The sequence below is a fragment of the Bombina bombina genome, chromosome 1, assembly GCF_027579735.1.
Source record: "Bombina bombina isolate aBomBom1 chromosome 1, aBomBom1.pri, whole genome shotgun sequence".
NCBI classification, from domain to species: domain Eukaryota; kingdom Metazoa; phylum Chordata; class Amphibia; order Anura; family Bombinatoridae; genus Bombina; species Bombina bombina.
This window is the reverse complement of record NC_069499.1, coordinates 725,862,685-726,006,863: the sequence shown is the minus strand read 5'-3', so window position 1 is coordinate 726,006,863 and position 144,179 is coordinate 725,862,685.

Genomic DNA, 144,179 nt, shown 5'->3' with positions numbered 1-144,179 from the left:
CTCGAGAATCAAGTTTGTACCCCGCTCTCCTTAAATTATATCCTATTTGCTTCAAATAAAGAACTAGGAAAGAGATTAATGGAACACCCTTTGTATAGAGATATAATAATAGTCTGGAGAAGGTTAACTAAATCGATTGGAATGAGGCAGAACATCTCAAAATGGTTGCCGATAACTGGCAATACACACTTTCCTTTAGGCAATATGGTGGACACTTTTGAAAAATGGTCACCAGGGAGACCACTTATAGTGAAAGACTTCTATGACTCTGAGTCAAATAAAGTCTTCACATTTGATAGATTTCAAGAGATTTTTCCGGAAGTTCAGAAAAAACATATATTCTATTTTATTCAAGTAAAAGGCTATATCCTTAAACTAGTGAATTTGGATCCCCAGTTGTGGGAACAACATCCGCTGGTTGATCTGGTAAAGGTTAGGAAGGGATTATTATCCTTTATCTATAAATTTTTGGTATCCCTGGAAGAAACATCGGTTCTAGCAGATTTGACTTCCCAGTGGTTAACACTGGTTGACTCTCCTGATCTTGAAACAATACTCTTAAAGAGTGTAAAAACTGCACAGAGGCTGTTTTCTTCGTCTTATTATAGGGAAATTCAATTTAGGGTGATGCACAGAGATTATTTAATTCCTCGGAGAGTGGCCAAGTGGAACAAAACTGTGTTAAATATCTGCTCTAAATGCCACTTTCATGACCCTGACTTGATTCATCTAGTCTGGGGATGCCCTAAGGTAAATCAATTTTGGATGAAGGTAGAATATTTTCTCTCTAATATAGTAAAAAAAAAGATCCAGCTAACACGAGACTCTATCCTTTTTTTAAGATCCCACACCGCTTGGGATAAAGATGTTGATTTTATACTAATAGCATTAACAATTATTAGAACACTTCTCTTTAAATATTGGATTTCTTGTAAGACACCCACTATCCCAGAAGTGAGGAAAGCACTATTAGACTCATCAATCAAAGCAGCATATGAATCAAAATTGGAGAGGCCCTCAGGAGAGAAATTCTGTAGAAGGTGGAGAGTCTTCGTGGGCTTTCAGGGAAACGACTTCGTACAATATATAGAACAAATCATTAACATTAAATTAGATTAGGGGGGGTGGGGGGATACAGGGGGGCGAGAGGAGAGAGGGAATATTCTTCATTACTACTACCCTTTTTTTTTTTTTTTTTTTTCCTTTGAGTTGTCCGGGAAAGGGTCATGGCTACCTGGCTTTTGTCCCTTTCTATATATTGTTTCTTTTATGCTGTAATCTCCATGCATGGAGAATTGTGTGTTATGTGTGTGTTGTTTGTATTTGTCTTTTTTCTTTTTTGTATAATAAAAATTTATAAATAAAAAAAAAAAAAAAGAAAGTGAAAGGTAGGTAGGCTCACATGATAATTTCTAAGCCCTTCTAGGCCGCCACTTATCTCAGTGCATTTTGACAGTTTTTCACAACTAGACAGCGCTAAATGTGTGCCCTATAGATAACATTGTGCTCACTCCCATGTATTTATTTATGATTGATAACTGAGTGGCTAAAATACGAGTTTGTCAAAAGAACTGAGGTAAAGGGGCAGTCTTTACCTCAGAGGCTTAGATACAAGGTAATCACAGAGGTAAACAATATATTAATATAACTGTGTTAGTTATGCAGAACAGGGGAATGGGTAATAAAGGGATTATCTATCTTTTTAAACAATAGCAATTCTGGAGTAGACTGGTAGGGATTCTCTCTAGCAAAAATGTAGAATATATAGGTGAAATGTTCTATTAATTTCCAACATGATCTTGCCTTTTATATTGAGGCTCCTCAACAACTTCACAAGCAACTTTGCATTTAGCCCATAAAACAATAGTGTCAGAAATCATGCTATATAGAATGTCACAAATATCATTTATTTTTACACTCCACCAGTTCTTCCATTTTTTTTTCCTGTCATTTTTTTTATTAGTTCAGAGAAGCATATATCTGTGAGTCCTGACAACACAAAGCAAAAAGTTGCTGACAGATTAGAATTATTATTATCACAGTCACTTAGATGTCAAATCCCCTTATTTGAATGGTTGGACCTCACTAATAATAAGTTTCTTTGTTGGGTTATAAATGCCTCTTAAAAAAATCCCAGAACCCCCAAAATCTAACCAATCATGTGAGGTATTTTTCAATATTATGCCAATCACCTAGCACATAGATGGGCACAGGACCCCTAATTTGAAAGAGGTTTGTTACTTTCAACTAAGGAGTCTCAAATTCCTCTATTTGTATGCCCCCCAGCCCCGATGTTGGTTTATGTGCCTATGGCTATGTCAGCTGATCTCACATGCCATGGTTACCAACTGATAGCCACCATGACATGTGACCCCTAGGAGCCACTCCTATTTCAAAAGAGGTATCACTTCCCAAATTATAGTGTATGTTTTGGGGTACTAGGGTCTGTTTTGAAAGCCCAGAGTACCATTAAGGTTAACTATTAAAAAGGTGATTGTTAATCACCTTCTACTTAAAGTACAGTAGACTCCTTATTTGATTGCGAGTAACCTACTCTTTTATGTAAGGTTATAGAGAATGTATTGCATGTTGCCATTAGGGGATAGGAGCTCATTTGGAGTCATTGCTTTATAAGTAAAAAGATTAGGCAGGAGATTGTCATTTTTATGGCAATCACCTACTAATGACAGCGGTATGAGACGCCTCATTAAATAGAGGCAGATCCTTTTTTTGCAACCTTGGAGGAAATAAGTCCCCTCTTTCAAATATAGATATTCCTATATTTAAAATGAGGTGAGTCATGTTTCTCTAGGTAGATATAAGATTTCCTAATAGCCAAAAACTCACTAGTGTTATGGGTTATCATTGACTTACAAGGTATATTAGGGGGAACAGATTTACCTCTTTCTAATAAGGGTTATTGTAAGGAAAGAAGCAAATACGTTTTATAATATGGTGATAGGGTAATTACAATAAACCTAAAGCCTGCTTCAGTGGTACATAGATTTTATTTCATTGTTTTCAGACTGCACAACTAATACTGTGTATGATTCTTTGTGTAGATACAAAGTACTGAACTGATATTCATATTTCTCAAGCAAAGCCTGAATCTCCAATAGAATCAATATTTTCTACAGCCTGTTGAATTACAGATAAAATGTTTGCTACTGTGAAATATTATTTTTGAATGTACTGCTCCTTTGTTTAATCATTTAATGGCATAGTCTGTAAAACTGTGGGAGGATTCTGCTGTCAGTACTTAAATAAGCAAATTACTTGTGTAATTATTAATATGTGTATGTTTCTGAGTGAAATAAACAGCCAAACAACAGACAGTAGCCAGCTTAATAAATGCAAACACCACTGGGATGCAGAGATGCATGACACTCAGCAGGTTTTTTTTATGAGTGTGTGCTCTTATGCGGGTGCAATTGCTTTGCCACAGATTTCAGAAAATACTTCCCCCGGTGCACCTGTCACCAACCTGAAAATTGGCACCAAATGCATGCAAAATGTGCAGTCATGTGGCACCGCTCTGAAAATTGAATAAAAAGGCTACCAAACTGGCCATATATACTGGCACTGCCAAGACAATATTGCCTAAGAACATATTCTCATTTTATATCCCTGCTGCCGTGCTTGAAGCTATTTGTAATTACGACCTTATTATGTTCTATTCATACATCTAGAAATAGACTAGTTAGTGGATGCAGTGAACTCTGAAGATCATTGCAGCTGTTCGAGGAAAAATAGGTTGCAAAAGTATCAATGTCACTGTTGTAATCGCTTGTCTTACAGAAAAAAAACAGATCAATAACCTTAAGTGACTGTTTGCACACCCAGTAAGAAGTCTATTATTTCATACAAAATTCACTGGATTGTATAATAAAGATTTTGTTGCTGTATTGTCTAAAAACTAAAAATAAATATTTCATAAAAATTAAATAAAAATACAATGATTAATTAAATAGAGCATAAATAAATCATCCCATCAGGCAATATATTGCCTAATAATATTAATAATATTTTTTTTTGCATTTGTCATTATTAAACATAAGAGACAAATCACTTATTTCATCATACGTTATCTAAATTAACTTAATCTCTAAGAAATAACATGCAACAACTTGTTGAGGGAGAAAAGACCGGTCACGGTCACGTTTATTCAATAAACGATTTAACTGCTGAGCTAATATTATACAATATTAGGCACTCTTTAATTCAATATATATATATATATATATATATATATATATATATATATATATATACACACACAGTATATATATACATAACTAGAACTTGTAACAAGTTTGTTACTATACGGTGGCGGCATTTAACCCTAAAACTAACCCCTACTGACAGACAGACAAGGCTCCTTTCGAGATTGGCAGCGAGACACCCGGCTGTTCCTGCTCCATGGCATGAGAGAGAGCTGTGATGACAGAGATCTTCAGCCTGCATATCGGAAGGGAAAGAACCCTTAGGCCAGCACCTAGTGGGCGTAACCCCTCCCTTTTTTCAGACCGTCACTCTTCTCTCCCGATGCCCGCTCCTAGATTCTTGCCCGACCGCCAGCTAGCGAATATCTCCCCCAGCCCAATAAGGCGACCTTCCTCTGACTAGTTGTACAACCCCCCTGCAAAAGGAGGAAGCTATATTAAGATCCGGGCTTACAGAGCTGGCTCAACTAAACCTACCCCGGCCGGGACAACCTACTATCTCACCATGCCGCATCGTTGCTGCCACCTTCTTCAACCCATGAGACGGGTGGACGGGGAAGATTTCTCCTTGAAGTCTGGAACAGGAAGAGGCCGGGATCACTGCTGCAGGGACCTATAGAGATAAGCACAAACACCCGCCTCCCCACTTGCAACAATGTAGCAAACACAACATTAGAGCACTCCAGACTTAAGTTAGTTGTCCCCTAATGTTGTTACCAGCCCACTAGAGGGCCCTCCACTATCATTTCATCTCTTGGGGTTGAATGTATGGCACAGCTCCAACTTGCAAGCAAAATCTATATAAACCTAAATATATTGATATGATATGTAAGGTTAAAATAAATATCCCACAAACTAAAATAATAAACAGATTAATCCATAAGTGAATAAATAAATTAACTTACATACAGGTAGATTACGAGTTTTGCGTTGAGGCTTTTAACGCTAAAAAATGGCAATTCCAGCGTAATGGCCAGTAATGCATATTACAAATTGTGTCGGTATTGCTATACCGCACGCATGTTAGTCTGTAACGCAACGTCCATTCCACACTCAAAATAAATGACGTTTTGCATGGAATTTTCATAGCGCCGATATAACAGGTTGTGCGTTGAGGCTAAAATGCTTGCGTTACAGCCTATACCTACACGATCCATACCGCCATCTGAGAGCAGTAGTTATGTTTTGCCCAACAAAAATGTTTCACAAAACTAATAACTAAACAAAGTACACTAACACCTATTAACTACCTATTAACCCCTAAACCACCGCCCTCCTGCATCTCAAACACTATATTAAACTTATTAACCCCTAATCTGCCGTTCACCCACATCGCAACTATTAAATAAACCTAATAACCCCTAATTCCCCGCCCCCTGACATCGCCACACTATAATAAATCTATTAACCCCTAATCCACCGCTCTCCAACATCGCCTCAACTATAATAAATTTATTAACCCCTAAACCTCCGGCATCCCACATCGTCTCCATTATAATAAAGTTATTAGCCCTAAACCTCCGGCCTCCCACATCACTGCCACTAAATAAACCTATTTACCCCTAAACCGCCAGCCTCCCACATCACCAGCACTAATTAAACCTATTAACCCCTAAACCGCCGGCCCCCCACATCGCAAAACACTAAATTAAACTATTAACCCCTAAACCTAACACCCCCTAACTTTAAATTACAATATAACTATCTTAAAATAAATAAAAACTTACCTGTGAAATAAAAATAAACCTTACATTAAACTATAAATTAACTTAACATTACTATTATAATAAAATAAAAAATACTACCGATGAAAAAAAATCTAAATGACAAATTTAAAAAAAAACTTAACACTACAAAAAAAATAAAAAAATCTAAAATTACAAAAAATAATAAACACTAAATTACGAAAAATAAAAAGCACTAAGCTTACAAAAAATAATAAAAAATTTATCAAAAATAAAACAATTACACCTAATCTAATAGCCCTATCAAAATAAAAAAGCCCCCCCAAAATAAAAACACCCCTAGCCTACAATAAACTACCAATAGCCCTTAAAAGGGTCTTTTGTAGGGCATTGCCCTAAGTTAAACAGCTCTTTAACCTGTAACAAAATCAAAAGTCCCCCAACAGTAAAACCCACCACCCAACCAAACCCCCCAAAATAAAAAAAAACTTACTCTAAAAAAAAAAAAAGCTACTCATTGCCCCTAAAGGGGCATTTTTATGGGCATTGCCATTTGTATGGGCATTGTCCTTCAGCTCTTTTAAAAAAGTCCAAAGCCCTAATCTAAAAAAAAAAACACCCCAAAAAATGAAAAAACTAAACTAACACTAACCCCAGAATATCTACTTATGGTTTATGAAGTCTGGACATCCATCTCCATCAAGGCGGCGAGAAGTCTTCATTATTTGTAATTTTAGATTTTTATTTTTTTTCGGAGTGTTAGTTTTTTTTAAAAAAAATTTAATTTAGATTTTTTAATTGGTAGCTTTTTAATTTTGTTAGGATAGTTATGTTAGGTTAATTTATAGTTTAAACTTTTTTTATTTCACAGGTAAGTTTTTATTTATTTTAAGATAGTTATATTGTAATTTTAATTTAAAGTTAGGGGGGGTGTTAGGTTTAGGGGTTAATAGTTTAATTTAGTGTTTTGCGATGTGCGGGGTGGCAGTTTAGGGGCTAATAGGTTTATTTAGTAGCGGCGATATGGGAGGCCCAAGGTTTAGGGGTTAATAGGTTTATTTAGTTGCAGCAATTTAGGAGGCCGAAAGTTTAGTGGTTAATAGGTTTATTTAGTGGCGACAATGTGGAAGGCCGGAGGTTTAGGGGTTAATAGATTTATTTAGTTGCGGCGATGTGGGAGGCCAGAGGTTTAGGGGTTACTAGGTTTATTTAGTGGTGGCAATGTGGGAGGCCAGAGGTTTAGGGGTTAATAGGTTTATTTAGTGGCAGTGATGTGGGAGGCCGGGCGTTTAGGGGGTTAACAGCTTTATTATAGTGTTCCCAATGTCAGGGAGCGGCGGATTTGGGGTTAAATAGCTTTATTATAGTGTCGGCGATGTCAGGGAGTGGTGGAATAGGGGTTAATAACTTTATTATAGTGTCTGCAATGTCGGGGAGTGGCGGATTAGAGGTTAATAATAGCTTTATTATAGTGTCAACGATGTTGGGGAGTGGCAGAATAGGGGTTAATACCTTTATGATAGTGGGGGCAATATCGGGGAGCGGCGGCTTAGGGGTTAATACATTTTTTTAGATGGCGTGATGGCGGCAGATTAGTGGTTAATAACTTAATTTAGGTGTCGCCGATGTCGGGCGGCAGATTAGGGGTGTTTAGACTTGGGGTTTATGTTAGGGTGTTAGGTTTAAATGTAACTTTTTTTCCCCATAGACATCAATGGGGTTGCGTTACAGAGATTTTTCATTCTGCACTTCAGGTGTTAGGTTTTTTCTAACACCTTCTCCCCATTGATGTCTATGAGGGAAAGAGTGCCAGAGCACGTCAAAGCAGCCCTTGGATTTTGTGCGGTATGGAGCTTAACGCCACCATATCGCACACACAAGGAGGCTTTTCAGTAACTCGTAATGGCAGCGCTATGGAGAGTGAAATAACACAACTTTTTTGGCGTTAGTTTAGCGCAAAACTCGTAATCTACCCGATATTAAACAATTTATTATCCATATTTAATTAGTTAGAATAAGTGAATTCTTAAATTTATTAGGTGTTTGTTAAGTCACTGGTGGGAGTTGCATTAAATATTGACAACAGCAGCAATAGTTGAGCACAATCCAAACATATAACTTTGCTAGTCACTCATAAGTCAAAAGCTGTAGCTTTGGATGTCGCTTGTACGTGAGCTGCCGTACGGACCTCTGCTTCTCCTTTGCCTTTTAGCCCTGTTTATTGGCAACTTAGTTCAGTTGCACAAGTTTTTTATATTAAATCGAAGTTTTTGATAAAGCGCATTTTACAATATCTCTAACCTTGCTACACTATCGTCTTACAGTAAAACAAATATTCTGCAATTTAAACCTCTTCACTTAGTGGTTTCAGTTACTGTGCGTAAACTGTAAAACAACGCTTTAGAATATAAGTTGCACCCACTTTCTTTTTAGGGAAATTACAACTTGTTTTATTAATGAGGGAGCAATGATTATTAAAAAAGACAAAATAATTGGTTGCAATAATTAACTCTGTAACCACTGCAATACTAATATATTGCTGTGCCTTTCCAAAAACAAGTTGTTTATTCACTTCAAATTTCATGTTTGACATCTCATTAATCAAATGCCAGACAGTAGCAGATCTGTCTCTGTACCACTCAGCAAGTCTCTGATTCTTGACAATCTTTGCTAGCAATCGTGTGTTTATTTTCAGTACAATAAAAATGACACCCAACCAGATTATAGGTAAAACTTAATTTATATTTATATTCCAGAAAAAAAAATTATACTTGAAAGAAACCTCAATGGAATACATTTATTAAAGGGACATTGTACTGTACAACTGTCTCCCCTTCAATGGGCCAGATTACAAGTGGTGTGCCAACTGTTGTGAACAAGCGATATTGGGTTTATCATCGGAGTTTGCTCGCGTCAGAAGTATCTTGCAAATTACAAGTTGAAAGTAAACAGGTTCGCTTGAGCACAATTGAATTTAATGCGTCGGGTTAGTGTGACCACAGAGCTATAGTTAACTGTTAATCTTGAATAAAAAGTGTCACAAAATACATTAAAAATACATTAAAAAGGACAGTTACTCTCATAATAACACTGTTGAAAATTATTTAATAAACATTGCAATAAGAAATTATAAGGGCACAAAGATATGAGGTTTCAAAGGGCTTTAACATAGAGTTACATAAATATACATGTCTAAATATGTATAAGTATGCATATATACTGTACGGAATATATATATATATATATTTATATACAGGTGGCCCTCGATTTACAACGGTTCAATTTACACCGTTTCAGAATAACAACCTTTTTTCCAGTCATGTGAATGCTATTGAAAAGCATTGAGAAGCAGTGCATTTATTAAAATAGCCAGTAGGTGAAGATGTAAGCTTGTATTGCAGCAAAGCCAATCAAGCTGAAATTAATCAGTTTAACCAGACCTGAGCTATCAAGCAGATTTCAAAGGAACAAGATTGATAAATCAGTCCAGATTGGAATGCATAGAAAGAACTGTTTGCATAAAAATGCAAGTGAAGTCTATGTTGTGTGATTATTTTATTAGGTTTATAATGCTGTTTAGCAAATGTTTTTGTTCATTTCACTTAATTTAATTATATATTCTGTGTTGTGTGATTATTTTCTTAGGTTTATAATGCTGTTTAGCATTTAAAGTCTTCATTTCAAAGCTTTAAAAATAATGTATTAGGTGTTACTTATGCCAATTTTGAGAGGGGCCTGGAACCTAACTCCCTCACTTCCCATTGACTTACATTATAAATTGGGTTTCAATTTACAGCGGTTTCGATTTACAACCATTCCTTCTGGAACCTAACCCCGGCGTAAACTGAGGGCTACCTGTATACTGTATGTGTGTGTGTGTGTGTGTACATATGTATTTATGTGTTTTACTGTATATTTACTGTACATATTTCACATTCCAATGTTCTTCACTTACAGGAAAATTTTCTGACAGTCAGTGCTAAGTACACTCCTATGTCCTGTCACCCAAGATATAAGAAAGAAGGTCAAGGTCGGCGGAGCTGGGGGGCTGGGAAAAGAAACACAAAAGGTCTCATGAAGCTCTAGAAAGGTTGTTCATAGATGACGGTAGCAGTTGGATATCTGGGAAAGGCCCCGGGACGAAAAACTACCATATTGCCAAGAGTTGTTCAAGTACAAGATTCAGGAAGTTCCAGATCCAGGACTACCATACACAAGGCTGCACGGAAAGAACAAGCACAGACAGCGGCAGACCATAGACCTATACCTTCACCACACGACTACACATTACCTCATATGATTGGGGTAATTTTTGGTAAGTGGACATCCTTACTTTTTTTCAATCCTGGACATATTGCATAGAATTTCAGCACATATACCAGTTATAAACTTTTCATAAGGACTTATTGTCAATAACTAAATTCTTCATTACATTGGATTTACATGTGTTATATTGTTTGAAATTGTTATAAGTTGCGCAGAAGTATCAGGATTCTTTGTTCTCTTTTTTTACTATGAATTACAGTGTCAGGGGTACACTGATAAATTCCACTTCTTGCTGCACTCCAACACATTTGGGTACATCAACATCTACTGTTCCTGTGACCATTAGCATTTTCACGGACATTTGTAACTTATCACATCTACTGCACAGAAGTACACATATTCATAACCCATTTGTGTTGGGCGTTTTGTATTAGTGTCCCTCCTAGAGCGCTGGTGATTTTTCTTGTTTCTCATATATATATATGTTAAAGTGATATATTTTACCAAAACAATGTCATAAATATATATAGAAATATGTATTTATGAATAAATAGAACATATTCTGCTATGCGAAGAACATTGGAATGTGAAATATTAATATTTCATGTTGGTTACTGCACTTGTGAGTAGGGTATGCATTTTTTTCCACTTTCTGAGCTCCATTGAAGTATATAGGAGAATACGTTAATGTGATTGTGATATTGTATCTTTGGCTTTTTGCCTGGCTTAGGTTAGCATGCAAGCAAAAACTTTTTACTTTCAACTTGTTATATGCATGGTATCCAACGCATGCAAAAAAAAATTAAGTCGAGTGCAGCGCTAGTAATCAAGCCCAATGTGTTCCCTGTAATCTATTTTACATGCTGCAGTGTATTATACTATTTATAAATAGCAACTTCACTTTTATTTTGTCTTTTGAAATACAGAAGTTGTTTTTCCTGTTGAAGCAACCAACTATACAGAAAGTTCCAATATTGTAATATTGGATATAGAAATGGTATTTGAACAAGAGACAAAAGCAGAAATCAACCTCTTGGTGGAGAGCCAAGCCCTTGTGAAAGGGTGTTCTTATAGCTGGTTTGAATACAAAACAATTCTTATAAGCTGCTTTTCCCCTTTAAAACTCAGTTGCAAATGCAAGATCTGCCGGCATTATAATGTTTAAAGTTCAGAAATATTAGTGTAGTTTGCCTTGGGGCATTCTGTGTATGTCTGGATTAGAAGGTGAAAATACTGTAGTACAATTAACTAGATAAAACTTGAAATGGGATTTGCATTTATTTGTATTCATCCTTTTTTCATAAAGGTGTGAGTATACATCAACCAACATAAGCAAAGTCTGCTTAAATACCAAACTTGCATAGCCAAAGTTGATTGGTGACAATAAACAACTTTAAGCTGCCTTGTCATATCCAGCTAAATTTATTGCTGAGGTTGGGGATTTCAAGTTCCATTCATTGCACCTACTAACTTTATATAAGTTAGGAGTAAAAACCCTAATTATAGTGAGTTTCAAGTAAAATATTTATTAGATAGTTATTTATTAGATTAGGCAAACATGAGTGAAATGTGTCAGTTCATAAATGGAAACGTGTACCTTGTGAGCACACCTGTGTTTTGATATCAACTGATTGCTATTACAAGTCCAAGTAATCTTACTTTCTGGTGTGTCTCATTTATTTCTGGAAGTATTTTCTCTGGACTAGATTTAGAGTTGGGCGGTAGCCGTCAAAACCAGCGTTAGAGGCTCCTAACGCTGGTTTTTACCACCCTCTGGTATTTGGAGCCAGTCATTAAAGGGTCTAACGCTCACTTTCCAGCCGCGACTTTTCCATACCGCAGATCCCCTTACGTCAATTGCGTATCCTATCTTTTCAATGGGATCTTTCTAACACTGGTATTTAAAAGTCGTGGCTGAAGTGAGCGTTAGAAATCTAACAACAAAACTCCACCCGCAGAAAAAAGTCAGTAGTTAAGAGCTTTCTGGGCTAACGCCGGTTCATAAAGCTCTTAACTACTGTGCTCTAAAGTACACTAACACCCATAAACTACCTATGTACCACTAAACCAAGGTCCCCCCACATCGCCGCCACTCTATTAAATTTTTTTAACCCCTAATCTGCCGACCGCACTCCGCTGCCACCTACGTTATCCGTATGAACCCCTAACCTGCTGCCCCTAACACCGCCGACCCCTATATTATATTTATTAACCCCTAATCTGCCCCCCTCACCGTCGCCTCCACCTGCCTACACTTATTAACCCCTAATCTGCCGAGCGGACCGCACCGCTCACTCCCGCCTCAATAACCCTATAATAAATAGTATTAACCCCCAAATCTGCCCTCCCTAACATCGCCGACACCTAACTTCAAGTATTAACCCCAAATCTGCCGATCGGAGCTCACCGCTACTCTAATAAATTTTTTAACCCCTAAAGCTAATTCTAACCCTAACACCCCCCTAAGTTAAATATAATTTAAATCTAACGAAATAAATTAACTCTTATTAAATAAATTATTCCTATTTAAAGCTAAATACTTACCTGTAAAATAAACCCTAATATAGCTACAATATAAATTATAATTATATTGTAGCTATTTTAGGATTAATATTTATTTTACAGGCAACTTTGTATTTATTTTAACCAGGTACAATAGCTATTAAATAGTTAAGAACTAATTAATAGTTACCTTGTTAAAATAATTACAAAATTACCTGTAAAATAAATCCTAACCTAAGTTACAATTAAACCTAACACTACACTATCAATAAATTAATTAAATAAAATACCTACAAATAACTACAATTAAATAAACTAACTAAAGTACAAAAAATAAAAAAGAACTAAGTTACAAAAAATAAAAAAATATTTGCAAACATTAGAAAAATATTACAACAATTTTAAACTAATTACACCTACTCTAAGCCCCCTAATAAAATAAAAAAGACCCCCAAAATAAAAAAAATGCCCTACCCTATTCTAAATTAAAAAAGTTCAAAGCTCTTTTACCTTACCAGCCCTGAAAAGGGCCCTTTGCGGGGCATGCCCAAAAGAATTCAGCTCTTTTGCCTGTAAAAAAAACACATACAATACCCCCCCCCAACATTACAACCCACCACCCACATACCCCTAATCTAACCCAAACCCCCCTTAAATAAACCTAACACTAAGCCCCTGAAGATCTCCCTACCTTGTCTTCACCTCACCGGGTTCACCGATCGCTCCAGAAGAGGGTCCGAAGTCTTGATCCAAGCGGCGGCTGAAGAACTCCATCATCGGGCTGAAGTCGGAAGTCCATCATCGGGATGAAGTCTTCTATCAAGCCGCATCTTCAATCTTCTTTCTTCCGGAGCAGAGCCATCTTCTTCCAAGCCTACGCGGAACATCCTCTTCAACCAACGCCTACTCGCCGAATGACGGTTCCTTTAAATGACATCATCCAAGATGGCGTCCCTCGAATTCCGATTGGCTGATAGGATTCTATCAGCCAATCGGAATTAAGGTAGGAATATTCTGATTGGCTGATTGAATCAGCCAATCAGATTCAAGTTCAATCCGATTGGCTGATTGGATCAGCCAATCAGATTGAGCTTGCATTCTATTGGCTGTTCCGATCAGCCAATAGAATGCAAGCTCAATATGATTGGCTGATTGGATCAGCCAATCGGATTGAACTTGAATCTGATTGGCTGATTCCATCAGCCAATCAGAATATTCCTACCTTAATTCCGATTGGCTGATAGAATCCTATCAGCCAATCGGAATTCGAGGGACGCCATCTTGGATGACGTCATTTAAAGGAACCGTCATTCGGCAAGTAGGCGTCGTTAGAAGAGGATGGATCCGCGTCAGCTGGGAAGAAGATGGCTCCGCTCCGCTCCGGAAGAAAGAATATTGAAGATGCTGCTTGATAGAAGACTTCATCCCGATGATGGACTTCCGACTTCAGCCCGATGATGGATTTCTTCAGCCGCTGCTTGGATCCAGACTTCAGCCCGAGGATGGACGTCACTCTTCAGCCCCCCGCTTGGGCTTGGATCAAGACTTCGGACCCTCTTCTGGACAGATCAGGAACCGGTGAGGTGAAGACAAGGTAGGGAGATCTTTAGGGGCTTAGTGTTAGTTTTATTTAAGGGGGGTTTGGGTTAGATTAGGGGTATGTGGGTGGTGGGTTGTAATGTGTGGGGGAGAGGTATTGTATGTGTTTTTTTTCCAGGCAAAAGAGCTGAATTCTTTGGGACATGCCCCGCAAAGGGCCCTTTTCAGGGCTGGTAAGGTAAAAGAGCTTTGAATTTTTTTATTTTAGAATAGGGTAGGGCATTTTTTTATTTTGGGGGGGCTTTGTTATTTTATTAGGGGGCTTAGAATAGGTGTAATTAGTTTAAAATTGTTGTAATATTTTTCTAATGTTTGTAAATATTTTTTTATTTTTTGTAACTTAGTTCTTTTTTATTTTTTGTACTTTAGTTAGTTTATTTAATTGTATTTATTTGTAGGTATTTTATTTAATTAATTTATTGATAGTGTAGTGTTAGGTTTAATTGTAGATAATTGTAGGTATTTTATTTAATTAATGTATTGATAGTGGAGTGTTAGGTTTAATTGTAGATAATTGTAGGTATTGTATTTAATTGTAACTTAGGTTAGGATTTATTTTACAGGTAATTTTGTTATTATTTTAACTATTTTAGCTATTAAATAGTTATTAACTATTTAATAGCTATTGTACCTGGTTAAAATAAATACAAAGTTGCCTGTAAAATAAATATTAATCCTAAAATAGCTATAATATAATTATAATTTATATTGTAGCTATATTAGGGTTTATTTTACAGGTAAGTATTTAGCTTTAAATAGGAATAATTTATTTAATAAGAGTTAATTTATTTCGTTAGATAAAAATTATATTTAACTTAGGGGGGTGTTAGTGTTAGGGTTAGACTTAGCTTTAGGGGTTAATCCATTTATTACAGTAGCGGCGAGATTCGGTCGGCAGATTAGGGGTTAATAATTGAAGTTAGGTGTCGGCGATGTTAGGGAGGGCAGATTGGGGGTTAATACTATTTATTATAGGGTTATTGAGGCGGGAGTAAGGCGGATTAGGGGTTAATAACTTTATTATAGTAGTGGTGCGATCCGCTCGGCAGATTAGGGGTTAATAAGTGTAGGCAGGTGGAGGCGACGTTGTGGGGGGCAGATTAGGGGTTAATAAATATAATATAGGGGTTGGCGGTGTTAGGGGCAGCAGATTAGGGGTACACAGGGATAATGTAGGTAGCGGCGGTTTACGGAGCGGAAGATTAGGGGTTAAAAAAAATATGCAGGTGTCATCGATAGCGGGGGCGGCAGATCAGGGGTTAATAAGTGTAAGGTTAGGGGTGTTTAGACTCGGGGTACATGTTAGAGTGTTAGGTGCAGACTTAGGAAGTGTTTCCCCATAGAAAACAATGGGGCTGCGTTACGAGCTGAACACTGCTTTTTTGCAGGTGTTAGGTTTTTTTTCAGCTCAAATGGCACCATTATTTTCTATGGGGGAATCGTGCACGAGCACGTTTTTTAAGCTGGCCGCGTCCGTAAGCACCGCTGGAATTTAGAGTTGCAGTGGCGTTAAATTATGCTCTACGCTCCCTTTTTGGAGCCTAACGCACTGAAAACCCAGCCATTCTGTGAACTCTAAATACCAGCGGTATTTAAAAGGTGCGGGGGAAAAAAAGCATGCGTAGCTAACGCACCCCTTTGGCCACCAAACTCTAAATCTAGCCGTCTGTTTCTTAGACTCTTCTGTAAAAAAAAAAAAAAAGTAAGAACATAGTTCATGAATAAATAAGATGGATACATTTTAAATCCCTCCTGTTTTAGCCTATCAGATTGCATTTCTTTGTGATGTCACTTTACAAATCAGTTAAACTTGCCTAATTTATAAGTGTAATAAAGTTGGTCTAATTTTTTTTAAAAAAGTAGCTTTTTTGAGAATAGCTGGACTTTAAAACATAATTGATCCAGTTGAGTTATATCAACTCTCAAGGGATAATGAACATACCTACTTGAATTTTTTGTATATAACTTAACAAAGTATATAAATTGAATTAATTCCTATTTAAATGTGTTTTCTTGCATATATAGAGGTACATTTATTAAGCTGAGTTCGCAACTTTTCTGGCTATGAGTAGCAGGTTTGCATGAGCAAGCTTTTTGCCACATTTTTAAGAAACAAAATCCTACTTCTTTTTTTCTTTCCACCATCTCAGAATGGGCAAGATCAATCACCCCGACACTTGTTTAGAGTGATTGACTTGCCATGCACTAGCTCAATTTGTTACGCCGGAGCAGGGGCGACATTGCACAAGAAACTTCTTGTGCAATGTTTAATTTCGCTGTGCAATGAAGCATCTCAAGTGGTGCTAAGACAATGGACCACAAATATAATCTTTCAATTAATTTTAAAGGGACATTCCAGCCAAAATTGGAATCCACATGGATACATTTCATTTTTGAGTAGATGCATTTTTGTAATATAGATGTATTAGTAAAAAATGCTTTTAATGGAAGCTATAACTGTTTCAAAAGTGTATTTAGGAATGCACCGTGCACTAGCATTTTAAACACAGCACTTGCTTAGAGAGCTGTGCTTGTACCTTATGATAATGACTCAATTTGTTAATTGCTGACATAATATAAGCCCCACTGGTGCTCTGAGCAGCTGCTGTATTTAAAATGCTGGTGCATTGAGAATATCTAGCTTTACTTCACATGCATATACAGGGAAAAATAGTAACACTAAAACAGTAATAACTTTTACTAGAAGCATTTTTGCCTATACATGTATATTGTAAATATGTTTCTATTCAAAGATGTGCATTTCATCTTTTGACTAGAATGTCCCAATAAACGTAAAACATATATACAAACATGCACTCCTTTCTTTCTATCACAAAAACTTGTTTTAATTAGTAAGCTTTTATTTCCTAAATATTAAGTCTAAATATAACTTAAATCCTGGGGCGTGATTTCATATACTACGCTGGCTTCGGCGCAAGTCTTGAAACCCGCGCCTTCCATAATTTCACCTCGCACATCGGGGTATTACATATACTGCACCGTTAGAGGCTAGACTGGCGTAAGTGGGACAAACTGCGATATTCTGAAATGTGCGCAAATACACATTTTAGTCGTCGCAAGTAACTTACGCCAGTATTGTGTCCACGGAAAGTGTCAATTAAGAGTAGTTTTATGTAAATTAGGTTAACACTTGTGAAAATGAAACCGGAATTCAAATAAAAATGCGTCATGTAATTACGCTGTTCAAATTCATATTAAAACCCATGCGCAGCCTCCATTTTCTTTAGTGTGTTTGGATTGTTCGTTGAGCTACAACACACTACACTGGATTGGAAGATTAGTCAGAGTAGAGAGAGAGGCACAAACAGAGGAGTTAGTTAGGTCGCATTGTTGTTGAGTAAGCTTGTACACTTACACATATTCTTACATATTGCACACATTGCATACATACATATACAAATACACCACACTTTTTTTCTAACACCTCAAACATAATTTATTTGATTTTTACAGTGTGATAGGCTGAGTGTTTGGTTGTGATTGTGTGTGATTGAACTGGGAGTGTGAGTGTGTGTAGTGTGATTTAGTGTATGACATGGAGAGGTAGGGAGGAGGGGAGGAGGGGAGAGGAGTGGCAGGGAGAGGAGTATTGGATAGGACAGGAGGAGCAGTGGGTCCCCTGTCAGGGAGCAAGTGGAGTGGGGAGAGCCAGCAGGGATGATGGGAGTGGAGATGTCTGAGAGCTCCAGAGAGCAGGCACATCTAAGAGCGGGACAGATGGTGCACATGGGGACAGAAGGGGGGAGGAGGGAGAGGATAGGGAGGAACCCACACCAGGGACATCACAGGGAAGAAGCCAAGTGGCCATGGAGGATGAGATGTCCCAACTTCTCATTTGTGGAAAATGTCGCCCTTGTCCAGGCCATCATGGACAATTGCAGTGCCCTCTTCGGGCATGAGAAGGGAAAAAGGTATTCTCAAAAAGAGAAAAAACGGCATGGTTTGCGGTAGATGATGCCGTCATCAGTGTGGCTCCGCAGAGGAGGGCTGTTGAGGGCCTGAAAAAGCGCTGGAATGACTGCAAAAGGCGGGTCAATTAAAAGATGGGGCAGGAAGCTATGCACCAGAAGGAAACAGGCGGTGGTCCATCCATGGATATAGAGTATAGCACCTGGCAGGAGATGATATGCAGGTCCATGAGTATCACAGTAGTCCGTGGACCTCCAGGGGCTCGTGACTCAGGGGCTGCAACCACAGCACATCATGCTGGTGAGTAACATCCCACACACCAGAATTATATGTATTTGAGATATAACATCCTTTAATATCATACATTCATGTACACGATGAGGAGTGTGTTATTTGGCGTACTAACAAAAACATCAACAATTATATTTGACATTACTGATACTTAACACAATGCAATTCATGATATGAGGTGGAATAGTGCAATACTAACATGTCTCAGAGTAACACAGGCCACAAGCCACATGTAATTGTATACCCACATGGACATATATCTGACTGTACTAATCCCTCTTATCCTTTGACTCCTCCACAGAACCTCCTGTCACGAGGATACAAACAACCATGCCACCACCACCAACATCAGTCTTCAGGCAATAGCAAGAACAGTATGCTCCCAGGCATGAGCATAGTTTGATGGCTTCAGTTGAGCACCCGGGAGTGATGCCACCGCCATTGCCATATCACCCCTGGCAAGCTTCCTGACCAGAAGAATACCCTTCTTTTGGCTTTGAGGGGGAGCCAAGACAGCCACAAAGGGTCCATGTATTTACCCCCCCACAACACAATCCCATGTCAGTCATGGATTTTACCCACAGACTATGTCACAAGAAGTGCCAATTGGAGAGGCTGAGTAGTCACACACTGGTCATCAGTGGGACTATCAATCATCCGTGAGAGCTCCACCATCTTCATCCATGGGACAACCTCCCCCATTCTAATCCATTGGACGAGCTCCACCATCCTCATCCATTGGACAAGCTCCACCATCTGCAGATGGAAATATATCATAAACTACAGCTGCACCTCAAGCACCATCAGATGCAGCTGAACCTGCCCCACAAGCACCATCAGATGCAGCTGAACCTGCCCCACAAGCACCATCAGATGCAGCTGAACCTGCCCCCCAAGCACCAGCAGATGCAGCTGAACTTGCCCCACAAGCAACATCAGATGCAGCTGAACCTGCCCCACAAGCACCAGCAGATGAAGGTGAACATGCCCCACAAGTACCAGCAGATGTAGGTGAATATGCCCAACAAGCACCAGCAGATGCAGGTGAACATGCCTAACAAGCACCAGCAGATGCAGGTGACCCTGCCCAACAAGCAACTAGAAGCCCTGTTCCTCAAGAGCCTGTGGATGCATTGTATTCTCCCCTGGGTGAAGAATACATTGCACTTCAGAGGAGGCTCATAACAAGCACTAAGAGCATACAAAGAGGCCAAGAGAGGTTCTTCAGGAGGCAAGAGAGGATATAACAATGTAGCATAAAGCTGCAGAGGGACATTGCAGCATCGTTAAGTGCAAGTGTTCAGAACCAGTCACAGATGATGCAAATGATATGCAGATGCAGATGGACAAGAACAAAAATCAACTCTTGGGTGTGTTGGTTAAGCACTTTACACACCAGCAGGACACTGCCTCCAGCCTATCATCTGTGGCCAGCACACCAGCAGAAACACCAGAATCTGCTAAAACAAGAAGAACAAGGCAATCCACTACAGGCACCTCAGCTCCCTCATCCAAGAAGCCAAAAATATATATATTATAGTTCACCATAAACCTTTTCCTCTGTTATTTACCATGTAATTGTCATACACATCCATGTAAGGTTTGTTTTATTACACTAATATTGTTAAAACAAATTATATGACCTGTGTGGAAATGGCAATAAAAACAGGTAATATTATAATGTTTATGTCATATTCTTGTACTATAACTCACATCCACAATAGTTGTTTATGAAGGGTACATATAGTTATATTCACTTCTAAGATGTAAATCAATGTACCTCACATCCAATATAAATAGATTTTCTGAATTCTGCGTGCGTAAGTCCTTACGCTTTATATTGGATACCAAATTGCGCGGCTGTTCTATGTTAATCTCTTGGTGAAAAAAATACGGCCGACGGGTGAAATATACGAGTGTAACTTGTATGCTACGCTGTATATGTAATACCAAAAATGCGTAAAAAAAACGACATCGCCCGCAAAAGCCACGCAATTTGGTATCCAATATATAGCGTAAGGACTTACGCACGCAGAATTTAGGAAACCTACTCCATTCTCATCTTGCCACACATTGCAGGCACAGCAACCCTTGCACTAACTAAAAAAAGGAACGTAACTCAATGGAAGCCTTAACAAACACATACATTTAAGCAGCATCTCAAATAGTTAAAGGGACAGTATACTATGAGATTTGTTTTTTTAAGCTTTATTTGTGTATTTGAAAAAGCTGATTTTGAAGCCACAGCCTAATCAAATGCATTGAGCTTGTAGGTATAATCAGATCTCATTACTTTATCACATTGTGTACATATACTTGCTTATTTACTTTATATTTGTTCTTAAAACAATCACCAATACTTGAAAAAATGGGAAATCATAATTGTATTACCTTTATCTCTTTAGAACCAAATGTAATTTATTCTACTGTTAACACAGCTTGGCATTGATGTTAAAATATATAATGGGACAGTCAAGTCCAAAGAAAAACCTTATTGTTTCAAATAGGGCATGTCATATAAAACAACTTTCAAATTTAATTCTAACACCAATTTTGCTTTGTTCTCTTGGTATTTTTAGTTGAAAGCTAAACCTAGGAGGGCTCATATGATAATTTTTAAGACCTTGAAGGTCGCCTCTTTGCAATTGTGTCAAACCAATCACAAACAACACAACCTTTCACCTGCAGCCTTAAAACACCTGATAATGCACACCTATCAGTAACGTCAGTATTATATATACCCATGTGTCAATTTATATTGGATGTGAGATACATTGATTAACATCTTAGAAACACCTTACATGGATGTGTATGGCAATTACATGGTAAATAACAGAGGACAAGGTTTATGGTGAACTATAATAATATTTATTTATTTTTTAGGCTTCTTGGATGAGCGAGCTGAGGTGCCTGTAGTGGATTTCCTTGTTTTCCTGGTTTTAGAAGATTCTGGTGTTTCTGCTGATGTGCTGGCCACAGATGATAGGCTGGAGGCAGTGTCCTGCTGGTGTGTAAAGTGCTCAACCAACACACCCAAGAGTTGATTTTGTTCTCTCCATCTATTGTCCATCTGCATCTGCATATCAGATAGAATTTGCATCATGTGTGACTGGTTCTGATCACTTGCACTTAACGATGCTGCCATGTCCCTCTGCAGCTCTATGCTACATTGTTGTATCCTCTCTTGCCTCCTGAAGAACCTCTCTTGGCCTCTTTGTATGCTCTTAGTGCTTGTTATGAGCCTCCTCTGAAGTGCAATGTATTCCTCACCCAGGGGAGAATACAATGCATCCCCAGGCTCTTGAGGAACAGGGCTTCTAGTTTCTTGTTGGGCAGGGTCACCTGCATCTGCTGGTGCTTTTTGGGCATGTTCACCTGCATCTGCTGGTGCTTGTTGGGCATGTTCACCTGCATCTGCTGGTGCTTGTGGGGCAGGTTCAGCTGCATCTGATGGTGCTTGTGGGGCAGGTTCAGCTGCATCTGATGGTGCTTGTGGAGCAGGTTCAGCTGCATCTGCTGGTGCTTGGGGGGCAGGTTAAGCTGCATCTGATGGTGCTTTTGGGCAGGTTCAACCTCTTCTGATGGTGCTTGAGGTGCAGATGTAGTTTCTGATATATTTCCGTCTGCAGATGGTGGAGCTCGTCCAATGGATGAGGATGGTGGAGCTCATCCAAAGGATGAGGATGGTGGAGCTCGTCCAATGGATGAGGATGGGGGAGGTTCCCACTCAAAGCCAAAGGAAGGATATTCCTCTGGCCAGGAATCTTGCCAAGGGTCACATGGCAATGGCAGTGGCATCACTCCTGGGTCCTCAACTGAAGCCATCCAACCATGCTCATGCCTGGGAGCATACTGTTCTTGCAGTTGCCTGAAGACTGGTGGTGATGGTGGTGACATGGATGTTTGTATCCTCGTGACAGGAGGTTCTGTGGAGGAGTCAAAGGATGAGAAGGATTAGTACAGTCAGATATATGTCCATGTGGGCATACAATTACATTTGGTTTGTGACTTGTGTTACTCTGAGACATGTTAGTATTGCACTATTCCACCTCATATCATGAATTGCATTGTGTTAAGTATCAGTAATGTCAAGTGTAATTGTGGATGTTTTTGTTAGTACGCCAAATACCATGCTCCTCATCGTGTACGTAAATGTATGATATTAAAGGATGTTATATCTCAAATACATATAATACTGGTGTGTGGGATGTTACTCACTAGCATGTTGTGCTGTGGTTGCAGCCCCTGTGTCACAAGCCCCTGGAAGTCCACGGACTGCTGTGATACTCATGGACCTGCGTATCATCTCCTGCCAGGTGTTACACTCTATATCCAGGGGTGGATCACTGCCTGTTCCCTTCTGGTGCATAGCTTCCTGCCCCATCTTTTCTTTGACCCACCTCTTGCAGTTATTCCAGTGCTTTTTTCAGGCCCTCAAAAGTCCTCCTCTAAAGGGCCACACTGTTGACGGCATCCTCCAACCATGCTGTTTTTCTCTTTTTGGAAATGCCTTTGCCCTTCTCATGCCTGAAGAGGGCACTGTAATTTTCCTTGATGGCCTGGACAAGGGCAATATTTTCCGCAAATGAGAAGCTGGAAAATCTAAGCCTCTCATTCTCCATGGCTACTTGGCTCCCTCTCCCCACTTCACTTACTCCCTGACGAGGGGCCCACTGCTCCTCCTGTCCTCTCCAATACTTCTCTCTCTGCCACTCCTCTCCCCTCCTCCCCTTCTCCCTACCTCTCCCTGCCATTCTCACACTAAATCACACTACACACACTCACACTCCCAGTTCAATCACACACAATCACAACCAAACACTCAGCCTATCACACTGTAAAAATCAAATAAAATTTGTGTGAGGTGTTAGAAAAAAAGTGTGGTGTATTTGTATATGTATGTGTGCAATATGCAAGAATATGTGTAAGTGTACAAGCTTACTCAACAACAATGCGAACTAACTAACTCCTCTGTTTGTGCCTCTCTCTCTACTTTGACTAATCCTCCACTCCAGTGTAGTGTGTTGTAGCTCAATGAACAATCCACACACACTGAAGAAAATGGCGGCTGCGCATGGGTTTATCTATGAATTTGAATAGCGTAATTACGTGTCGCATTTTTATTTGAATTCCGGTTTAATTTTTATGAGTGTTAACCTAATTTGCATAAAACTACTCTTTATTGACACTTTCCATGGACACAATACTGGCGTAAGTTACTTGCGACAACTAAAATGTGTATTTGCACACATTTCAGAAGATCGCCAGTTTGTCCTACTTACGTCAGTCTAGCATCTAACGGCGCAGTATATGTAATACCCCGATGTGCAAGGTGAAATTACGGGCGGCGTGGGTTTCAATGCTTGCGCCGAAGCAAGCGCCGTATATGTAATCGCGCCCCCTGTATTTCCATAGTATTTTGTTTTGTTTTGTTAAGCAAAGTAGCAAGTGATAATCTTTTACTTTTGATCTGAAAAAGCACTACATTTTAAAGCAGTATTTTGGTTTATTTGAACCAGTATTTTGGTTTATTCTTTGTGTGAGGCTGAGAGCAAGACAAACCACCCTGCCTTATGAATCCTGCTCCACTAGCTCTAAATACTGTAAATGAAAGATAGATTTATATATTCAAAGTAAAGATTTGCTTGAGAATAATGTGCAAGTACTTCTGTTTTGTCTGAGTTTAGATTCAAACAAATTATCACTCATCCATTCCAAGAGATCAGCAAGACATTTATTCACTGTTTCTACTGGAACGTTTGAGTTTGGCTTGAAGGAGATCTATATTTGTGTGTAATCTGCATGACAGTGGTAGCGGAGGCCATGCTGACTTACAATATCTCCTATTGGAAGAATATGCAGTGCAAATAATGGGAGATAAGATCAATTTTGCATGCATAAACGTGACACTTGTAATCTAGCCCTCTGTGTTTAATGCCTGTTTTAAAGGGACAGTTCACCCCAAAAATTTCTCCCCTTTAAATTATTCCCAATGATCCTTTTAACCTGCTAGAGTGTATTAAATTGGTTACAAGTAGCTCCTTTACTCCTATTTCAGCATTTGAAATAGCTGATTTAGCCTGTGGTATCGCCACCTACACTGAACAATTTAATACTGGAGTATAGGCTATTGAATAGCCTAAGTATACACAGGCAGCAGAAGAGATTACACTCTCAGTGGGATGCAGGGTAGTTAAGTAATAAAATTATCATTTTCCATTGTTCTATCTATGTATTGAATTTGGTATTCCAGCCAAATAAAAGATAAGGAAGCAAGTCTGTTTACACTATCTTAGAACATAATAAGATCTAATATCACCTTTAAGTTCAACCCATTGTAATAGGCTGTGGTTTCAAAGCACAAAAGCAGCTACTTCATATACACAAATAAGCATGAAAATGGAATTTCTCAAATATGGTATAACAAGTCATTTAAAATACATTAATGAAAAAACAATTTTACAGTGTACTGTCCCTTTAAGGATGGAAGATATGGAAAATCAAAAATCAGTCTAGGCTTGTTTTATGGACACCCTCAAAGAGCCTTAAATTAAAAGGGACATGAAACCCACACATGTGCATGTGTCCTTAGCTACCTGACAACAGTGTTTGCAAGAATGTTTATAACCATGTTATACATAGTTAAAAACCCTTCTGTCATAGAGTGACTATGGCAGTAGTTTTTGTATCTATGTATAACATTGCTATATACATTGTTGCAAACACTGCTGCAAGATAGCTAAAGACACATGGATTACTCTGTAACAAAGGATACCAAGAGAACTAAGGCAACAATGACAACAGCAGTAAATTGGAAAGTTGTGTAAAATGTCATGCTCCATCCAATCCATTTGTTTAATTTTAACTCTACTGTCCCTTTAAGATGTACTAATAATTCTATAATACAGCAGTTAATAATAATAATGTAATCTCTCAAAAACTTTGTATTCTGTGTTTAAAGCTATAAAACTTAGTTTACTTGAATACAATTCTAATTGTGTGATCGAGCTTTGTATACAATTACTGTGCTTTGACATTCTAGAATACAAGCATTAATGGATTCATAAAAAGTAATAATGAAAGGGATAGGAAAGTCAAAATTAAACTTGATTTGAATAGAGATTGTTATTTTAACCCCTTTACGCCCAGCACAAGTGTCTAAAGGGACAGTCTAGTCCAAAATAAACTTTCATGATTCAGATAGGGCATGTAATTTTAAACAATTTTCCAATTTACTTTTATCACCAATCTTTCTTTGTTCTCTTGGTATTCTTAGTTGAAAGCTTAACCTAGGAGGTTCATATGCTAATTTCTTAGACCTTGAAGGCCTCCTCTTAAGAATGCGTTTTAACTGTTTTTTCACCACTAGAGGGTGTTAGTTCATGTATTTCATATAGATAACACTGTGCTCATGCACGTGAAGTTACCTGGGAGCCATCACTGATTGGCTAAACTTCAAGTCTGTCAAAAGAACTGAAATAAAGGGGCAGTTTGCAGAGGCTTAGATACAAGATAATCACAGAGGTAAAAAATATATAAATATAACTGTGTTGGTTATGCAAATCTGGGGAATGGTTAAAAAAAAGTATTATCTTTCTTTTTAAACAATAACAATTCTGGTGTAGACTGTCCCTTTAACATCAGAACAAAGTTCAGATGTAAACACTTCCCACAAAAATCAAATCACACGATTGTTGATGCGATCACATGTTTTCAAGGCCAGGATCAGATAATGGGGGACTGCCTACATTGCTAGGCACACCCCCAGTCTGATCTTGAGCTCGTCAAAAGGGGGAGGCTATAGGACCCTTATAAGATAGAATATTCCATGCTGTCATTAAAGTCCAGTGCTTTTAAAATGGCATGGAACACCCTTATAGCATGGAAGGGTTAACTCACTTTTAAATTAATTTCTATTTTCAAATCAACTTTGTTCTCTTGATGTTCTTTGTTGAAAAAAGTATATGTAACATATCCTACACAACTAGCTGGTGATTGATGGCTACACACTTTGGGCTCCATGTACTAAGCAGTCAATTCATCCGTCATTGTAGACGCGGATAAACTCGCCGTTACTCGCCGCGGGCGAAATGGTGTCCGCTGTCGCTATGTACTAATATTCCCCCAATAAATAGACAAGTCTAGCCCGCCGCGAGCAGTTGCGGATTGTTGATAAATTTGACGCCTCGCTCGCCGCGACTAAGCTGATGTACTTAACTTTCAGTTGAATTGTCTGGCCAATTATTAACACGTGACATGCAAGGTGTCACGAACATCATAGTAGTCGCGGGAATAGAATTTTGCTCCTATAAAAGTTCAACTTATCTAAACAACTTTATTATTGTTCAAAATTTTTTGAAGAGTGATAACAGAGCGTTATTTTTGTAATATTTATTTACAATTTTGATATGGCTTCATCTGGATCTGATAATATATTAATATTAATATAAAAATAATTATAAAGATTGACAACTATACAATACAAATTTAAATAGATTACTCTTTAATTACAGTCGACAAATTGGGCGCAATTTATGTACATGGAAATGAGAGACAAATTAGACGCCAGTTATGCTGTAAGTACAATGCTGATATTACTGCCTTTTATATATGTCTAGACTGGCGTCTAGATTGACTTTCCTATTGTTTTGTACCTTGCCCGCCACCTAAAAGGTGGCGAGGCAAAAATAACGAGGTGGGAGTGGAAATTGTAGCGAGCGGACAAATAGATTTTTTAGTACATTCGTTTTTGGCGAGTTGGTGGTCAAATGTGTCTAATTACAGTGAAAAATGGAGCGGTAGCGAGGTTTGGCGGATAAGTACGCTCGCAATTTGAAAGATGCGAGTTTTAACATAATTGACGGCTTTGTACATATCAGTTTGCGAATTTTGACGCGAGATTTGTTGCGGGTAGCTCGCTGACTGCTTAGTACATGGAGCCCTTTGTCTCTTTTCATTGGCTTACCAGATGTTATCAGCTAGCTCAGAGTAGTTTATTGCTGCTCTGGAGCTGACTTTAACTATGTGTTAAATCCCTTTGCAAAGGTGCAATAATAAAAAGTTCTAACATATAAGAGCATTTTCTTTTTGCACTTTTAAATCCTTATATATGTATGTATGTGTATATGTGTATATATATATATATATATATATATATACACACTATATAATATTTTTTAGTGGGAAATCAATTTGAAGGCACACATAATAAAACAAATGAAGCAGGATTAAGTAATCTTTAGCCATACAAAATGTGTTTGTAGTTGAAGATTCTAATTATTGGTTGAGAGCCTTGGGGCAAGATAGATTGCTTCTAATGACAGTTGTCTATTGTCTAATACACTAGTGATTGCTAATTAATGGGATCTTGCTAATTTTGTTTTAGAAATGTACCTCGGTATTGCCATTACTGTAAATGTGTCCTGTTATGTCTACTAGTAGGTCACTCAAACACTACAATCACAAATGGTGTTATAAATGTGTGTAATGTGTGTCTCTAAAAATAAACCACTTAAAATAAATATTTACTTTTCTTATATGATTGACTAAACATCACTTTGTTTTAAAATGTATATACTCTATATTGTATATCACTGCTAGATTTTCTTGGCTATATGCTGTTTTATTTCAAATTCAAGTTATTGTGTTTTGTTAAAGCTTTAACAATTTGTTCGCTGAAACATGATTATTTAACGTTTCAGTGTTTGCTTTAATTGTAGCAATTTCTGCTTTCAGATCTGAAATTCTTTAATCAGCAACTCTAATTATGAACAATACCAACTTTAATGAACGCTGACAAAATGTCATTCAATTCATTAATGAATATTTCATCTTCACCTTCTCGTACGCTGTTACCTAGATATTATCTAATCCTCAAAATCATTTTTCTTTCTTTCTAGTGCATAGAAATGTATTTGCAGCAGTGCTTACCTTATGTAAAAGACTATAAATATGCAGTGGTTAATCTTCCAATTCAATTATACTTTTCAAATTGTTGGTCTGTAACTCAACATTCAATATAACTTTCATTGTTCAGCTAGTTGTAAATTTTAGTAAGAATATATGCTTGGGTGCATGAGCGTCCATAGAACTATTCCTAGGGAAAAAAATATATACACTGAACAAAATACTGTCACTGGCAACATGTGTAGCACAATAGAGTTGCTCATTGTTCACATGAGCTGCACATCATTTTAAAACTAGTAGGTCATAGGAGTCAAAAAAAGTGGTTGTTTGAGCCTAAATTTAAAGAGCAAAAGAGCAAAATGCCAGAGTGGGGGCAATTGTCCCTCAACAACAAATCTATCAACAAATAACATTTCAAAGGAAGAGAGGACTCATTATTCCTATATCAATTACCTTATAGAAACAAAATATTTACCCTTATATCTTCAATAATTAAAAAAACAAATAAATCATTTTAAGGGATGCATTTACATAATATTCTTAGGCTAATCTTTGCTTTAAATACATCATTATATCTAGTATTTATATACTGTTTAAAATGAATTCAAGAAGCCTGGAGGAATGTATATTACTGAACTTCTTCACTGTAGTCAACCAGGATAATTCCTCTAGGACATTTGATACTCAATGTAGCATTCTCCAATGTAGAGAATATCTCAGCATAACTGTAGATTGCCCCCTGCACCTATTTGCAGAGGGGGGAAAAGCAGGAAAAAGGATAAATGAATGTCTAATGCAATATTTATTTTCTATGTATAAACAATGCAGAGGCCCAAAAAAAAAACATATTGTGCTTTTCTTTATTTCCTATAAATCACTGTTTTGTTCATTACTAGATGAAAGGACTTATTCACTATTCTGTGTATTATCACCTCTCTGGTGTTATTTTTAGGATGTAATAACACAGATAGGCGCTATGTGTGGGATATTACTAATAGGCTCTCTGTGTGGGACATCACTGGTAGCTGCTCTGTGTGGGATATCACTGATGGGTGCTCTGTGTGGGATATCACTGATGGGTGCTCTGTGTGGGATATCACTGATGGGTGCTCTGTGTGGGATATCACTGATGGGTGCTCTGTGTGGGATATCACTGGTAGCTGCTCTGTGTGGGATATCACTGGTAGCTGCTCTGCGTGGGATATCACTGATGGGTGCTCTGTGTGGGATATCACTGATGGGTGCTCTGTGTGGGATATCACTGATGGGTGCTCTGTGTGGGATATCCCTGATGGGTGCTCTGTGTGGGATATCACTGATGGGTGCTCTGTGTGGGATATCACTGATGGGTTCTCGGTGTGGGATATCACTGATGGGTGCTCTGTGTGGGATATCACTGATGGGTGCTCTGTGTGGGATATCACTGGTAGCTGCTCTGTGTGGGATATCACTGATGGGTGCTCTGTGTGGGATATCACTGATGGGTGCTCTGTGTGGGATATCACTGATGGGTGCTCTGTGTGGGATATCCCTGATGGGTGCTCTGTGTGGGATATCACGGATGGGTGCTCTGTGTGGGATATCACTGATGGGTGCTCTGTGTGGGATATCACCGATAGGCGCTCTGTGTGGGATATCACCGATAGGCGCTCTGAGTGGGATATCACTGATATTCTCTCTGCATTGCAGGGATATCACTGATAGGCGCTCTGTGTGGGATATCACCGATAGGCGCTCTGTGTGGGATATCACCGATAGACGCTCTGAGTGGGATATCACTGATATGCTCTCTGCATTGCAGGGATATCACTGATAGGCGCTCTGTGTGGGATATCACCGATAGGTGCTCTGAGTGGGATATCACTGATGGGTGCTCTGTGTGGGATATCACTGATAGGCGCTCTGTGTAGGATATCACTGATAGGCGCTCTGTGTAGGATATAACTGATAGGCGCTCTGTGTGGGATATCACTGGTAGCTGCTCTGTGTAGGATATCACTGATAGGCACTCTGTGTGGTACATCACCTATAGGTGCTCTGTGTGGGGTATCACTGATAGGCACTCTGTGTGGCACATCACTTAAAGGCGCTCTGTGTGGTACATCACCTATAGGTGCTCTGTGTGGGGTATCAGCTTGTGAAATGCTGCCCCCTGCAGATTCACGGCCAATCAGACGCTAGCAGGGGGTGTCAATCAACCCGATCATATAAGATAAGCCTCAGAGGCAGCGTCTTAAGACTGCTGCTTCTTAACTGCTGTTTCCGGCGAGCCTGAAGGCTCCTGTGGAAACAGGGGCATCAGGGGCCATTCAGCCCTTGATAAATCGGCCCCACTGATAGACGCTTTCTGTGGGATATCACTAATAGGCACTCTGGGTGGTACATCACCTATAGGCGCTCTGTGTGGTACATCACCTATAGGCACTCTGTGTGGTACATCACCTATAGGCGCACTGTGTGGTACATCACCTATAGGCGCTCTGTGTGGTACATCACCTATAGGCACTCTGTGTGGTACATCACCTATAGGCGCACTGTGTGGTACATCACCTATAGGCACTCTGTGTGGTACATCACCTATAGGCTGATGTGTAGGATATAACTGATAGGCGCTCTGTGTGGGATATCACTGATAGGCACTTTGTGTGGGATATCACTGATAGTAACTCTGTGTGGGATATCACTGATAGTAACTCTGTGTGGGATATCACTGATAGGCGCTCTGTGTGTAATATAACTTATAGGCTCTCTGTGGGGGATATCACCGATAGGTGTTCTGTGTGGGATATCACTGATAGCTGCTCTCTGTTAGATATTACTGATAGGTGCTCTGTGTGAGATATCACTGATAGGCGCTCTGTGTGGGATATCACAGATAGGTGCTGTGTTTGGGATATCACTGATAGGTGCTCTGTGTGGGATATCACTGATAGGCGCTCTGTGTGTGATATCAATAGTAGCTGCTCTATGTTGGATATAACTGATAGGTGCTCTGTGTGGGATATCACTGATAGGAGGTCTGTGTGGGATATCACTGATAGGCGCTCTGTGTGGGATATCACTGATAGGCGCTCTGTGTGGGATATCACCGATAGCTGCTCTGTGTGGGATATAACTGATAGGTGCTCTGTGTGGGATATAACTGATAGACGCTCTGTGTGGGATATCACTGATGCTGCCCCCTGCAGATTCACGGCCAATCAGACGCTAGCAGGGGGTGTCAATCAACCCGATCATATAAGATAAGCCTCAGAGGCAGCGTCTTAAGACTGCTGCTTCTTAACTGCTGTTTCCGGCGAGCCTGAAGGCTCCTGTGGAAACAGGGGCATCAGGGGCCATTCAGCCCTTGATAAATCGGCCCCACTGATAGACGCTTTCTGTGGGATATCACTAATAGGCACTCTGGGTGGTACATCACCTATAGGCGCTCTGTGTGGTACATCACCTATAGGCACTCTGTGTGGTACATCACCTATAGGCGCACTGTGTGGTACATCACCTATAGGCGCTCTGTGTGGTACATCACCTATAGGCACTCTGTGTGGTACATCACCTATAGGCGCACTGTGTGGTACATCACCTATAGGCACTCTGTGTGGTACATCACCTATAGGCGCTCTGTGTGGTACATCACCTATAGGTGCTCTTTGTGGTACATCACCTATAGGCGCTCTGTGTGGAGTATCACTGATAGGCGCTGTGTGTGGGATATCACTGATAGGCGCTCTGTGTGGGATATCACTGATAGGCGCTCTGTGTGGGATATAACTGATAGGCGCTCTGTGTAGGATATCACTGATAGGCGCTCTGTGTAGGATATCACTGATAGGCACTCTGTGTGGTACATCACCTATAGGTGCTCTGTGTGGGGTATCACTGATAGGCACTCTGTGTGGCACATCACTTAAAGGCGCTCTGTGTGGTACATCACCTATAGGTGCTCTGTGTGGGGTATCACTGATAGGCACTCTGTGTGGTACATCATCTATAGGTGCTCTGTGTGGGGTATCACTGATAGGCACTCTGTGTGGCACATCACTTAAAGGTGCTCTGTGTGGTACATCACCTATAGGTGCTCTGTGTGGGGTATCACTGATAGGCGCTCTGTGTGGGATATCACTGATAGGAGCTCTGTGTTGTATATCACTGATAGGCGCTCTGTGTAGGATATAACTGATAGGCGCTCTGTGTGGGATATCACTGATAGGCACTTTGTGTGGGATATCACTGATAGTAACTCTGTGTGGGATATCACTGATAGTAACTCTGTGTGGGATATCACTGATAGGCGCTCTGTGTGTAATATAACTTATAGGCTCTCTGTGGGGGATATCACCGATAGGTGTTCTGTGTGGGATATCACTGATAGCTGCTCTCTGTTAGATATTACTGATAGGTGCTCTGTGTGAGATATCACTGATAGGCGCTCTGTGTGGGATATCACAGATAGGTGCTGTGTTTGGGATATCACTGATAGGTGCTCTGTGTGGGATATCACTGATAGGCGCTCTGTGTGTGATATCAATAGTAGCTGCTCTATGTTGGATATAACTGATAGGTGCTCTGTGTGGGATATCACTGATAGGAGGTCTGTGTGGGATATCACTGATAGGCGCTCTGTGTGGGATATCACTGATAGGCGCTCTGTGTGGGATATCACCGATAGCTGCTCTGTGTGGGATATAACTGATAGGTGCTCTGTGTGGGATATAACTGATAGACGCTCTGTGTGGGATATCACTGATAGGAGGTCTGTGTGGGATATCACTGATAGGCGCTCTGTGTGGGATATCACTGATAGAAGCTCTGTGTGGGTTATCACTGATAGGCGCTCTGTGTGGGATATCACTGATAGGTGCTCTGTGTGGGATATCACTGATAGGTGCTCTGTGTGGGATATCACTGATAGGCGCTCTGTGTGGGATATCACTGATAGGAGGTCTGTGTGGGATATCACTGATAGGTGCTCTGTGTGGGATATCACTGATAGGTGCTCTGTGTGGGATATCACTGATAGGCGCTCTGTGTGGGATATCACTGATAGCTGCTCTGTGTGGGATATCACTGATAGGCACTCTGTTGTATATAACTGATAGGTGCTCTGTGTGGGATATAACTGATAGGCGCTCTGTGTGGGATATCACTGATAGGCGCTCTGTGTAGGATATCACTGATAGGAGGTCTGTGTGGGATATCACTGATAGGCACTCTGTGTGGGATATAACTGATAGAAGCTCTGTGTGGGATATAACTGATAGGTGCTCTGTGTGGGATATAACTGATAGGCGCTCTGTGTAGGATATCACTGATAGGCACTCTGTGTGGGATATCACTGATAGGTGCTCTCTGTGGGATATCACTGATAGGTGCTCTCTGTGGGATATCACTGATAGGCTCTTTCTGTGGGATATCACTGATAGGTGCTCTCTGTGGGATATCACTGATAGGTGCTCTCTTTGGGATATCACTGATAGGCTCTTTCTGTGGGATATCACTGATAGGTGCTCTCTGTGGGATATCACTGATAGGTGCTCTCTGTGGGATATCACTGATAGGCGCTTTCTGTTTGATATCACTGATAGGGCTCTGTTAGGATATAACTGATAGGCGCTTTGTGTGGGAATTAACTGATAGGTGTTCTGTGTGGGATATCACTGATAGGCGCTTTGTGTGTAATATAACTGATAGGCTCTCTGTGTGGGATATCACTGATAGGCGCTCTGTGTGTAATATAACTGATAGGCTCTCTGTGTGGGATATTACTGATTGGTGTTCTGTGTGGGATATCACTGGTAGGCACTCTCTGTGGGATATCACCGATAGGGGCTGTGCATGGGATATCACTGATAGGTGCTCTGTGTGGGATTTCACTGATAGGCGCTCTGGGTGGGATATCACTGATAGGAGATCTGTGTGGGGTATCACTGATAGGTGCTTTGTGTGGGATATCACTGATAGGCACTCCGTGTGGGATATCACTGATAGGCACTCTGTGTGGGATATCACTGATAGGAGCTCTGTGTGGGATATCACCGATAGGCGCTCTGTGTGGGATATCAATTATAGCTGCTCTGTGTGGGATATAACGGATAGGTGCTCTGTGTGGGATATCACTGATAGGCGCTCTGTTTTGTATATCACTGATAGGTGCTCTGTGTGGGATATCACTGATAGGCACTCTCTGTTGTATATCACTGATAGGCGCTCTGTGTGGGATATTACTGATAGGAGCTCTGTGTGGGATATCACTGATAGGTGCTCTGTGTGGGATATCACTGATAGGCGCTCTGTGTGGGATATCACTGATAGGCGCTCTGTGTGGGATATCACTGATAGGTGCTCTGTGTGGGATATCACTGATAGGAACTCTCTGTTGTATATCACTGATAGGCGCTCTGTGTGGGATATTACTGATAGGAGCTCTGTGTGGGATATCACTGATCGGCGCTCTGTGTGGAATTTTTATATAAAAAAATAAAAGCAGTGGTTTAGTTGACAATACAGTGACAATGCACGTACCGTTATTTGCAGAATTAAGCTGATTATTCATTTGTTTATTATTGACAAAATGTGGTTATAAAGTTGCTGTTTGTTATTAGCAGGTAAAAGGTTAATCTTTACTAATTTTTGAGGAAAATATATGACTTTTTTGTGGGTTATTCCTTTTATACCTTTATAATATATGACTAGGTTGGGAGCCTATTTGATATCTATGTCGTCAAGCACCTTTTGTTTTGACAACCTGGAAACGTTATTCAACACAATACAGAATTACTTATTTTCTTGGTGTGCACTGCAGATAGCAGCATAGATTTTATTTTATAGCATTCTTCTAACTCACCCATATGTACATAACTCAGTCATGCTGTTGAAAGTTAACTCCTTGCCTACTAAATCATTTTATATCCCTGGGCTACAGTTCATAGTAGTTTAGCTTGCTTTTGCATTTATACACTGTGTGCAGAATTATTAGGCAAATGAGTATTTTGACCACATCATCCTCTTTATGCATGTTGTCTTACTCCAAGCTGTATAGGCTCGAAAGCCTGCTACCAATTAAGCATATTAGGTGATGTGAATCTCTGTAATGAGAAGGGGTGTGGTCTAATGACATCAACAGCCTATATCAGGTGTGCATAATTATTAGGCAACTTCCTTTCCTTTGGCAAAATGGGTCAAAAGAAGGACTTGACAGGCTCAGAAAAGTCAAAAATAGTGAGATATCTTGCAGAGGGATGCAGCACTCTTAAAATTGCAAAGCTTCTGAAGCGTGATCATAGAACAATCAATCGTTTCATTCAAAATAGTCAACAGGGTCGCAAGAAGCGTGTGGAAAAACCAAGGCGCAAAATAACTGCCCATGAACTGAGAAAAGTCAAGCGTGCAGCTGCCAAGATGCCACTTGCCACCAGTTTGGCCATATTTCAGAGCTGCAACATCACTGGAGTGCCCAAAAGCACAAGGTATGCAATACTCAGAGACATGGCCAAGGTAAGAAAGGCTGAAAGACGACCACCACTGAACAAGACACACAAGCTGAAACGTCAAGACTGGGCCAAGAAATATCTCAAGACTGATTTTTCTAAGGTTTTATGGACTGATGAAATGAGAGTGAGTCTTGATGGGCCAGATGGATGGGCCCGTGGCTGGATTGGTAAAGGGCAGAGAGCTCCAGTCCGACTCAGACGCCAGCAAGGTGGAGGTGGAGTACTGGTTTGGGCTGGTATCATCAAAGATGAGCTTGTGGGGTCTTTTCGGGTTGAGGATGGAGTCAAGCTCAACTCCCACTCCTACTGCCAGTTTCTGGAAGACACCTTCTTCAAGCAGTGGTACAGGAAGAAGTCTGCATCCTTCAAGAAAAACATGATTTTCATGCAGGACAATGCTCCATCACACGCGTCCAAGTACTCCACAGCGTGGCTGGCAAGAAAGGGTATAAAAGAAGAAAATCTAATGACATGGCCTCCTTGTTCACCTGATCTGAACCCCATTGAGAACCTGTGGTCCATCATCAAATGTGAGATTTACAAGGAGGGAAAACAGTACACCTCTCTGAACAGTGTCTGGGAGGCTGTGGTTGCTGCTGCACGCAATGTTGATGGTGAACAGATCAAAACACTGACAGAATCCATGGATGGCAGGCTTTTGAGTGTCCTTGCAAAGAAAGGTGGCAATAATGGTCACTGATTTGTTTTTGTTTTGTTTTTGAATGTCAGAAATGTATATTTGTGAATGTTGAGATGTTATATTGGTTTCACTGGTAAAAATAAATAATTGAAATGGGTATATATTTGTTTTTTGTTAAGTTGCCTAATAATTATGCACAGTAATAGTCACCTGCACACACAGATATCCCCCTAAAATAGCTATAACTAAAAACAAACTAAAAACTACTTCCAAAACTATTCAGCTTTGATATTAATGAGTTTTTTGGGTTCATTGAGAACATGGTTGTTGTTCAATAATAAAATTAATCCTCAAAAATACAACTTGCCTAATAATTCTGCACTCCCTGTATATAATTTTCAGTGATTTCAGTATTTTTTTGCGCAAGGTACCCACTATATAACTTTTTTTTTAAATTAAACAAATCACTTTTATAAAATAGCTTTAGTTTCCATAAATTCTAAAATATTAGAAACCATTATAAAAATATTAAAATATAAAAAACTTCATTATATTCTGAAATCCAAACCTTTTTTATGGTCCCAAACTATATGGGCAGCTGGTTTTATACCTGTACAACAATTAGCTGGCAGCTACTCTATATGGAAATTAAATCCCTTATTTAAAGGGTGGAACGTTACCATTCACGTTGCCCTTCACTTTCAAATAAAAGGTCTCATGTAGTATGGGGGTAACAGATGGTTACATCCCATCATTCTGATAAGAATTAAGGTGAACTAGCTCTTACGAACAACAACCAGGTACTTTTTTTACGGAAGTTTTAAATAAGTCAGAGACTGTGGCATATACAGTAAATGCTAAAAAAACTATATCAGCACTACCAAACCCAGCTTATCTTGAGACTTTGCAAACTAACGGCTAGATTTGGAGTTTTGTCGGTAACGAGCCGAAAAACTAACGCCCGCGTTTTACTGGCCGCACCATAAAAATAACTCTGGTATCGAGAGTCCACATAAAGGCTGCGTTAGGCTCCAAAAAAGGAGCGTATAGCATTTTTAACGCAGCTTCAATTCTCGATACCAGAGTTGCTTACGGACGCGGCCAGCCTCAAAAACGTGCTCGTGCACGATTCCCCCATAGGAAACAATGGGGCTGTTTGAGCTGAAAAAAAACCTAACACCTGCAAAAAAGCCGCGTTCAGCTCCTAACGCAGCCCCATTGTTTGCTATGCGGTAACCCTTCCTACGTCTGCACTTAACACTCTAACATGTACCCCGAGTCTAAACACCCCTAACCTTACACTTATTAACCCCTAATCTGCCGCCCCCGCTATCGCTGACCCCTGCATATTATTATTAACCCCTAATCTGCCGCTCCGTAAACCGCCGCTACTTACATTATCCCTATGTACCCCTAATCTGCTGCCCTAACATCACCGACCCCTATATTATATTTATTAACCCCTAATCTGCCCCCCACAACGTCGCCTCCACCTGCCTACACTTATTAACCCCTAATCTGCCGAGCGGACCTGAGCGCTACTATAATAAAGTTATTAACCCCTAATCCGCCTCACTAACCCTATCATAAATAGTATTAACCCCAAATCTGCCCTCCCTAACATCGCCGACACCTAACTTCAATTATTAACCCCTAATCTGCCGACCGGAGCTCACCGCTATTCTAATAAATGGATTAACCCCTAAAGCTAAGTCTAACCCTAATACTAACACCCCCCTAAGTTAAATATAATTTAAATCTAACGAAATAAATTAACTCTTATTAAATAAATTATTCCTATTTAAAGATAAATACTTACCTGTAAAATAAATCCTAATATAGCTACAATATAAATTATATTTATATTATAGCTATTTTAGGATTTATATTTATTTTACAGGTAACTTTGTATTTATTTTAACCAGGTACAATAGCTATTAAATAGTTAAGAACTATTTAATAGCTAAAATAGTTAAAATAATTACAAATTTACCTGTAAAATAAATCCTAACCTAAGTTACAAATAAACCTAACACTAGACTATCAATAAATTAATTAAATAAACTACCTACAATTAACCTAACACTACACTATCAATAAATTAATTAAATACAATTGCTACAAATAAATACAATTAAATAAACTAGCTAAAGTACAAAAAAAAAATAACTAAGTTACAAAAAATAAAAAAATATTTACAAACATAAGAAAAATATTACAACAATTTTAAACTAATTACACCTATTCTAAGCCCCCTAATAAAATAACAAAGACCCCCCAAAATAAAAAAATGCCCTACCCTATTCTAAATTACTACAGTTCAAAGCTCTTTTACCTTACCAGCCCTGAACAGGGCCCTTTGCGGGGCATGCCCCAAAGAATTCAGCTCTTTTGCCTGTTAAAAAAAACATACAATACCCCCCCCAACATTACAACCCACCACCCACATACCCCTAATCTAACCCAAACCCCCCTTAAATAAAGCTAACACTAAGCCCCTGAAGATCTTCCTACCTTATCTTCACCCTGCCAGGTTCACCGATCCGTCCTGAAGAGCTCCTCCGATGTCCTGATCCAAGCCCAAGCGGGGGGCTGAAGAGGTCCATGATCCGGCTGAAGTCTTCATCCAAGCGGGAGCTGAAGAGGTCCATGATCCGGATGAAGTCTTCAGCCAAGCGGGAGCTGAAGAGGTCCATGATCCGGATGAAGTCTTCTATCAACGGCATCTTCAATCTTCTTTCTTCCGGATCCATCTTGCAGACCTCCGACGCGGAACATCCTCTTCTCCCGACGCCTACTAGCCGAATGACGGTTCCTTTAAGGGACGTCATCCAAGATGGCGTCCCTCGAATTCCGATTGGCTGATAGGATTCTATCAGCCAATCGGAATTAAGGTAGGAATATTCTGATTGGCTGATGGAATCAGCCAATCAGAATCAAGTTCAATCCGATTGGCTGATCCAATCAGCCAATCAGATTGAGCTTGCATTCTATTGGCTGTTCCGATCAGCCAATAGAATGCAAGCTCAATCTGATTGGCTGATTGGATCAGCCAATCGGATTGAACTTGATTCTGATTGGCTGATTCCATCAGCCAATCAGAATATTCCTACCTTAATTCCGATTGGCTGATAGAATCCTATCAGCCAATCAGAATTCGAGGGACGCCATCTTGGATGACGTCCCTTAAAGGAACCGTCATTCTGCAGTTGGACGTCGCCGGAAGAAGATGGGTCCGCGGTGGAGGTCTTCAGGATGGAGCCCGTCGTCATCGGATGAAGATAGAAGATGCCGCTTGGATCAAGATGGTTGCCGGTCCAGATCGCCTCTTCTTCCCGGATAGGATGAAGACTTTGGAGCCTCTTCTGGACCTCTTCAGGCACCGGATGATGGATCGCCAACCCCCGCTTGGGTTGGATGAAGATTTTGGAGCCAGGACGGATCGGTGATACCTGGTGAGGTGAAGACAAGGTAGGATGATCTTCAGGGGCTTAGTGTTAGGTTTATTTAAGGGGGGTTTGGGTTAGATTAGGGGTATGTGGGTGGTGGGTTGTAATGTTGGGGGGGGGGTATTGTATGTTTTTTTTTTACAGGCAAAAGAGCTGAACTTCTTGGGGCATGCCCCGCAAAGGGCCCTGTTCAGGGCTGGTAAGGTAAAAGAGCTTTTAACTTTAGTAATTTAGAATAGGGTAGGGCATTTTTTATTTTGGGGGGCTTTGTTGTTTTATTAGGGGGCTTAGAGTAGGTGTAATTAGTTTAAAATTGTTGTAATATTTTTCTTATGTTTGTAGATATCTTTTTTATTTTTTGTAACTTAGTTCTTTTTTATTTTTTGTACTTTAGCAAGTTTATTTAATTGTATTTATTTGTAGGAATTGTATTTAATTAATTTATTGATAGTGTAGTGTTAGGTTAATTGTAGGTAATTGTAGGTAGTTTATTTAATTAATTTATTGATAGTATAGTGTTAGGTTTAATTGTAACTTAGGTTAGGATTTCTTTTACAGGTAAATTTGTAATTATTTTAACTATTTTAGCTATTACATAGTTCTTAACTATTTAATAACTATTGTACCTGGTTAAAATAAATACAAAGTTACCTGTAAAATAAATATAAATCCTAAAATAGCTATAATATAAATATAATTTATATTGTAGCTATATTAGGATTTATTTTACAGGTAAGTATTTATCTTTAAATAGGAATAATTTATTTAATAAGAGTTAATTTATTTCGTTAGATTTAAATTATATTTAACTTAGGGGGGTGTTAGTATTAGGGTTAGACTTAGCTTTAGGGGTTAATCCATTTATTAGAATAGCGGTGAGCTCTGGTCGGCAGATTAGGGGTTAATAATTGAAGTTAAGTGTCGGCGATGTTAGGGAGGGCAGATTAGGGGTTAATACTATTTATTATAGGGTTAGTGAGGCGGATTAGGGGTTAATAACTTTATTATAGTAGCGCTCAGGTCCGCTCGGCAGATTAGGGGTTAATAAGTGTAGGCAGGTGGAGGCGACGTTGTGGGGGGCAGATTAGGGGTTAATAAATATAATATAGGGGTCGGCGGTGTTAGGGGCAGCAGATTAGGGGTACATAGGGATAATGTAGCTGGCGGCGGCGTGCGGACGGCAGATTAGGGGTTAATAAGTGTAGGTAGCTGGCGGCGACGTTGTGGGGGGCAGATTAGGGGTTAATAAATATAATACAGGGGTCGGTGGTGTTAGGGGCAGCAGATTAGGGGTACATAAGGATAACGTAGGTGGCGGTCGGCAGATTAGGGGTTAAAAAAATTTAATCGAGTGGCGGCGATGTGGGGGGGGCCTCGGTTTAGGGGTACATAGGTAGTTTATGGGTGTTAGTGTACTTTAGAGTACAGTAGTTAAGAGCCTTATAAACCGGCGTTAGCCCAGAAAGCTCTTAACTACTGACTTTTTTCCTGCGGCTGGAGTTTTGTCGTTAGATGTCTAACGATCACTTCAGAAACGACTCTAAATACCGGAGTTAGGAAGATCCCATTGAAAAGATAGGATACGCAATTGACGTAAGGGGATCTGCGGTATGGAAAAGTCGCGGCTGAAAAGTGAGCTTTAGACCCTATTTTGAGTGACTCTAAATACCGGCGGTAGCCTAAAACCAGCGTTAGGAGCCTCTAACGCTGGTTTTCACGGCTACCGCCAAACTCCAAATCTAGGTCTAAATGTGTCTATAAGATACAAAAAAACCATGAACAAGGATTGACATAAATAACGTAAAAGAAACCGATTCGTATTGTGTTACCTTAAATCTGTACAATTATTGCAAATGTATGGTATAAAAACATGATATACTATACCGAGCTTATTACTAATATTGTATAAAACGATATATACCTACAATCTTTAACATTAACTAACAATCTCTTTTTATTTGTTTATCTGAAAGAGAAATATTTCAAGAAATTCTATTATATACACTTTTAAGACTGTACAGGACATTTTAAATATATGATCTTGAATTTCCACAAGACTGTTTAGATAGATTGGTACCAATATAGTTAGACATATACTAGCAATTGATATTACCTGTTTTTATATGAATACAAATATTGTTGTTTTAACCAGCATGCATCAGTGATGTTATTTTTAGCATAATCTTAATGTTTTTTTTAATTGGTTACTACAAACAGTTTACAAAACGTTGCTATTACATTGCCATACTGTTAGATCTTAACCCAGTGTTTGTTACACAGGCGCACTCATATTTGACCCCTTGTTTTGTATAACAGATGGTTTACCCTTCCACCTTTTTTTTCCATATGCCTAGGCTTCTATCTGGTGATCATCTTTGTTGCCATGACATTACCTACACGTTCCTCTTTTGAAAGAGAGTCCTCTCTTTCTTCAAAAAAGGGATCACATGCCCTATTTAACAGCCCAAATGACACAAAAAATTATCTAGTAGACAGGTAATTGTAGTTTGTTTAACAATTACCTGAATAATAGAAGAGCATAAAAACTTCCTATATAAGAGGGAGTGTGTATGCATTGCATGCTGTCTTCAGAAAATATGGCCTTTGGAGCCACTGCACCCCATTCAGTAAATACATTTGGTAGAGTGACACCAGTCAATAAAAAGATGGAGTTTTATGGGGGAGAAATAGATTTCTTTTTTATAAGTGACCCTCTCACCCTCAAAAAATTATTGCCATGGTGTCTAAATGGGCAGCTAATTAACATTACTATGGTGATCACATGGAAGTAGGGGGGAGAGTAACCTCTTATTCAAAAAAGGGGAATCTCTGTCAAATGAGGAATCGTATCCCCTCCTAATTAAATTATAGGGTAAGATGGGGGCTTTGTAAAAGCCCCTTTCTCCTCTATTAAAAACTACCTGGTGATCAGTGGCACAGGTGAGAATGAGAATCACCCCCTTTAAAATGATAATTCACTTGTATTATGATTGCATGTTGGTGAATCATTTTCTTTAAGACAGAAGACTTTAGGATAAAACATATCTATGTGTTATTAAACTGTTTACTTTCCTGCAATATAAGCAAAAGTATTATGATTTGCTTTAAAGGCATTATATACATCATGGATCTTTACTAAGTTTACTAGTGAATAGACGGAGAAAATGCAAAAAATGCTCTATGATCTAACGTCTCATTGGGCACTTACTTTACATATCATGGAAAAGCAGGGCAACATTGCCATATCATTTTATAACATATATTTCTACAAACATTCAGCTTGAGATAAGCTTACTATCTAAAATGTACACAAAATCTAATACTTATTTACCAGTTCAACAACTTAGCTAGCTTTACAATTCATGATGCCTTATCCGATAAATGTTCTACATATTTTACATCAGTAAATGTTTTCTTATTGACTAAAATTATGAAAGCAAAAAATAAAAGTAAATATAAAATACCAGGGACTTTTTTTTAAAGCAGACTTTACAATAGAAGTTCTTTCAATTTCCTCTCAAAGTTTGCCCTAAACAGTAAGCAAAGGTTGAGATATTGTTGACATTAGGTAGGTATATTATTCATGTGATATTAACAATCTTCTTGAACACAATAAAGCTCTGCGTCCTGTAGTGTATCTGGAACATTGCAAATATGCTTGGGTATTATGTCTCTAATTCTGAAAATTTTATATTGTGAAATAAAAAAGCAGTGGGGAGTTAGCCAAGAGGTAAAGGTTGTCATAGGAGGACATTTATTTCAGAGTCCCTTTGTTCTTTTTTGACTGCTCTGTATGAATGGAAGAAGAGCATTTGAATTGCAGGGTTTAAAATTATTTAGTTTATTTACTGTGACTAGGAATGTGCTTTGTTAATTAGAAGAGTTTGGATTCGCATGAGCTTTGTAGCACTCTGGACAACATACTGTGAGGATGAACTATACACAACCTTTGAAATACCTCTGTGAAGACAGGAAATTGAAATGCTGTAATATATTGGAGGCAAACAGTCCAGTTATAAAAATGTATGTCATTTATACCTCGTAACACATTTTTTTATATTTCTATGTTACATATTTTTTATCAAGATGAAAAACAATCAACATCACATTGTATAAATCCCATTTGTGGATCATTTCTGCATAAAAAAGCATTGTTTCATTATGTTTTGTAAGCAGGCTATATATACCATATCAACTCAATTTGCATTTAATTTGATATTTGTTTTTTCATATAGATGTTAAAATTAATGAATTTATCAAAAAGGACACTATCTTTCCATCAGTAAAGGACCATTAAATACAATAGAACTGCAAAATCAACAAATGCATAATAAAAAGACAATGCAATAACACTTGCAGTTGATTTTATTCTGACAAATTTCAAAATGAATTTTCATTTCTCTGCATCATGTGACAGCCATCAGCTAATCACAAACTAATATACATATGGTGTGAACTTCTGCACATGCTCAATAGGAGCTGATGTGCACATAAATGTGTTGAAGAATATACAGAGGGTTGTGTGCTGTTTATTATTTCCTTTCATGTATATTTTGTTTAATATTTGAATCTAAGAACTCTAAAAAAAAAAAAATATTTAAAAAAAGGCACATTTTCATAATGGATGCAATGTTTCTTTCTTTTAGTTAACACTCTAGTCCTAAGGGCGGGGAATTTTTAGGTACACCTTTATTTGTTCCCTGCCATTTAATTGTTCCTCTGTTGTTGTTTTTTTTCATCCAGCCATCTCTATATTGTACTTCTTCAGCTTTTTCTGTTTCTCCTTTCCCTGCACCACTGAATGTTTGCTTCTCTGAGCACTTGCTCTTATATATAGTGGTACCCTTGCATTACTATTGTCTGATTTGATTCTTCAAATTCAAATTTAATTCAGCCAATAAAATGAAAGCAGCTTTCATCCTATTGGCTGATTTGAATTTGTTCAGCCAAGAGGCGGCCTTCAAGAGCTTAGAAATTAGCCTACCTAGGGTTAGCTTTCAACAAAGAATACCAAGAAAGCAAAGCAAATTTGATAAGAAAATTGGAGTTGTTTAAAATTACATGCCCTATTTGAATCATGAAAGTTTAATTTTGACTAGACTGTCCCTTTAAGTCAACTATTATTGTAATGAGTTTTTATTTTTGTGTGCTATTTTCTGTATTGTTTGACAATCTTGGTATAGTACCCTAGTTATTTACCTGACAATTGTATTTTGTTTAGTTGCTAGAAGGATTTGGATGCTGGTTTTAGGACTCAAAAATCTTTGTTTATACAGTGACATAGCAAATCAGGTTGAAGTAGACACAGGGTCTCATTTACAAAGCAGTCACAAGCCAGTTCGTTGGACATCTCATGTCAAAATCCATGTACAAATTGTGTGTTAAATGGCAGTCATTCCTATTAAAATCATAGGACATTTGTATTATTGAATATGCAAGCGAACAGCATTTGAGTTAGATCCTTCACAGTATTTTGTACAGCAAATTAACCCCCTTGCATCATCCAACATGCTGTTTTTCAATGGTGTAATTAATCATTTATTTAATCAAAATGTCCACATGCATATTCACACATATGCTATATTCTAGCATTTAAGTAATGTACACAATAGAAATCAATAGGGGGCACTGGCAGACCTGTAATATCAAGAGAAAGGGATTATAATGAAGAAGATGTTGGCCAAGCTTACAGTTACCATACACAGCTTTCTTTGTGATTGTGAATGTGATGACCATAACAGCTTTATTACTGTATTATGGAGACCTTGTTGATCATGTTAGCCATCCACATTTTTCATGTAGGGGAAGGCTTGAAAATGAAGTAGAGCCAGTAGTCACCTATCAAAACAAGGCAAGTGCCGAGGATGTTTCTCCTCAGCTGTGGACTCAAAAACAGCAATATAGTGGAAAGGTTTAGTTCCAAACAGGAATTGATATTGATGCTCTATATTCCTTTAATACTGGGTCCAGTCAATATCCAGTTTCACAGTTGGAATGAGCTAACCAGACAGGGGTGCTTACCTATTTTGTGGTGGCTTTGATCAGAAGGGGATTGTTGCTACCTCTTGTTTGAAATTGTATTTTTAATGAAGCTAATAAAAAAATATTGTTTTAATTTTGCACACCTGTAATGCGTATTACATTGTGCACTAAGTATAATTTTTAGCGGAGTAATCCAACGCTGTATATGCAATAAGGGTCAGGACAGCCTCGCTTTGGAGTTACACACAATATTGTGATGGTGGATCTGGTTACACCCTGGAGCTGTGGCATGTGATGCCTGTATAAACTGTTGTTTTTGCCTGTACTTTTGGCATATGTTTAATTTGCTTTCATGTATTTGTACATTGATTAATGTTGCACTATGCTTAGGACATTGCAATAAATATACAAATTAAAATCTAAAAGATTCTACTGCTGAAATTAGGGTTGCACCGATACCGATACTAGTATCTGTATTGGTACCGATACCAAGTAATTGCATGAGTACTTGTACTCGTGCAAATGCACCGATACTTAAACCGATACCTCCACTTTCTACCCATATGCTATCTTGTGCCGTTTTTTCAAACTGCATGTTCCCGTTTCATTTTAAGCTGAAGTGGAGACTAAACTAAAAATTGTTTACTACTGTTCTGCCAATACAAATTGCTGTTATTTGTATTATTGTAGGAGAGATCACTGTACCTCATTCAGACAAACCTCCGAAGTACTGGTCAGTTAATAAACTGAGATTGCCCCATGCAGTAGTGTGGAAAGTGAAAGACTGTTCAACTTAGAGTCAAACCTCCTTACTGATAGCAAAAACAGACTTATAGCTGAACATGAAGAGAGGCTTCTGTTCTGTTCCTTAAAAAACTTGCCACTAACTTTTGAAAAATTATTCTAATTGCTAAATTGCCTTTTTACTGCTAGTTCTCATCTTGCACAATGATGTTCAAAACATACTGTACTCTGAGGAACATCCATAGGTTAGCTTATATAATTGCAGGAAGAGTACTCATGGCAAAAATTAAGTTAATTCCAATGAACACTCATCCTGCAATTATAGGACTAGATTTAGATTACATTTGATTGGTAAGCTTTATCAATGCTTTGTTCACATTTCCAACTCCATAGACTTTAATGGAGTAGGACATGTAATGAAAGCATTTGTAAAGCTTACCAGTCAAATGTAATTTAGCCCATAGTGTTGTTCCCCATGATTAAACAGTGCACTGTTCCACTTTTTACTGTATTGCACTTTTGGTTGGTTGTGATTTTATATTTGTTATTTGTTGTTATTATTAATATATTTTATTGTAATATTTTTATTTATAAACATGTTCTGTGAACCCCCGAGGCAGAACATACAGTGATGTGAGATGTCCTCGCAGAAAATGCAGCATGTCTGCAGAAAGAACAGGACACATGCAGGAAATTTGTAGTGCTGCTCCACATTAGACAGTTCTTTTCAAACAATTTCAAATTGAATTTTATTTAAAAATGACCCTCAGAAAAATTTTCACTAAAAAAATCTCATCGCAGAAACTAAAAAAAAGTTCTGCCTCTGGGCTGCGACCTTTATGACAAATAAAACTGTTTTATTATTTCATAATGTCTTTTAAGTTACAGTCCTTCATAATTATAAAGAAGGAATCTTAAATAATTAGTCTGTATTGTGCTTGGTTAACTGTCACATGACATTAAAAACAAAAAGTATCGGTAATTGGTATCGGTGAGTATTTGAAAACAAGTATCGGTACTTGTACTCGGTCTTAAAAAATGGCATCGGTGCAACCCTAGCAGAAATCCCCTTTGAAAGGCACAGTTAGTTTAAATATTTACAGGTTTTGTAAGGGTGTATATTGTCTAATTAATTATAAAAATAAGTGTTATGTAGAGAACTTGCTCTAAAATATAAAACTGGTATTGAAAGACAAATTTAATAAACTTACCTTATATTTCATCTAATAGTTACAGATTAAAAATTCTGCAATTCCACAAATAATTACTGAGCTTTTTGTTTTTTATTCACATACCCCATACAGAGAAAAGTAACAGTTATCACCTTGAATTAATCTGGTATGCTTGAGTTCAATTCCGTTTTGATCTGCTCTGCAGGTAAAATTGTTCTTGTGTCCCAAAAGGGCCTGTATTTCAAAAGATGAATTGTTACTTGACAACACTATTGATTGGATACAATTTCAAAATATGAATAAATGAGCAAATCTTCATATTTTTCCCCCAGAAATAGCACATTTTGTTTTAATGTTTGTTATTAAATGGAATTCTTAGACCTAGCTATTTACCCTCCTGTTCTAGAACATATTTTGTGATATATACATTATATCTGTATTCTGCAATATATTATATGTTTATATTTTGAATATTACTAATATCACCTGCCACTTGGTTTATATATATATATATATATATATATATATATATATATATATATTAGATACAAGCGAAATGTCGAAAGAAGTTCAGCGCTGCAAACACATGGAATACAATGTTACTATGTCAAATACACTAAATGTCTTTCCAATATGATAGACAATTGTTCTGTCTATCCCACTGGTTCTATATGAACCGATTTAAGACAAAGTCCGGTGGATATAATAGTTCGACAATAGTGGTGCAATGATTAGAAATGATAATACTAGATGGAACTCAAAATTCAACAATTGCAACAATGATGCTGGGGGATAAATGGTATACCCTTACCAGAGGGTACCTCAATCTTATGAGGTAATGTCAGCGCGTCAGTTTGGATCCTCTCCAGTCTGTCTTTGGACTTTCCTCCTGTGTATGAGAAGATCCAGGTCTTTATATTCGTCGCCGACTTGTGTATGGTGCTTTCAATCTGAGAACCTCCTTGTTCTTTATATCACTGGCTTGGTATCTCCTCGTAGTATGGTCGTTCCGTCTGGACCTTGGCTCTCACCGTATTATAGGGATACAGGAAAAAAAAAAAAAAAAAAAAAAAAAAAAAAAAGGAAAAGCACATAGCGTGATACTGTATAATAAAATTTATTACATACAAGAATGAGATAAGAAATGCACTCACATTCAGCAACCTCAATCCTTATGAGGTAAGAAAGAAGTTGTACATATATTTTTATACACCTTACACAGGTGTTGCTATGCCCAGTATCGTTATAGTTCACTTGATGGTGGTTTATATTGCACTCAGTGTGGGCTGTTAGAGTACATAACAGTAGTGATAAAATAGGATACTGGTGGTTGATGGGGTCTGTCGCCAGGTATCGTGACAGTTCACTTGGTGTTGATTTGCACTTGATTCAGTGTGAACTGTTCAAGTTGAAAACAATAATGATAAATTGGGATATTAGAGCTTGATATGACCCGTTGCTGATAGAGTTACAGCAGCTATGGTCTCCGATATGCAATAAGGAGACTGTATAGAGACAGAGAGCCTTTCCCTCTGATTTATAACATTGGTCAATGCTGTGTTAACCAGTCAAACCGGCAAAGTGAAACCGGAAAAAATGGAATGTATCAGAGCCTATTATATGAAGTGGGTAAATGCTGCTGATTTGTCAGAACCTATCCGGTAATTAAGTAGGCAGGTCAGTGCGTGCAACTTCGGTAGCCAAATCAGTGGCTAGGTATGTATTGCATTAGATGTATGTGTATGTGAGTGAGAATAAAATGCCAAATAAAAAAGCAAAGAATCAAAACTCCATCTACTGGTATGTAAGTAGTGGAGAAAAAGCACTCTAGGACGTGCCTCAGGTGCCGGTCAAATGGACGAGCTGTGTGAGTATCGTCAAGGACCGCTGTGAGTCACTGTGCAGATGTCAGCCGCTTCGGAAACAAAGAACAAAGCCACTCTCAAAAAATGTAATCCTTACGCGTTTCGAAGCGTGCAAGATGCTTCTTCATCAGAGGGAGTTTGTGGCTTGTTTGCAGAAGTGGCTGAAATTTAAAGTGCTATGGGTGGGCGTCTTTGATCCGTCTGACGTTGTACGTCATAGCGATTGCGGCTGCGGCGTGACAGAGACTCACGTGTTGTCTTGGAAACCTATTTTGTGTATATGAATTCCGTAAGTGTGCGCACTTCATTGATAAAATAAACTTGTATTTTTCAACTGGGTAGCGAAAGGGAAAATAAATAGAATAAATAGAATAAGTTTTTATACAGACTTAAACATGAATCGGGCAGCCGGCCACTAGAATTTAATTTCTATTTTAATTTTAGCAAACCCCCATAGTAACTACTAAAACCCATGATTATGGTTTTTGATATATATACTCACATCTGTCTGAAAGAAAATGAATAAATCTCTATTAGCAATTTACACCACAAGCGCTTTTTAGCGTATCACATTTCATTTATGTCTTTACTTATAAAACGTAGGACATAATCTTTTCAAGGGGATATTACACACCAACAATAAAATTTATTTTCCCTTTCGCTACCCAGTTGAAAAATACAAGTTTATTTTATCAATGAAGTGCGCACACTTACGGAATTCATATACACAAAATAGGTTTCCAAGACAACACGTGAGTCTCTGTCACGCCGCAGCCGCAATCGCTATGACGTACAACGTCAGACGGATCAAAGACGCCCACCCATAGCACTTTAAATTTCAGCCACTTCTGCAAACAAGCCACAAACTCCCTCTGATGAAGAAGCATCTTGCACGCTTCGAAACGCGTAAGGATTACATTTTTTGAGAGTGGCTTTGTTCTTTGTTTCCGAAGCGGCTGACATCTGCACAGTGACTCACAGCGGTCCTTGACGATACTCACACAGCTCGTCCATTTGACCGGCACCTGAGGCACGTCCTAGAGTGCTTTTTCTCCACTACTTACATACCAGTAGATGGAGTTTTGATTCTTTGCTTTTTTATTTGGCATTTTATTCTCACTCACATACACATACATCTAATGCAATACATACCTAGCCACTGATTTGGCTACCGAAGTTGCACGCACTGACCTGCCTACTTAATTACCGGATAGGTTCTGACAAATCAGCAGCATTTACCCACTTCATATAATAGGCTCTGATACATTCCATTTTTTCCGGTTTCACTTTGCCGGTTTGACTGGTTAACACAGCATTGACCAATGTTATAAATCAGAGGGAAAGGCTCTCTGTCTCTATACAGTCTCCTTATTGCATATCGGAGACCATAGCTGCTGTAACTCTATCAGCAACGGGTCATATCAAGCTCTAATATCCCAATTTATCATTATTGTTTTCAACTTGAACAGTTCACACTGAATCAAGTGCAAATCAACACCAAGTGAACTGTCACGATACCTGGCGACAGACCCCATCAACCACCAGTATCCTATTTTATCACTACTGTTATGTACTCTAACAGCCCACACTGAGTGCAATATAAACCACCATCAAGTGAACTATAACAATACTGGGCATAGCAACACCTGTGTAAGGTGTATAAAAATATATGTACAACTTCTTTCTTACCTCATAAGGATTGAGGTTGCTGAATGTGAGTGCATTTCTTATCTCATTCTTGTATGTAATACATTTTATTATACAGTATCACGCTATGTGCTTTTCCTTTTTTTTTTTTTTTTTTTTTTTTTTTCCTGTATCCCTATAATACGGTGAGAGCCAAGGTCCAGACGGAACGACCATACTACGAGGAGATACCAAGCCAGTGATATAAAGAACAAGGAGGTTCTCAGATTGAAAGCACCATACACAAGTCGGCACGAATATAAAGACCTGGATCTTCTCATACACAGGAGGAAAGTCCAAAGACAGACTGGAGAGGATCCAAACTGACGCGCTGACATTACCTCATAAGATTGAGGTACCCTCTGGTAAGGGTATACCATTTATCCCCCAGCATCATTGTTGCAATTGTTGAATTTTGAGTTCCATCTAGTATTATCATTTCTAATCATTGCACCACTATTGTCGAACTATTATATCCACCGGACTTTGTCTTAAATCGGTTCATATAGAACCAGTGGGATAGACAGAACAATTGTCTATCATATTGGAAAGACATTTAGTGTATTTGACATAGTAACATTGTATTCCATGTGTTTGCAGCGCTGAACTTCTTTCGACATTTCGCTTGTATCTAATTTTTTTTCCAGTGTTAGGGGTACACTGTATCGTACTTGTTCAAGCAGCTCAAATACCTACACCAATCAAACTCACAGAGTACATATACATCTCACCTGTATATACCGCACTGCTAGGTGTAGAAATCTATTCACACATTTTCAGTAATATTCCAACTACCTTTTGGTGGAACAACTGAGCGCTGATCCCTTCTTTATATTTCTCATATATATATATATATATATATATATATATATATATATATATATAGTGGAAGAAGGGCACTCACAGGTCTTTTCCAAAAATATTACTTTTTATTTATGTATTTCACAAAATAGCGAAGTCAAACGACGTTTCAGTTGTTCTAGACAACCTTTTTCAAGACAATCTTACTGTTTAGAACATAATGGTTGAAAACGCCATGATTCAGGATACAAGTGATTTATCATTTTATATTACCATCTCAAAGTGTCTAATGTCCCTTTAAAGGGACAATAAAGTAAAAATGAAAACTCCATGCTTCAGAAAAAGCATGCAATTTTAAATAGCTTTACAATATACTTCTGTTATAAAATGTTATTTTTCTCGGTATCCTTTGTTGAACAGGAAAATTCAGGAGCAACAATATACTACTGGGAGCTAGCTGAACACATCTGGTAAGCAAATGACAAGGAGCATACTGTATATATGCAGCCACAAAACCACTACCTAGTTCTCAGCAGTGCATTGCTGTTTGTAAACATACCTAGGTATGTTCTTCAATAAAGGATACCAAAGGAAAAAAGCAATTTGATAAAAGAAGTAAATTGGTAAGTAGTTTGAAATTGTATGCTCTGTCTGAATCATGAAAGTTTAATTTTGACTTGTCCCTTTAGGAGAATTCCTTTTAGTGAATGATATTTTCGAACAGAAATTTCCTCTAATTTAGTAAGGCCATTTTATTAAAATATAGCACACTTGTTATTTCAGCACAGTTTAACCATTATGATGCTATTGTTAAGTGATGGCTGTGCTTTACAGTACACAGTATATACATATGTATATATACTTTGAAGCCCTCTCCACTCAAATACCGGAAAACATGAAAAATAATTTGTATTCAATATTAATATTTAATATTGTGTTTTACTGTGTATGTAATGTAATTACGTTACATTCCAATGTTCTTCATATAGGGGAAAATGTTCTATGTATTTTGAAATAGATATAACTATATATATATATATATATATATATATATATACCTAAATATACTCATATATATATATATATATAGATTTATTTATATGTGTGTGTGTATAGATAGATAGATAGATAGATAGATAGATAGATAGATATAGATATATGTAGTGCCAGAAAAGGATATGCACATGCCGCCCCCTCCAGATTCTTCCAGATGCAATGCAGGCCCCTCCAGATTCGCGGCCTGCCGCTAGCAGGGGGTGTCAATCAACCCGAACAAATAGGCTCGGGCAGATTGCAGACTGCAGCTTCAGAGGCAGCAGATCAGTAATGGAGCAGCAGTCTTAAGACCGCTGCTTCATAACTGCTGTTTCCAGATAGCCTGAAAGCTTGCACGGAAACATGGACATCAGGGGCTATTCGGCCCTTGATAAATCAGCCCCTATGAATAGGAAGGTGTCAAACTTGGTATCCAAAGTCAGACTATCTCGTGTTCCACTCAAATCATGCCCAATAGCTTGTATCAATGGCAGGTCGTGCACACTTTTAAAGCTATCGCTGAAGAGGTGATCATTTTTAAAGAAAGCATTTTTAAGTCTAATTGTATTGTCAACATGTTTCCAATCAAACCTGAAATACACTGCAATGCCTTTTAAATCCAACCTTTATGTCACCTTCATTTTACTTGGTGCATACCTAATCATAGTGTATGCAGCAGTCAACTAGATATTGTTCATAAGAAGTAATTGGCTCGCCGTATTGTTGCATATCACAATGAAATTTGAATGTAAAATGTTTTCTAATTGAGGTTTTATTTAAAACTGAATACTAGAACTTGCTTTACAAATTATTCTCCTGTGTTATGAAAATTGCGAGGTTTGGCTGGAGAGTGTGCTTATGTTAACACTCTCCAGTCCACACAAACGTGCACACAAATGTAAAAATAATCAGACATTATAATTCATTTATTCCTTATATTGTTTTAAATCTCTTGCAAAGAATAAATAGTATAAAAAATTGCTTTAGCTGTAATAAGGCTGCAGGGGAAAAATGATGCTGATGAGATATTATAATGTAGGAAAAGTCTTTCCCTCCTCCCTAACAAAATCTTAAAGTGAATGTAAATTTTGATGCTAAACTGCCCGGTTTTTTAAAACTTTGGATTAAAAACAGGGGCACTTTAATTCATCAATATTTTCATTTCACTCCTGTTGTGAAAATAAACTTACTTTTTAATCTTCACAGCAGCTCCAGCTTCCTCCACCTGTTTCAAAGCCTCTTCCTGGGTCTAAAATGAGGTATCTGGCTTCCTCCAATCACAGCAGTGAATCAGACACTGAATCCCCCGGGGGGGAATCTGTGATTGGAGGATGACCTATCAATCATTTCTGACATCAGAAATGGCTTGTGAGACCGGAGGAAGCAGCAGCTGCTGTGAAGATTAAAAGGTAAGTTTTTTGTCACAACAGGAGTGAAATGTAAATTTTGATGAATTAAAGTGCCCCTGTTTTTAATCAAAGTTTTAAAAACCGGGCACTTAAACATCAAAATTTACATTCACTTTAATAAGGGCTAGATTACAGATGGAGCATGTTTGCGCAAGATCGTGGTATTTTTTGCGCTCAAGTGGTGCAATGTTTTAATTACAGCAAATTTGTTTGTTTCAGTCAGATGCAATTGTTTCATGTAACAACAGTAGATGGTATAGCCAATAAGGAGCCCCACCATCTGTCCCATTGACAAAGAGCTTCCACATCTCTGCTTTAGTAAATCCACTGAAGTCAATGAAGTTTCACACATGAGCTATAACACAGCTACAACCGTCACGGACGTCAGTGAAACTAGCAAAACAGAGATGCTGGAGCGTGTTCTGCTATTTGGCAATGCGTCGGGTGCTAAGGCTTCTGATTGGCTGCCCTGCCTGCTGAAACACGTAGGAAAATATTGTCTCTGTCTATGGGTGGCTATAGAGAAAGTAAAATAGCATCTTCAATGGTGAACCTGGCACAAACAGAATATAGGTCCTGCAATGTAAAGCATACACTGCAGAAGGACAAAATATGATATTGTCTCTTCAAGATGAACAATGTATTTTTTTGAGGGGGTGGTATAATAGGCATTATGCCTTGTTATATTTGTTCTTCCTTCTCATGGATTAGTAGGGGGATGTAATACTCTTCCTAATAAAAGATATAAAGTATAGTTTATAGATATATGTAACTCTGAGGGAAATCAAACCTGCATAAAAGTGAGACTTACAATGGGAAATTTTGGAATCTGCTAAAATTTTAAATATTGCTGAGAAAATTGTTTTTTTTTTTCTTTTGTTTTTAGCAATGTAAAGACCCTTTGAAATGTTTTGTAAAAGAACAGGTTTTAATCATTGCAAACAATTTTTGCGCTAAGAATACAGATCTTAAAAGTAAATTAACCTTAAGATCAAACATCCTCATAAAGGGCGAGATTAAAAGTGGACCAGTAATTAACGCTCCCGCTCAGTGCTAACTCCATTAGAAGTAAGCTTTTTTCACGTGACAGGAGGCGCTTGTATTACAAGTTGAAAGAAAAAAGTTTTCACTCATGCACTAACTTGATGTCTGCAAAAAGCTGAAGTTACAATGTCACAAACGCGTTAACCTATTATTATGGGGCCTATTTATCAAGCCGTCAACTGTACTGCATTCGCCGGCACCAATATGCTCTCCTGACATCGCCTATCATCACTGCCGCGGACCTGAATACGTTCTCCATATTTAACAAAAAAGCTGTCAAAAAGCCGCGCACCAAGTACGGGGCGATGAGCAGGGGACTGTTGTTAACTAACAGTCATCGATCTTGCTGCTATTCGGCTTTTTCCCAGCTTTATTTGTATACTGTCACTAAACACCACCACTATACTAGACTGTTTAACCCCTATCCCACCGCTCCCAGACCCCGCCGCAACTAAATTAAAGTTATTAACTCCTAAACTGCCGCTCCGGAGCCCACCGCCACCTACATTATACTTATTCACCCCTAATTTGCCGCCCCCTACTCCGCCGCCACCTACATTATACTTATTAACCCCTAATCTGCCGCCCCCTACTCCGCTGCCACCTACATTATACTTATTAACCCCTAAGCTGCCACCCCCTTTCCCACCGCCACCTACATAAAGTTTATTAACCCCTATCCTGCTGCTCCCGGAGCCCACCACAACTAAATAAATGTATTAACTCCTAAACCGCCAGCCCCCCACATCGTCATAAACTAAATTAACCTATTAATCCCTAAACCTAACAACCTGCTAACTGTACATTGAATATTAACTCACTTAGAAAAAATAAGGGGAGTAGGCTGTTTTTGGAACTAGGCTGGGCCCTTAAACTGGACACAGCTGAACCTGTTTAAAGGATTGAAAATGCAGACCCTTAAAATGTATATATTGAAAAAACTGTGAGAGAAAGAGAACTGTAGATATCGAATAAATAACTACACAAAGGACAGGGATATCAGCATTTCCATTTTAATAGGTTAAATAACCTTTACAAATAACCCAAAAATAGGGAAAAAATACAAAGCGGTGCAGCACAGCTCCTGCATGCCTCCACCAGACAGGGACCCTGATACTGGCTTTCACAGGAACCACATATTAAATTGCACAGAGAACTACAGGTCACACAGTCCTAGGACATAAAGCCGCAACATTCATACATTCAGTAACCGACTAGGAATAGCAAACAACACCTCTAACAGAGGATGGCAGTGCAGTCCCTGCACTAAACGGCCAACATGTTAATCAATGAGGATCTATGTTTGCTAAGTCAGGTATTAGTCACAATTATACAAACAAGATAGTGTATATGTCTGTTGTGAACATATATGCATGAAGTGTTAAATACATAAATAAATATTAACTGAAAAGAGGTAAATTGAAACCTAGTGGGAAGCCAAGCAACACCTATTTCAGAGGGCGTTTGAACTCTGGACAGTGTATGAAAATTATACCATACATTCGGAGGACTTACACTCAACTACTTGCCATGTGATTTAATATGTTATATGAATATATCATTTGCCTTTTGTTTCCTCGCAAATAATTTTGACATTTGATTATACTTGTCAATTCTTCTTGTGGTATTGTCACCTTGATACTAGGAAGACCAAGCATAGATCCTGATTAACATTTTCATGACACCATATCCTTCCTATATGTTAGGGGTGCCCTCTGAAATAGGTGTTGCTTGGCTTCCCACCAGGTCTCAATTTACCTCTTTTCAGTTAATATTTATTTATGTATTTAACACTTCATGCATATATGTTCACAACAGACATATACACTATCTTGTTTGTATAATTGTGACTAATACCTGACTTAGCAAACATAGATCCTCATTGATTAACATGTTGGCCATTTAGTGCAGGGACTGCACTGCCATCCTCTGTTAGAGGTGTTGTTTGCTATTCCTAGTCGGTTACTGAATGTATGAATGTATGTTGTGGCTTTATGTCCTAGGACTGTGTGACCTGTAGTTCTCTGTGCAATTTAATATGTGGTTCCTGTGAAAGCCAGTATCAGGGTCCCTGTCTGGTGGAGGCATGCAGGAGCTGTGCTGCACCGCTTTGTATTTTTTCCCTATTTTTGGGTTATTTGTAAAGGTTATTTAACCTATTAAAATGGAAATGCTGATATCCCTGTCCTTTGTGTAGTTATTTATTCGATATCTACAGTTCTCTTTCTCTCATAGTTTTTAAATATTAACTCATGTCCATCTTATATTAAATTTAAACTTACCTTTAGATTTAAATTAAACTATATTAAACTAATAATTAACCTATTCTAACTATTATACTACAATTACATTAAACTATATTAAATTAATAATTAACCTACCCTAACTATTATAATAAAATTACATTAAACTATATTAAAATAATAATTAATCTAACCTAACTTTTATACTAAAATTACATTAAACTAAAAATTAAATTAACTATATTATATATTTAAACACCTAACTCTACTCCAATAATGTAAATCTACACTGAACAATTACTAAGTTACAAAAAACTAACAACTAAGTTACAAAAAATAACAAACACTATAAAAAAATAAACACTATGTTACAAAAAATAAAAAATAAATTATTAAAGCTTTAAACTAATTACAACTAATCTAAGGGCCCTATGAAAAATAAAAATGCCCCCCCCAAAATAAAAAAAACCCTAGCCTACAATAAACTACAAATAGCTTAAAAGGACCTTTTGCGGTGCATTGCCCCAAAGTAATCAGCTCTTTTACCTGTAAAAAAAATACAAATACCCCCCCCACAGTAAAACCCACCACCCACACAAACAACCCCCCAAATAAAATACTATCTAAAAAAAAAACTTAAGCTCCCCATTGCCATGAAAAGGGCATTTGGATGGGCATTGCCCTTAAAAGGACATTTAGCTCTATTGCAGGCCCAACATCCTAATCTAAAACTAAAACCCACCCAATACACCCTTAAAAAAATCCTAACACTAACCCCAGAAGATTTACTTACAGTTTTGAAGATATGACATCCATCCTCCAAGAAGCCGGGAGAAGTCCTCAACGAAGTGGACGAAGTCTTCATCCAAGCCCGCAGAAGTCTTCACCCAGATGGCATCTTCTATCTTCATCCATCCAGCGCGAAGCGACTCCATCTTCAAGACATCCGACGTGGAGTATCCTCTTCCTTCCGACGACTACCGATGAATGAAGCTTCCTTTAAATGACGTCATCCAAGATGGCGTCCCTTAGATTCCGATTGGCTGATAGAATTCTATCAGTCAATCGGAATTAAGGTTGAAAAAATCCTATTGGCTGTTGCAATCAGCCAATAGGATTGAGCTTTCATCCTATTGGCTGATCCAAATAGCCACGATAAACCCGATATCGCTCCCACGTAACTGTTAGTGTGTGACTCTTAATCTGGCCTTAAATGCCTTACTTTGTACAGTGAAAAACCTTTGCAACATATTTACTTTATTATTTTGTAAGTTTCTCCTGTGGTTAAATCTGGAATTTGTACTTATCTACTCCTCCATAGAGACTGAAGTGCATTCCATGCAATGCAGATTTCTGGCCTTCCTAAATGCAGCAAAGTGATTGGTTGCTATGTGCAGGACCTAATATGCATTTGTCCCTAATTGACTACAGATGGGGAGATAAGGTAAACAACACTCCAGAACAATGTGCATGTTGCTATTAAAATCATATTATATGTTTTAAGAAAAAACAAATTTATGCTTACCTGATAAATGTATTTCTTTCTTGACACGGTGAGTCCACAGAATCATCAATTACTGTTGGGAATATCACTCCTGGCCAGCAGGAGGAGGCAAAGAGCACCACAGCAAAGCTGTTAAGTATCAATTCCCTTCCCACAACCCCCAGTCATTCGACCGAAGGAAAAGGAGAGAAAGGAAATAACACAAGGTGCAGAGGTGCCTGAGGTTTATATAAAAAACTGTCTGAAAATAAGGACGAGCCGTGGACTCACCATGTCAAGAAATAAATAAATTTATCAGGTAAGCATAAATTTATCAGGTAAGCATAAATTTAGTTTTCTTTCTTAAGACACAGTGAGTCCACGGAATCATCAATTATTGTTGGGAATCAATACCCAAGCTAGAAGACACCAATGATTAGGGAGGGACAAGACAGGTAACCTAAACAGCAGGCACCACTGCTTGAAGAGCCCTTCTCCCAAAAGAAGCCTCAGCTGAGGCAAAAGATTAAAATTGATAAAATTTGGACAAAGTATACAAAGAAGAACAATAGTAGCCTTGCAAAGCTGTTCATAAGCTTTATCTTTGAAAGCCCAAGATGAAAAGACAGCCCTCGTGAAAAGAACTATAACTCTCTCACAAGACTGCAGACCAGTAGTCTGAAAAACCAATCAAACTTCTTTGACAGAGAAAAAGAGATAGAGTAGCTTTCTCTTCACTTCCCAGAAAACCAAAGAGAAAACTGGTGAAATCCTAGTTGGCAGTAGAAATATATTAAAAATATGCCCAATATCCAAGACGTGTACAAACATTCCTTATAGGATTAAGGAAGAAAACGTAGAGAAGGAACAACAAGATTCCGATAAAAGGATATTCGAACCACTTAAGGTGAAGAACTGCCTTATCTGAAAGAAAATAAGACTTGGGGGGGCGGAGCTTGGCCGCGCTGGGAGATGGCTGACTGATTCAAGAGCTCCTAAGCCCCACTAACCCAAACCAAATAAAAATAGCCTAATATATTATTCACATATACCGAGGAGACTCAGCCTTACATTTGGGGGAACAAGTATAGAAGCTGCCAGACCACCCATAAAAGAAAACAGGATCACCCTCACACCTGTTATACCCAGAAATACCAGGGACCGCAGCTGAAACTACGACACGGGCGCTCTAGCGCCAGGTTCGCATAGACCGCACAGCAGACACGTGAGCGGCTGAACAACAGAGACCCGTCCGGCACAAGATATAAAAGACAGTATCCAGAATTAGAACCGGGGGTTTACCGAAAGCAGTGACGTCACCAGTTGCGACGAGCGGGACCAGCGCAACCGATCAACTGGCCAGGACTTGTTAGGCGGTTGCTGAAAGCACAGGTATCTAGGGATCTCCCGCAGGGGGTTGCGAGCCTCAATGCCTCACACACATGGGAATGTTAATCCAGGGGGTTCAAACTAAACGGCTAATAAACAGGAAGCTTACAAAAGAGGGCCACATAAAATTTAGGCAGCTATAAGACTAACACCCAAACTCCGCCACGCAGCAGTGATAACCCCAGCAGTGATCCTCAGGCCCACATACAAAGACTATAAGTAAAGGGTATACACTGAACTGCCACACTAATTAGAGCATACTACTAGGAGACAGGCATCAAAAGTTATTAGCAGCAGACAGACAGGGGAAGAACAAGGATCCAAAGTCAGAATAAAAAGGAAAACAGTAAAACAAATACTCTCAACCCCTGCGACTGGCCATGCCAGGCCGCAGATCAGCTAAGCCAGACATCCCAACTAAAGGAAAGCCAATACAGCAATATCTTAAACTGCAAGAACCTATAGTCTCAGCACAAATGATGGAACAAGTTAAAACCACAGAACAGCCTGACCAGCTTATACCTCCTGCCTCCATGTGTACAACACAAATTTTAACTAAAGATGACATTAACTCATTGTGTACTAAAGAGGACTTTAAGGAAATATTAGGAGAAGTGAAGAGCTGGTATGGGGAGCTTAAAAAGGACATTTCAAAAGTCTCCAACAGAGTAGCAGCACTGGAGGAGCATTACAACACAACAGATAATGATGTCCAACACATCTCAAAAATGGTCTACGACCAGCAGGAAACAATACATCATTTATTAGACAAGGTGGAAGATCTGGACAACAGGGGTAGGCGCAATAACCTACGTATTCGTGGCATACCAGAATCAATTCAACCTTCTGCATTAGAGGGATGCTTACAGGACCTATTTAGAACAATTAAAGGCAATAACCAGCGCCCCAGACATAAATATTGAAAGAGCCCACAGAGCCCTGAGAGCTAAACCCCCACCAAAAGCACCCCCACGTGACATCATACTGAAGCTCCTCAACTTCAAGGATAAAGAAGAAATTCTTAGACATGCGAGGCAAAAACAGAAGATTACGCATGCAGGTATCCATATCCAGGTCTTCGCTGACTTGAGCCCCACAACTCTGCAGAAGAGGAGAGACCTGCACTTCATCACATCAGTCCTTAGGGACAAAAATATACCATACAGATGGGGCTTTCCCGTAAGTGTCATCGCAACTAGAGGAGGTACCACGGCAGTTTTCAGAAACCTGGATGACCTTTCCAACTTCAACAGCGCCCTACAACTCAACATAACAGAGCCCAAAGAGGAACAGCTTGGTCTGAGAGACAATCAACGTGCTTCTGGTAAAGAAAAAGGCTTGCAAATAAGAAATCTACAACCTCATGATTCCCCAAGTCCACAAGAAATGACCTGCACAGGCAATTGAATTGCCTTTTTTTTTTTTTTTTTAAATAGGCTGGACAGTCCTCTCTGATGTTCCAATAAGGCTAAAGGTCGTATTATCTGTTATTTTTAGAGGGTTAACTTTGTTTATCACTCTTATTTTTTTTTATTAAACTGGTTTGGGGGTGGGGATACTACTCCTTGTATAGTTAATTCTGATACTAACTGCCAATTTTATCACTCGTTTGCAATTGACAGTTATCAGAAACCAATTTTGTCAAAACTTTATTGCTTTATTGTTAAGGTTATAGCTATTCCATATTAATACTGTGCTACACTGCCTATAATAGATCACTGTTGATTGTACTGTTTTAATAATTATTGACACCTGTTTGCAAAAGTACTCCTTGACGCATCTGTACACTCAAAATTAACAACAAATAATGACTTCACGCACCCACACGCTCTCACTAACGACAGTAAATGTAAAAGGACTAAATAGCCCCGAAAAGAGATCTATAGTCTTTAGGGATTTGCACAAAAACACAGGGGACATCCTTTTTATCCAAGAAACGCACTTCAAAAGGGGGAGAGAGCCAAAGACATTAAGCCACAAATACAAGACGACATTTCTGGCCTCAGGTTCATCAAAGACAGGGGGAGTGGGAATACTTTTCAAAAATTCAGTAAACATTCAGGCCACCTATGTTGAGAAAGATAAGGACGGCAGATACATAATCTTAGTAGGCCTCTTATTTAATAAACCGGTCACATTTGCAAACATCTATTTACCCAATAAAGAGCAACAACATACATTCAGGACTATTTTCCAGTCACTCTTAGTTCATGCTAAAGGAACCCTATTCATCGGAGGAGATTTTAATCTACCTCTAGATCCCTCCATAGACACATCCACTGGAAATACCAGCACCCCTCAGAAAGTTATTAGGTCAGTTAAAAACCACCTTCAACAACTAAGATTACAAGACATTTGGAGGGCATTTAACCCTAAAACCAAGGACTACACCTTCTACTCCCACCCTCACGCCTCATACACGAGAATTGATTACTTATTCACTGACCAAACAGGGCTAGCCTCGATAGTAGACTCTAAAATTCTACAGATCACATGGTCGGACCATGCACCTGTTCAGTGTGTTGTGGAGTGGCCAGAACTGCCGCAAAAACCATTTATTTGGAGGCTTGATGATTATATGCTAGATCACGCGCTGACTAGCATAGAGATAGAGAAAATACTAACCGACTACTTTAGAGAGAACGCTACAGAAGAAATAACACCAGCCACACTATGGGAAGCACATAAAAGCGTATTAAGGGGGGAACTCATGCCTTAAAAGCTAGGGAGAAAAGGGAAAAAAGGCAATTTATAAATTCTACACTTTCACAAATTGGCTTACTGGGAAAAACAACATAAACAAGGACCCACAGTCCAAGACATTACTTAAATCCCTGACTAAGCCAGACAGTCCCTCAGGGATCACCTTAATAAAGAACATCAAGTGAAATCCGCTATACTCAAGCAGAAATATTTTGACGTACAGGACAAAGCAGGCACTTCCTTAGCTAGAGCTCTCAGGAGACGACAGTTAAACACATACGTTCAAGACATACAAGACAAACAAGGTAGAGCACAAAAAGATAGTAAAAGTATCGCAGAGGTCTTCAGGCAATACTACTCCACGCTATATAATATCCCAGGACATGCCACACCACAAGACATAGAAAAATATCTGTCAGATCTTGACCTGCCCACCCTTGAGAATGAAGACACTGACAAGCTAGATTCTCCCATCACAATAGATGAAATTAAAAAGGCAGTTCAGGACATGCCAAGTGGGAAAAGCCCAGGCCCTGATGGCTTCGGCATGAAGTACTATAAAAAATACATAGACCACTTGGCAATACACTTGGCAAACCTATTCAATTCTTTCACACCCACCACAGGTTTCACTGAAAACATGCTAGAAGCACACATAACCGTCCTACAAAAACCGGGAAAAACACCTGACAGACCTGAACATTTTCGCCCAATCTCATTGCTAAACTCGGACATAAAAATCTTTGCAAAAATACTTTCAACCAGAATAAACCACTATCTACCCAAACTGATTAACACTGATCAAGTGGGGTTCATGCCGGGGAGAGAGGCAAGGGACAACACGATAAAGGCCCTTCAAATTATATCCTATGCCAAAGTTAACAAAATCCCAGCGGTTTTAGTTTCCACTGACGCAGAAAAAGCCTTTGATAGGGTCAATTGGCTATCTCTAAAAGCAACTATGCAAAAAATGAAATTCGGCAATAAATTTTTAGATCAGGTCTCCTCTCTATACACGCACCCTACGGCCAAAGTCAAGGGTAAACGGCCCTACTCTCGGAGAGATTCTATATTAAGAATGGGACAAGACAGGGTTGCCCGCTCTCCCCGGTGCTCTTCGCACTTTCCATAGAGCCACTAGCTCAGAAAATAAGGAAACAACACACAGGTTACAGGAGTCACTATAGGACACAGCGAGCACAAGCTGGCTCTATACGCAGATGACATTCTCCTTACCCTCCCACGAAGGTAGATCTGGCCATACCAAAAGTCATTCAGCATGTTTAGGGAGTTTGGACAGGGTTTCTAACTTTTTAGTTAACACCACAAAATCAGAGATGATAAAACATATCCTATGAAGACAAGAGCCTATAAGACCAATAATTCCCAACTGTCCCCTAAAAAAACCAAAACACGACATTGAAATACTTGGGCATACATTTAGCACCAGACATAAAGACTGTATTTCTGGCCAACTTCAAAAAATTAGAGAAGCTCTGCTAACAGATCTCTCAAGCTGGAGTAATAAATCTATCTCTTGGGTGGGCAGAATAAATGTATAAAAATGAATGTCCTACCGAGGATCCGGTACTTACTACAGACTACGCCAATACGCCCTGCCACTCCAATATCTAACCCCCCGCCCCTTACAATCACTGATTGAACAATTCATCATGGAAAGGGATTAAGCCGAGAATTACAAAACAAACACTGTATTTGCCCAGAGAAAGGGGCGGTTTAGGGGTCCCTGATGTCCACTCATACAAAAATGCCACTGCCCTACACAGACTGTTAGACTGGTGCACAAACAGCGAACACAAGCAATGGGTTCAAATTGACAGACACATCTTGGGTGTATGCAATGCAGGAACAACAGCTTGGATCCAAGGCAAGCACCGACCTGATAGGATACACCAATACCCAATACTGACTGAATTCTTCACAACTTGGGACAGACTGATAGCCACCTCCACAGAGATCTCGCACACATACTCCCCAATGCTTTCACTATGTCACAATCCTGCACTCCCATGGACTATTAAAGACAAACACCTAGAGAAAGGCAGACACATTAAAAATAGTACAATAGCAATTTTTTTCCAGGAGGGCAAACTCAGGACGTTAGACGACATTGAAGAATCCCACCCAGACATCCATTTGAACTGGTACTCCTACACACAAATGCGTCATTTTATCGCACACACGAGCATAAACAGCACTTCTCCAGAAGATAATACATTATTCGAAGGCTATGTCTACTGGAAAATACACCTAGACACGCCATATCCATTCTATATAAACAATTAACAACTAAGGATGAGACACAACTACCATCCTACACCAGGCCTGGGGAGAGGGAGACGGGGGATCAGCTTAGACTATAAGAACTGGTATAAAGCTTTCCAGATCACCAAAAAATCCTCCATCTCCACTAGGGTGTTGGAGAATGAACTACAAATTCCTAACTAGGTGGTATCTTACCCCAAGCAGACTACATAAGATTTACAAAACGGCCTCCAATAGTGCTGCGAGGGGATGTGGGGGAGGTGGGAGACCCAACACACATATGGTGGAAATGTGACAGGTTGGACTCATTCTGGGTAGAGGTACTCAAACAAATTTCAGACATTATAGACCATAGAATTCCAAATGACCCCCAAATCTACTTTTGTGGGAGTTCCAAAACTGTCTAATACCATAGCAAGCACCTACTTATCCTATTAATTAACAGTGCTAAAATGCTAATTCCTAAACACTGGAAATCCGTTGTAGTCCCACAGTAATAGAATGGAGAGAAAGCAGGTAGAAAACTTGCTCCACTTAGAGAGATACCATCACCTGTAGACCAGGTTCCATAGAAACACATGAGCTAATGTTAAGTATGTGGAAGCAATATACTCCTGATACACCCACTGACACATAAGCGGAACCTCTCTTGATACACCTGAATGACTTGTGACTTTCGACTGACATCACTCTCGTACCACTGTTCATTGACAACTTACCCTCATTATCTACAATATCTCCCCAAGCTTGGCCGGGGAGAAGCCCGGTTGAGGTTGCCACTGTACTGTCTATCGTAACCTGTTAAGTGATGTTGTTATGTTTGCTTACCCCGCAATTGGCCTATCCACCCAACAATCGGCAAGTGACCCAGATAGTCACTATACCAAAATAAACCACGGACAACAGAGAGCTTGACTAGCTACAATGCTGGTCTTTGCCAGAACTATTATCATGTGAAGAATGCACTTGCTTACTAGGATTAAATGACTTTAATCATATTTCATCAGCACATGTATGGACACTCGCTCTATGTTGAGCGTAACAGAGAATATTATGTTAACAATCGCAAACTGCTTTATACTTTTGAGTTTTGTTTCTGTATCTTTGAAAGTTTTAAATAAAGCTTTTTTGAAAACTAAAAAAAAAAAAAAAAAAAAAAAAGTTTTCAGTCATACAGGCTTGTCCAATCAAACCTTGAGGGGACATGAAACCCAATTTTTTTGTTTCTTTTTTTTTATATATAAAGTTTTTATTGAACAGGTTCAATAAAACATGACATAAGATACACAGTACAAAGTATAATAGTAGTGCTATTCAATTCCATCTGATTGCTATTACAGGTTTATGAACATGCAGCTTCTGCTGTGTATCCGTAAGGACAAGAAAAAAGAGAAAAGAAAATCTATTATATATAAACGCATAGGCCTCTAAATAGGCCCAACTGTAGCATCTTGTCCAGTTATATTTGAGGGAACCTTTTTCAAAATAATTAAATAAGAAAAAAAAAAAAAAAGGAAAGAGGGGGAGAAGGGAAGAAAAGGGGAAGAAGAAGAAAAAAGAAAAAAGAAAGAAGAGAAAAGGAAGAGGATAACCGTAGTGATGTAGAAGGGGTTGAAGCAGTAGAGGGGAGAGAAAGAGGAGAAATATTGGAGGTAGTATAAGAAGAAGAGGGGAAATCCAGAAGAGTGGGTAATGAAGTAATCTCTCCAATATCACCTGTCCCATAGCATAATGTAACATCATTGGTCAGAAGCTCGAGTAAGGTCGAAATTATGTTGGTACCTGCAGTGATTCCCAATAAAGTTTTATATTTAAAAACATGTCATGTCTATTTCGTTTAAGATAAGAGTATTCTTCCAAAAGAATAAGTTCTTGTGGTTCTAGCTGCCCACTCGTAATTGTTGGGACATTTTGGGATTTCCATTTTCCTGGCAATTAGGGATTTTGCTCCATTTACGCAAATTTGAAGTAGGGAAAGTCTAAGTTTACAGGAGATCCTAGGCCCTAGCGTTAAACATACGTATGATCATTGGGGTTAAAATTAAATGTAGTACCTAGTAACGGGGTGTAATATCTTTTCTAAGGAGTCCCCAAAAGGGGTCCGCAGGCTAGGGCACGACCACCATATGTGCGAATAAAGTTCCCTCAACCCCCACACCCCCCTCCGACACAGAGAAGAAACCTCAGGGTATATCCCCCAATTTTTCAGTCTGACTGGATGTCATATACACCTAGAAAGAATTAGATAGTTCATTTCGAGGATCTGGGAAGAAGACGACGTTTTGCCAGTAAATCAAACAATTTATACCAGAATACATCGGTGTAATGTCTTGGTGCAATTCTTCCTGCCACGGGATTTGAGTGTATGTCGGTAATGTTCTATGTACACACTGGTCTATAATTCGCCTCGACTAGCAAGAGTTCCTCTTGAGGTAATGGCAGCTCTGCAAAGCGTTTCAAATGGGGTGAGAGAGCGTGTAAGCTGAGAGCTATGTGGGGAAACTCGCAACAGATTTTGCAATTGGGAGTATTTCAACCAGTTAGTAAATGTACCTTCCAGAACTTCAGATAAGTCTTGTCTCGGCCTAAGTTTCCCCTGGGAAAGGAAATCCACCAGTGGAGATGAAAACCCCAACTCTTTATAGTGTATGTCCCCCGTTGAGAGATGGATGCCTAATAGTAATTCAGTGTTTTGGAAAATTGGTGTCATGGGCGAGTGGGGTGTGGATATGCCTTTTATATGGGTAATTATTGTATCCCAGGTACGAAAGATGTGTCTATACAGAGGGGATGATCTAGCTCTAGTTGGGCGATATTTATCCTGCAGCCAGCAAATTGGGCCTACTTTGGGAGTTTTCAGGATATGCGTGTCTAGGGGGATCCATGCCTTGTCTTGAGAGCTATTGTGCCAATTTAGTATACGTTGTAGTACGTTAGCCTGATAATATCGGAGTATATGGGGAGTACCCAACCCACCATCTCTCCTAGATCTATATAAATTTTGCCTAGCCACTCTCGGTTTTTGTCCTCCCCATATAAAATCGTTGAGGATAGATTGGAGCTGTTGGAGAAAGGTATTGGGGAGATGGATAGGGATAGTCTGCAATAAATAAAGTATTCGAGGCAACAATGACATTTTCGTGATTTGGTTTCTGCCCCACCAAGAGAAATATTTATTTCGCCAAGATTGGCAGTCCCTCGATATTTCTTGTAAGAGCGGTGTGTAATTGGATTTAAATAGGGATGTCAGTCGTGGTGTGACGTTAATACCTAAATATCTGATGTGATCACTGTTTAGTTGATATGGACAGACCTGTGCCAGATTTGAAAACTTATGGGCGTTCATTGTAATATTTAGAATGTTAGATTTCTGGTTATTAATCAGGAAGTGGGAGAGGCTCCCAAAACGGCGAAATTCGGTCAATACGGCCGGTAGAGATATACTAGGATTAGATAAAGACAACAGTATGTCATCAGCATATAAGCTTATTTTATAATTGTTGGGGCCTACGGCTATCCCAGTGATGTTAGTATTTAGCCTAATGTGGGATGCTAGGGGTTCCATTGCAATGGCAAATAATAGCGGGGACAGTGGGCACCCCTGCCGCGTACCATTATTTATTTGAAAAGACTCTGACAAAATGCTATTTACCCTGATTCTAGCTGTGGGATTACTATATAGACTGAATATCCTGTTAATCAATTTATCTCCAAACCCATATCCAGTCAACACCGAGCGAAGGTATACCCAGTTCATCCTATCAAACGCTTTTTCCGCGTCGGTTGAGGCCAGGACCATCTCAATATTAGAGGTTGTAGCAAAATCGATCAAATGGAGCGTCCTAATTGTATTATCCCTGGCCTCCCGACGCGGAATAAAGCCCGCCTGGTCTGTGTGGATAATATGAGGCAACAACGTACTAAGTCTAGTTGCCAATATCTTGGCATATATTTTAGCGTCCGTATTTATGAGGGATATAGGCCTGTAGCTGCCTGGTTCAAGTGGAGACTTCCCTGTTTTATGAATTAATGTAATGTGGGCCGATAAAAAATCTGTGGAAAAAGATCCGTGTTCGTCTATTGAATTAAATAGTCTAAGCAAGTGTGGCAGTAATATATTTTTAAATGTTTTGTAATACAAATTGGAAAAACCGTCGGGTCCCGGGCTTTTTTGCGTTGGGAGAGATTCAATGGCCTTTATGATTTCCAAAGGGGCAATGGGTTCATCTAAGCTTGCGGCCTCCTCCTTCGAAATCTTAATTAAGTCAGCCTCCCTAACATATGTATTCATATCGATAGTCTCTTCGGGGGAGTCTATTGGTGGTAAATTATATAGTTTACTGTAGTAGTCATGAAATGTTGAGGCAATTGACTTACTATCTTGTATCTCCTCACGATCTACGTTATATAGTTTTTGGACATAGGAGTTAAGCGTTCTTTGGCGTAAAGCTCTGGCTAATAGCCTTCCGGCTTTGTTTCCTTCTGAGAAATATAATCTCTTTAGATAAAAGGCTTGTCTTTGGGCCTCTTTTTGTAACTGGGTATTAAACTTATTTCTTGCAAGGGCAAGGTCTCGATTTATGATGGGATCTAAAGGGTGCTGGAAATGGGCATGCTCAAGGGTCGATAATTGGTGTTCAAGCGTGCTATAGTCTGACTTCCTACGCTTAGTAAGAAATGCTTTGTGTTTGAGAAAAATGCCCCTTATTACCGCCTTGTGTGCATCCCATAGGATACTGGGAGTGATAGAATCAGTCATGTTTATTCTAAAATACTCATTCAGGGCTTTAGAGATTTGTTCTATAAATATTGGATCTTTTAAAAGTGTTTCATCCAGTCTCCAGATGTATTGGGAGAGTGGAGCCGAGGGCCAAACAACGGTGAGCGTGACCATAGAATGGTCCGACCAGGGAGTTAGGGAAATAGTGGTGGAGTCTATAATGTGTAAGCTAAGTTGGTTTACTAAAATGTAATCTATTCTAGACCAGGACCTATTCGGGTGCGAGTAAAATGTGAACTCTTTCTTCTGGGGATGTTGCAACCTCCACACGTCTACTAGGGAGTGGGCTGATAAATTGGTATTAATGCTTTGTAATGTGGATATGGGGATCCCACTCCGTCCGTGAGAGCAGTCGAGCAAAGGTGACAGAGCTACATTAAAGTCGCCTGCGTAGATAACAATTCCCCTAGTAGTAGGCAAGTATCTGTCCAAGGTCTGCCTAAAAAACTTAGCTTGTGCTCTATTGGGGGCATACACATTCACCAGTGTAACCGGTTGATTATATAGAGTTCCCTGTAAGATAAGAAGTCTACCCTCTTTATCCTGTTGTTTGGCAGTTAGTTGAAACGGTAATCTCCTATTTAAGAGAATGCCTACTCCATTTGTTTTACTGTCGTTATGAGAGAAATAGCCAAGAGGGTATGTGCTGGAGGAGAGTGCGGGAGCCCCCTCGCGACTAAAGTGTGTCTCCTGAATAAAGATAATGTCGCCCCCCAGCCTGCGAAACCAGTTCAGGGCTACTGACCTTTTTGTTGGAGAATTAAGGCCTTTGACGTTTTGGGAAAAAATTTTTAGTTTAGGGAGGGACATAATAATCTAAGGGTCTGAGCAGCATAGAGGAGCTAGAACTTACTGGAATTAAAGGGTGTACCTGCATGTCTATAGATTCCCATCTCTGGGATGAGGGGTACTTACTGTGTAACCGAGCTTCTGGTGGCCAAAAATGATGTGCATGAATGGTACATATAATGCTACAGATAATACAGAGATTGGTATGTCGAAAGATCCTCTGGGGGTAGAGAAAAAGGTGATTATTGAGAGAAAGAGAGAGAAGAAGAGGGAGAAAAAGTAAATAAATAACAAAAAACAAAGACATTACAGCAAAATACAAACCTAACCTACCTACAGCAATTGAAAAATGGCTCAAAAACATTGAGCTATAGGTCAGGGCTAATACTATTCTGTTCTAAATTCAAACATATAGGAGAACATAACATTCTTAACTAATATAATCTCCATCCTCTTAAATCTTACTGCCACCTAACAGTGCAGATCTAAAATTAAAAGTATAAGATAACTAAACTAAACAATGTAAAAATAAAAGTAAAACTGCAATAAACATCACTTTGTGGTCAACTAGCAATGCTAGATGGAGATGGCTAGAGGGTATTGGGTCATCATACCACCTTAGCAAAAAGAAAGAAAAAAAAAAGGTATTTTCTGGCTTATAAGGCTGTGTCCATCTATTCTAAAGTACTATTACCACATAGTCGTCCACATATAGGAAATACTGTTCATAGGTAGGTCGCCCCCTGTGGAGCATCAAGATGAGGTAGAAAAGGAAACACCTTTCTAGAAGTAAAGTGGTGGAAAAAGTTCAGATAAATACTAAAGGACCTCAGGTAGGTGTTTGTTGAGCATCCTCTTGGCCTGAGAAGGGGGTAGCAACAGTCTTGTCTTTTCTCAATCTTTTCCGGTTGACTGTGGTCCAGCCCAATCTTTGGGGTCTGGGGGTATGGGTGTCTTGTGGATCCTGATCAGGCTTGGATTCATTAAGTTTGGGAAGGGTAGGTAGAGGTATGTTCAATTGTTTACAGAAAGGTTCAATATCTTCCAGCGATCTATAGGTGAATGTCTGTGATCCCCGAATCACCCTAAGGCAAAACGGGAAACCCCATCTATAAGGTATCTTCAGTGTTTGTAGATGTTGTGTTAAGTACCTGGCCTCTCTCCTTTTACCGAGTGTGATAGGGCTTACATCTGCGTATACCTGTAGATGACTATCTTCAAAGCAGATATTCTGTTTTTTCCGAGCTGCAGTGAGGACCAGTTCCTTGTCTTTGAAGAGTTGAAATTTTAAAATCACATCTCTTGGCGGATCCGTAGGTTTCGGGGGTGGTCTGAGTGCCCTATGGGCCCTATCTAGTGGGATAGAAGGTAGTTCAGATTCATCAGTAATATGCTGAAAGATTTTTTGCAGGTAATCCTCAAGTTGAGGGGGGAGGATAGTCTCTGGGATACCCCTAATCCTAAGGTTTTGACGTCGCCCCCTATTGTCCAGATCTTCTACATGGGTTTGGAGGTTGTCTATAGTGACACTCTGCTGGTACGCCTGTCTGGAAAGTAATTCAAGCTCTGAGTTGATGTGGTCAGATCCTTCCTCCAAGTATTCCATTCTATCCCCTAGATCATTAATGTCCTTCCTGACCTCTTTAAGGCCATCCTTGATGAGTTGACTGACCTGTGATAGCAGTGCAGCAAAGTCATCTTTGGTGGGTAAAAAATTTAAATCTGCCCTTGTGAGTGGTCTGGTGTTCCTAGAGGACATTTGAGATTGTATTGATTCATCAGAGTCACTCATGTTATCTTGCATTTCAGCTGCCGGCCCAGGGGTGGCTTCTAAGGGCTTAAAAAATTCTTTTAGCATAGATGGGTTTTGCATGTTTTTTAGGCTCTTACTGCCTTTAGGTGCTTTTTTCTGTCCTTTAACAGACATCTTGCAGCGTCTGGAGTAGGTGTTAAAGGTCTATTAACTCAGATTGGACTCTCTCTTATTCTCTAGACCAGATGTAGACAGAGGTTTAAGAAACCACAGTTTGAATAAATATTGGCGTGATCACCCACCATTAGGTTATATCTAGAAATTTCTTAGTCGGGTTCCCCGCTATCAGAGTACATGGCAGAGACTCGTGGCGTTAAATCACAATGTGTGCTGTTCTTGGCCTGTTAGTATGTGATGCGGCATAATTACTTAGCGTGTAGCATATTCAGAAAAGTGATCTAGCTCGCTCATGGCTTATTCTCAGTTTGTCCCAAAATATCATGCCTCCGCTCTCAGTGGCTGGCCAAGTTCATAGTGTGCCACAGTGGTGATGAGGCCTTGTTGTAATGTGGGACATCGGGGAGGGCAGGCCCTAATGGCGCACTACTCACTGTCTCCGACGGCGGTTCTCCTACTTGTGCTGGGCCGGTTCAGGTCTGGAACATCTTTCCCGATCTACTCCAGGGAGGTATAGCGGCGGGTATGAGTTGCGATGTGTCGCCTCACAGCCTGCAGAACAGGCCTCCGTAGTGTCCAGATATGGCGGCGGTTAACCTCCGATATGTTGTGGTGCGGTGCTGCTTTTCAATGCTGGGTAAAGCACCAGGGCACTGTTGAATAGCTGACCTGTAGGTCGATGTGGAGATAGATCAGCTTTTTATGCTCCTAAATAGGCTTTTTAGCCCTGACAGACACGGAGCTCACTCATGTGCGTCCTCCATGATGAGCTGCTAGCTCCGCCCCTCCCAATTTTTTTCTTTCATGATTTAGAAAGCTGATGCAATTATGGACAACTTTTTAATTTGCTTCTATTGTCTAGTTTGGTTGTTTCCTTTGATATTCTTTGCTGGAAGGCATATCTGGATGTGCTCGGTAGCTGCTGATTGGTGGATGCGCATGGGTGCCTTGTGTGATTGGCTCACACATGTGCATTGCTGTTTCTTCACCAGGGATATCTAAGGGGTTGAGCAGGTTAGATAGTGGAGGTAGTTTGGAAGGTTGTTTAAGGTTGTGTTCTCTACCTGAGTCATGGAATATTTTTGGGGGGTTTAGTGTCCCTTTAACCTGTCATAGGTAGGTGAGAGACTAGGGGATGCTCAGACATTTTCAATCACTTTGAAGGGACATGGAGCCCACATTTTTTGCTTTTATGATTCAGATAGAGAATACAATTTTGGACGGGTTTCCAGTTTGCCTCTATTGTCTGGTTTGCTTCATTCAATGATATCCTTTTTTGAGGAGGCAGCGTTGCATTACTGCGAGTTAGTTAATTCATTAGGTGGGCCAATGGCGTGAGGCATGTCTGTGCAGTCACCGATCAGCGGATCCTGACCCTACCTGGGTATCCTTTTGAACAGAGAATAGCAACGGAACAGAACAGTTGGATTATGGAAGTAGATTAGAATGTTTAAAAATACATGCTCTATCTGATTAATGAGAGAAAGTTGGGTTTCATTTCCCTTTAACTAAAAAAGTTTGATATAAAAATCAGAAAGTCAGGATGTCTAGAGACGTCAGGGTAGACTGCAAGAAATTAGCAAGTTATAAGATAGATCACAATCCATAATAAAAGCTTATCAAATGATTTAATGGACCACTCGATGCAGTAGAATTGCATAATTAACAAGAGCATCATAAAAAGACAATGATTTAACACCTACTTAAAAAAAAAAAAAAAAAGAAAATAAGACTAATTACACTGCAAGCCGAAAGTTCTAAACTCTCCGAGCAGAATAGATAGCGAAGAAAGAAAAACTTCCCAAGATAAAAATTAAATCTCTCTGGAATGCAATGGCTCAACCTGAGCCAGCTGCAAAAAACTAAAAAAACAAGGGTAAGGCTCCAATAGGAGCAACAGACTAAAATACAGGCCTGAAACTAACCAGGACCTGACAAAAAGAATACACATCTGGTACATCCGCCAGACATGTAAAACAAGTAGAAAATGCAGAATCTGACTCTGCCAGACACTGACAACCCTTTTCCAGACCTACCTGGAGAAAAGAGAAATCCTAGGAATCCTACAAAACACCAAACAGAGAGCCTTGGAGAAAACAAGTTTGGATGAAGGAAGGACCCTGATCGGAATGTCCTTCCTCAGAAACAACCCGCAATGTGAAAGATATTACACCTCCACAAAGGCTGCATCCTAGGAAGCTAGTCGAACTGCCAACTGATCCAACTCCAGTACCCCCTAGTCAAGGGTTAATCTGCAGAGACCTTTCAGAAAGAACGCCCGGATAAAAACACTGACTTCTCAAGAAGTCCACTCCCAGTATTCACTCCTGGAATGAATAGAAGATAAACAGTAATTGTGAACATCCGCCCACTGACTGGCTAAAGAACTCCAGGTTCCTCCTAGGTGGTTGATGCAAATCGCTGAGGTTAAATAGTCCAACTAAAGCCTGATAACTCGGGCTAAGGACAACTGATCAACAGAACATATTGCATATTGAACTCAACTCCAAGATGGAAATAGGGAAAACAGACTCCTCCCAAATCCATAGTCCCTAGCCCAACCAGCTGGGGACCATGGGCACTATCACCCAGGAAGGTCTCCAGAGTAAGAACTCTGATTCTCCTGAGAAAACCTGACTTCCAAGACAGATTCACCTGAACCCCATACTACTAACTGAGCATGCATAACAGCAGAACTCTAGGATGGACACGAGCAAGGGACAATGTCCAACAAGTGACTATCAGACCAATTACCTCCATACCTTAAGCCACTGAAGGCCTAATAGAAATGTAGAAAGAGGCAAGATGAAAAATCCTTGATATTCTGACCTCTTGTAAGACAAAAGTTCAGAGAAAGGGAAACTATTATGGTCCCTAAGAAAAACTACCCCTGTAGTTGGAACACAGGAACTCATCTTCATATTCACTTCCCATCCATGGGAACGAAGAAAAGACAACAAAATCCCTGAATGAAAGTTTGCTTGTTGGAAGGACTGCGCCTGAACCAATATGTTGTCAAGGAAGGGCGCCAAACTGAAATTGTTTGACAGAAGGACAAATCTCAGGAGCTTGAAGATGCACGTCCTCCATGTCTATGATCATCATGAACTGACCCTCTTAGACTAAAGGAAGAATTGAACCAGGAAGGTACTCTGAGAAAACTAGTTAAGACAGCTAAAGGTCCAAAATATGATGCAAAAGTTCCCACTTTTTTGGGAACCACTAACAGGATGAATAGAATCCTAGACCCTGTTGCCTTACACAAAACTGGACTATCACTCGCAGGGGAAAAGGTCCCAAAGGGCCTAGATCAGAATCAAACAAGGTCTTATCCTTGTAAGGAAGCACCAGAAATCTGGACTCACAGGACTTTAGATTATGAAAACTGACTCACAACACAGTGAAGCCAGTAACTTAGCCCCTGGCTTAATGACCAGTATGGTAACATCAGAAATTAAAGAATTGTTCTGTTCTCTTTCAAAGAGGACTCTACCCAAATGGAATCAGACAAAGCAATGCACCAAAAGATGCTGCACTTCTCACAGAGGCAATACAAACCTCCATAAAATTCCTTAGCTTTCCCATTGATCCTAAAAAGAGCAGCTATCCTCTAAAGAGATTGGAATACTCTAGCCCAGGGGTCAGCAACCATCAGCTCCCAGATGTTTTGTAACTACATTTCCCATGATGCTCAGATAGCCTAAAGAGTGTCTCAGCATCGTGGGAAATGTAGTTCCAAAACATCTGGGAGCCGAAGGTTGCTGACCCCTGCTCTAGCCAGAGTAGAAAAGGCCTCTTCTACTAAAGGCACCATGCGCCAAGATATTTCATGGAGACAGTGACAGGAAAAATGAAACCCCCGACTTCTCCAAATCCTGAATAAAAACTCCAAACACGGACTGGAACAGGAAACACTTCCAAAGAAAACATCAAGCAACTATGAATTTGACGAAATTCTGTGGGGTTGACAACGATAGGCGTATCAGAGTCGCCCGTAGAAGCCAAAACCTCCTTAAACAATACACAAAGGTAATCAAGCTTAAATCTGAAGAATACCACTTCGACAGCAGATAAATCTGAGATTCCACCCTCAGAGGCTACCAAAGTATCCTCATCATACCTATGAAGAAAGACAACCTGTGTAACAGCAAGCAGACAGAAACCCTACTATCTGAATCACTAATTTTCCTCTTGTGATATCCCTTATTAAAGGAAAAGCAGATAATGTCACAGGAATCACAGGAGATACCTGGGCATACATTTCTGCAAGCAAATAACTCCTCTAGGAGATTGAGAGGAACAGCAGGCACTGCATGTGACGCAATAGAGGCTAGGGATGCTACAGGAGAAAGCTGTGGCACTGCCTAAAAAGCATCATCCTGGGAAACATAGGGCTCAGAGGCAAACTCTATCTCTATTAAGAGATAAGCGAAAACATGGCTGAAAAAGTATTGTATATTGTTTGCCCTATTAAATAAGGAAACAAACAAACAATTCACATACACTGCTTGCACCTTACTGAAGGTAAGCCAGCGTGTAAAAGCAACAGAGTTCGTTTCTAAAAGAATACAGGGCAAGGACAGAAATATTTAAAATTTGAATAGTTAAATATTGTCACTTAGTTGGGTAGCTGTCACTTAATATACATAAAACATACACTGCTTTCACAAAGCAAGCCGCACAGAATTGCATAGACAAATTTTTTTTGTGCCTAACATACCAACATGATTGTCAGAACCTGTCCTGATACAATAAAAAAAATGTAATGAAACTGTCACTTTAAGTGCTGAAAGCTGGTAAAAGTCTGCACAACGTAGAAAAAACAGAGCCATCCTACAGAATGCTCAATAATAAAAATATATCTTTATTGAAAGCCTGTATTTTAATATAAGGGACTAAAACATTTTCAAACCGTAGTCCCAGTAGCCATAAATTGATTCTCCAAGGAATGTCTACTATTACCTATGGTAGGGACATCCTTAAACTTAAATTTATGGCACATCGCTGTCAGACCTGAAAACTGCTCTCCCGGTCTGCAGACATAACAACCTCACTGTAACAGCGTCCTCTTAGAAAGGGGACACAAACCGGACAGATTACTGAATGCCACTCGGTCCCCATGTCTAAGGACAAGGAGGAGAGAAAACTCAATGGCGTAGATGCCCAAAATGTCGACACTACGCTTTGGAGAGGAAGGAGGCGGAAACTAAAAACTCGGCAAGGAAATGAAGCGTGCATTACATTGTGTGTCATTCCGCCGATAGAGTTTCTAAAAACCTCAGCGTAGTAACAGGGCAGCAAGAAAATAATAAATTAGCTACCTATTATTCCCTGACTTCTTCTCCATAACAAAGGGGCCGCTAAGGTAGACATGCGGGATACTGAGAGGCTGTCTCCTCTACCGAAATGCAGTCCTTAACATAGCACTGCACCACATTTGTCCATAAAAGTGATGACATATAAACCTCTGATTCTTTTATTGAGCCAACATAAAGGTTAACTTAACTCCTTCATTGCTGTGAAGGAGTTCAACCTGAAGTCTCCAAATCGCATTGTAATGCCTGCCCCTGCCATAAAACATCCTTACTAAGGATGCAGAGTCCCATATAAAATACAGAGAGTTCTGAACCCCTTCAGTGCCAGCCTCTTCCAAGAAGACTAAAAGGCACTTACCTGTATATCCAGCTGTCCGGCAGGAGGACAGCTCACCCGGCATGAGAGGATGCCGCTCCTCACAGAGACCTGTGAAACAAAGAAAGAACAGAGTAAACCTACTCAGACTTTCTATACCAGGGCCGCAACATGTTAGAAAAATTAAGCAAGGCCCACCTCACAAGTTCCTAACTGCTTTAAAGCCACCACTGCCCTACTGAAGAGACTAACGTGGAGTATGGCTAGACCCAGACTGTGATGGAAGATCAGGGCAAGCCTGCCCTTGCTTCAAACAAAAAAATCTTGATAGAAGAATCTTTATCAGACACCTAATTACTTCACCTCCTCCTTGCACTAGAGACAACGAGAATGACTGGGGGTTGTGTGAAAGGAAGTGATACTTAACAGCTTTGCTGTGGTGCTCTTTGCCTTCACCTGCTGGCCAGGAGATATATTCCCAACAGTAATTGATTATTCCGTGGACTCACTGTGTTTTAAGAAATAAATATATTTTGTATGCATATATTTTGCAGTACAATTATTCATCTTGATTTACAGATAAAAAATAGTTCAATGTTCCCTAAAAGGAGCATTATTTTTTTTTTATTGTTGTTGTTATATTTTAAAGGAAGCAATTTAAAATGCATGACATACTTTTTGTGTGTTTTGATGTTCCTTTGTTGAAAAAAAAAAAACTTTATTTTTTTTAAATGAGACTAAAATGTTGTCCATCAATAGAACTGGAGGTGTTGTTTCTATCAGCTTGTGAGAAATCTATTTTACACACTAATTGTGTTTAAAGGGACACTGAACACTAGATTTTTCTTTGCATAAATGTTTTGTAGATTATGCATTTATATAGCCCACCTGGGAGTAGTTTTGTAACAATGTATAGTTTTGCTTATTTTCAGACTCCTAACCAAGCCCCACAGTATCAGATGTATACACTTGTTTCTAGATTCCTGCTGGCTCCTGTTTGTATATTCTGTCTTTTCATATGTAGGAAAGGGGGAGTCTGCTCTTTCTGCTTCCCCAGCCCCTTTGATTGAGTGCCCCAGCCTGACCTCATCAACAGTGCAAAACTGGGAGCTTCTACCTAAGTGTTTAAAAGGTTTTATACTCGATTTTTAGACCAGTATCTGTGCATATTCTTCTTTATAATAGTGTGTATTTATATGCAGTTATATTAAATTTGGTTTATATTGTCCCTTTAACCATAAACTTTTTGTTTCTTCATGATAAAACTATACTGGCTTCATATTACTCTTTTTTTTTACCTTTAAAATTATTTATATTAAACAGTTTATATTTTACCACAAAACGGCAAATTTTCTTAACCCCTTAATGACAACTGACGTACCAGGTACGTCATGCATTAACAAGCAGTTAATGACAATGGACGTACCTGGTACATCAGTTGTCAAACAGAGTGCTGGAAGCGATCACAAATGCTTCCAGCAGCTCTGAGGGTATTGCAGTGATGCCTCGATATGGAGGCATCCTGCAATACCACTTTACAAGCCTCCGATGCAGAGAGAGCCACTCTGTGGCCCTCTCTGCACCGGTAGCGATAGTGCCAGTGTCCGCCGGGTGCACGATGCGCGTGCGCGTGCATGATGCGCGTGTGCGTGCACGATGCGCGAGTGTGCACGTGAGCGTGCATGTGCGTGTGCACGGGGCGCGCGTGCACGTGCACCCATTAGCCACACTGACACCAATGAATGAGGGCAGAAAGGGGAAAAAAAGGGATTTTTTAAAAAAAAAAAATATAAAAGGATCTGGGAGGGGGGGGGGGGTGGGGGTATTGTGGGGGGCTGCTACACTACAGAAATAGTTTTTTAAATAAAAAATAAAATAAAAATACTTTTTGGGGGGTTTTGGGGGCCAAACTGGGTACTGGCAGACAGCTGCCAGTACCCAAGATGGCGGTAATTAGGGAGGGGAGAGGGTTAGAGAGCTGGAGGGGGGATCAGGGAGGTTGGGGCTAAGGCAGGGGTCCATCACAGCTAAAATACTTTATTATTTTTATTTAAAAAAAAAAAAAACTCTTTTATTTAGTACTGGCAGACTTTCTGCCAGTAATTAAGATGGCGGTAACAATTGTGGGGTGGGGGAGGGAAGAGAGCTGTTTGGGAGGGATCAGGGGGTGGGATGTGTCAGGTGGGAGGCTGATCTCTAAAATTAACCCTGCAAGCTCCCTACAAGCTACCTAATTTAACCCCTTCACTGCTGGGCATAATTAACGTGTGGTGCGCAGCAGCATTTAGCGGCCTTCTAATTACCAAAAAGCAACGCCAAAGCCATATAAGTCTGCTATTTCTGAACAAAGGGGATCCCAGAGAAGCTTTTACAACAATTTCTGCCATAATTGCATAAGCTGTTTGTAAATAATTTCAGTGAGAAACCTAAAATTGTGAAAAATGTTAAGTTTTTTTTTTATTTGCTCGCATTTGGCGGTGAAATGGTGGCATAAAATATACCAAAATGGGCCTAGATCAATACTTGGGGTTGTCTACTACACTACACTAAAGCTAAAATTAACCCTACAAGCTCCCTACAAGCTCCCTAATTAACCCCTTCACTCCTGGGCATAAAACACGTGTGGTGCGCAGCGGCATTTAGCGGCCTTCTAATTACCAAAAAGCAACCCCAAAGCCATATAAGTCTGCTATTTCTGAAAAAAGGGGATCCCAGAAAAGCATTTAAAACCATTTGTGCCATAATTGCAGAAGCTGTTTGTAAATAATTTCAGTGGGAAACCTAAAGTTTGTGACAAATTTTGTGAAAAAGTGAACTTTTTTTTTTTTTATCGCATTTGGCGGTGAAATGGTGGCATGAAATATACCAAAATGGGCCTAGATCAATACTTTGGGTTGTCTTCTAAAAAAAAATATATACATGTCAAGGGATATTCAGGTATTCCTGACAGATATCAGGGTTCCAATGTAACTAGCGCTAATTTTGAAAAAAAGTGGTTTGGAAATAGCGAAGTGCTACTTGTATTTATTGCCCCATAACTTGCAAAAAAAGCAAAGAACGTGTAAACATTGGGTATTTCTAAACTCAGGACAAAATTTAGAAACTATTTAGCATGGGTGTTTTTTGGTGATTGTAGATGTGTAACAGATTTTGGGGGTCAAAATTAGAAAAAGTGTGTTTTTTTCCATTTTTTCCTCATATTTTATTATTTTTTTTTTAGTAAATTATAAGACATGATGAAAATAATGGTATCTTTAGAAAGTCCATTTAATGGTGAGAAAACGGTATATAATATGTGTGGGTACAGTAAATAAGTAAGAGGGAAATTACAGCTAAACACAAACACTGCAGAAATGTAAAAATAGCCATTGTCATTAAGGGTAAGAAAACTGAAAAATGGTCCGGTCATTAAGGGGTTAAACTTCCACGTTATTGATAAATAGTTGAGAAATACAAACATTTGTCTGTGATATTTGCAACTTGCGAAAAGTGTAAGACAACATCTCATTTCCTGATTAGTCTTGTGGAAATGATAAACATTTAACAACAAGGACTAATCAGTGGTTACACATAAACACAACAACAGTTTTTCCACTATGAGTGGTTTATGTACAAACATGAATAGAGCTCCGGCTTTGTTAATTAGTAACTTTAACCACTTTAACAATTGGGCACAATAAACTGTGGTAAATTAAGAAACTCAATCAAGTACAGCTTTTGTCTTTTGTATTGATTTTAAAAGGAGAATCCTCAAAATACATCATACAATACCAGCACAGGTCACACTAATAGAAGATTAAAGGGACATTGTACACTAGATTCTTCTTTGCATAAATGCTTTGTAGAATATATATATATATATATATATATATATATATATATATATATATATATATATATATATAGTTGTGCTCATAAGGTTACATACCCTGGCAGAATTTATGATTTCTTGGCCATTTTTCAGAGAATATGAATGATAACACAAAACGTTTTCTTTCATTCATGGTTAGTGTTTGGCTGAAGCCATTTATTATCAATCAACTGTGTTTACTCTTTTTAAATCATAATGACAACAGAAACTACCCAAATGACCCTGATCAAAAGTTTACATACCCTGGTGATTTTGGCCTGATAACATGCACACAAGTTGACACAAAGGGGTTTGAATAGCTATTAAAGGTAACCATCCTCACCTGTGATCTATTTGCTTGTAATTAGTGTGTGTGTATAAAAGGTCAATGAGTTTCTGGACTCCTGACAGACCCTTGTATCTTTCATCCAGTGCTGCACTGATGTTTCTGGATTCTGAGTCATGGGGAAAGAAAAAGAATTGTTAAAGGATCTGTGGGAAAAAGGTAGTTGAACTGTATAAAGCAGGAAAGGGATATAAAAAGATATCCAAGGAATTGAGAATGCAAATCAGCAGTGTTCAAACTCTAATCAAGAAGTGGAAAATGAGGCGTTCTGTTTGATAACATACTGCATTCATCTTGCCATCAATTCTGACCAAATTTCCTGTGCCTTTGTAGCTCACGCATCCCCAAAACATCAGCGATCCACCTCCGTGTTTCACAGTAGGAATGGGCTACCTTTCATCATAGGTCTTGTTGACTCCTCTCCAAATGTAGTGTTTATGGTTGTGGCCAAAAAGCTCAATTTTGGTCTCATCACTCCAAATGACTTTGTGCCAGAAGGTTTGAGGCTTGTCTCTGTGCTGTTTGGTGTATTGTAAGCAGGATACTTTATGGCATTTGCGTAGTAATGGCTTTCCTCTGGCGACTCAATGTCAAGGTTTTTTCCCTGCTTTGTTTGCCATGTGCTGCTGGCAGCCATTTTACTCACCTCTCTTGCTGACTCTGGTGCATAGTGTGTGATGCTGCTCATTTCCTGCACACCCTTTTATGGCCATCATCCATGTGAGACAGGTTGCAGTCTCAGAATTGTGATGTCATCACTTATTATTTAAAGGGCCTCTATTTAGTATGCTTTGCCCTTGCGTTGTCTCAGACCTGTTTGTGAGTTCCAGTTCCTATGTATTACCTGGCTGTCTGACGTCCCTTCTGGTTCCTGATCCCTGACTTGTTCCTGACTCTGCTGTTCTCCTTGTTCCTGATTCCAGCTCATCTGACTACTCGCTTTGGCTCCTGACTCGTCTCGTCTGACTATTCGATTTGGCTCCTGATTTGGCTCATTTGACTACAAGCTCTGGTTTTGACTCCTGGCTTGTTATTTGACTTGTGGACATTTTATTATTTTTTGCTATTAATAAAGGTGTGCTTATTTTTGCACTTCTCATCTCAGTCTGATTCCTGGCACCCTGACACTCTACCATGCAGCCCATCTTTCTTCAAGTGCCTCCTTATTGTGCATCTTGAAACAGCCACACCCCATGTCATGTATTTCACCTGAAGTTATTTGTGGGTTTGTCTTTGCATCCCGAACAATTTTCTTGGCAGTTGTGGCTGAAATTTTAGTTGGTCTACCTGACCATGGTTTGGTTTCAACAGAACCCCTCATTTTCCACTTCTTTATTAGAGTTTGAACACTGCTGATTTGCATTTTCAATTCCTTGGATATCTTTTTATATCCCTTTCCTGTTTTATACAGTTCAACTACCTTTTCTCGCAGATCCTTTGACAATTCTTTTGCTTTCCCCATGACTCAGAATCCAGAATAGTGAGTGCAGCACTGGATGAAAAAGGCAAGGGTCTGTCAGGAGTCCAGAAACTCATTGACCTTTTCTACACACACATTAATTACAAGAAAACAGATCACAGGTGAGGATGGTTACCATTAATAGCCATTCAAACCCCTTTGTGTCAACTTGTGTGCATGTTATCAGGCCAAAATCACCAGGGTATGTAAACTTTTGATCAGGGTCATTTGGGTAGTTTCTGTTGTCATTATGATTTTAAAAGAGTAAACACAGTTGATTAATAATAAATGTCTTCAGCCAAACACTAACCATGAGTGAACAAAATTTTTTTTGTGCTATCATTCATATTCTCTGAAAAATGGCCAAGAAATCATAAATTCTGCGAGGGTATGTAAACTTATGAGCACAACTGTATATATATATATATATATATATATATATATATTTATATATATATATATATATATATATATATATATATATATATATATATATATATATACACAAACACACTTATACATGTATGTATATATGTGTGTGTGTGTGTATTGATAACCACTGTTGTAGATGATCCATTTATATAGCCCATCTGGTAGTGTTTTTGTAACAATGTATAGTTTTGCTTATTTTTTTATCAACATTGTGCTGATTTTCAGACTCCTAGCCAAGCCCCACAGTGTCAGATGTAAATACGCGTTTACAGACTCCTGCTGGCTCCAGTTTATATATATATAAATCAGCGCGCCAAAACAATATATAAATAAGGCAATGTGAAAAACAATGTGATAAACAAAATGTCAACGTGAAAAAATTGCAACTAATGATAATAATATGTGCATATATAAACAGTCCACTTGACCCTAAAGGGATTATATCACCAACTGAATGATATTGTCCATATAGCAAAACGAAATCTTGATATCCAAGATATGGTGGCAGGCAACCTCTTCAAAACGCTTGCTGGTGTCTCAAGGTGATAGATCTGCAGATATTAAAAAAACAATGAAGAAGGCGCCACCATAGTGCACGATCAATAGCATACAAAACCCCTTCAGCACAGGTAAAGTTATACTCACAGGATCCAAGACACTTGAGAAGTGTCACAGAAGCCTCCTGGACTCTTAGAAGTCGTCCAGATAACTTTCTCTCTCGGACTTCCAAATCAGCTGTACTCCTGCGGGTTCTTGATGCGATGTTCCAGAGTTTGGCAACACAGTTAGTGTGTGGGCTTGCCGCTACATAGCCCTCTGTACTGACTGGAACGTACAATATGTATCCCTTCTATCTGCCGTACATGTTACTTCATTATTATCAAATTATCAAATTTTCTTCATTCTCTTGGTATCTTTATTTGAAATGCAAGAATGTAAGTTTAGATGCCGGACCATTTTTGGTGAATAACCTAGGTTATTCTTGCTGATTGGTGGATAAATTCATCCACCAATAAAAAAAGTGCTGTCCAGAGTGCTGAACCAAAAAAGAAGCTTAGATGCCTTTTTTTTAAAAATAAAAATAGCAATTAAATGAAGAAAAATTGATAATAGGAGTAAATTAGAAAGTTGCATAAAATGGCATGCTCTATCTGAATCACAAAAGAAAAAATTTGGGTTCAGTGTCCCTTTAAGTTCTCAAGGTGTAGAACATTGTATTATCAAGGATACCAGCATCACAAAACATTACGTAAAGGCATATGAAACCCAACATTTTTTCATTCATGATTCAGATATAGCATATAATTCTAAACAACTTTCCAATTTACTTTTACAGTATTACAGGTTGTGCGGTCCGGCTAAAATGTAATTCTAAACAACTTTCCAATTTGCTTTGTTCTCTTGGTATTGCTTGTTGAAGGATTATCAATGCACTACTGGGAGTTAGCTGAACACATAAGGTAAGCCAATGAAAAGAGGCATATATGTGCAGCTACCAATTAGCAGCTAGCTCTCAGTAATGTATTGCTGCTGCAGAGCCTACCTAGGTATTTTTTAACAATGGATGCCAACTGAACAAAGCAAATTAAATAAAGAGATGAAATGAAAGTTAAAAATTGTTGGCTAGTTTACATGTGTTGCGGTACTGCTTTTAACGCTTTTAACATCCAGCGTAATGGCCAGGAACACATATTACGAGCCGTGTCGGTATAGCTGTAACGCAAGCATTTTAGTCTGTAACGCAACGTCCATTCCGCACTCAAAAAAATGATGTTTTTGTGTGGGATTTTCATAGCGCTGGAATTACAGGTTGTGCGGTCCGGCTAAAATGCTTGCGCTACACCCTATACCGACACGATCCATACCACCATCTGAGAGCAGTAGTTATGGATTTTCCGAAACAAAAATATTTCACAAAACTCATAACTAAACTGTTACAAAGTACACTAACACCCATAAACTACCTATTAACCCCTAAACCGCCATCCTCCTGCATAGCAAACACTATAATAAAGCTATAAAAACCCTAATCCGCCACTCTCCGACATCGCCGACACTATAATAAAGCTATCAACCCCTAAACCTCAGGCCTCCCACATCACCGCTACTAAATAAACCTATTAACGCCTAAACCTCTGGCCCCCCACATCGCTGCTACTAAATAAACCTATTAACCCCTAAACTGCCAGCCCCCCCACATGGCAAAACACTAAATTAAACTATTAACCCCTAAACCTAACACCCCTTCTAACATTGGAATACTATTATTATATGAGGACTTTATACATCATTATTAGCTAGCAATTGCTTTGACCATAATAGTTATTTTGTTATTTTCACAAAGGATGCTTCTGTTTTTTCTGAAATGCATTATATCTGACTGTATCCTGTTAAAAATTGAATAAAAATCAATCAATAAATAAATTTAAATAAAAATAATAATATCTGCTATCGAGTCGAAGTTTAAGTAAAAATTCTGGACTAAAAAACCCCCAGAAGGACTACGGTCAGCCCATAGTTAGTGATTACTGAGACAAATTTAGTTCTATTTAGCAACACTGATGTGTTTCTATTGTAACTATTGTTTTTATGAGTTGTCAAAATTGAACTTTCATGATTCAGATAGAGCATGCAGTTTTAAGAGACTTCTCAATTTACTTCCATTATCAAATTGTGTGCAGTATTTTTATATGTACACTTTCTGAGGGAGCAGCTACTAATGAGCTTGTGCATAACTTCACAGCATATTAAGTCTGTGATAGGCTGATTGCTGTCACATGGTACAGGGGCTGATTTTTAAATTTGTCAGAATAAAATCTACTGCTCATTTAAAATTCACAGTAAATGTTATTTCATTGTCTTTTTATTATTTGCATGTATACAATTCAATTGTATTTAATGGTCCTTTAACACTATAAATGTTAATTGCAGGAACAACCACTGGTGATAGGCTGGAAAATATAAATGAGAGAACCTCAATAAATTTTAAACATTATTTTGAATGAAAAATAAGACCCCTCAGAAACCTAAGCGCCCCTTAATCTAGCTCATTGTGTTTGTTTCACTTGTACTCAGGTGAGGAAATCCATTAAATCTGGTCTGTTACGTTCCTTTAGGGCAGTAGTTAAATGAAATTGAAAAATAAGTATCTGGGGGGAGGGGGGAAATGGAACGTTCGTTCTTTCTCCGTAAGAGATGTGGTTGAGGTACAGATAATGTATTCTTCATGCTCACATTTGCTCACAACTCGTCTAAACCCTGATCATTCAGTACTAATAAAAAGTATGGTCTTCTGGAATTTTGGGCAGATAATAACTAAAAGAATTATTGTAATAATTTTTCTAATTCAAAATGTACTACAAAAATGTGTTACATATTCAGAGGTGTGTTCCTTTATATTTATTGACAAAGTGTTCTGTTTAATAAGTAAATGGACAGTACTGTTTAAAAAAATGACAATTTAGGCGGAGCTTGGCCGCACTGGGTAATGGCCGCATGTTAGAGAAGCTCCCGGGCCCTCTTTCCCTAGTAAGGCAATAAAAAATGAACATGTGGGGGTCCAAAGCAATGTAAAGATTGCAGATTGAACATAGCCCGCATACAAACAATTGATCTATAACAACTTGAAAAGACGGCAGCGGAGATCACTAACAAAGCGCCAGGGAGCCCTGCGGCCTAATACAGCAGCGAAGCGGCAGCCCTCCAGGGCACAGCAAAAACAACCAGAGTGCTTGCAAGACCAGCCCGAAAGTGAAGGAGGTAGGCTGTGCGCATCGGTAAACAAGAGCGGCAGGTCCCGCTTATACACCACTGTAGGAGCTGCGCTATAGAGAAGTAGGTTGAGCAGGGGGTTGATTCTAAGTCACTACACGGGCCACGCAGCCCTACCCTTGAACCCCGGTGCACAGTCAGGCCCCAACGCACTTAAAAAAAAGTAAGGGCGGGGATCAGTTTGAGAAGGGGGAATCCATCTTCTTAAATAAACACGCAGAGGATTATAGAAGGTAACGGCTGGAGGGGGAAAAGAGATCCAAACGACAGGGGGATTAAGGGAACCTGGCAACAGTGAACACGCAAGCAGGGATTGAAGGGGAAACTTTTAATGCATAACTCACATGGAGCTTTATTCACAGTAAACATTTACTCCACACACAGGCACAAATCTTATAACCCTGTGCAGCGGTGGGCTTACTCTGATACACCCCCAACTCTGAATGACACCAATTCCCACAAAAGGTTTGATAAACCAGCCAAAACAGAACTAATAAAGCCCATTACACTGGGTGAAACACAGACAGATCTCCTCTTACTCAAGATATTCTGCTGTCTCAAGGGACACATGCAACAGATATTACACCTGGCTATAAATCCCTGGTTATGCCAGCTAAAAAACAACCTAAGCTGGATACCCCTGCAAAAGCTAAAAAGATAATTCAATACCTGAAACCCTTAGAGAACATCCCAACTCGGGCACCAGACACCTCTGAGATGACCCATAAAATGGCACAAGACATGGACATACAAACAGAAAGTGCCACATGTGAAATTACTAAAGCTGATTTACAACATCTGGCAACAAAAGATTATAATAAATCTGCTATGTCAAACATGAAGGAAATGTTCCATGAAATGAAAAAAGATATAAAGAAAGTGGAGCGTAAACTCTCGACACTAGAGGAAGGTCACAACATAGCGACACAGGACATTCAACACTTGTCCCAGCTCTCATATGATCAAAATGAAATCATACACAACCTCATGGAGAAAGTAGAAGACCTGGATAACAGGGGTCGCCATAATAATCTAAGGATTAGAGGGGTTCCAGAAAGTATCCACCCCCCTGCTATACCAGGCTATTTGCAAGACCTCTTTAGGACAGTAAAAGGCACAAACACAGCACCAGATGTCACCCTTGAGCATGCCCACAGGGCTCTGAGAGCCAAACCCCCAGCTAAAGTGCCGCCGAGGGATATTATCGTAAAATTCCTTAATTACGCCGAAAAAGAGGAGATACTCAGACACTCATGACAGAAGAACCAAATCACACATGCTGGCAATGGCATACAAATTTTCACAGACCTAAGCCCGGTCACGCTACAGAAGCGCAGGGACTTGCAATTTGTGACAGCGGTGCTAAGAGCCCAGAAGATCCCATACAGATGGGGATTCCCAGTGAGTATCACGGCTACAAAAGGAGATAAATCGGCTACTCTCCGAACATTGGAGGACGTCCCATCTTTTTGTGAAGCACTACAGATAAAGATCCCAACACCCACAGAACCTCTGCAACCACTAAGAGGCAGGAGACCAAATACACAGAACTCCAGAGACACTCTGAAACCAACCTCCCCCATCTCTACGGAAATCCAGAACACAGAAATATAGACGCTGCCTATCTGGCCTTTTGTCTCCTCTATCCTTTTCATTATCTCTCTTTGCAGAACGGACAATGTTGTTCCTACCCCTGAATTGGATGGTAAATGCCACCGCAACTACAGGACAGATGAGTATATAGCCCGCAAATATGTTTATGTTCATGTTAATGCTGTTTATTAATATTAATGTTACTTAAAAGTTTATCATTCAAATGGTTATGTTAAGCTTTGGGCACAGAGGCTACTACAACACTCTAGCTATCACTGACAAAACAATACACCCAGTGAATACTCCTCCCAGTGCAAAGAACAACTCCCAGAGTTAGAATAAGCTCCTTTCGTACAAGGTAAAGCCACTCCCTTAATATAACATATAAGCACGGAGGTGCGAGATGAAACATGAGCGCTGGACACCTCAGCTTAAACATACAGATCAGACCCCCTTAACACTCTAAACCTGCTACATATATAACACCCCCACATGATAAGAACATAAGCTGATTCAGTGGAATCAAACTTTAAGGTATTCCACGATTGATGCACTGGGGAATAGGGCCCCTACCCTCAACGGCTACACCAAGGAATTAGAGTTTTGACTCACTGTACGGACTGGAGCATAGTGGCCTCTGTGTTGTTAAGATTTTTCCTATTGTTATCTACTTCTCTAGCAGACGTACTTGATCCCCCCCTCCTCCTGACCCTTACCCCTCCCTGACCCACAGGTCAACTCCATAGACTCACTAGACTAGTGACAGCACCCGCCTAATAGTAACTGAGGTTAGTGGGGTCGATCTAATCGCTAAACCTAGCAGCTCTGACGCATACAAGACTTAGCACACAAACTAAAGATGCCCAAACCACCAAAAAAACACGATATAAATATCATCTCGGTTAATGTCAAGGGATTTAACATCCCCCAGAAAAGATCCATAATAACACATGATTTAAACAGACTAAAAGGGGACATTGTCCTAATTCAGGAGACACACTTCAGGAAAGGAGCAGAACCGAAGTGGCACAACCACATCTACCCTACTGCATACTTCTCATCAGGGCCAGCGAAGAAAAATGGTGTGGGAATATTAGTTAGACAAAATACTCCACTTAAATTCATAAACATAGAAAAAGACACAGAAGGTAGAGTGCTTATATTGACTGGCCTACTACATGGGCGCCCGATCACAATACTTAATGTATATTTCCCAAATAGAGCACAAGCAACATTCATGCGCACACTCTCAGGGAAAATCTTAGATAATTCAAAGGGTGTAACATTTGTGGGCGGTGATCTCAATGTCCCACTCAACCCAGAGCTGGACACATCAGGAGGTAAAACATGCATATCAAAAAAAGATATCAAGCATATAAACAGTCAAATAGGTATGTTAGCTTTACATGACGTATGGCGCACATTCCACCCTTCGGTCAGGGATTATACATTTTTTTCCAGTGTGCATAGGAGCTACTCGAGACTTGATTACATCCTTACTGACACTATAGGCCTCACACTTGTCAGACATACCTCAATTCACCCCATCACATGGTCAGATCATGCCCCGGTGAGGTGCCAGATAGAGTGGCCAGAGTCCCCAGTCACACCTTATATATGGAGGTTAGATGACAGCCTACTAGACCACCCCCTAATACATCCAGAAGTAGAAAAATCCCTTTTAGAATATTTCCAGCTTAATGATACTCCAGACATTACATGGTCCAACATTTGGGAGGCACACAAGTGTGTCCTGAGGGGTGTGTTTCTGAAATATAAGGCAAATCTAATCAAACAACATAGAAGCAAACATGACACAATCCTGCACAGCCTCAGACAATTAGAGCAAGAGCACAAGAAAGATCCCAAAAACGTAGAACTCAAAAATCGTTGTGGACAGACTAGGGTAGAGCTCAATATATTCTTACAACAAGAGCAACAAAACAGGGCACTCAGACTGCGCCAAAGATATTATGACCAAGGCTATAAAGCAGGGAAATTATTGGCTAGGACCCTAAAACGTAGACAGCTAAAAATGCATATACATCACATGAAAAATAAATCCAACCAGATTAAGCATGATAGTGCATCGATAGCTGAGGCATTCCGCTCCTACTTCTCAATACTCTATAACCTAAACGCAACAGATACTAAAGAAGTACCCACACCTACCAAAAAATCAATCATAGATGAAAACCTAAGGGGAATTAACTTACCCAAACTAGACAAAAACCAAACAGAAAAGTTAGACCTTCCGTTTAATATTAAAGAAATACAGGACGCAATCAAGGCTCTCCCAAATGGGAAAGGCCTGGGTCCAGACGGATTCGGTGTAAAATATTACAAAAAATGTATCCATATACTCGCCCCAAACTATTGCTTCTCTTCAACTCCATTAGGCATTCGGGTGGTCTTCCGGCATCAATGCTGGAAGCCCAAGTCATTATGATACCAAAACCAGGCAAAACTCCTGACACTCCAGAAAATTTTCGGCCAATTTCCCTACTAAACACAGATATAAAGCTTTACGCCAAAGTTTTGGCAAATAGATTGAGTCCCCTCCTTGTACACTTAATATCAACTGACCAAGTGGGTTTTATACCGGAAAGGGAAGCGAGAGACAACACCATCAAGGTGCTACAACTGATGGACTTGGCGCGTGACACTGGGCAGGATCTGGTTCTTATATCCACGGATGCTGAAAAAGCCTTCGACAGAGTGGACTGGGACTTCCTCGAGGCCACTCTGCGAGGTATGAATGTAGGCAATGACTTTGTGGATAACATATTCTCCCTTTACGCTAAACCAATAGCAAGAGTTAGGACCAACTCTGTCCTCTCTGAACCCTTTAGCATTAGAAACGGGACAAGGCAGGGGTGCCCATTGTCGCCACTTCTGTTCACCGTATCCGTTGAGGTTTTGGCGTGCAGGATTAGGTCACAAAAAGAGATAGGCGGTGTCCAAACTAAATAAACTAAACTGAGTGAGTGAGCGCTTACAGCTTAAAAGGCTAAGTGTTGGTATAAAACAATTTAATACAAGCAATAAAACAATATAACTATATAACTAATACAGTGATTCAGTTAAAACAATTTAAACATATTACATGGATCCATGGGGGGCATATAAAAACAAACCTAAAATACAATGTGCGTTCAGAACAGCATAAAATAATAAATAATCACAATGCCGAAAAAAGCCAGTTGGGTCACAAACCCATCAACTTTCGTTGGATGGGCGCTGATCACATAGGTAAAATTGGATATAGACAGGTGATGCGACGTGTCTGTGATATGACGCTAAAGGTTACACAATGGTGTGGATAAAAATGTGTAAAAATGTGAAAAAATATGTGAAAAGAATCAATATAAATATCCACAATTAGTGTTCAAAAATTAAATGTCCACAATTAGTGTTCAAAAAAATATAAGTTCCAAATTAGATATATCCAGTGTGGGTAATAGGCATAAGTTGCCAAAAGAAGGGGGTAGTTCCTTAGAAGCAAAATTTTGTGATGAATTGTAGAAAAAATGTTCAAAAACACATCGTGAAGAATACAAATCGAAAAACCATATTTTCAAAAATAAAAACAAAATCCAAAAAAATGTCTTCAAAACCTGTGGAAAAAAGGAGAAATAATAGTGCAATAACGTTTTTGCAATCCAAATAATGATTAGAAATAAGCTCACCAGTATGTCAACGCGTTTCGGCCTTCCTGGCCTTTATCAAGACTATACTGTTAGTGATTATCTGGGAGCTTTTATAGTGTGGTCTCTGTGGTGATTGGATCAATTTTGGCGCCAAAAAGATTAGGTCCGCCCTTTCCTGTTTGGCCCATTTCTGCCTGGGAAAATAACTAATACCAATCTTAATTCGTATTTTTCATCATCAAAAGACAGTTTTAGACGTATTTGACATTTATATATAACGTATTGTATTTTTGGGTTTCATTTCTTTCTTAATTTGTGCGTCTATGGCATATTTATAATCTTATTTGTTGTCCGGTTTTTGCCCCACTTCCGGATCTAGGGGTCATTGTCTAATATGTATCACATCCGGTTTCATCTGCATCACTTCTGGTTTCGCTATTACCGGAAGTTGATGTCATCAATATCCGGTGTAAATATTGCCGTAGCTGATTCCGCTCTTGCCGGTAATAGACTAAGTGCATGCCTTTCTAAAATACTTTTAGGATGCCTTTCTAAAATTCTTTTAGGCAGTTGTGCTCTAAGTCATAAAGACGATTGATGTGTTATATGTAAAAAGGTGGTCAGGTTAGTCAGACGTGTAAACACTAATGCGGACTCTTAGTGTAAATGAGATGGCTAATATAAATACAATGATCTGAATGAGGATCCTAGTGTTATTCGGTAAAAATCACAGGGGTTAATGGGCTGAGATATTTAATAAAAGTCGTTAACTGATAGCAGTAGATATTTAATAAAAGTCGTTGGTTAATAGAATGGAATATTAATTCAAACTTGTGATTGGCACAGAACATATAGAGCAGACTGTCGTTGGGGTGTCTAATGTGCAACTTGCACCGCTCATTAAATTCTTAAAATTCGGGTTGTCTGAGGAGTGTTAATGGATGTGGGCCTGAGGTAGGTGGGTCGTGGATCAAGAAGGAAATAAGTTGTGTAGCTTGTATGCTATTAGTGGGATCCGACCCTCTCGGTCGCTTTGGTAGATGTATGCTTATGTGTTTTAAATCTAGGGACTAGGTCCCCTAATCAGTACCTATCTATAAGTCGTGGGTCTAGGTTCAATGTGGAACCTACCATTTCACAAATGGGCTTTCAGATATTTGAAGCGACTATCGCTATATTGGCTTGAATATGAGATATCGAATATGTGGCATTGAATTCGGCGTCTTAGATGTACTCTATGCTAAGTCATATCGATGGACAGTGGGTCTCTACTGAGCTAAATTTAAAAAAAGGCCTAGAATGGTTATGTATTTATAATCACCAGCTAATAGGAGCCTGTTAGCTTTTCAAATCTGGACGTTCATTTATCAGACGGTTTACTTATTATATCAGTCAGCTAGTTTGGATCTATCGGTTATCAGTAAAGGTCCTCCTTGAGGGCTAGTGTGAAGACACATGCGGTCACGTTATGATTTTTCTGATAGATATATTTGCAAATGGGAATGTCTTTTCCTTTGTTCGTTGGAATAATAAACCTTTAGGAAGATGTGTTGTACTTTGCCTAGTCTTTTATCAAGGCCAAGAGGTGTGACAGGTCTTCTTTATGGTTCAGTCCTTTTGGGAAGAGGCAATCCAATGCGAAGATCCATTTTGATTCATGGAAGAGCAATTTTTTCCCGTAGTCCCCTCCTCGCCAGTTTTTATTTATCTTTTCAATTCCAAAGAACTTGAAATCTTTTATGTTGCCTCCATGTTTTATGGAGAAATGCTTGTATAAAGGTGTATCGGTATTTGATTTTTCGATACACAGTATGTGTTCTCTAATACGGTCTTTTAAAGCTCTTGAAGTCTGTCCCACATATTGGAGGCCACATGTGCAGTATATTACATAGATAATTCCCTTGTCCTGGCATCTGATGAGGTTTTGTATCTTATAATCATCTGTCTTGCCATGTGGGGAAAATCGGCTGGTTTTGACTCCGCTTTTGCAGGCCTTACAACTTGGGCAAGGGAAAAAGCCTGTGATTGCTTTGCCTTGGTGGTTCACGGTGTTACTCATCTTATTTCTTGGGATACTTGGTGCCAGAAGATTTTTCAGATTGTCGGTCCTCCTATAGACAAATCTTGGTTGTGATATCAGTTTCTCCCCGATTATATCATCCTCTTTCAATATTGCCCAATGCTTCCTGATGATTCTTTCTATGATAAATCTATTGGAGCAGTATTCAGTGATCATGGGTACATCGATAATGTTGTCCTCCATTTCTTTTGTCTGCTTTGTTTTATATTTTATTAGGCTATTCCTGTCGACTTTTCCCACTTCCACAATTTTCTCTTCCAGAGTCTCTTTGTTGTACCCCCTATCCAAGAACCTTTCTTTCAGTATCCCTGCTTGTTCAGCCCACTTGTTCGGGTTAGAGCAGTTTTTTCTTATCCTTAGGAGTTGTCCTTTTGGTATGTTGCTTTTCCAAGTTGGATGGTGGCAGCTCAGGCTATGAATGTAGTTGTTACAGTCGACCTTCTTAAAGAAGGTCGACGTCTCAATTTTACCATTCTTAACTTCGATTGTGAGATCCAGAAAGTTGATTTTGTTGTAGCTGTATTCAGACGTAAACTTTAGGTTCATTTCATTCTGGTTCATTACGTCAATGGTGTATTTTAAGTCTTCCAGTGATCCCTTCCAGATGATCAATATATCGTCTATGTATCTGGAATAGAGGACCAGGTCCGCGCTTGCTGGACATGAGTCCCAGAATATCTGTTCCCATTGACCCATGGTGTCCAAACTAAAGACAAGGAATATAAATTGGCAATGTACGCCGATGACATTCTATTGACGCTGACAAAAATAGACAGTTCCCTACCTCCCCTTCTAAAAACTTTCGAGGAGTATGGCAAGGTATCAAATTTCCATTAAAACTTATCTAAATCTGAGCTGATTAACATAAACACTCCTAAATCAGTTATAGAAAACATCAGGCTCAAGTGCCCCATTAAAATACAAGACACTCAAATAAAATATCTGGGCATACACATCACACAGCAGTTTAGTGATCTGTTTACAAAAAACTATATTCCCCTACTAAAGGAAATCACAAATGACCTTTCTAGATGGAAAAGTAAACCATTGTCTTGGCTGGGTAGGATCCACACAGTAAAAATGAATGTACTCCTCCGTATCCTATAAGTCCTACAGGCCCTACCCATCCCCCTACCAAAAGATTACCTAAATCGATTACAGGGCAACATTGAAAAATTAATTTGGGGAAGTATTAAGCCTAGAGTACCTAGGAAAACCCTATACCTACCTAGAGAGAGGGGAGGACTGGGCTTGCCGAATCTAAGTTACTACAGGACGGCAGTGCTATTACAGAGAGTAGTGGAGTGGAGTCATAATTCAGATTCTAAACAATGGATCGAATTGGACAGGAAAATATTACAGGTTGAGAATGTGGGTGGGCTGGCATGGTTACAAACTAAACAGAGACCCATGACAATTAGTAGATACCCTTTGATGGAATAAGTTTTCCAGAGCTGGGACGCATTGATAAATACCAGCACACACATAACAACAAGACCGGGACCACTGACCCCACTGGTGGGGAATCCCGAACTCACATTCATAATTAAACCCAAACCAACCCCGGGTAGCCCAACACGACTAAGAGACCATATACTCAATACAGTCGTGAAAGAGGGAAAAGTGCTGTCACTGGCAGATTTTGTGAGGATATTGGGGGACCACCCACTTGCCTGGTATACACATGCACAAATATCCCACTATGTAAACTCACTTAAATTACAATTACACCTGAGAAGACAGCTCACACATTTCGAAACCATATGTACATCTGTGCTCCCCCCTCGCCACCTCATATCTGTACTATACAAGATGCTCCTGAACCCTGTGGGAGAACAACTACCTTCATACTGTCACAAATGGGCCAGAGAACTAAATTTAGACATTTCATATGGGGATTGGATGCGGATCTTCCGCAATAACAAAAAAGCTTTGGTCTCGGCCAAAATACAGGAAACTAACTTTAAATGTATGTCTAGGTGGTACCTTACTCCTGTAAGATTACAAAAAATATACAAACAGGCTAGCGGTAGATGTTGGAGAGGATGTGGGGAGGCCGCAGACATGCTCCATGTGTGGTGGGGTTGCGAGAAACTAGAAACCTTCTGGGGTGAGGTCATAGGCCATATAAACAAAACTTTGAACTCACACATAAACAGAGACTCAGGGGTCCTGCTGTTTCATAGCTTGCTGAACCTTAAAGACGATATAAAACAAAATCTCTTATTTATAATGCTTAATAACGCCAAGTCACTGATACCGCAAAAGTGGAAAACCACTGACATCCCAAACTTTACATCTTGGAAACACCAAGTAGATAACCTGCTTCTCATGGAACAGTATCACTACTTGGGAATAGGCAAGCTGGACCAGCACGAATACATGGTGATGCGATGGAATGCACACAAAGATGACTGACTGTTAGAGAGACGCAATAAGACTAGACAAGACATACACAACAACATACGGGCATCGGGTGAACTCTGGACAAAATGACTGTATGAATGACATTTTGGACATACTACATGCATATCTCTACTGTGGAGTTGACACACATGTCCCCCTCCTTCTTTTTCCCTCCCCCTTCCTATGTCTATATCTCATGTATCTTATGCAATGATGACAATGTTAAACGTGAAATTTTAATTGTTATAATCAAAAAGGTTGATAGATGGCTGTTAGAAAAGCTACGAGTGGCCGACAGCTCCCACACTTGGATTTGACTTTAAGAGCATAGCCACATGGGGGGCACTGGCCACCCTTCGTATCTTCATAGACCTTTGAAATCATTTGATGGACCCTTGCCGACCAAATTTGACTAAGTAATATTACGATTTCAGCCCAAAAGTAGCTGATTAACTTACCTTCTGAGTTGGTAAGGGCCATTTACCGAAAACTTTATAGAGCTATTAGAAATCTTAAACTTGAAACCTTGGAATTGTAAAAGCCGTGGAAGATATTGTAAGATATTTATATTGTATGTTATACCGGCTCACATTGTAACCAGAGCCAAGTTTGTAATTCTGATTACGTGTTTAATAAAGCTCTTTGGCAAAAAAAAAATAAAAAAAAAAATGATAATTTAAAAAAGAATAAATTAATAATCCATAACTTTTATGACCCTATGGTTACCAGGAAACTGAATAAATATTTTGTGAAAAATACATAACAAAAAACTATATACTGTATAATTCTAAATATTTTGGAAACACTAAATAAAAGTGACAAAATTATCTTATTTATACTTCTGAATATTCTTTTTCTATACATTGATGGTAATGTTTACAAAATATTTTAGAGCTGTTTAGAGCATGAAAATAGCAGTTTACATTACAATACTGTTGTGCTAGATCAGTGTTTTTCAACCAGTGTGCCGTGGCACACTAGTGTGCCGTGAGAGATCCTCAGGTGTGCCACGGCAGACTGACAACAGTGTGACATATTTTTTAAACTTTGCTTGTTTTTTACTCCCAGTGCAGGGGTAGTTTGTAGGAGGCATGGCATAACAGCACAATACATACAGTATGTGTGTGTTTGTGTGTATGTGTATATATATATGCTGTATTAGGCTACAATGTGTCATTTTTTTTAAATTTTGGGATGGTGGTGTGCCACGGGATTTTTTAATGTAAAAAAGTGTGCCACAGCAAAAAAAAGGTTAAAAATCACTGTGCTAGATCATATTCCATTTTAAAACTTAACAAGTGGTAATAACATCACCCCCTAGACTTTAATGGATGATTATTGTTGTTACCTCCAACTGTTTCAAACTGGATTGGTGTTTAGCCCTTTATTTCCTTATAATGCTGTGCCATTTCCTTTAAAACTTGAGAAAAAAAATATTCAAAACTGTTGAAAATCAAGCAAAGTACATACAAACATAGTAAATAAAAAATATGATAGTAGAAGCCTTAGTAATAATGATGAAATTTGGGTATTGATTTTTTACATTAAAGAAAAATAATAATTTATATTGCTGTCTTGACCTGAGCACAGCAGGATGCACAAGAGTCAAATTACATTAACTAGGTAGCTTCATGGAAGTTTAAATGTCTAGACTATAACCCTGACATAATATCTGACTACAGTGATCAGCTTCAAAAAAATATTTCTCTCTGTAGAATATATCTATGCAGCTAGGAACTTTTTTCACCCTTGTTTTCTGATCCTCTCTGTGGGACAAGAAAATTCCAACGCAGTCTTTCATTTTTAATTGGAAATTCAGTTTCAGTTAGAAAATTGAAGCAATGTGATGAGTAAGTTAAGTGTCTAAAGGTTGCTTAAAGGTGCTAAAAATATATATTTTTTTAAAAACCTGGAGACACAGATGATGTGGTAGAACATGTTTACTATATTAAAACATATTACAGTTTAGATACACTCAACTCAGCTGTAAAATAAATGTTTATAAATAACTAGTCCTAAAGCCTGTTCACACAGCCCATTTTTTGCAGTACAGCGGTCCCACCTCTTGCGTTCTCTCCCTTCCCCTCTCTTTTGCTCTCTCTCTCTCCCCCTCTCTTTTGAGCTTTCTCTCTCCCCCCTCTCTTTTGAGCTCTCTCCCCCTCTCTTTTGCGCTCTCTCTCTCTCTCTCTACCTCTCTCTTTTGCGCTCTCTCTCTCTCCCCCTCTCTCTTTTGCGTTCTCTCTCCCCCCTCTCTTTTGAGCTCTCCCCCCCATCTCTTTTGAGCTCTCTCTCTCCCCCCTCTCTTTTGCACTCTCTCTCTCCCTCTCTTTTGCACACTCTCTCTCCCCCCTCTCTTTTGCATTCTCTCTCTCCCCCCTCTCTTTTGCGCTCTCTCTCTCCCCCTCTCTTTTGCGCTCTCTCTCTCCCCCTCTCTTTTGCGCTCTCTCTCTCCCCCTCTCTTTTGCGCTCTCTCTCCCCCTCTCTTTTGCGCTCTCTCTCTCCCCCTCTTTTTTGCGCTCTCTCTCTCCCCCTCTCTTTTGCACTCTCTCTCTCCCCCTCTCTTTTGCGCTCTCTCTCTCCCCCTCTCTTTTGCGCTCTCGCTCTCCCCTCTCTTTTGCGCTCTCTCTCTCCCCCTCTCTTTTGTGCTCTCTCTCTCCCCCTCTCTTTTGCGCTTTCTCTCTCCCCATCTCTTTTGCGCTCTCTCTCTCCCTATCTCTTTGCATTCTCTCCCCCCCTCTCTCTCTCCCCTCTCTTTTGCGCTCTCTCTCCCCCCTCTCTTTTGTGCTCTCTCTCCCCTCTCTTTTGCGCTCTCTCTCCCACCCTTTCTTTTGTGCTCTCTCTCCCCCCTCTCTTTTGCACTCTCTCTCTCCCTCTCTTTTGCGCTCTCTCTCTCCACCCTCTCTTTTGCACTCTCTCTCCCCACTCTCTTAGGTGCTCCCCCCTCTCTTTTGCGCTCTTCTCCCTCTCTTTTGCGCTCTCTCTTTCCCCCCTCTTTTGTGCTCTCTCTTCCCCCCTCTCTTTTGCGCTCTCTCTCCCCCCCCCTCTCTTTTGCGCTCTCTCCCACTCTCTTTTGCTGTCTCTCTCCCCTCTATCTTTTGCTGTCTCTATCCCCCCTCTCTTTTGCTGTCTCTCTCCCCCCTCTCTTTTGCTGTCTCGCTCCCCCTCTCTCTTTTGCTGTCTCTCTCCCCCTCTCTCTTTTGCTGTCTCTCTCCCCCCTTCTCCTTTGCGCTCTCTCCCCCCTCTCTTTTGCGCTCTCGCCCCCCTCTCTTTTGCGCACTCTCTCTCCCCCCTCTTTTGTGCTCTCTCTTCCCCCTCTCTTTTGCGCTCTCTCTCCCCCCTCTCTTTTGTGCTCTCTCTTCCCCCCTCTCTTTTGTGCTCTCTCTCCCCCTCTCTTTTGCGCTCTTCCCCCCTCTCTTTTGCGCTCTCTCCCCCTCTCTTTTGCTGTCTCTCTCCCCCTCTCTCTTTTGCTGTCTCTCTCCCCCCTCTCTTTTGCTGTCTCTCTCCCCCCTCTATTTTGCTGTCTCTCTCCCCCTCTCTCGTTTGCTGTCTCTCTCCCCCCTCTCTTTTGCTGTCTCTCTCCCCCCTCTCTTTTGCTGTCTCTCTCCCCCCTCTCTTTTGCTGTCTCTCTCCCCCCTCTCTTTTGCTGTCTCTCTCCCCCCTCTCTTTTGCTGTCTCTCTCCCCTTCTCTCTTTTGCTGTCTCTCTCCCCCCTCTCTTTTGCTGTCCCTCTCCCCCCTGTCTTTTGCTGTCTCTCTCCCCTCTCTCTATCTCTCTCCCCCCTCTCTATCTCTCTCCCCTCTCTCTATCTCTCTCCCATCTTCCATCTATCGTGCGACTGCGCTCGGCCACGCCCCTTCATGCCCGGTCACGCCCCTTCACGGCCATTCATGTCCGGACACGCCCCTTCACGTCCGGTCACGCCCGGTCACGCCCACTTCTGCCGCGGCACAGATCTTCAGCTAGGGACTCAAAGGCCAGGTGTGTTTGTCCTGGTGCTGTCTTTACTGCGCATGACAGCTTCGGACAAACACACTTGGCCTTTTATTATATAGGATTACTGTCCCAGAATTTTTAAAATAGGAAAAAGCACTACAAATTTATGACTTTGAAGAAAAATTTCTTTGTATTTATATATATATATATATATATATATATATATATATATATACTAGTGGGAAAGCCTGCCCAGAGGGCAGTCTATTGTGGTGACGGAACCACCCTGCCATTTTCGGAAGGCAGTCTATTGTGGTGATGGAACCACCCTGCCATTTTTGGAATCCACCTGGATGCAGCTTACGCTTATGCTGCATCCAGGTGGATTCTTTCACCACCCTGCCATTTTTGGAATCCACCTGTATGCATCTTATGCTGCATCAGGTGGATTCCGAAAAAAGCAGGGTGGTGAAATAATCCATCTAGGTGGATTCTTTCACCACCCCTTTTGCTCTCTCTCCCCCCTCTCTTTTGATCTCTCTCCCCCCTCTCTTTTGCTCTCTCTCCCCCTCTTCTCTTTTGCTCTCTCTCCCCCCTCTTTTGCTCTCTCTCCCCCCTCTTTTGCCCTCTCTCCCCCCTCTCTTTTGCTCTCTCTCAACCATTTCTTTTGCACTCTCTCTCCCCCTTTTTTTGCTCTCTCTCTCCCCTCACTTTTGCTCTCTCTCTCCCCTCTCTTTTGCTCTCTCTCCCTCTCTTTTGCGCTCTGTCCCCCTCTCTTTTGCACTCTCTCCCCCTCTCTTTTGTGCTCTCTCTCCCCCTCCTCTCTTTTGCGCTCTCTCTCCCCCCTCTCTTTTTCTCTCTCTCCCACCCCCTCTCTTTTGCTCTCTCGCTCCCCCTCTCTTTTGCTCTCTCTCTCCCCCCTCTCTTTTGCTCTCTCTCTCCCCCCTCTCTTTTGCTCTCTCTCTCCCCCTCTCTTTTCCTCTCTCTCCACCCTCTCTTTTGCTCTTTCTCTCACCCTTCTCTTGCTCTCTCTCTTCCCCCTCTATTTTGTGCTCTCTCCCCCTCTCTTTTGCTCTCTCTCTCCCACCTATTTTTGTTCTCTCTCTTCCCCCCCTCTATTTTGCTCTCTCTCTCCCCCTCTTTTTTGCTCTCTCTCACTCCCCCTCTCTTTTGCTCTCTCTCCCCCTCTCTTTTGCGCTCTCTCCCCTCTCTATTGCTCTCTCTCCCCCCCTCTCTTTTGCTCTCTCCCCCCTCTCTTTTGCTCTCTCCCCCCTCTCTTTTGCTCTCTCTCCCCCTCTCTTTTGCTCTCTCTCCCCTCTCTTTTGCTCTCTCTCCCCTTTTTTTTTGCTCTCTTCCCCCTCTCTTTTGCACTCTTTCCCCCTCTCTTTTGTGCTCTCTCCCCTCTCTATTGCTCTCTCTCCCCCCTCTCTCCCCCCCTCTATTTTGCTCTATCCCCCTCTCTTTTGCTCTGTTCCTCTCCACCTCTCTTTTGCGCACTCCCCCTCTCTTTTGCGCTCTCTCCCCTCTGTATTGCTCTCTCTCTCCCTCTCTTTTGCGCTCTCTCTTCCACCCTCTCTTTTACTCTCTCTCCCCCCACTTTTGCTCTCTCTCCCCCTTCTCTTTTGCTCCCTATCCCCCCTCTCATTTGCTCTCTCTCTCCCCTATATTTTGCTCTCTCTCTCCCCCTCTATTTTGCACTCTCTCCCCTCCTTTTGCTCTCTCCCTCTCATTTGCACTCTCTCCCCTCTCTTTTGCGCTCTCTCTCTTCCCCTCTCTTTTGCTCTCTCTCCTCCCTCTCTTTTGCTTTCTCTCCCCTCTCTTTTGCTCTCTCTATCTCATCCCTGTCTTTTGCTCTCTCTTTTGCTCTCTCTTTTGCTCTCTCTCTCACCCCCCTCTCTTTTGCTCTCTCTCCCCTCTCCTTTGCTCTGTCTCTCCCTCTTCTTTGCTCCGTCTCTCTCCCCACTCTTTCGCTCTCTCTTTCTCCCCCTCTCTTTTGCTCTCTCTATACCCTCTTTTGCTCCCTCTTCCCCCCCCCTCTTTTGCTCTCTCTCTCACTCCCCCTCTCTTTTGCTCTCTCTCCCCCTCTCTTTTGCGCTATCTCCCCTCTCTATTGCTCTCTCTCCCCCCTCTCTTTTGCTCTCTCCCCCCTCTCTTTTGCTCTCTCCCACCTCTCTTTTGCTCTCTCTCCCCCTCTCTTTTGCTCTCTCTCCCCTCTCTTTTGCTCTCTCTCCCCTTTTTTTTTTGCTCTCTTCCCCCCTCTCTTTTGCACTCTCTCCCCCTCTCTTTTGTGCTCTCTCCCCTCTCTATTGCTCTCTCTCCCCCTCTCTCCCCCCTCTATTTTGCTCTATCCCCCTCTCTTTTGCTCTGTTCCTCTCCACCTCTCTTTTGCACACTCCCCCTCTCTTTTGCGCTCTCTCCCCTCTGTATTGCTCTCTCTCTCCCTCTCTTTTGCGCTTTCTCTCCCACCCTCTCTTTTGCTCTCTCTCTCTCCCCCCACTTTTGCTCTCTATCCCCCTTCTATTTTGCTCCCTATCCCCCCCTCTCATTTGCTCTCTCTCTCCCCTTTTTTGCTCTCTCTCACTCCCCCTCTCTTTTGCTCTCTCTCCCCCTCTCTTTTGCGCTCTCTCCCCTCTCTATTGCTCTCTCTCCCCCCCTCTCTTTTGCTCTCTCTCCCCTCTCTTTTGCTCTCTCCCCCCTCTCTTTTGCTCTCTCTCCCCCTCTCTTTTGCTCTCTCTCCCCTCTCTTTTGCTCTCTCTCCCCTTTTTTTTTTTGCTCTCTTCCCCCCTCTCTTTTGCACTCTTTCCCCCTCTCTTTTGTGCTCTCTCCCCTCTCTATTGCTCTCTCTCCCCCCTCTCTCCCCCCCCTCTATTTTGCTCTATCCCCCTCTCTTTTGCTCTGTTCCTCTCCACCTCTCTTTTGCGCACTCCCCCTCTCTTTTGCGCTCTCTCCCCTCTGTATTGCTCTCTCTCTCCCTCTCTTTTGCGCTCTCTCTCCCACCCTCTCTTTTGCTCTCTCTCCCCCCACTTTTGCTTACTCTCCCCCTTCTCTTTTGCTCCCTATCCCCCCTCTCATTTGCTCTCTCTCTCTCCCCTATATTTTGCTCTCTCTCTCCCCCTCTATTTTGCACTCTCTCCCCTCCTTTTGCTTTCTCCCTCCCCCTCTCATTTGCACTCTCTCCCCTCTCTTTTGCGCTCTCTCTCTTCCCCTCTCTTTTGCTCTCTCTCCTCCCTCTCTTTTGCTTTCTCTCCCCTCTCTTTTGCTCTCTCTATCTCATCCCTGTCTTTTGCTCTCTCTTTTGCTCTCTCCCCCCTCTCTTTTGCTCTCTCTCTCACCCCCCTCTCTTTTGCTCTCTCTCCCCTATCCTTAGCTCTGTCTCTCCCTCTTCTTTGCTCCGTCTCTCTCCCCACTCTTTCGCTCTCTCTTTCTCCCCCTCTCTTTTGCTCTCTCTACACCCTCTTTTGCTCTCTCTCTCTCCCACTCTTTTGCTCTCTCTCCCCCCTCTCTTTTGCTCACTCTCCCCCTCTCTTTTGCTCCCTCTTCCCCCCCTCTCTTTTGCTCTCTCTCACTCCCCCTCTCTTTTGCTCTCTCCCCCTCTCTTTTGCGCTCTCTCCCCTCTCTATTGCTCTCTCTCCCCCCTCTCTTTTGCTCTCTCCCCCCTCTCTTTTGCTCTCTCCCCCCTCTCTTTTGCTCTCTCTCCCCCTCTCTTTTGCTCTCTCTCCCCTCTCTTTTGCTCTCTCTCCCCTTTTTTTTTTGCTCTCTTCCCCCCTCTCTTTTGCACTCTCTCCCCCTCTCTTTTGTGCTCTCTCCCCTCTCTATTGCTCTCTCTCCCCCTCTCTCCCCCCTCTATTTTGCTCTATCCCCCTCTCTTTTGCTCTGTTCCTCTCCACCTCTCTTTTGCACACTCCCCCTCTCTTTTGCGCTCTCTCCCCTCTGTATTGCTCTCTCTCTCCCTCTCTTTTGCGCTTTCTCTCCCACCCTCTCTTTTGCTCTTTCTCTCTTCCCCCACTTTTGCTCTCTCTCCCCCTTCTCTTTTGCTCCCTATCCCCCCTCTCATTTGCTCTCTCTCTCCCCTATATTTTGCTCTCTCTCTCCCCCTCTATTTTGCACTCTCTCCCCTCCTTTTGCTCTCCACCCCCCCCTCTCATTTGCACTCTCTCCCCTCTCTTTTGCGCTCTCTCTCCCCCTCTCTTTTGAGCTCTCTCTCTCCCCCTCTCTTTCGCTCTCTCTCCTCCCTCTCTTTTGCTTTCTCTCCCCTCTCTTTTGCTCTCTCTATCTCATCCCTGTCCTTTGCTCTCTCTTTTGCTCTCTCCCCCCCTCTCTTTTGCTCTCTCTCATCCCCCTCTCTTTTGCTCTCTCTCCCCTCTCCTTTGCTCTGTCTCTCCCTCTCCTTTGCTCCGTCTCTCCCCCCCCTCTTTCACTCTCTCTTTCTCCCCTCTCTTTTGCTCTCTCTACACCCTCTTTTACTCTCTCTCTCTCCCACTCTTTTGCTCTCTCTCCCCCCTCTCTTTTGCTCACTATCCCCCCTCTCTTTTGCTCTCTCATCCCTCTCTTTTGCTCTCTCTCTCTCTCCCCTCTTTTTGCTCTCTCTCACCCTTCTCTATTTCCCCCCTCTTTTGCTCTCACCCCTCTTGTACGCTTTCATGCAGACAGCCACGACCGCTCCCGTCCGGCCCCGCTCCTGTCACACCCCGCCTCCGCCTCCGTCATGCCCCAGCTCTGCCCTGTCACACCAGGCCGGCCCCGCCCCCTTCACGTCCGGTTGTCTATGCCCCCTTAATGGATCAGTTGCCAGGTCAGTTTGCCCACACCTCCCACACCTCCCACACCTCCACCAGCAGAAGATCGTTACAGATGGTCACACACACAGTGTCACCATCTGTAACGATCAGGCATCTGGTCTCATATATTACGCTCCGGCTCCATAGCCGACAGATGCCTGAAGCTTTAGGAGCTCCAACTCTCAGCTGTTATGTTAGGCGGCTGCGCTCTCAGCTGAGGTGGCTGCACGCGCATCCAGCATTCCTTTGAGGATGCGTGCGCAACTGTCGACGGCGATGGATATTACAAACACAATTATAGTATATATATATATATATATATATATATACCTGTATATATTGCTTTTTATATATATATACTGTATATATATATATACTGTATATATATATATTTTTTTTTTCTAAAAACAGCATAAGATATATATATTGATAGAAATAGAAAGAAAATGAACATTTTATTCTCTGTTAAGAACATTGGAATGTAAAATGTTTATAACTACCTTCGGCTTTAGCGCAGTTGGTTTTATGTTGTCAGGTTAGCGTGTGGGCGATAAATATTAGGTTTTTTTAAACAGTGCGCCCCATTAAAGTCTATGGGGAGAAGATAATGCAGTCGCAATATTAGAAGTACTGAAGTTAGTATGGATCAGACTTTGCTCTCGTGCTAACTTTTTACTTGTAACTTGTAATAAGCGTGCTAACCCACCCAAGTTAAAATTTTATGTTGAGCACAGTTAGCTTGAGAGAGAAAAAGTTAGCACGCCATTTGTAATCTGGCCCAGATTAGGGTGTCTGAATTAAAAAACTTTTTTTAAAATTTGCTGTATATGTTTTGCTTTTATTTTTTTGGCAGCACACTATAGTACAAGTATATATATACTTTAAATGCACGTGTTTGTTCTACTTTTTCACTTTTTAGTGAAAAAGTAATTAAGCTAATTTTAATTAATATGCACCTGAAGTTGTGATGACAATTTTATCTGAACAATTAAAGCATTTTTTTATGTTTTGCACATTTAAGAGCAGGAAAAAAAAATGTGAACAAAAAATTATGTTTAAACCTTTTTAACTGAAGCTAGCAATAAATATATTGGCTAGATTTAGAGTTTTGTCGGTAAAGCTCAAAAAAGGGTGCGTTGAGCCTAATTTAGCTCCACTTCAACTCTCAATACCAGCGTTGCTTACAGTAGCAGTAAGCTGGGAAAACGTACTCATGCACGATATCCCCATAGGAAACAATGGGGCTGAGCTGGCTGAAAAAAACCTGCAAAAAAGCAGCGTTCAGCTCCTAACGCAGCCCCATTGTTTCATATGGGGAAACACTTTCTGAGTCTGCACCTAACACCCTAACATGAACCCCGAGTCTAAACACCCCTAACCTTACACTTATTAACCCCTAATCTGCCACCCCCACTATCGCTGACACCCGCATATTATTATTAACCCCTAATCTTCCGCTCCGGACACCGCCGCAACCTACATTATCCTTATGAACCCCTAATCTGCTGCCCCTAACACCACCGACTCCTATATTATATTTATTAACCCCTAATCTGCCCCCCAACGTCGCCGCTACCTTACCTACACTTATTAACCCCTAATCTGCCGACCGGACCACGCCGCCACTATAATAAATGTATTAACCCCTAAACCACCGCACTCCCGCCTCGCAAACACTAGAATAAATTGCATTAACCCCTAATCTGCCCTCCCTAACATCGCTGCCACCTACCTACAATTATTAACCCCTAATCTCCCGCCCGCACCGTCGCCGCTACTATAATAAAGTTATTAATCCCTAAACATAACTCTAACCCTAACTCTAACACCCCTCTAACATAAATATAATTTATATTAAACAAAATAATATTCCTAAAAGTAACTAGATTATTCCGATTTAAAACTAAATACTTACCTATAAAATAAACCCTAATATAGCTACAATATAATTAATAATTACATTGTAGCTATTTTAGGATTTATATTTATTTTACAGGCAACTTTGTAGTTATTTTAACTAGGTACAAAAGCTATTAAATAGTTAACATCTATTTAATAGCTACCTAGTTAAAATAAATACAAAATTACATGTAAAATAAATCCTAACCTAAGTTACAATTAAACCTAACACTACACTATCATTAAATTAATTAAATAAATTAACTACCAATAACAACAATTAAATACAATTAAATAAACTAAACTAAATTACAAAAAACAAACAAACACTAAATTACAGAAAATAAAAAAAAGATTACAAGAATTTTAAGCTAATTACACCTAATCTAAGCCCCCTAATAAAAATAAAAAATTAATAATAATAAAAGTCCCTACCCTATTCTACATTACAAAGTAATCAGCTCTTTTACCAGCCCTTAAAAGGGGCTTTTTGCGGGGCATGCCCCAAAGTAATCAGCTCTTTTGCCTGTAAAAAAAAAAATACAACCCCCCCCCCACCTTAAAACCCACCACCCACATACCCCTACTCTAACCCAAACCCCCCTTAAATAAACCTAACACTACCCCCCTGAAGATCACCCTACCTTTAGCTGTCTTCAGCCAGCCGACCACCGATGGAACAAAAGAGGACATCCGCAGCGGCCAAAGTCATCATCCAAGGGGCGCTGAAGACTTCGGCCCGGCTGGGTGAAGACGACTCAAGGTAGGGAGATCTTCAGGGGGGTAGTGTTAGGTTTATTAAAGGGGGGTTTGGGTGGGTTAGAGTAGGGGTATGTGGGTGGTGGGTTTTAATGTTGGGGGGGTTGTATTTTTTTTTACAGGCAAAAGAGCTGATTACTTTGGGGCATGCCCCGCAAAAAAGCCCTTTTAAGGGCTGGTAAAAGAGCTGATTACTTTGTAATGTAGAATAGGGTAGGGACTTTTATTATTTTGGGGGATTTTTATTTTTTTCTTGTAATCTTGTTTTTTGTAAGTTTTTTTCTTTTGTAATTTAGTTAAGTTTATTTAATTGTATTTAATTGTTGTTATTGGTAGTTAATTTATTTAATTATTTTAATGATAGTGTAGTGTTAGGTTTAATTGTAACTTAGGTTAGGATTTATTTTACAGGTAATTTTGTAATTATTTTAACTAGGTAGCTATCATATAGTTAATAACTATTTAATAGCCATTGTACCTAGTTAAAATAAATACAAAGTTGTCTGTAAAATTAATATAAATCCTAAAATAGCTACACTGTAATTATTCATTATATTGTAGCTATATTAGGGTTTATTTTACAGGTAAGTATTTAGTTTTAAATAGGAAGACTTTAGTTAATAAGAGTTAATTTATTTTGTTAGATTAAAATTATATTTAACTTAGGGGGGTGTTAGGGTTAGGGTTAGACTTAGCTTTAGGGGTTAATACATTTATTATAGTAGCGGCGAGGTCCGGTTGGCAGATTAAGGGTTAATACTTGAAGTTAGGTTGCGGCGACGTTGGGGGGGGGCAGATTAGGGGTTAATACTATTTATTATAGTGTAAGCGAGGCAGGAGTGCGGCGGTTAAGGGGTTCATAGGGATAATGTAGGTGGCGGTGATGAGTGGTCGGCAGATTAGGGGTTAAAAATATTTATTATATAAAAAAAAAAAAAAAAAATATTTATTATAGTGGCGGCGATGTGGGGGGACCTCGGTTTAGGGGTACATAGGTAGTTTATGGGTGTTAGTGTACTTTAGAGCACTGTAGTTAAGAGCATTATATACCGGCGTTAGCCCATAAAGCTCTTAACTACAGCCTTTCCATGGGCGGTAGGAGTCTTGTCGGTAGAGGGTCTACTGCTCACTTCAGCCAAGACTCTAAATACCAGCGTTAGGAAGATCATATTGAAAAGATAGGATACACAATTGGCGTAAGGGGATCTGCGGTATGGAAAAGTTGCGGCATGAAAGTGAGCGGTAGACCCTTTCCTGCCTGACTCTAAATACCAGCGGGCCGCCAAAAGCAGCGTTAGGACCCCTTAACGCTGCTTTTGACAGCTAACGCAGAACTCTAAATCTAGGCGTATGATTCTAAAATATTCATTGTACCCTGAAAGCATAGAATGGTATATTATAAATAAATAAATAGATAAATTATTGTAGCATTTTTAAAAATATAATTTTAAGTTCAACAAATAAACACAAATTGTATGTCCCTTAAAAGGACAATCCACTTTAATATTTTTATTGTTTAAAAAGATAGATAATCCATTCCCATTCCCCAGTTTTGCATAACCAACAATATTATATTACTACAATTTTTACCTCTGTGATTACCTTGTATCTAAGCCTCTGCAGACTGCCCCCTTATATCAGTTCTTTTGGCAGACTTGCATTTTAGACAATCAGTGCTGACTCATAAATAACTCCAAGGGAGGGAGAACAATACTAGCGATGTGAAAAACTGTCAAAAGCTCTAAGATAAGAGGCGGCCTTCAATTGCTTAGAATAGCCTATGAATACCAAGAGAACAAAGCAAATTTGATAATAAAAGTAAATTGGAAAGTTGTTTAAAATTGCATGCCCTATTTGAATCCTGAAAGTTTAGTTTTGACTAGACTGTCCCTTTAAGTAGCTATAACTATACTGTAATTATATATATATATATATATATATATATATATATATATATATATATATATATATATATATTATATTATAATAGTAACAATATCTTAAATCATTTTAACTGTTGCTAGTTTTAAAGGGACATTCAACTCATATTTAATTCAGATTCAAATAAAAAATACAATTTAAACAATTTTCATTGTACTTCTAATTTTTTTAAATTTGCTTAAATCTCTTGGGGCTCGGTGATCAAAAGCTCTCCACTCAGGTGAGATAATCTAAGAAGTCTCGTCAGTATTGCAAGGTCTTTCAAAGAATTTTAAAACACATTGAGAGCTTTTTATCTCATTATGCAGAGTTCTGTATATAAAGGAGAGACTCCTATATTACAGTACAACGTCTAAAACTAATCCCAAAGATTTTGTGTAATTTGGAAAGGTTTTGATCATCGGGCCCTTGTTATCCTTTATGAAAGAGCAGCAATGCACTACTTGGAGCAAACTCAACACATTGGATGAGCCAATGACAAGAGGCATATATGTACAGCACCATATCATCAGCTAGCTCCTCCTACTAGTGCATTGCTGCTTCTGAGCCTACCCAGGTATGCTTTTCAACAAAGGATGCCAAAAAAATAAAGAAAATTAGATAATAGTAGTCAATTGGAAAGGTGTTTAGAATGTCGCAGTCTATCTGAATCATAAAAGTGTAATTTTGACTTTACTGTCCCTTTAAGCTTTTGTTTAGTTAATATTTTCATTTGGATTTCTACTTCTTTTTCCTTAAAAATCTAACTGTACTCTTGTTAGTTATTGATTAATAGCAATAATTATTATTGTGAATGCATATTTTTATTTATTTATTAAATTGATCTAAAATGTAAACGTCATTTTACTTGAGGTATTGCTATATTGTGGACGTGAGCGTAATGCTCCCCTATCAATTTCATTCCTTTTTATGCCTACTCTCTCTTCAGGGCATTAGCAAATAATAAAACAACAGTTAAAGGGATATGAAATCCCAAACATTTCTTTTGTGATTCAGACAGAGCATATCATTAAAAAAACAACTTCCAATTTACTTCTGTTATAAAATCTGCTTCGTTCCCATGATATTCTTGTTGAGGAAATACCTAGGTAGGCATCTAGAGCACTACATGACAGGAAATAGTGCTGCCATCTAGTGCTCTTGCAAATGGATAACATTTGTGCAAAACTGCTGCCATATAGTGCTCCAGAAATGGGCCGGCTCCTAAGCATATGCCCCTGCTTTTCAACAAAAGATACCAAGAGAACTAGGAAAAAAATATAATAGAAGTAAATTAGAAAGTTGTTTAAAATTGCATTCTCTACCTGAATCATGATAGAAAAAAACTGGGTTGTTCTAATCCTTTAATATGTGTTACTGTTAATAAATGATGTGTTAATATGCAACACAACCCATTGATGTAGTATGAGATCTGTACAGAGCAGTTTGAATCAAGGGAATAAGATTGCAAAAAGTCCAAAACAGTAGTTAGTAAGATGAGAAGAGGCAAGAGGTTAGGAAGTGTGAAATGAAGTAAAAGAAAAACAGTTGGAAACAGTTTAGAAAGAAAGCTTGGTGGAATGGTAAGGACATGAAATTGAAAAAATATGTGTAAAAGAAGAAAATAAAAGACATAAGCTTTATGAAGAAAGAAGAAGATGGGGAGGAGAGGGAAGAAGAAATATAAGGAAAGTGGTAGAAGATAAAAGCTGATTCATATAAAAAGAGGTGGAGTCAGCAATAGGGATTGGAGAAAAAGCAGAAATATGGATGGAAAAAGAACAAGGAACAAAGGTGTAGAGAGACATAAGGTAAAAGGTGTGAAATTACTAGACAGAGCACAAAGAAAGTAGGGAGAAAGTAAAGTGGGGAAAGCAATTATGTATAAAGAAAAAGATGAGGGAAAAGGTGAAGAAAATATGTGGGGAAAGGTGGAGCAAAAGTGAGAATGATGGCAAAGAGAGGTGAACCAGTAAAACAAGTGACATAAGTAACTAGTATGGGAAGAGATGAGATCACATTGGGAGACTAATAGAAATGTGAGATGAGAATGTATACAGGAAGAAAGAGGAATTGTAGGAAAATAATATAACAGTTGAGGGATGTGAGAAATGAGGTTGCAATAGTTTGGAGAAATGAGAACAGATGAGCGGGCAGAGGGTGCAGAGGGATGGCAAGGCAAGTGGGCAGAGAAATAAGGGAAATAGCTGAAAAATTAGAGATAATGGAAGAAACAATTGGAAGACATTGGGAGGAAATATGGAAATAGTGTGGAAGGAATTATGGAAAAAAGGAAAGTGCACCTTCACCTCTGTCATTTTCTCTTGTTCACTTTATGGCCTGAGTTTCAAAAACTTTTCGGAATGGAGATAAATAATCAGCTTAGTTTACTGAGTATTATATTGTAAAGGAAGTGTCTCTCCTTAAAGGGACATTATACACTCATTTTTTCTTTGCATAAATGTTTTGTAGATTATCTATTTATATAGCCCATAAAGTTTTTTGTTTTTTTTAAATGTATAGTTTTACTTATTTTTAAATAACATTGCTCTGATTTTCAAACTCCTAACCAAGCCCCAAAGTTTTATGAGAATACTGACGTATACCTACTCCAGCTTGCTCCTGTTTGTGTAAAGGGTCTTTTCATATGCAAAAGAAGGGGGAGGGGGGAGTGTCTTATTTGCCACTTGCAGTGGGCTTTCCAGCTACCTTTTCAACAGAGCCAAACTGACAGCTTCTAAGTAAGTTTTTAAACAGTTTTATACTGGATTTTTATATCAGTATCTGTGTATCTTATTCTTTATAGTAGTGCCTATTACATGCAGTTATATGAAAATTAGTGTATACTGTCCAATTCTTAAAGGGACAGTCAACACCCATGAAAACTTTAACCCATACCTTAGATCAACAAAAAGAAATGAGCCTGCACCGCATCCCATCATCAATAACACTAACGTTAGGTGGCTAATCTTCAATGAACATTTAGTTAACAGCGACAGATATGGCCGCCAAACTCCTCCCCCTGTTACGTAGGAGACTTCTCTAAGTGTTCAGCCGATGAGAATCAAATCCTCGGCTAGATTCTTTAGCCGCGTTCACGGAGATACTGTTCTATTTCTAATAGCGAGTGTACTACAATTATATAGCGCATGCACATTAGAAATAGAACAATGTCCCTGTGAACGAGTATTTATTTAAAACAAGAAGGGTACAGAGGAGGAGGGGGAGGAGTTTGGCGGCCATATCTGCCGCTGTTAACTAAATGTTCATTAAAGATTAGCTGCCTAACATTAGTGTTATTGAAGATGGGATGCGGTGCAGGCTCATTTTTTTTTGTTGATCTAAGGTAAGGGTTAAAGTTTTCATGGGTGTTGACTGTCCCTTTAATATTTTCAAATATACAGTATGTTGCAAAACATTTGATTATCCCTTACTGGCATATGACACCCTAGAAACATAAATGAGCTAGATGAGGTTGTATAAATGACTAACTTTGGTACATTCAGTGCAAATAAAGTCACAATAGCAAACACTGGAACATGCAGCACAAATATTGATACACCCACAGGCATAAAACACAGGTACTTAAAAACTCACTAACAAGAGACATGCATTTGGGTTTTCATTGACACAAACACATCAAAACAAAATACACTCTGCTACACAAACAGCAAACACCCTAAAGCATTTTCACTGGCATGTAAAAGAAGACAATTATACATTTAGCAAACAAAGAAAACACACTGTAATGGCCACCAGAGGGCAAAGTAGATACATAGATGAGTGAGTACAGATTAGTTTTGATATAAATTATTTTTATGCCCTATTTAGGGCCAGATTACAAGTTTTGTGCTATCATTTTCTTGCTCACACACTATCTGCTCTCAAAGTAAACTTTTAGCGCAGGCGGGTTAGCGGGCGTATTGCATGTTGAAACTAAAAAGTCAGTGCACAAGTAAATCCCGATGCGTGCTAGCTTCAGGACATTGGATATTGCAAACTTCTCTCCATAGATTTCAATGGAGCATGCCAACCCCACCCGCATAAGACCTACAGCACTAAACGCAAAGGTAGTTATGAATTTATGAATATTTTACATTCCAATGTTCTTCACATATAAATAATGTTATTTTTATTTTTAAATGTTTATGATAATTTTTGTGTAAAATATATATCTATACAGTGGTATGGATCATTGTCCTGCTGAAAAAAACAATCCTCATAATAGGGGAACATTGTCAGAGCAGAAGGAAGCAAGTTTTCTTCCAGGAAAACATTATACTTGGCTTGATTCAAGCATCCTTCACAAAGATGAATCTGCTAAAATTCCAAGTCATCTTCTCTGATGAGACCAACTTGCACCCACTGTGAAATTTTGTAGAGGATTGGGGATGATCTGGGGGTACATCAGCAAAGCTGGAATCCAGCAGATTTATCTCTGTGAAGGATGTATAAAGCATGAAGCATGAATCAAGCCAGGTCAATCAAGGTGTGAATGGAGGACCACCAGAACAAGATCCTGTCATGGCCAGCCTAATCTCCAGACCTGAACCCCATTGAAAACCTCTAGAATGTGAGCAAGAAGAAGATGAATGGTCACAAGCCATCAAACAAAGTTTAGCTGCTTGAATTTCTGTGCCAGAAGTGGCATAAAGTCCCCCAACAGCAATGTGAAAGACTAGTGGAGAGCTTGCCAAGATGTATGAAAGCTGTGATTGAAAATCAGGGTTATTCCAACAAATATTAACTTGATAAGTTAAAGGGATATGAAACCCAAAACATTTCTTTTGTGATTCAGATAGAGCATGCAATATTAAACAACTTTCAAATGTACTTATATTAACAACTTTGCTCCATTCTCTTAGTATCTATTGTTGAAAAAGAAGCAATGCACTACTTGGGAGCTAGCTCATTACATCAATTGAAACAATGACGACAGGCATATATGTGCAACAAACGATCACCAGCTAGCTCCCAGTAGTGCATTGCTGTGACAAATGACATAATATAAGTAAATTTAAAAGTTGTTTAAAATTACATGCTCTGTCTGAATCATAAAAGTTTAATTTTGACTTTACTAACCCTTTAAAACATCAGTACTGTGTTATTTAAAAATGAATATGAATTTGTTTTCTTTTCTTCTAAATGACAATATTTTTATTTGGAATTTGGGAGAAATGTTGTCAATAGCTTATAGAATAAACCAAAAATATTCTTTTTATTCAAACACATACCTATAAATAGTAAACCAGAGAAACTGTTAACTTTTAATAATTTTGGTTTCTCATTTCCAGAGCTGCAAATGTATATATATATATATATATATATATATATATATATATATATATATATATATATATATATATATACAAATGTTTGTATATATGTGTTTATATGTATAAAATAAATATATACACACACACAAATATAATATAACCCTATCCAGTCAAACACCTTGTCATATAACATATCATTTCAACCCTTATAATAATATGTTATTATTATATCTGAGTGTAACAATTTATTTTAATGTGTTTATATTTTGTTTTGTGCACATTTTTTTAACCCTTATATTTTATGCACTTTACGTAAGGTCTTTAACCTGAAGTGTGCAAATGTTTTTGCGCATGAATGCACCCATTTACTTGTAATACACAAGTTAGCATGGTCTCAATATTAGTTATCGCGTCCCAAGCTAACAATAGCGCACTATTTGTAATCTGGCTTCAATTCACTCCAAACTTCTAATATATCACTCATAAATGTAACAAATGAGTTAATCAACATCGAAGTCAAAGACCAGCTCTCGTGCTTCTCCAGTCACCCATAATCTCCTAATACAAACATTTAGCTCATTTGGGTAGTTTTTAACATTTTCTCTGGTAACTCTTCCACTTACTTGACTAATCATTTGCATTCCAGTATTACCCTTGCACTGATGACACCAAATTTATCTTTTAGCTCTAAATCCATCAGCTGCTGATGTCTCCTTTGGGCTTGTGCCTCTCCAAAATCTCTTCCTGTATGGCTTCACCAATTGATATCTCCCTGACTTTTAAAAATATGATGCATCCCTTAAAGGGATATTAAACAGTCTGTTTCCTTGTTGAAATAAAAAAAAGCACTAAGCAGTTGCTGATACTTAATATAATTATTGTAATATATATTATTTATCTATTTAAATTTATTTTACCTATTCTTTCATTTTTTACATTACATTTGTGCAGTGTCCATTACTTCCTGTCAGAGGCGAACTTTGCAGGAAATTGTTTCTTAACCTGATGCCATAAAACCTCTAGGCTGATTTACTATAATGGGAATAGATTAGATAAAAAGGGCATTAGATTTGCTCAGAACTAATAGAATATAAATGTATGTTTTAAAATTTCTCCGCTCTTATTACACTTGAGGCAGGGATTACCCTGAGAATTTCTAATTGCTAATTTTGCAAGAAAACAAGTACGTTGTTGCTGTTTTTACACAATCTGTTTCTTTTTATGTTTACTTTGAATAACATTTGTTTTTACCAAATGTGCACTGTTTAATATCCCTATAATATATCTTCATTGAGTTATAGTTAGAAATCCCTGACCATCATGCATTTGGAATATGAGATGCAGTTATATATATATATATATATATATATATATATATATATATATATATATATGGAATGTTTCTGTTTTTTCCCTCTTAAATGTGTCTGGATTCTGTATTTCCCTTTTGGTTATTTTAAAAAACTGGGATTGCAAATTTACTGAGTAGTATGTGTATTGGATTTTAAAGTCCAGCCAAAAGGATAAACAATGGTTCAACAAGGCCATTTTTTCCTCTAAGACCCCACACTCGCCACTTTGAAACCCTTAAAACTGCCTAGTGCAGTTGTATTTTATTAAGAAATGCTACTTTTTTTGTAAAAAACTATAAAACCCTCTATTTTTAGGGCATTTGGGGCACTTTTAGAAAATTAACCAGAGATCTGGGGGCCCATTTATCAAGCTCCGAACGGAGCTTGTGGCCCATGTTTCTGGCGAGTCTTCAGACTCGCCAGAAACAGCAGTTATGAAGCAGCGGTCTAAAGACAGCCTCTAACGCAAAACTTATACTGTTTGAATTTAAATAATTGACAAAATGTGTTACCTCATCATCAGATCCAGTCCAAATAAATAGATCATCAATATAGTGTTTATATATTTTTATATGTTGTCTAAAGGGATTATCCTGTCGAAACACGTTTTTTATATAACCTTTTTGTCCCCATAGACATCAATTAGGATTGCATTATAGCGATCGCCATTCTGCAATCATAGGTGTTAGATTTTTCTAAAACATTTTCTCCATTGATGTCTATGTGTTGTCTGAAGGGATTATCCTGTTCAAAGATGTGGGACCGCTCCCACCATCCCTTAAAGAGATTGACATATGATGGCGCAAATTTTGCCCCCATAGCGGTCTCACATCTCTGGAGATAAAAATCACCTTCGAGCTGGAAGAAGTTATGTGTCAAGAGAAAATCTAGGGTCTTTCAAATATACGGCCAGATTACGAGTTTTGCGTTATGAGCTATGCGGTGCTACCATGCAGTTTTTTATCACCGAACATTTACCTGCAGCGCTGGTATTACAGATTTTTACAAACCCGGCTCTAAAAGGCAAGATGTGAGCGTAGCGCAAAATTGTGCTCCATACCGCACTCCAATACCAGTGATGCTTAAGTCAGCGGTGAGCTGGTCGTACGTGCTTGTGCACAATTTCCCCATAGACATCAATGGGGAGAGCCGGCTGAGAAAAAGTCTAACACCTGCAAAAAAGCAGCGTAAATCTCAGTAATGCAGCCCCATTGATTCCTATGGGGAAATAAAATTTATGTTTACACCTAACACCCTAACATAAACCCCGAGTCTAAACACCCCCTAATCTTACACTTATTAACCCCTAATCTGCCGCCCCTGACATTGCCGACACCTACATTATTCTTATTAACCCCTAATCTGCCGCTCTGGACACCGCCGCCACCTACATTATACTTATTAACCCCTAATCTGCTGCCCCCAACATCGCCGACACCTACATTATATTTATTAACCCCTAATCTGCCGCCCCCAATGTCGCCGCCACTATATTAAATGTATTAACCCCTAAATCTAAGTCTAACCCTAACACTCCCTAACTTAAATATAATTTAAATAAATCTAAATAAAATTACTATCATTAACTAAATAATTCCTATTTAAAACTAAATAATTACCTATAAAATAAACCCTAAGCTAGCTACAATATAACTAATAGTTACATTGCAGCTAGCTTAGGGTTCATTTTTATTTTACAGGCAAGTTTGTATTTATTTATTTAATAACTACCTAGCTAAAATAAATTCAAATTTACCTGTAAAATAAAACCTAACCTAAGTTACAATAACACCTAACACTACACTACAATTAAATAAATTAAATAATTTAAATACAATTAAATAAATTAAATTATATTAGCTAAATCACAAACACAAACAAACACTAAATTAGAGAAAATAAAAAACAAATTACAGATCTTTAAACTAATTACACCTAATCTAATAGCCCTACCAAAATAAAAAAGCCCCCCCAAAATAAAAAAAACCCTAGCCTAAACTAAACTACCAATAGCCCTTAAAAGGGCCTTTTGCTGGACATTGCATCAGCCAATAGGATTTTTTTCTACCTTAATTCCGATTGGCTGATAGAATTCTATCAGCCAATCGGAATCTAAGGGATGCCATCTTGGATGACATCACTTAAAGTGAAATTCATTCTGAAGAAGACGTCTTTTGAAGAGGATGCTCCGCGCCGGATGTCTTAAAGATGGAGCCGCTCCACGTCGGAAAGATGAAGATAGAAAATGCCGTCTGGATGAAGACTTCTGCCCGTCTGGAGGACCACTTCTGTCCGTCTGGAGGAACACTTCTGCCGGCTTCCTTGAGGACATCTTGCCGCTTGGATGAAGACTTCTCCCGGTAAGTGAATCTTCGGGGGTTAGTGTTTTTTTTTAAGGGTGTATTGGGTTGGTTTATTTTTTAGGTTAGGGCTTTGGGACTGCAATAGAGCTAAATGCCCTTTTAAGGGCAATGCCCATCCAAATGTCCTTTTCAGAGCAATGGGGAGCTTAGGTTTTTTAGATAGGATTTTATTTGGGGGCTTTGGTTGTGTGGGTGGTGGGTTTTACTTTTGGGGGGGTTGTTTGTATTTTTTTTACAGGTAAAAGAGCTGATTTCTTTGGGATAACGCCCCGCAAAAGGCCCTTTTAAGGGCTATTGGTAGTTAATTTAGGCTAGGGTTTTTTTTTATTTTGGGGGGGGCTTTTTTATTTTGATAGGGCTATTAGATTAGGTGTAATTAGTTTAAAGATCTGTAATTTGTTTTCTATTTTCTGTAATTTTTTGTTTTTTTGTGATTTAGCTAATTTAATTTAATTTATTTAATTGTATTTAATTTAGTTAATTTATTTAATTGTAGTGTAGTGTTAAGTGTTATTGTAACTTAGGTTAGGTTTTATTTTACAGGTACATTTGTATTTATTTTAGCTAGGTAGTTATTAAATAGTTAATAACTATTTAGTAACTCTTCTACCTAGTTAAAATAAATACAAACTTGCCTGTAAAATAAAAAATAAACCCTAAGATAGCTACAATGTAACTATTAGTTATATTGTAGCTAGATTAGGGTTTATTTTAAAGGTAAGTATTTAGTTTTAAATGGGAATAATTTAGTTAATGATAGTAATTTTATTTAGATTTATTTAAATTATATTTAAGTTAGGGGGTGTTAGGGTTAGACTTAAGTTTAAAGGGTTAATAAATTAAGAATAGTGGTGGCGACGTTGGGGGACAGCAGATTAGGGGTTAATAAATGTAGGTAGGTGTTGGCGATGTTGGGGGCAGCAGATTAGGGGTTAATAAATATAATGTAAGTGGTGGCGATGTCCGGAGCGGAAGATTAGGGGTTAATAAGTATAATGTAGGTTAATAAGTATAATGTAGGTGTCGGCGATGTTGGGGGCAGCAGATTAGGGGTTAATAAATATAATGTAGGTGGCGGCGATGTTAGGGACAGCAGATTAGGGGTTAATAATATTTAAATAGTGTTTGCGAGGCGGGAGTGCGACGGTTTAGGGTTAATATGTTTATTCTAGTGGTGGCGATGTCCGGAGTGGAAGATTAGGGGTTAAATTTTGTTTATAGTGTTTGCGATGCTGGAGGTCCTCGGATTAGGGGTTAATAGGTAATTTATGGGTTTTAGTGTACTTTTTATCACTTTAGTTATGAGTTTTATGCTACAGCGTTGTAGTGTAAAACTCATAACTACTGACTTTAGAATGCGTTACGGATCTTGTCGGTAGAGGCTGTACCGCTCACTTTTTGGCCTCCCAGGACAGACTCGTAATACCAGCACTATGGAAGTCCCATAGAAAAAAGGGTTTACAAAGTTTACGGTAAGGCCAAAAAAGTGTGCGGTGCCCCTAAACCTGCAAGACTCGTAATAGCAGCGGTTGTGAAAAAGCAGCGTTAGGACCTGTTAACGCTGCTTTTTCAGCTTACCGCAAAACTCGTAATCTAGCCGATAGTTCCTTTAAACAGAGTTGTAATTACTAAAATGTTCAAGGAGATACTCCACTGCCTTGAGTCCCATATGATGGGGGATATCTTAATATAATCCCAACACATCAATGGTGAGCTAAGAACAGTGGTCAACCCAACCTATCTCATCCAATTTAGACACAGTGCTTTGTATCCCACAAGTTAGAGGGTAATAGAAAAACTTTAGGTTGGAGCAAAAACTCGACCCAACTGGATAAATGTTCAAAAAGGGAACTGATCCCTGAAACTATTGGTCTTCCGTTCACCTCCTCCAAGGATTTATGAACCTTGGGGAGGTGATGGAAGACTGGGATAACTGGGTTAGAGACCAGTCAATAATTATTTTTATCTATGTCAAAGACTTCCTCTTGATGACCATCATCCAGTAGGTCCAAAAGCTGTCTCTTTAAAGGTCAGTGAGATTTATTGTAAGTCTGATGTAAACTTTCTCATCCCCCAGTTGCCGCATTGCCTCTGAAATGTAAGCATTTCTGTCAAGGAGCATGATACTGCCCCCTTATTAGCCTGTTTGATGACTATGTCATCATTAGCTTTAAGCGTAGAAAGTGCTTGTCTATGTGCAGGCTGTAAATTAGGTGGGCATCTACTGTGGTTCCTTGACAGCTTAACCAAGTCCTCATCCACCCTGTGATGAAAGACTTTTAAAAAAGGGCCTCTATCTTTCACAGAGTAAAAGATGGACTTAGGTTTTCAGTGTCCATGTGTGGATTTTAAATAGGGTGAATCTGTATCACTGTGAACCCCTAATTCATACAGAGTTAAAAAATAACATCCTTCTGAAAAATCAAAAATGTCATAGATGCGTGGGAGATCACATGACATCAAATCACTTTGATCATTAGTAGCTGACCGAGTCTGTGTCCCTCAACCTCTTTCCGAAAGTACTTTTGAATGTCAGGTCTCTCTCACAAATCTATTGACATCATATATTGTCTCAAAGAGATTAAAGACCTAGTAGGGACAAAACCTAATCCTAGGCTTAAAACCTCCACTTCAGAGGATGTCAACACTCTACTAGAAAGGTCAATCACTTTTATATCTGGTATTTGTTGCGTGAGGTCCTCACTCGTAAGACCCTTTGTAAGGACACCTCTTCCTATGTAGCCTCCTCATTCTCTTTGTATGGACCTGTTGAAAAATCCTGTTCTCTCTGGGTACTGACACACTGGGGAGGCATCAATTCTAGTTGTGTCTAATGTCAACATTCATCGTCACTAAAAAACTAAATTTCTCATGCATTAGACAATGATTTGGGATGAGTGACTTCAGCCTTATTAATTCTGCTTTGTTGTCTAATCATGATATGGGTAGGTCTGGATGTCCACCTACCCCATGTAGATATGTTAGTTACATTACGGAAGATGCTCTTTGTTTAACTGTAGATCATCCTCACCACTAGAATCACTTCTAGCTGAAGGCGTGTAGCTGCTTCCTCCTCATCGTAACGTCCTGTGTCAGAGAAAGTTACCTTTTTATCTACTTATGGGAGTCTATTGCTAGAACCTTGACCTATTTCTTCTCTATTGGGACCTCTAGAATTAATGCTGATTCTATTGTTCCATGTGTATACCCTGTTGTTAGGCATAACCCATCATTATCCCTGTTAAACTCCTGAGTTTGAATTTATCTAATTAATCCTGAATTTTGAAACAGTCTCAGTAAAGTTATTTATCTAGGATCAGGGGTGTCCAAACTTTGCTCTCCAGAGGTTTTGGAAACTACTTTCCCATGATGCTGCTCAGCTAGATAAAATGCTGGCTGAGCATCATGGGAAATGTAGTTCCAAAACCCCTGGGAGAGCAAAGTTTGGGACATCCCTGATCTAGATCATTATATTTGGGATGTTCAATAAAGGGAGTTGGGAGCTGAATATGTTCCAAATCTGCTTTAATTTTAAGAAGCTGTGATCGTCTTAAATTTAATTATAAGCTGCATTAAATTTTTAGAACAGTCACTTAAAAATGTCATTCCAAGCTGAAATTAAATCATAATCTTCAACTTGAAAAGTTGGAAATTTTATTTAGCCTTAGGCCTCTTGGGAATTAAATCCAGCTGTAATTTTTTCTCCAGGGCTCTTTTGTCCCACCAGGCTTATATTCCTTTAGCAGAGTTTTCCTACCAGCCACAAAAATGCCTCACTAATACCCAAGAAGTTTCATTTTGATTGACAAACGTGTCTGCAAAGGGTTAATCTGGCCACATCCAAGTTTGTCTAGTGGCGTTAATGAGAACAAGCCTTGTGTCTCCATTATAATAAGTCAAGATTCACTAAAAATAAACAGCTTAAATAAACTATAATGCATTACAAAGTCCACTGAGCCTGCAGAACAATCCAATCTAACGGGTAAACCGTAATAGACTTATAGTGCACGCAAAGGCAGTGCAGCACATGGAATACCCCCCACGGATCTGACCAACCAGCACTGCCCCCCCCCCCCCGCACACCCACCCAACCCTTTGCAACCATGCAGGCGGCCTCCAGTGTTTAATAGGTGCTGCACCAGGGTTTCAGGAGGCCGAGGCTGCTTGGTACTCCAACAACTCCCCCATGTACTGGCTTCAGGGCCGGTGTTCTATCGAGAACTCCAATACATCGAAAACTCCAAACTGACGTCACTTCCTGTGATTTCATACATCTGATTGGTCCGTGTCTCAGTGAGTGACAGGATTCACAAGCAATCAGATGGGCACTGTAATTGCCTAATTTCACTATCTATTTTGCCTCCGCCTGGGAGGTTCAAGGGGGGCAAAGCCCCCCTTTAAAACCTCATTCCCCAAAGTTTACTTGGGGTGTATGCCAGAGGATCGGCAGTGCGCCCCCCAGACAAAATCAAAAACAGATAGTAAATATAGAAGTCACCGGAAGTGATGTCATATTGGAGTCTTCAAGGAATTGGAGTTCTTGACAGAACACCTGCTCCCTCTGTTCTCTTCTCTATATGGGTTGGGTGCAATAGGAGCAGCCAGCGGCTAAAGTTTTTTTTTTTTTAATTTAAAACTAAATTTCAAAGCCTACGCCTGCCTGCAGCATAGTGCTAGCCTGTGCATGGGCTTTATACAGAGTGAGACTGAATGAAAATTGTGATCCCGGCTACTGAGGCATAGGAAACATCTTTGCAGGCAGCTCCCTTAAGACCGGCAAAGAGATTCCTCCGTGAACTGTGAGCAAGGGCTGTTTAAAGCCCATTTAGACTGCATCAGTAGATTTAACATTAGCTTTGAATACCAGAGAGAGAGAGAGAGAGAGAGAGGGTTGTCACAACCGGAACTATTTATGGTTATGATTACAAGCATGATGATTACATATCGCTATACTGCTCTTTCTGTGCGCATATTATAGTCCCTAGTACACTGATTTTTGAAGTAGGTGCTGCAGAACTCTTTATTCTTTATACATGTTTTAAGCAGCCAATTAATCAGCCAATCAGGTAGCATACACGTGTAGCTGCCAATCACCTGCCATGTTGAGATCAGCGCTGCCAAAGTGTTTCTTTGCTGGAGGTGGATATTTAAACAATATTTTCACTCCTTGTGGGGAGCTAAATGGGACTCCAAACACTGTGTGACAGGAATACAGACTGCAGAGCAGTACGGTCCCCAGACTACTACATAAGGTCTGTTAGTGATAGTGATTCTTTCTGGCAAATGCTGTTGCCCTTTTCTCTGCAGGTCTATATGTATTGGTACATGTATGCAAGTCTGTGAATATCTAAGCTTGTGTGTGTGTGTGTATATATTATATATATATATATATATTCATATATGGCAGCACTACCACTGTCTGACTTGCTATCACACTACCTCTGTTTGATTTGCTATGCAGCACTACCCCTGTATGAATTGTTATGCATCTATAATGCTCGTGGGATACTCCTCTATCAGACCGAACTCGGCCAGTAGAAATGTCATCCCCGGCATTGAGCCGGAATGATAGGGAATATCCCTGAGCAGAGAGAAAGTTAGTAAGATGAGGAGAGTGACACTCACCACAGGAAGGACAGTCCCCAGCGGCAACGGCAGAGCAGTCCAAGGGCACACCACAAGAATGGTCAGGCAGGCAGGGTATGGCAACGAAGAGACAATCCAGAACAGCAGAGGTTAATGAGCAGAGTAGTCAGACAGGCAGGGATCAGCAGCTGAGATCAGTCCAACAGTTTAAGGGTTAAGGCAGGTAGCGTAGTCAGTACACAGGCAGGTTCAGCAACAAAGATCAGTCCAGCAGTTTAAGGGTTAAGGCAGGTAGAGTAGTCAGTAAACAGGCAGGTTCAGCAACAATGGTAATAGGTATATAGAACGATTTGTCACACCTATACTTGTGCAGTGACAGATCGTTAGTGCAGGGTTAAATAGGTGCAGGATTCGCGCCAGTGAGTTCCACCAGCATCAGGAGCGTGCAGCGATGACGTGAGTGCCGCACACATCCTAAGCCGACACTGCCCCCAACAACAAGCAGGAAGGAGACGCTGCGCCCCTAGCAATGGCTAGAGCGGCGCGGGCGTGACAGCAGCATTACTACTGTCTAATTTGTTTTGCAGCACAGCCACCTGTTTGATTTGTTATGCAGCACAACCAATGTCTGATTTGTTATGCAGCACTACCACTTTTTGATTTGTTATGCAGCAATACTACTGTTTGATTTGTTATGCAGCACAACCGCTGTCTGGTTTGCTATGCAGCACTACCACTGTCTGATTTGCTATGCAGCACTACTACTGTTTGATTTTCTAAGCAGCACTACTACTGTTTGATTTGCTATTCAGCACTACCACTGATTTGCTATGCAGCACTACCACTGTCTAAGTTTGTTACACAGCACATACCACTGTTTGATTTGTTATGCATCATAAACACTTGATTGATTTGCTATGCAGCACGGCCACCTTCCTGATTTGTTATGCAGCACAACCACTGTTTGATTTGTTATACAGCACTACCACTGTTTGATTTGATTTATCCACCAATCAGCAAGCTCTACCCAGGTTTGTACCAGAAAATGGGCTGGCTCCTAAGCTTACATTCCTGCTTTTCAAATACAGATACCAGGAGAACAAAGGAAATTGTTAATAGGAGTTAATTAGAAAGTTGCTTAAAATGTCATGCTCTAGCCTAAGCATGGATATAAAAAATTGGCTTTCATATCCCTTTAACTAGCAATGGGAGGGTATGTAATCGGGGAGGGGGGGTGGCAAAATGTATCCTCACCTTGTACCAAAAATCCTTGCACTGGGCCCTGCCCGCAAGCCTTACATAGGGCATATTTTGACATGAGTACTAACAGTGTTTAAATAGCCTAAAGTGCTAATTGAATAAAGTGCAAGCCATTAACTATTGAAGTAAACAGACTTAAATGGATAGTCCTCATGTAACCCCTTGTTAGAACAAAAAGGCTCTCTCAACCTTAATATTATATCATAGGTAGTATTAGAGAGATAATCCCAAAAAATTGAATACTTCTTGATATTAGTAATAATTATCAAATACATGTTGTCTAACTAAAAGTTACATTAATTGATCCTATCCCACAGTACATTTTAGGAGAGAGATGGCTAGGATAAATAGGAGACATTTATACACACCCTATACATATATCAGTAATCTTGAAGGAATTACACTCACAGCTTCAAGTGCATTTAAAAACAATTGCACATTCAAATACTAACAACTACATGTACATTTGGTTAGTAGGTAAGCAACAGGGAATGATGTATATACATGTATAAAAAACATATTGGCATGCATTGTTACAAACAGAGATAATTTCACAGTCAATATGTATATGAATACATTGTAACTTCTACCGGGTAGACATTAATCTCTACAGATCAATCAGATGAAAAAACAATATTTACAGAGAACTTTAGCCATAGAGGAGGACCTTTCCAAACACTGAAACACAAATTGAAGGACACAAGGGTATGTCATTTGCGCTGCCAAAAATGAATGACCTCTCCCTCAATATTTAAGCCCTTTGGTTTTATGGTTTGCAATTGGAAGATCCAAAAAAGCCTCTCTGTAAAGTAATCTACTGATTCGATCTCCACCCCTTAACTTGGGGTGAATGATCTCTATTACCTGCCACTGAAGGAAGAAACATCTTGATTGTGACAGTCTATAAAAATGCCTCGCTAATCAGAAACTTCATTATTATAGCTTATGTCATTAACATAAGCTTCCCTAGTTGTACATCCTGTATATTGTACCTGACAATGTGTACATTCAATTAAATAGACCACAAAAGAGCTGTGACAGTTGGTGCAACTATTATGATTATAGGACTCTCTGTGTGTTCCTAGATTGAAATGTGGAGTCTATCTTGGCATATGAACAGGCTATACAATTGCCATCATTACACTTAAAATGCCCGTTCACTGTTACCAACTACTATGTGGTAGCCCTCTGTTTTCTCAGCAAACTCGGAGCAAGTATGTGACAAAGGTGCAGCCTCTCCTCGATACAGAAATTGCAACCATTGGAAACAGTGAATCTTTCAGGACATCCTCCGCTGTTATAATCGGTAAATGTTTTTGTGATAATACCGCATATATCATTAAGTTGGCGGGACTAAACGTAGCGAAAAGATTGGTTTTTCACTATCAAACTTCCTTTGCCTTGTGATATTGGTTACTGAGTGAGGGAATTTCCATCCATACGTGTTACCTCAAGGAGAGCTCTATTTATGGTTTTAAGTGAATAGCCCTCTTTGTAAAAGGGAATGTTTTAAATTTTTTCTCTCTCATGAGAAAGTCATTATCATCTGTACAGGTGCGCTTAATGGCGTATTAACTGGCCTTTGGCCACCCTAGAAGCCTTATGACGTACTTTTGGCATGTGTTGGACGTGATAGATTTTCTGTATATTGAGCTACTAATCCCTCTCTAATATCCAAGTAGGGAATCTTAGTTTTCTCGTGTTGATAGGTAAACATATACTATTTTGAATCTAAATAATTGACAAAATGTGTTACCTCATCATCAGATTCCAGTCCAAATACAGAGAAGGTCATCAATATAGCGTTTATTACTTTGTATGTGCTGTCTGAAGAGATTATCCTGTCAAAACAAACGTTTTTTACATAAAAAAATTCTTGTCCCCATAGACATCAATGGGGATTGCACTATAGAGATCCGCCATTCCGCAATCACAGGTGTTAGGTTTTTTTTTACACTTTTTCTCCATTGATGTCTATGTGGAAAAACGTGCACAAGCACGTCAAGTCAGGACTTGGCTTTTGTGTGGTATGGGAGCTTAGCACACCATATCGCACACCACAAGAAGATTTTTGTGTAACTGTGTAATTTTTGTGTTATGGAAGTGCTATGGAAAGTGCGATACCACTAAATTTTATTTTATTATAACATTTTTAGCATTATTTACGCACCGGGTTTAGCGCATAACGTAAATTAGGTGATATTATTTTTCAAAAGTTTGAGTGTGAGCTCTTTTTTAAATTTATAGTTATAATATTAAAAAAAGAATATCAGAGTTTTTTTTATTTAAAAATAATATAAAATAAAAACATATATATATATATATAATAGAACTTGAATACACTTTTAATTAAAAAATAAATACCTTCATGGGGGCACAATTATCATAATAACATGAGCTATAATAACAGTTGAAGAGTCCTGTTTGGGTCTGTATCTTTTAGAATTAGAATGGGAAATGTAAGGCCCTTTGACTGGATTGAATTTGGGGTGAGGCCCTGATGGGAGTGAGCTGGATTGTGTGGCAACAATGTTGCAAAGGTAGGGGAGGGGCATTGCTTAGCAGTTATTAAGTGTTCAGGGCTGGAAGGCCTAGGTGTCTTTTCCACCTGCATCTTGAAGCCTTTGGTTTCATAGGTGCTATTTAGGTGCCCTAGTTATTCTGGGGCCTTCATGATTAGGTCGAACTAGAGGCGGTTAAGACCGGAATGGTAATTTTCACATCTTCCTAGTGGGTCATGTTTTTTATGATTCAACCTCCTAAGGTCTTTTTGTTCGGAGCTTGTGTTGAAGACATCCTCCTAGAGTGTGTGGTCGAAGATCTCAGACAAACAACATTGTTCCTGTTAGGCAATTTAGCCGGGCTCTGTCACGTGAATAGCCTGGGTCCAGACCAGCATAGCATGGGTTTAGTACAAGGGGCAATGCTTGCCACCAGGTTTCTTTACCTTTAAGGTGAAGTTTAATTGTACTCCATGATTAAGTGCCCAGCATAGGCACGAAACATGTAAGGAGGTTTTCACACCTGCTACCCTTTGTATTTTGCCTACTGGCTTTTTTATCAATGAATCAATAAAGTATCTTATTTTAATAATACTTTCATTTTTTTACCTCTGCTTGTTGCTGCTGCAACCTCTTGTCTTTTGTGCTGTATTACAGCAACGGAACCGGCTGCTAACAGCGGCTTGCACCCCCCAGTGCTCCACTGCTACTTTCCTTTCACACACTTCCGGTTGGAGTCGCAGCCGGTTTGGGGCTTTGAGCGGTACGGCGTTCGTGGAAGTTTATGAGAAGTTTAATTGTTGCCATTTTGTTAATGAATAAATACGACCTTCGCGGTTTTTAACCCAACTCTCTCTGTGTTTGTGTGTTTATTCTTAGGAGTTAAGTAAGTATTAGCCCTGGAAAGGATAGGGCCTTCAATCCCTTAAGCATTTGTTCTAGGGCAATATTTTCCTTCATTGGTATTTACATGACAATTTGAGGGGTTAAAATATGTGCTTTAAAAAAGAAAAATACTTGAAATAAATGTATGAAGGGAAAGTAAAAAGCCTGACTACAAGTTTTTTTTTTTTTTTTTTTTTGTCATTCAAACCATAGTCTAATAGGGAGATTATAAATTAGGCTTTTCTTTTTTTATACCAATACCCAGCAGAACATACAGTATATAGACTTACACCAAAGGTATCCTACTCACCATTCTACTTATATTTTGATGTATCTAGGATAAGATAAAATACATCTTTCTTTGTGAAATTCCATGCCTAATAAATCACGTTCACCAAACTACGGCCTAGATTTGGAGTTTGGCGTTAGCCATGAAAACCAGCGTTAGAGGGCCCCTAACGCTGGTTTCTTACGGACTCCGGTATTTTAGAGTTCATTTACCGACACTCAAAAATCACCCAACGCTCAAATTTCTACTGACAGCTCAGACTCCAGTAGTTAACATATACCAACAAAATATAACATTCACGAATCACAAAACAAATATTACACAAAGTACACTTACACTCATACAAACACTACACTATATTTATTTTTAAGATTTAATAATTTTTCTTCAAAATACAAAGGATCAAAGTTGCAAGATCTCGGGTGTTTGAAAAAAAACAACACAAATCCATTTTCCCATTGACTTACATTGGACACATGGGAAAAGACCCTCATATAGCTACATCTAACTAATAAGCTTTATCACAAATATACACTCATCGATGCATACAAACAATATACACCACATGACAAACCAAAAAAATTTATTACAAAAACAACACGATTTAGTTACTTTTTCACACAAGCTCATGACGTCACCTCACTTTTACGAGAAAACCAGTCTTTGAAAAAAAAAATTACAAATTTTAGAGCCTCCATTGACTTCTATGGGAAGACGTGCTCTTGCACGCGAAACACACATTTCCCTAACGCACAGCAAATAGCGTAGACCGAAAACTCCAAATACCAGCGCTAGAAAATTACATGCTTTTATGCGTTAGACCCAGCTATGATAAATAGATCAAGAAATGACTATTTCCCTATGGTGGACTTATGGGATGGTACTTATTGAATATCACAACACCATTAAATTGTTCAGACTTTTATATTACATCAACTACAAATCAACATCACTAGTAACAAACTTTTTTTACAAAAATATTACATTTAAACGGACACAAAAATAAATTAAAACTTTCAGGATTCACAAACAGTACACAATGGAAACACTTCTCATTTACCTTTATTATTGCATTTCATTTATTCAACTCATATGCTTGCAGCAACAGCATAGCTACATAGGCTTAACACATGATCAGTCATGGATGCACATACATTACTTTTACCATTCACTCATACATGTGCATTCAAATGATGGGGGAAAAACACATTACATTCTCGTATAGAATCACAAAACAGAACATATGGATTTTAATGTACTTTTAACATCATGATTCCATCACAGATAAACCATTAGAATTACGTACAACAAGAACATCATTACACAAGATTAACAGGATGTCACTTTATGGGAAGGAACAACAATGCCAGACCGCTATATAGAAGTCAGCTATGTGGACACAATCACAATATATACGTACATGTACATAACCCGCATCACCCATCACGCAACCACAAAGCACACATTTAGATTTTATTCAGCACACAATAACAATGGTAAGCACAATACAACTACACAGTGAGGGATTTCTGAACTACATAGGCAGGTTTAATAATATCATGTACGTCATTAGAAGATTCAACCATACACATCACAGATTCACGACTGTACCGCCCCTTTCTGATCTTTAAACACTCAATACTACAAATACAACATATAACTTAAGATAACATTTTGGAACAGCATTATTAGGGAGATTTGAATGGGACAATTAATAATTATTGTCAGATTGCAAATCACTTATATATATAATACTACAGGATGACAGCCAGAAGTTTATTCGAGTATTAGTGCCATTTGAAAGGGACCATACAATAGTGACATCTCGGCAATCACTTATATATACAATACTACAGATGACAGCCGAAGTTATTCAACATTAAGTGCGATTTGAATGGGACGCATGCAATATTGACAGCTCGGGGCAATCACTTATATATACAATTACTACAGATGGCAGACGGGAAGTTCTGAATTCTTATTGCGATTTGAAAGGGGACCATACAATATTGGACAGCTCGGCAATCACTTATATATACAATACTACAGATGGCAGACGGGAAGTTCTGAATTCTTATTGCGATTTGAAAGGGACGCATACAATATTGACAGCTCGGCAATCACTTATATATACAATACTACAGATGGCAGACGGGAAGTTCGGAATTATTATTGCGATTTTTTAAAGGGACGCATACAATATTGACAGCTCGGCAATCACTTATATATACAATACTACAGATGCAGACGGGAAGTTCTGAATTCTTATTGCGATTTGAAAGGGACGCATACAATATTGACAGCTTGGCAATCACTTATATATACAATTACTACAGATGGCAGAGGGGAAGTTCTGAATTCTTATTGCGATTTGAAAGGGACGCATACAATATTGACAGCTCGGCAATCAATTATATATACAATTACTACAGATGGCAGACGGGAATTCTGAATTCTTATTGCGATTTGAAAGGGACGCATACAATATTGACAGCTCGGAAATCACTTATATATACAATACTACAGATGGCAGACGGGAAGTACTGAATTATTATTGCGGATTTTAAAGGGACGCAATACAATATGACAGCTCAGCAATCACTTATATATATAATACTACAGATGACAGCCGGAAGTTATTCAGTATTAGTGCCATTTTAAATGGACGAGTACAATATTGACAGCTCGGCAATCACTTATATATACAATACTACAGATGGCAGATGTTACTTTTTCGTTTACAAACAATGTTGCAGCAACATTGATCGATCACATTCGATGCACATTATACACAACTATGCACTTTCATTCATGTTAGCCTGGACGTGTGCTTGTTACTATAATATCGCGTTTAAGAAATATTGATTACGCATATGATCAAACATTGCAAACATGCACTGTATGTGTGATATTTGACACTTTCACATGAGATTCATTGTTGGAAAACAACATTTCAGCAAACAACAAAAAAAACGCCCCACTGTGAAAGCATTCGCGCCGCTCACATACAAACAAGTGAATACAATCAGCAATCATTACAAACTCAATAACCATTGGACTAATTGTACTATAAATCCACCAAACAACATGGCCAAAGCATCACTTGTGATCCACATCAGATCAAGTGCATACCTTGTTACGCTGTTTTGAAAGATGGATGACGATGACATGGTAGACACTGCTGGTGCTGCTATTGGCGAACTAGCTGTTTGATCGAATCAGGCAGCCTCGGCGGCTCAGACTGAGACGAAGGGGTCGTCTGGTTCGAGGTCCTCCTGTCTACAGGGGTGAGACCCACCTTGGAAAACATGAGTGACTTTGAGGTTTATGATAAGTATCGGCTCATTGGCCTTTACGATCTTCTTAAACCTCATTTGGAGCCACGTATAAGAATAAGGAATGCTGTTCCCACCATGAGTAAGATGCTAAGCTGTCTATACGTCCTGGCCTCCGGGAGTTTTCAATCCGGAGAACTGTACATGCATGGCCTGGCTCAAGGGTACATTCTCTGTGGTGTTTGATAACTTTCTGGACGCCATGGTACGTATCAGTAAGCAATACATAGGATTCCCACAGAATGATGGTGATTGGAGGCGCCTGAAGCTGGAAGTCTTTGCTATAGCTGAATTGCCCAATGTCTTGGGAGCCATAGATTGTACCCACATTGCGCTGCGTGCTCCAATTGATGACTTGCCCTTCAGAAATTGCAAACATTTTCATAGCCTCAACGTGCAGTATGTTTGTGACGCACGGATGAGGATTATGCATGTGTGTGCGAATTTTGGAGGGGCTAGTCATGATGCCCGCATCCTCTCTCTGTCGTCCCTGTGGAGACCATTTGAGGAAAGACAAATGCCCCCTGGTTATCTCGTTGGTGAGTATTTGTGCACAACATGGTTAATTAGTTTGACAATTGCCACTGTAGTTTTAAAATGTTAGCGTAATGTTCAGCTATCGGATGCAATTTAACCATTAATTTTATTTTTAGGAGAAATACGCATATGTAGCATGTCTTAGCTGAAATGGCAAGATATTAGCTAATGCAATTTAACCATGTCATTGTCTCTTTCCGCTAATGTCTACTTTTAGTTCAATGCAGATATGTAGCATGTCTTACCTTAAATGCTCAGATAGACAATGCAATGTAACCATTTAGTTTGCATTTTACACAAGGTTTGGTTTAGGAGAAATATGCATATGTAGCATGTCTTAGCTGAAATGGCAAGATATTAGCTAATGCAATTTAACCATGTCATTTTCTCTTTCCGCTAATGTCTACTTTTAGTTCAATGCAGATATGTAGCATGTCTTACCTTAAATGCTCAGGTAGAGAATGCAATGTAACCATTTAGTTTGCATTTTAGAGTACAAGATATCTAACAGCGCTCAGCCTAGTTCCTTATAGCTCCTGGATAAAGGGTATCTAGCTTACCCTAGTGGGAACAACAGGAAAAACACAAATATTCCAAGAGCGCCAACTATAAGGCAAAGGAAAAATCTAACAAATAAATCAGTGATTATCAAACATTATCAAACATTTAATTCAACATATAGTTAAAACATGGATCCATGTAACATATAGACTTAAAAATTGGAATTCACAGTACTAACAGATAAATACTAAAAACACAATGGTTGCTAAAAACACAATAAAGGGGTATATGGGTATGTCACCAATTACGGGGATATACAAAATTAGAGTCATATATAATTATAAAAAAGTTCAGATATGTCAATTTAAGTCTATGTATTTAAAAAGTCCAGTGAATAAATCCAGTGAAAATAACCAGTGAAAAAATCCAGTGAAAAAATCAAATATAAAAATAAACTGATGATGAAAAGAGCTATCGAAAAAAATCCCTTAGAGGGAGGTTGTGAAAAAAAGTGTGAAAAAAAAGATGTAAAAAATATAAAAAATGTATAAAAATATATAAAAAATATATTAAAACTTAAAAATGGGGGATCCCCTAAAAATAGGTGTCAAAAATAAGTGTCAAAAAATAGGTGACAACCCTCCAGTACAACCCAAAGATCGTTGTAGCCTGTAGTGTCCTGCATAATATTGCACAGCGGGCTGGGATGCTGCAGGGCGTCCAGGCACAACGAAACCTCCTCAGAGATGAGGAGGATGATCCTGTTCTAGAGGGGCCATTCCGGGACGAGGGGCTCAATGTCTGAGCAGACATCATCAACCACCACTTTAGACGGTAAATAATAGAAGTTAGACTGGAGTATTGTCAATAGATGTGAACTCTAGGGAAATGACAAGTAGAGAATTGTGCAAACAGGTTAGGATTGTTCATCAAATGCTAAAAATTTGTTTCATTTATTAATATAGGTGATGCTCTGGGCATTGGGTCCTGTAGCGAGTCTTTGCCACCTGGTTTTTAAAGAGGACAGCAGCTGGTAAGTATAAATGTATGGACTGTTGCTGGCATGAATTGTACACAAATACATCATATGGCATACATTTTCTAAACTAGTATTTAGTTTACACATTACTTAAAATGTACATACTCAGAAAGGATCCTCTAGCATAACTATCCTCTAGCATGACTATGGTTCAATGTCACACATTAGAGGTTCGTTCTGCTCAATATGACTCATCTTCACACTTGATAGAACATAACACAAGATGCTACACACGCTTAGTAAGCTAGTGACAGAAATGTATTCTGAAATGGGGGGTGGTAGAGGGGTACAGAACTGATTCACACACTTGTAGTAATTTTTATTAAACTTTTCTGCCATTAGGGAGCTGACTTAATCTAAAGACTGAAAGGGAAGAATTAGAAGCCTGACAGTGAAGATTGCCCAGACTGACAGTGGAAAAAGCCAAGATTGAAATTGAAGTATACCAATGGGATCATGTCTGGCATTATCTTTCCAATCTGCTGACCTTGAAAACCATACAAAGAATGTTCACATGGTAAGTGCCAACTATTTGATAGAATAAGGCTGTGGAGGCATCCTATTGGAGACACTTAGATTATTTTCTAATTTTTAGATGGTATTTCACAGTCCTCTATTTTTGAAATGATGAATAAGACACCTATTGAAGATCAACTGTTTACCCCTGAATTGACTTTCAAAGACCATGCATTATCCAGGTTGGTGTACCAATGCATGCTAGTTAAGAATCACAGGAAGAATGTTGAATATTAGTAGCTTACATAGATTAGTCATATTTAGTTCATAATTAGATATTTAGGGATCACAATCAGACACTTAGATGATTTTACTTTTTTAGATGGTATTTCAGTCCTCTATTTTATGAACTGATGACTCAGACACCTATTGAAGATCAACTGTTTACCCCTGAATTGACTTTCAAAGACCATGCATTATCCAGGTTGGTGTACCAATGCATGCTAGTTAAGAATCACAGGAAGAATGTTGAATATTAGTAGCTTACATACATTAGTCATATTTAGTTCATAATTAGATATTTAGGGATCACAATCAGAAAAAAGAATACATATTATAGTTGATATAGAGGTATTTGAATGGACATGAAATATTACATTTATGTTCAGCATACATATATATTATTGAAATGTGATATACATTATTATGTATAATTAGAAATTAGATATTTACATTTAATTTTTATTACACAATATAATGGTGTATGTTTATTTTTAAATTTAATTAATAAATATCTTGATAAAATGTTGAACAAAGTTAGAGCATAGACACAAGATGATTGTAAATGTATTTTATGAATATTTGACAACGTGTGTATTAACTTTGTTAAAAAAAAATTTTTTAATTTCAGATTGTCATCTGATGACTTCCAGGAATATTTTTTTTGTTTTTGTTTCAGAAACTTTTAATTTTTTAAATGGTAATAATAAACATTTTATTATTAAATACACTCTTTTGAACAGATTATAATAAATATCCATATAATCTGTCAATAAAAAACAATTTGACTCCCATGACTGGTAGTTGGCTATTTGACAAGCACATCAAATCAAATAATGCATTAATTTTAGAAAATCCACTGATTCAGAGAATATTAAATTAAACTATCTTTTTTAAATTAATTGGGGAGTGAGATCCATCGATGCTTTTCTTTTGAAATTCTTAGATGTTAAAATAATTTCGGATATGTAGTCAAAATTTGACATAAATTATTTTGTTTCACTTTTAAGAAGGGGAAGTGGTTCAATTACATTAAAGTGACAGTGTTGTTGAATGTAAAATTAATTTTATAAGATCTTGTATCTTCCTTAGGTATCTCAAAACATTATTTTCTAAACTTTTTTAATTTTTACATTTATAAATGGTAGGTCATTTAACTTCATATTTTTCACAAGCTAGTTATTGGATGCCAGGTAAATAGATTTAATTTTCTAGTGGAGTCATTTAACTATAGTTATTAATATTATGTAGTTTTTAAAATCTTACCTCTTGGGTTAGACATCACATATCTATATATAATTTTCATTCCCCTTTAGTTTATTTTGACAATGTTAAATAAACATTCCAAATGTTTTGGTCCTTAAAGGGACATTCACAAAGTATATTGTGTATTGATTTTTTAAAAATTCATAAAAGAATTTAAACATATTTAGAAAGTACTATAGAATTACATTCAGTCTTTAAATATACTTCAAAAAAGATACATCAATGCACATATCTTAGTCAATTACATAAGACATCTATGTGCAACCAACAATCAGCATCAAAATAGCCTATGTAGATATGTATTTAATCCAAGAATATATATAATTACAATCTAATGATTGAATACCAAAACATATTAAGTTGTTCAAATATTATAATCTTATCCAAAATGCATACATAACATATAGCTTAATGTCCCTCTAAGCTGAAGACTCCGAAATACATCCTTTACAATATATATTTCAGTCAGTGTGTAAAACAATCCAAAAGTTAATCTAAATATGCTTTACTCATATGTTATACTAATTTAGCAAAAGGAAGGTGCCTAGGTTTCTGATATTTCAAGCATTATTGTGAAATGTCTCTTTAAAGGGACATGAACTCAAAATATACTTAAAGGGAGACAGTTAAAAAATTAATGATTTATACATTCTGAATGACTATTCTATTTTAAGCAACTTTAAAAATTGTCTCATATTATGAATGTTCCTTGTGATGTTGCTATCATTACTTTAAAAATAAGGCATTAAATAGATAATTTATTTGCTTCAGTACTCTGGACAGAACTTGGGTTTTTTGGTTGGATTAATTTATCCAACGATCATCAAGGACAACCCAGTTTTTTTGCAACAATTGTCCGTAATCTAAAATATCATGATTGATTTGCAAAGAAAGATAACAAGATAATTCTTAACATTTGAGAATCGGATTAAATTATAAAGTTGCTTAACATTTCATGCTCAATCTGAATCACGAACGCTACATTTGTTTGGACAGTGTCCCTTTCAGAGATTTAAAGAGTGTATTTACTTCTCTTCTTATCTTGACATACTTTGCTTGAAAAGCATATCGAGATAGGCTCAGTAGATGAAGATTGGTGGATGCACAGAGATGCCTTATGTGATTGGCTCAACCATGTGCATTTAAATTTCTTCTGTTGAGGATATCTAAATACTAAGATAAATTGATTTACATTTTAAAGTCTAAACAATTTTCTATCTCTACAGATCATTTGATACAATTGTTTGTTTGTAATGTCTATTTAAAAATAAAGATGCCATTGCACAATAACATATATGAGCACTTCAGACAAATACAAGCTTGAGGTTTATTTACTAATAACAAACAAACCTGTAGTGTAACATTTATAAACAGATTATCCAAGTTACTGACATTATAACCTGAATTTGAACATTCAGAAATATTGCGTGGGAAACGCATTTTGAAACACCAGATTAGCATCTTTAAACATTAGAGTCTAATGTCACGCAATAGCACACAATCAATGTGCATTATGAAATACATTTAATAGAGCAATATCAATACTTCACAATAAGTAAAGAAATGGATTTTATGAACAATAAAGACATACAATATTAAATGTGTATTTGTATTAAAGAAACAGACCGTTATTAAACCGAAAAATGTATACAACATTTAATAATGTGACAGTATTAGATTTTAAATAGAATTTTATCATTAATATTTAACGGATCACGGATATTAAATCTGCGTCACACATATCCGCATGACAGGCCCATGAGTTACAAATAAGTCTACATGAAAAATGAAGTTACAGCACCACCAGGAGGTATGTGTAAGGAAGTTACTAAGATATGAAACATTAAGGAACGGCCAATCAGAGTTCATCACACAAACACAACTTGAGTCAGGATGGTCTCACAGACATTCTAACAATATTTCAAACTTTTATCCAATCAGATGTACAGATAACTTGTCCCATGGTGCATCTCATGTTTACTTCACCATATAAAAGTCCATTACACGTTGCCATCTTTGTCAGTTCTCTAATGCCTGCAGGCAATATATATTATAATTATTATTATACAACCCAGCAGGCATGAAACCTCCCAGGTTCACCAAGCAGGAGAGCGCTGCACTGGTCCACGCCGTCAAGGACTTTTATCCCCAGCTGTTTGGGAACAAGAGGAGGTCGACAGATGCGCCTGTTAAGAAGGCCCTCTGGGAGTCTATCACCAATGTGGTTAAATTGGTGTGTGACGTCCAGAGGAGCCAGGATCAAATCATGAGGAGATTCGGAGATATGAGGTTGCGCTTAACAAAAAAAGTCAACCTCATAAGGGACTGGGTACAAGCCCGTAAAAGAGGGTGCCAAAGAAAGGCCCTGCGGAAACTATACCTACTCCCTTATGAGGTGACTTTATGCGAGCTCCTCAATCTCCGGATCCCCAAAAGATTTAGATCCTCGCCATCCTCGGCCTCCTCTTCTTCCCTCCCAGCTGCAGGATCTGAAAGTCCTGACGCGGGGGCCAGGGCAGCTGCTTCTCCGTCCAGTGGCCTGGGAGGAGATGATGGAGAATCTGAACCAGGTAACTATCCAACTTCATATAATATCTTAATATTTTAATTTTTATTTAAAAATGTGTATATAGTCAGATACTAAACCTATACAGATCTCACAACATACACTACATATGATGTTTAGATATCTGATTTTAGATTAGTGACACATGAAATAGGAATGATGTTTCTTGCGCTCTACAGAATATGCGTCACAGAGCGAAAATTGATTTGCGCATACACGTTAACATGGGTTTGCTGTAAGTGGCATTGCTTTATACATGTTGGTCAAATGATGGATGCGTAATTCCACTTGGAATCATTGCGCAATGATCGCGAAAATGGAATTGCGCATACACGTTAACATGGGTTTGCTGTAAGTGGCATTGCTTTATACATGTTGGTCAAATGACGGATGCGTAATTCCACTTGGAATCATTACGCAATGATCGCGAAAATGGAATTGCGCATACACGTTAACATGGGTTTGCTGTAAGTGGCATTGCTTTATACATGTTGGTTAAATGACGGATGCGTAATTCCGCTTGGAATCATTGCGCAATGATCGCGAAAATGGATTTGCGCATACACGTTAACATGGGTTTGCTGTAAGTGGCATTGCTTAATACATGTTGGTCAAATGATGGATGCGTAATTCCGCTTGGAATCATTGCGCAATGATCGCGAAAATGGATTTGCGCATACACGTTAACATGGGTTTGCTGTAAGTGGCATTGCTTTATACATGTTGGTCAAATGACGGATGCGTAATTCCGCTTGGAATCATTGCGCAATGATCACGAAAATGGATTTGCGCATACACGTTAACATGGGTTTGCTGTAAGTGGCATTGCTTTATACATGTTGGTCAAATGACAGATGCGTAATTCCGCTTGGAATCATTGCGCAATGATCGAAAAAATGGATTTGCGCATACACGTTAACATGGGTTTGCTGTAAGTTGCATTGCTTTACACATGTTGGTCAAAATGAAATGTGAATTATTATATATGTGAAGAATACAGTATTCTTATTTTCAATATTATACATAATAAAAAAAGAAAAAAGCAGAATCCAAAAAAATTATAACATATGCCCATCAATTGATGAGAATGAAATAACACAAAAAAATAATTTAAGCTACAGTAAACAACACAACTGTTTGAAAATAAGAGTACAGGATATATTTATCATGAATTTAGTTGAGGAAACAATTAACTCATGGGACTACCAAAGGATTAATAGTTTTTAATTGATTTGCTAATAATGTAAAGATTTTAAACATGGCATGATTTGTATTAATGATATCCAATCCTCATTTAATATATTACAGATCTGGATGTTGATGCTGGATCCTCAAGGCAGGGCTTGTCACAGTATGGTATGTCTCATTTTAATTGACATTTGTCTTAGAAACATGGACAGAACATTACATACTAAATCCACATTGTTCAATATTTATATGTATCTGCAAAATGGATTTTAAAACTTTTTGCAAATAAGAATAAATAAAACCAAAAAATAGGATTACATTGTAAGACTACTCTGATTTTGTTTGGAATTTAAGATATCCCATCTATTCTGGATGTCTTAATTTTAATGTAAGATTCTTTGAATGTGCAATTTATATTCTTCCCTTGTGTATTGTTTAATCTTATTTGTATACATTTTTAAAAAATACACACACTTTTGCATATGTTTAGATATTAAAAATATAGATTCCATTTTTGAAATTGATCACGTCATTTAAGGGACATGCCAACTAAATTTTACATAGAATGATTTTTAAACGTGATTTTATTGTTTTGTTTAAACATTTTATGAGCTACATTGGTTCATTCTATTGTTTTAGTTCTTAAAAAAAAAAAGGATTTTGGTTTAGGTTAAACAATGCATTACTGGTATTATCCGGCTGTTTTTTTATGCATAAATTGGCATTTTTACAAAAGTTAAAATCATGTGTTCAGATAACAGTAGTACATAGTTTCAAAAAGTATACAATTACACATTTAGAGCTTCATGTCCCTTTAATAGATGAAAATTAAATAATTCTTAGGATATCCTTAAATAACATATTAGATTGGAATTGCATGCTCAATCCCATTCATTACATCAACATATGGAGTAGAGAATTCATTAACACCAACATTGTCAAATCAATATATTTTTATATTAAAGGGACACTGAGCTAAAATTATTAATGTTGTCATTCAGATAGAGCATGCAATATTAATCAACATTTAAATATAATAATATAATCATATGTGAAATATTCTATTGCTAAATGTATTTTAAAATCAAGAATGTACGTTTATCTGCAGCTCAATTTTGGTTGACCAACCTGGACTTTGATTGATGATTGGTGGATACCTTCAACAAACAATATTTATTGAATCCAATATTGCTTATCTGCCTTTAAGATTAAAATGTAGCAACATTCCAATTATAATAGGAGTCAATGTAAAATCATTTGGAACAGTTTGAACAGTGAAATCAATGATTGAAATAAATCATGTCAGTGTCCCTTTAATAAACAATAGATTCATTCATCTTTACATTCTTTGGATTAGAAAATATTGATATATAATTCACATATTCACTGTTGGAGTTACTTTATAGATATCAGCATACTCTAACAGCACCATGATTACATATTTGTACTAATCAATATGGTTTTGTATTGTGATAAATATGTGTTGTGTCCTAAACAAGATTACTGTACATTGCACAACTGGCTCGATGTGCCACATGTCTTTGTTTATATTTGTCAACAGCTGTTATTCAAAATGTGGTTTGTGTGTATTCTTTTAAGAACATTGATCAATGGGTATATTTAGATATGCAATAGCATCGTATGAGATAAGTTTGATGTCTAATATAGTCAGAAA